Source organism: Henckelia pumila, chromosome 3 (assembly GCF_033568475.1).
Source record: "Henckelia pumila isolate YLH828 chromosome 3, ASM3356847v2, whole genome shotgun sequence".
Lineage (NCBI taxonomy): Eukaryota > Viridiplantae > Streptophyta > Magnoliopsida > Lamiales > Gesneriaceae > Henckelia > Henckelia pumila.
Genome location: NC_133122.1, coordinates 46,483,335 through 46,589,107, shown reverse-complemented (window position 1 = coordinate 46,589,107; position 105,773 = coordinate 46,483,335). Strand labels below are relative to the sequence as shown.

Sequence of the window (105,773 nt, the reverse complement as noted above, 5' to 3'; positions counted from 1 at the left end):
TCCAAACTTAAACTCTAATTTGTTTTTAGATGTAACATGTGTTCGACTCTTTGTACTTTAATCTTAAAAAAAAGTGAATATATATTTGCATTTTCTGTGCTCACGAATCTTCCACTTCCATACAGAACACCGAAGGAATGACGTTAATATATGATACTTGAATATTAAATAATTTATATATGTAAAATTAATGAATCATTAATATTAATATTTTCATATATTTTGAATTCTAAAAAAAAAATAATATTAGTATTAGATTTTAAAATTTTAATACTCAAATAATATATATTAGTATCATATTTTTAATATTTTGTATCGAATTTGTGCAAAAACATTTTTAATGGATCGAAGAGTTCAATCACAATTTTTTTTCTCACAATATTGAATTTAAAATTAAGTTTGGTTTATAGATTTAAAGCAAATTTATCCTTCAAATTTTGTTTTAACTATCAAATATTTGGTGAAAATGTGAAAGAGACGCCTGCATGATTCAGTTCACCTTTGTATTGAAAGGTAATATTTTGATATAAAAAAAAATAATTTTTTTAATAAAATGTCTCGAATAAGAGATCTTCTTCTAAAAATTGATTCATAACACATAAAAAGTCTCTTTTTGTGAAGTGTGAAACAAAATAAATATGGTCTTGACCGGTATTTAGTTTGCGGGAAAAAGTCACCATCTTTCTCTATACTTTGGCTTGTACTCATTAAAAACTGGTACCACATATTCAAAATTGTACATACTCGTTTTATTGTTTCCAAAAGTCAAATTTATTAGTTTTGTACCTGATTTTAATATAGCTGAGCATTTAAACATTTACAAAACATTAATTGAAATCTCAGATACTATTATATATTATTACAGCTAACAAAAAATACATCGATCCTAACAATACGACAGTCTGTTGAAATGAAAACAAAGTTAGAGAAACCAAGAATTTTCGTAACTAAGAGGTATGGCAAAAGAATTTTCCAAAAAAAACAAGAAGGAGATATGGCATAATTATTTGATTAAATAAAGTCCACTTCAAAAGTCCTTAAAACCATATACACTAAAATAGAAAACAATGAAAATGGGAATAAATAATAATAAACAAAATGGGTAGTGAAAAGCTTCTAGAACGGTGACGGGACAAAATTTTCAAACTTTTGGGTTCTACTTGGACGAGATATTTTGATTTGTAAAAAAAAAAAATTTAAAATTTGAGGAGATATTTACAATTACATCTATCTATCTAGATACATATTTATTTGAAATTTATCCAACGTAAATACATTTGAATTTCATGGATTTTATTAAAGAATATGTCTCTTATGAAAGAATTTGTTTGTTTAGGTTCATGTTTGCAGCGAATTGTAGTGTTTTTAACATAAGAAATAATTTTTTATGAGATAAATCGGATTAAAAATCAGTTTCATAAAATTGTTATGTGAGACAGTCGTACAAGTTTTTGTGTTTATTTAAATCATTTCATCTAAGCGCACCTTAGTGACTATTATTTATCACTCAAAAAATCTTAATTCATGTATGATGCAAAAATTGTATCCTCAACAAATTATTATTATTATTATTATTATTATTATTATTATTATTATTATCCGTCAAAAACAAAAATTATTATTTCGAAACAGCTTTAATAAAAACCATTGGCGCGTATATTGTAAGTTGTAACAATATAATAGAGCTTGACTCCAGCGTTTCCTCGTTGGTGCCTAATTATTAGAGAATTAGTCAATTCGGAACTTTATTTTAATTTATTAATTATTCTTTCTTGGAGGAAAAGTATTGACTTATTTAGAGTATTGGGCTTGGGCTCTCAAGTTGTCCCCAAGATCAGCCCAAGTCCAGAATCTTTCTCGATATAGAAGGCCCATCTGAAAGACGTCAGGAACAAAATATCTAGAAATACACTAAGCTGTGATTCGTAAATATATATATATTTTTAAAAAATTAAAATAAGAATTATCGATTTTTAAAATTGAAATGACATAGATAAATATAGAATCAAAGAGATTACAAAATATGAAATTGAATAATTAAATGATATATTCAGCATTGCTTAAAAGCTTCACCAAGATATTAAAAACACAAAATCTCAAGTGAGATTATCTCATAGGTAAATTTTGTGAGACTAATCTTCTATTTGGGTCAGACACGATAAAATAGTTTTGATGCTAAAAATATTACTAATTATTATAAATATTGTCATGGTTGACCGTCTGACGGATTATCTTGAGTATAAAAAAAGTCAAAAAATAAAAAAAGACACGTAATGAATATATATTTTATTCAATAAACAAATTAAAATAGGTGTACAAGTATACAACTCTAAGCACATCATTACAATATTTGCGTATCATACTTAAAATTACATATAGGATTTGATATCAGGAGCCTTTGCTTATTTTCATTCCACCCAATGAAATGCTCAAAAGCTAAAACCCTCCTCCGGCCACATCGCCACCGGAGCCTCCGATCCGGAGGCCAACTCCGACGGAACCTCCGGCTAGGTTTCAGTTGGAAAAGTCCTCTACTTAAGGGGCAACGAAAATACTAATCTTAAATGATTGGCTTTGCTTTAATTTTTGCATGTAACAAACACCTACAGAACTCTCTGCACAAACAAGTTCTGAAAACTCACAGCTCCACAAAAAAGTGATGGCCCTTCTACATAACTACTACAATGAACCAAGAAAACTCCGTATTTACTCCATTTTACTCCTCTGCATCATCATGAATCTCCCACCACCTCCTCCACCAACGTATTCACTTAACTTGGTCAAATGGGCGAGTCTCCGTTTAGCGGATTCCGATGCACCCATGGCCTTCTCAGGCTTCTCTTCCGTCGTTTCGATTTCTGAATACTGGGTAGGAGGACTTTCCTCTACAGAAATCTGCAGTATTCGCTTTACATTTTCCACTACGTCGCTCATCTTTGGCCGGTCCTTTGCGTTTTTCACCAGACAAGTATCGGCTAATTTTGCGATGGAACGAGCTGCGGTTAGGGAGAATTGGTTTTCAAGTCTCGGGTCCATTATCATGCTAAATTTTCGACTATCTGCTGGATACAGTTTCACCCAGTCCAACAGTTTTTGCTCGGATTTGGGACGTCCCCTTTCTAGAGACCGTCTGCCTGTTAGGATTTCGTACAATACGACGCCAAAACTCCAGACATCGCTCTTGGTGGTAAGATGGCCAGTTTGTATATAGTCCGGGGCAGCGTATCCATGCGTTCCAACAACCTAAACATAGTTGATGAAAATATTATGTTGCATACAATTACATTGATGTTCCTTTTACAGGAAAAGCCTGTCACGTGACTCACGTCCAGCGCCATCGGGTCCATGCAAATGAGACTCATGCAGATGGCTTGACTAAAACCAACTTCGCATCTACTTTCACAATGAGTAACTTAAATTGATAATAAAGTGCATAACATAGGGGCTACTGGCTAGGGCCTATAAAATCATTCTCAGTTTGTTACAATCTGATCAAGGACAAAATAAAAGGAATCACAGATTCGCTGAGCTGAGGTGATTAAAGATGTGTTGAGAGGGCAAAAGATAAAAATTTTGAACTTGGTACACATAAAATTTAAGAATTTATCCCTTTTAAGGGGGCGACTGCCCTTGCTTCTCCCTGAAGGATGCACTTATAGTGTTTCTTTTAAGAAAAGGGCTTGTTCCAAATCTTATCATCAAGAGAATGTAAAAAGTTTATGTTTTCGCACAAAAAGTGTAATTGTGAGTTTTAACAAAGTGAACGTACCGCAGTTGAAACATGAGTACGACCCGCGGTTGGACCCTCCCTAGCAAGCCCGAAATCCGAAAGTTTTGGCCTGAAATCTCCATCCAACAGCACATTTGACGCCTTGAAATCTCGATAAATAACCTAAACATTGGGATTAATCAAAATAAGTTACATGGGAACTGTCCAAATTTATTGAAGTAGAGCTCATAAAATCCAGAGATCAGTTCACAGTAGTTTGGCACATTTTCTTCATTAGGGTGGTAACAAGTTGAGTCTGGTGCAAGTAATGTTATACTTGGATGCGGACTCACAATCGGACTACTCATACATCAAGCAGCATGACTTCTCAAAATAGTTTGAAAAGACTAAAATATGCCTAACGACTATATAAAAAAGTTCTCATATGACAGAGTAAGATTAAAAATAAATAAAATATAACAAATGAAATGAATTGCCCTCACGTATCTCTTGGGCAGAGTTTTGAGTCTTTTGACTGAGGCACCGAGCCACTTACCTCGAAAAATCAAATTATGGAAGCAAAAAGAATTCTATCTTAACTTCAATCAAATGCCAATCCTAAAACAATGTTCTCAGTGTACTTTGTCAGCTGTTCGATCCCATCATGAAAAGCCAATTGGTTATCAAGAAAAGGAGTTCCACTGGGAAAACACTATCAGTAAAACTTTTAGCCTTTAGGGGGCAAAAAAGGTCCGCTACCAAAAAGAACAGTAGAAAACAAAGCGATGGCCAAGTCTGTGATGTTAAAACCTGGATTTCTAATTCTTCGTGCAAATAAGTCAATCCCTGAGCTGCCCCCAACACAATTTGCATTCTTTGATCCCAAGAAAGGGATGGATAAGCCCGGCTAAATAGATGATCTTCCAGGCTCTTGTTTGGCATGTATTCGTACACAAGTAGCCTTTGAATACCTCTTTCTCCATCCACAGCACAGTAACCAATAAGTTTTACGAGATTTGGGTGATCCACAACACCAAGGAACTGCACTTCTGCTACCCATTGTTTATGACCCTGAACAGTTCGAGGCACTAAAATAATTCATTTTTCAGTTTAATCTAACATCTGACTCACAAAACAGTTCATGGACTGGAATTTGGAAGCAACACATTTTTTTGGGATGAATTTTTGAACAAGATATTGAACATCGACAAGATCCACGCTTCAAAATAAACCTACAGCATGTATTTTGATAGTTTTTTTTTTTTATTTCTTTTTGAGGACTAACAGGTATTTTTTTATTCTTTTGAGGACTCACAATAGTCATGCAATAATTCTTCAAGTGTTTGCAACCCAAAGGCGGATCAAGCAAGACATTAGCAGGGGCAGGGAACGTCTGAGATGAAAAAAATCTCTAAGTTTTGATCCGTTCAAAGCTCACTAAGCTGCACACTGATCTGAAATTCCTACGTTTGCCCACTGTCGTTCCATGCATTGTACTCTCATATTTCCTTTGCAATACACAATTTTGTAAACCCATCCACATTGTATTGTTTGATGCATCGAGGACTGACTAATCGCATCTCAACCGAAACAAAGTCACAAAACATAATCTGGTTTAATCACCAAAAGGGTCTGCAAATGGCTAGCAGAACCACCAAAAACACAAACTAAAGAGTAAAGTTCTCTAATCCAACACAAATAAAAATAATAATCTTGAAGCATTATCGAACAAACAGACTCCTTTATTTGATCTCAACAACGGCTGAATAACTGTGAATTCAGCAATGGGGCCACTAAAAAATTCCAAGAGAACTCTGAAGAGTTGTCATTTCATCTTAGCATTATAGCAAGAAGAAACCACACATAAGATCAAGAATCCTACCTGATAGCCATCTTTATTGAGTTTCTTAATGGCAACCACGACAGGCTCACCATCTCTGTCAGCATGCTTGATGCTTGCCTTATATACACATCCAAAACCACCTTCACCTATCTTAAGTAATCTGTTAAAATTATTAGTAGCCTGCTTTAGCTCAGCAAACTTAAAAACCCTTAAATTCTGAGCTTTTTCTTCATATAATTCCGGTATGCTTCGAGGTGAAGGGGCTGAGCATGACGATTTTGCTACCCTCTCAGTTTGTGAGATGGCATCAGAATTGTACGGATTTTTTAGAGTTGGGGCTGATTTTTGTCTCCCGCTTCTTGCTTTTTCCTTGAAATAATAGAAACAGTTCATTATCTTTAGCGTTTTTCCTTCAAATCAAAAGGGGCTTTTCAAGATTCAGTTTTGAACCCTGGACTGCCATTGGAAACCTGCAGAATTCAAAGTAAACATTAAAAAAATGGAAATTCAAGGAAATCAAGAACACACGCAAGCAAGATAATTCGTTAAGAGGGATTCAAGAAAAATCAGGGAGCATTAAAATTTCAAGAAAATATGAAAGACAATTAATATGACCAGCCCATAAGCAAAGTATGATCAGTTCAGATAAATCTTCTCTTTCTTTTTTAGGGCAAAGAAGAAAGTTATTATTATGTTTTAAACAAAAACCAACACATATTGGAATGCCAACTTACGAGTTTCATGAAGAGCCAACATTCCCCGAGCTGGAGAACATCAAGAAAATGGATAAAATCAAGATGGCCCAGATGAAATCTTCAAGAGAGAGAACTCCCAATTATGCTTGCGTGTCTGTTCGTGTGAGTAATGGGAAATACAAATCGTTAATCATCAAACACTGCGAAGTTAATGCAACACAACAAAGTTAGGTGAAGCAAAATAATATGATCAATAAATGCTTTAGGTGTGTGCACATATATATAACCACAATTATTATATACAAATGAATAATGACTTATCTGTATCTCTACTTCTTGGATTTGTTCAACCCTTTGGACTATCTTTTTAAAAAAATTCCAACTTTCTACGCGGTCGAAGTGAGATAATATCCACGAATGAAAAAAGAATCTATCTTTTTACTGACTTCTTTCCCTTTTTCTTGCTTCACTGAACAAAGGTTGCTGTCCAAAAGATTTTGGGCAATGGGTTCCCCTGTTTCTTGTGATATGTACACAAAAAAGCTCACAAATCACACCATCTAAAATTATTTTATTTTCATCTCTGTAACAGTGTAGTTTGGCTCGAAACTACATTAGAAAACATTTCGATATTATTGTCTGATAAAATTTATATTTTTTAACAATATATACTGAATTAAAAAAGAATTTCTTTTTAAATCGTTGGAAGATGATAAGTTTGGTGGCGCCTGTCTTTCACGAAATAGATTGAAATGGGAATTGAGTTGACGCTTTGGGTATAATTGTCTCAACTCTCAACAACAACAAAAAAAAAAAAAAGACAGAAAATAAAAGTAGCCAATCTTGAAATTTCAAAGAAGGTTCTTCTACCTCGTACGGCATGAAAAAAATATGAAGCAAATATGAATGCATCATTAATTAACATGAATGAATTTTGAGTAGGAGAGGATACAAATTGCGATAAAGAATAAATATTATACATGCAAAAATAACGAATCTAAGAGACACATTTCTTGATAATAAGTTTGAACCATTTTATGAATTGAAATCTTACCTATTTTTTTTTAAAATAGAATTTTAAAATGTTCATATATATACCGAGATTATTGTCGTCCGAATTTATTTTAAACGATATTCTATACATGTTGGAGGTAGTAGGAATTGACTTTATATATACATAAAAACTTAATAAGGACATTTTTAAAGGAAAAAAAAGGATATTACTTTTTAGTTTTCGGTGAATTAAAAAACAAACTCTAAAAGCATCTAGAACATCGAAATTGTGTCATGTTTACTTTGGTGGGATTAGCCTTTTGCCACTAAATCACAATAACTAAACAATTTTAGGAAGACAATATTTTTAAATTTTTGCAAGTTGTGATGGATCATGGATCTACTCCGCAAAGACTTTGAATATATCACAAAATGTTAAGTAGACGAGTGAAGTAAATGGGAGACGAAGATTGTGACAGAACTCGCAAAAGTCCATTTTCCTATAATTTTTTTTATTCATTTATTCGTGTGCCAGGACTCATTCTCAGCAGGTTGCTGTTCACAGACATCGCAGACACGTCAATTCATTTACACATTTTTTTAATATACACATTAACTTTATAATATTATTATTAACTAAAAAACCCTTGATACATTATCGTTATTTTTTAATCTATCGTTATTTTTTAGTGTATGTTGATAAATCGACATATTAAAATAGTAGTTTATAAATCATGTTAACTATATATCGTACTTGACAAACTCTATGTGATATCACTTACTCATCTAACGCATATACCATTGAATCATTTACTATATAAATTAACTTATTTGTTTTTTTCCGTACATCCACCAACTTATCATCTTTGTAATTTTCACACACATGTGATTTTAAAAAATATATACATGTAGTTTTGTGTTGTACAAGTGAATCTTGGTTACACACTTACACTAAGATATTTTATTTGTAAGAGGACTGGCTAGAGTTAGTAATATTTTAAGAGTGAATTGTCATAAAATCCCTGATATCCTTTTTAACTTTATTATAATTTTCTAGGCAAAAGATTCTTTACTATAACTCCCTAGGACCATCAAATTTGAATATTATAATATTTAATTCTTATGCTGGATTTATGATAATCTATGCTTGAAATCTATAGGTTCTATGCTTAACTTGTAAAGGTTTTATGCTTGAATCTGAAGATTTTGTGCTCATTTGCAGCATAAAGAATTATGCGTGGTAAAAATGGTATCAGAGCTTTAGGTTAATTATTCAGACGTAATATTATTCGTTAATTCATGCTTTTCTTTGTTGAGGAGAAGATTTCTACAAAAGATGACTTCAAACGAAGGTTTGAATCAAGAGGATTTTATTCATATGAAATCCTATAAACAAGTTAATCTATTCACAATAGATTATTACAACAGGTTGTGATTAATGCTCTTAATTTTGAAAAGATAAAGAAAAATGATTTCTAACTCTCAATTTTTAGAGATTACCCCAGATTCCTCTAAACTCTCTGGAGATCTTAGAGAAATTCAAAAGACGGTACAATATTACAGTAATCAGATGTATGAAATACCTCGGCAAATTGATGAAATCCTTAAGAAACAAGAAGAAATTCTTGGAACTCTAAAGGATCTTCAAAATAAAATCATAAATCTAGAACACACTTCGGGTTCTAGAAAAGAAAATACAGGAGGAAGGTTACCACTCTCATTTGGTACCGAACCTTTGTTACATCAGAAAGGTAAAACCAAAATGGTTCAAAAACCTTTAACCAATGATGAAATGATAATTAATCTTATAAAAGCAGTATCAGAGAAAAACACTATCTGATGACTACTTTAAAAAGATTAAATCTCGAGAATCTACAAGATCTTGCGAATTCATTTGTGTTACGCCTTAAACGCATACAAATCTCGTGTGATGAGATTAATGTTTTTAATGCATTAACAAGTCTCATAATATTATGTTTTGATGATTAAAAAACTCGGTTAATTGTTACTAACCATTTAAAGTGATATTTTGCAGATTAGATTTATTGACAAATAAATTATTGAAAGTTATTTTGAAGCTATCAATGTATTTATAAAGTCTCAATTTGCTCATATAATGGACACAATGTTATGTGGATGTCATGAAATATTGTTAAGAGATATTTAGAAAAAGACAAGAAGAAGCCAAAGTATGGAGCAGCAACTTCCGAAAATTACTGGAAATTTTCTATGACTCCAAATCGGATCTCCACCAGTCATAATCTAGATAAAGCAGTGTTACATGTACTGTCCAAATTTGAGATCAATCCAACGGCTAGAATGAGAGATATTAATTTTTTCATATATACTGCACAGTACCCACTTCTGCAAGGAACGAAACCATGAAGATTCGACTTCAGAAAATAACTGGGAATGTTTGAAAAATCTAAATCCAATATCCACAAATCCGATACAATCTAATGATGTTATAAAGCTTATGTCCAAATTTCAGGTCAATCCAACGGATGGATTGGGAGATATGAATTTTTCAAATTTGTTGCACAGAACAAGTTCGAAAACATGATGAAGCGACTTCCGAAAAATACTGGGCATGATTTATTCGTACAAATCAAATCTCCACAGTTCGGAATGAAGATCCAGAAAGCTTTGGTTTAAATTTCAGATCAATCCAACGGTTAGATTGTGAGATATGATTTTTCCACAAAATTCGATCAATGCAGGAAAAAAGTAGGCAGCGGCGCCGAACACTTTTTGTCACTCCTTGACTTCTTAACACACACCTCATGCACTCAAATCAGATTCAAATCTTTGTTAACTATAAATAGAGGCCATCCAAGGTCATTTGGAGACATCCCAACTCATCTCTTCTCTCCTTTGCAAGCAATTTCTCACTATCAAAGTGTGTGTTTGATATATTCAAGTATTTGAGAGTGTTTATAAAAATAGTTTGTGAGTTGGTTGTGCTATTGTTGTAAACACTTGAGTGTGAAGCCAAGTGTGTTGTGCTATCGTTGTAAGCACTTGAGTGTGAAGCCAAGTGTGTTGTGTTGAGGCTATCCTTGGAGCCCATAAGACCAAGAGTTTGAGTTGTATCGGCGCGGTGATCGTGTTGAGTTGTACGGCTATCCTTGGAGCCATCAAGGCCAAGACGTTGAAGTGCTAGTGGATCCTTGGTTAATCGATCTTAACCAAGAAGGGGAGACGTAGACGATTTATCGTCGAACTTCCATAAACATCTCTTATCCCTTTTATTTACATTACACATTTATTTACCGCACTTATTATTAATTGCTTTAAGTCTTCCGCTTGCGTACTAGCATAATCGCTTTAAATTGCTAAAGTTGCCAATAGAACCTAAATCCCCCCCATTAGGTTCTAACAATTTGCGAATCTGAAAGTAGTAGATCTAAAACTGAATTCCCCTGAGGGTGAACAACCCATAGGGAATCCCCCAAGATATGTGGTTTAAACAGAAGAATCGCATAGTGAGTTTCAGGTTGGAAAAAATTCACATCCAGCAGGAACCAGATCAAGAAGGAGTAAAATCCCACTCCATCAAACTCCTTACGGAAAAACTGTTTTAGATCCAATACATCCTTTGTAACACCCGGTATTTTTAATACGTAAATTCACATGCATAATTAGGAAATTTATTTATTTAAAATTTTAGATTTATGGGTTAAATAATTATGTGAAATTATTTGTGCATGTTTTAAGTTATTTTTAAGCATTTAACCCATAATTAGTGATTTTTTTCATGATTTATGGAAATTTAATTATTTTATCGCGTAGACGGGACCGTGGACGGACGAGATGACAACTTTCTATCCAATTTATTTCATGAGCATTTTTAGAGCCCAAAAATATTATTTTGAGTTTTATTTCCTCAAAATTATCAGTATTTAATTTTATATAATTTTAGGAGTCCATTTTATCCAAATTTAGTCAAAATAATGACTTTTTACTATCTTTAAAATTCCCTTAATTATATATTTTGGGATTTTATTAAAGTTATCAGATTTTAAATATTATTTAGAGTTTTTAAGTTATATATATATTGTATATTTAAAACCCTTATTAATATTTTAATTATCCTAAACCTTATTTTATTCTAATTACCCTAAACCTACCCCCAAAATCCTACGTTAAATCACTCAGCCACCACCCCACCATCTTCATCATCTTCTTCATCGGCCATCACCCCCTAGGACTCCATAGCCACGTTTTTGAAGCTCCAAGGCAAGTTGTCGTCGCCCCGTCGTCCCGGAATCGTTCCACGCGCCTATTTCTCTTCAAACATCGGTGCAAGGCATTATTTTCTTCCCTACTTTTCGTACTATATCAGATATTATGGTGTGTGTATTGTGTATGCATCGAAATTTCAAAGGTTTCAGAAAAAGGGTTCGATTTATGATTGTAGGCGCACGGTTCTTGTTGTGTTGGTTGTTCATGTTCATGTTTTCCTCCATGGTTACGTCTAGGCTGCTGGTCAGGGTTCCTAGGTGGTGTGGGAGTGTCCTGGACTCGAATGGCTCGAGTGGTTCGAGCCAAACGAGCCCAGGAAACCACAATGTTCAGACGGCTCCCTTGGATGCGCAGATTAGGGCTTCGTGGAAGGGGGCTCGGGGTCAGCTCTATGGGTTGCATGGGGCTGGGTCAAGGACTAGGTTCGAACCGCCCAGACGTGGGCTACGTCTGGGCGGCGGCGCTTCGGCCAGGGGCGGCCGGAGCAGGCCGGCTGCTGCTCACGGCCGCAGCAGAATCGGGAATAGGGCGACGGGTTTAGGGTTTTCAGGGCGGGTCCGGGTCGAATTATGGGTTCGGGTCGGGTCTGGAAGTAAGTGGGTTAAGTTAGTCGGGCTCGGGTATTTTATTTTTAAGTTAATGATTAAGTTTAAGTGTTTAATGGGCCTAATTAAATCTCAAAATTTAATTGGGCTCCATTTAAATTCTTTTGGGTTGAATTTATTTATTATTGGGCTTATTTAAATTTAATTAAGTTAGTCCAATGATTTTTATGGGTTTGGGGGCCCATGAAAATTATTGGGCCAGTCTTTGGGCTTTTGGGCCCATTGGGCCAGAATAGGTTATTATTGGGCCAGGAATGTTTTAATGGGCTTGAATTTATTAATTGGGCCTAGAAATGTATTTTTGGGTTTAAGTGTGTTAATGGGTCAGTCTCAGTGTTAATGGGCCAGAATTTAAGAAAATGGGCTTGAGTGTTAGGGCCAGCAGTTCAGTACAACCCATGAGAAATTGCATGTGTTCTGAATATATATTTAATTATTTTTATGCATGAAAGTTATTTTTAATATTTATATGTTAGTATGAAATTAAATTAAATATATATGAAGGAAACACATTTTATTTAAGTACATGCATTCATGAAATAATTTTTATGCATGATTTAATGTTTGAGGTTGAGCAAAAGAAAACAATTTTATGTTGAAAGTTGAAGTAGTGTGACAATTTAAGGGGGATTCGTCCCCATATGTGAACTATTGAAGGGCAGTTTACTGCCAATTTAAGAGGTGATTCGTCACCGCCACGTACGTTGGTTTACCACGCTGATCAGTATTTAATGTATGTATGGTTACACTATGGATACGACCTTTCGATGTTAGAAAATACTTTGCTCAACAATGTTTATGTATTATTATGATATTCAAGTTTAATTTAAGTTTATGTTATGTTCATGATATTTTTAAGCATGCTCATTCATGTATATGTTATGTATTAGTATTAAAGTGATTTAAATTATTTTAAACCCTTGTTATGTTAGCATGTTGGGCCTCTAGACTCACTACACTGATATGGTGCAGGTGAGTACGTAGAGGAGGACGTAGTACCCACCGGCGGCGAGGACCTATGAGCGGACATGCAGTAACCCCGTGACCGTTGTCTGAGTCTACGTCATGTCTTGAATATTTTTATCGTGTTATACATTTTTATTTATTTTCAGTGGTGGTTACTATTACTCATCTTATTTAAATATTTTCAGTGCATGCAAATTTTATTTATTTTGCTTATGTCAGTATTTTATTAAATGTTAGACTCATATATTTAATTTATTAAAGGTTGCATTTTTATTTACGTTATTTATTTTTAAATCTAATTGTTCTGTGCATATATGTATGGGCATGTATGTACATATTTTTACCTAGTAAGTATAAAAAAAAAAATTTCCACATATTTATTTATATTTAGAGAGTTAGGGTCATTTTATCCTTACGGGGTTATCTTAAACCTTGATGTTTTGGACTTCAAAAAAGAGAAGATCTTATAGATGATTGGACGTCAACTATGAGAATAGCAGCAGGGACATTAGATCTTAATAAAGAAGGATTCATTAAACTTCTATAAATGAGTCTAATGGGATCTGTTAAGATCGCATGGGAGATGACTATGCCAGAAACTAAGGAATCAATCTTAGCAGGAGAATCCCTTAGCGAGATTGGAGAAAGAATGGCCACCCTATTTAAAGCACAATTCATAGGGGTAGATTATTTCAATAATCAAGATACAGAGAAAAAGAGAAGATATACTCAAGCTCTTTATAGCCTCGAGCTACATGATATTTGTTTAGTTGATGAATACATTATGTTATTCACTAAATACAGATGGAATTCGGGAGTCGAGAAAAATATAGCTATTCAGCTATTTTTCGCAAAAATGCCAAGTCCCTGTAGAGAAATGTTGATCAAAGAATATGTTCCAGGTAATCTTGATACATTGGCAAGACGTGCCTCCTTTTTGAAAGGAAAATTAGCAGAATGGTGCCATATGGCAGCATTACAGAAGAACTACAAGAAAATAAGGGGTATAGATAAGCGTACACCTTTGTGTTGTAGAGAAAATGATCTTCCAACGATCATTGAAAACAGATCACAGGGATTTAAAAGGAAGAAATTCAGAAATAATCTCTATAATAAAAGAATGAAAAGTTCTTGGAAAACAAGAACATTTTGGTCCAAACAAAAGGCCAGATCCTATAGATCGGGTAGAAGAAGTGGACCTACAAGAACATCCCCAACAACAGGCTTATCACAAAGCAGGGGAAGAACATCATCAAGAAGAACTTTCAGAAGAACTCATACAAGAGCAAGTGAAAGTTTCAAGGATTGCAACTGCTGGACATGTGGAGCAAAAAGACATATATCTACAAATTGTCCAGAAAACGAGAAAAAAGGAGTTAAACTTTTTGAAGCAACTCCAGATATGGATGATGCGGTCTTCTTTCAAGATCTAGTCCAAGTATATTAATTTGAGGATATCCCCTCAGATGAAAGCATATACGAAGAAGATATATTGTTTAGTCGAGAAGTTTCTGAGGATGAATCAGAATCAGAATCAGAGTAAAGAGGAAGTGTTTCGGCATGAAACACATGAAAGTTTGGCTGGGTTCTTTAGTCAAACCACGATATCTCATAATATGGTCCAAAGGATTATGAGAGAAAATCCAACATTACAAAAGTACCAAGGATTTTCGGCAGGACAAGTTGAAAGAGTCTTAGGAAACCTAGGGCTAAGACAAAGAAGACATAATTTGATTTATAAGGTATCCAGAAGGGAAAATGGCGATTCCTATGGAAATAACCAGTAATCAAATTGAGATGCAGTTAATTTCCTTTGAGGAAATTCGAGAGGAATTACAGAAATTAAAAGCAGAAGTAGCAAAGACAATGTCTTGGATTCATATTGGAGCAATCCAGATTATGATCAAAGCTATTTTTAAAGAGGGAATAGATTCACCCATAGATATCGTAGTATGCGATAAAAGAATGGAAAATATACAAGATGCGGTTCTAGGAACTATCTCGGGAAATTTGTGTGCAGGAAAAATTGTGGGAGTTATTTATTCAAGAATAGCCTACAATTTAGCTGATAGAGATTTTAGTCGAGCCTTGACGTTGCATCAAAAGTTCAAGGAAAAAAGACTAATGAAGGAAGGTAATAGGCCATATTCTATTACGTATCAAATTTCATATGCTCTTTCTAATACTCACCATTTTGAATTATTTATTAGAAATGAGTTCATTGAAATTCCAGAGATCTTTGGGAAAGTTGCTCAAGCAATATACCTGGAAAGAATCGAGTTTCCTTTAATTCAGGAAACAGACATTCAAATTCAAGACAGATCGGTTCTATACAGTGACCTTAAAATAGAATCCCGAAGGTTATCTTTCCAAGGAGACAGAATGACAAGCAAGAGATGGGACAAATCTCCTATTCAAGAAATTCCATCAGAAGAAAAAGAGTTTTCTATAATAGGAAAACTTAGATCTCCAGAAGGATGGAAAGAAGTGAAAATAGTATTCGAAATTACAAGTCATCAGAACCAGTTCCCTTGTAACTCGATTTACTATTTGGAACAACAGGAAAAAGGAACTTATCAAGGAGTGATAAATATTGGAGAATTGGAAGTTCAAATCTGGGGAATTCCAGGAAAAGAAATGGATCAGCTCATTCTTGGTCTAGAATTTCTGGAGGACCATAAACCATGGAAACGCCTTAAAAAGGGAATAGAGTTTATGGTAAAAGAAAAGACTTGGAGGATTCAATAAGAATTCTAAGAAATGGAAAACCAAAAGAATTGGATAAGGGACAATCCCTTAATCAGATTCGAAAACTCTGTTCACAAACAGAGGAAGAAGCAACTGCTGAAATTAGTAAGTCATGAACATGATTTACTAGAACGCATTGAAGAAGTAGAAATGTGTAACCATACTCTACCTTCTGAGGCCTTAGAAAAACTAAAGGTAAATAGTCTTAATCGGATTACTGAATTACAACACAGTCTGTTAAAAATGGCGGGGCCATTTAGTAATCCCTTTAAAAAATGACAACAAGTTCTTTCTCCATATATATTCCGATAGGTATGTTGTATGAAAAATATAAGGCTGAGTACTTTGCAGCTTATATTGACTCGAGAGCAGGAATTTGTACAACAAAAAGAGGAGTCTTCCCTGAAGAATGTGAAAAAGAATTTCCAAAAATTGCTGGACGAGATTTCTCTTGAAGAATTTTAATTCTTTGCAAAGGAATAAAACAAGCAGAGATCCTTATTGGAGGTGCAGGTCAAACACCTTGGTATAAGGTAAAAACACCACCAATCTATTTTCATGATACAAGAGCTGATATCCTGTTAGGAAATAACTTCTTACAAATGTTTAAGAAGTACACACAAGACAATGATTCAAAAAAACTTATGTTCACTACAATTTGTGATCATAAAATTATAGTTCAAAGACTCAAGGTTGCTTTTTATCGACAATTGCCGATAATATTTCGCAGCCAGCATGGTGATAAAGGACAACTTTTTCACCCGAAAATGAAAGATCCAAGAAAGGTTGGAGAAACCATGTTGAAAATAACAACAGAACAAGAACTCCAAACAGAGGATATGGAGCTTCTCAAGGTAACTCTAAATCACAGAGATATAGAGTTAGAAAATAAGGTATCCCTTGAAGATGTCAAAAAGAGACTCAAAGAAAGTTACAACGAGCATCCTTTGACATGGTGGGATAGAAATCAACTCAAAGCCAGTCTTACTCTAAAGGAAGGCAAAAAGTATGAATTCGTCAGATATAAGCCTATCCCGATGAACATAACAGATCAAAAGAATATGAGAATGATTATCAAGGAACATTTGGACCTTGGTTTAATCAAAGAAGGAGTTTCACCATATAGCAGCCCATGTTTTCTGGTTAGAAATCATGGTGAAATAAAAAGAGAGAAACCCAGGCTAGTTATTAACTACCAAGGTATTAATAAAATCCTGGAGTTTGATGGGTACTTCATACCAAATAGAGAACACCTAATTAACTGTGTTCGAAATGCTATAGTGTTCTCAAAATTTGATTGTAAGTATGGATTTTACGAGATTCGAATGGAAGAAGGCAGTAAGAAATTCACAGCCTTCTCCACTCCACAAGGACACTATATTTGGGAAGTTATGCCTATGAGATTGGCTAATGCATCCCAGATATTTCAAAGAAAGATGGATAATCTTTTTAAAGATTATTTCAACTTTATGTTTGTTTATATTGATGATATTCTGATAGCATCAAAAAACATAGACGAACACGTTAAACACTTAAAGATGTTCTCTAAAATTTGTAAACAAGAAGGACTGGTCTTATCTGAAAAGAAGTAGTCATAGCAACAAAGAAAATTGAATTCCTTGGTATTGAGATTGATGAAACTGGAATAATTATGTAACCCCATATTGTGGAAAAGGTAAAGAATTTTCCAGATAAACTCAAAGACGTAAAACAACTCCAGAGTTTTCTTGGAGTAGTTAATTTTGCAGGGATGTTCATTAACAACCTAGCAATGTACAGAAAGGTGTTTAGTCCTTTGTTAAAAAAGGATGCTAGGTTTATATGGACCGATGACCATACTAAAGGGGTAAACCAATTAAAAGAGATATGTAAGAATCTCCCAAAAATGGCTATACCCTTAGATGAAGATGATCTGGTATTATTTATGGATGCCAGTGACGATTGGTGGGCAGCAGTCCTTACCAAGATCACTCCAGATGGGGAAATACCATGCAAATATTGTAGCGGTCTTTTTTCAAAATCAGAGGCCATCAGATGGCATATCAACGAAAAGGAATTTTATGCAGTTAAAAGGGCTTTTGAAAAATGTCCATTATTTTTACTTGCTAAAAAATTCACTCTGAAGGTTGATAACACCCAGATAAAAGCTTTCCTAAGAAATAAAATTGAATCTAAACCTGAGAAAGCTAGGTTATTAAGATGGCAAGCATTATGTCAAAATTATATTTTTGATATTGTTATTATTAAATCTCATGAAAATATTCTTGCAGATTTCTTAACAAGAGATGGAAGGCAGTGATGTGGATTCCATCATGAAAATGCAGAGGCATCTCAGGGAACACCTTGTTGGAACACGTTGTCAGATCATAGATCTGATACCCGGTGCAGCGGAAGTTTAAATTTTTTTTTATATGGAACGATTCCATATCATGGGTATCAAATCCTAACGATTAAATTATGCAAGTAAAATAATAATCACAATTAAATATTTTGCCTCTTCAAGCTATGGCTTGATTATGGACTCCAACAGATTAAATCTGCTCTTGTTGTAAATCCCAAGAAGTGATGACTACTCGATCAATCTTCGGAATTAGGTACACGAACAGAAAATTGAAACCCTCTAATTGATTGCACTAGAAATCAATCAGATGTTTATCGTAGAGATTAAACAGATTTGATCTGTCAATTCAGAATGTAATTTTTCGTAAAAATCACAGACTAAATTCTCTCAAAAAGGAGAGAGGATTTTCGAAAAACCCTCTTTTAATTTTGTGTGATTTTCGAAAACTCAAGGTTTTTTTCAATATTATTTTCGAAAATTACACTTATATATATATATAATTTCTAGACTGGATTAAGTTATATGTCTATTAGGACACTAACTCCTTAGGGCTCATAATCCATAACTTAAGCCCAACAAGCCAAGCCTGTTATTATAGAAATTAATATAAAATTCATCATGACTCCGATTGATAAACTGATTTCACCAATGTGCACAGAAACCATTTTTGCACCTTTTAAATTCAAGATAATTTTTCTGAATCCGAATTCAGTGATTTCCAAAAATGTCCATCCCTATGTCATTTTAAGAAATTTCACTCCCTTTAGTTAAGAAGTCCAACTTCTCTTTCATTAAATTTAACTCTTTAAATTTAACTATCTCAACGGGGATTAGTAATCCATTACTTGTGTGACCCTCAATGGTTCAAGGATACAGCTAGCCGTGGGCTCACAACTCCTTGTGACTCGGAACAACAATTTCCGACTTACCCATCGAATCATGGTAAGAGCGCCTAGCAACATCGCCCCATGATTCCCTAGGTATCACTGATAGTGCCTGCAAGAACCAGTAGGTTTTGGTTAGCGTATAGTACGGTCCCTTCATCCAAATATCCCGATCGAATCAACAACCATTGGTACATCGAGAGTCATTCGAGATTCGATAACTATGCAATGCATCTTGAAGATCAAATAGTGACATCGCATGTGCTACTAGGAAACCAAGTAACCTAAATCACATCGAGTACTCTGGCCAGAGATTTGTCACACTAATATCTCCTCAGATCGCATATGATATCCACACTCGCAAGCGTGTGGTGAATCCTTGACAACAAAGAATCGACTCCTATATGTGTCATAACTGTACCCAATCCCGACACCTGATGACCCTCATAGAGTCGGTAAACGAGTCAAAGTATAGTACTAGCATATAGAGTCTCTATGATGTTTTAAATAGTAAGGACTAATGGTGTACAACCAAAACCACGGACTTATCCACTCAATTAATAATAACCACTTGGAAAGTCCGATTAGGGTAGTTCAATCATTCATCATATGAATATCCATTTGCATGCTTTGAACATATCTATGTTCCATACCAATGAAACGTGGTACTTGGCATCGCAAATGCTAGTCTCGATCTCGAGCGATCCTTATCCTTATTTGCGGACGGCTCAATTGACTAGGAACTGTTTAGAATATACAATGACTATAAGATGTGTTTCATGATAGTGATCTCTCTTTATTCACTATCTCATCTTACTTACACTATAGTATATTCAAGGTCTTTATCAAAACAACAATAGTATATCACAATATAACATTATTAAGAAAGATAAAGAAAATGTCATTAATGAATGTAAATTATATTAAACAAAGATTGTTTACAATAAGAGACTCTCAAAGCCCTTAGCCACAATTTGGCTAGCGGGGCATCAACTCTTTCAATCCCCCACTTGCCCTATAGCCAACTAGTCATACTACGTAGTCCCATTGTTTCGCGATGTTTGTCAAACAATGGTCCTGGCAAGGGCTTAGTAAGTGGATCAGCGATATTGTCTGCAGAGGCCACTCTCTCGACAGTGATGTCTCATCTTTCCACGATCTCCCGGATGATGTGGTATTTCCTTAGTATGTGTTTGGATCTTTGATGTGACCTTGGTTCCTTTGCCTGAGCAACGACACTAGTGTTGTCGCAGTACACCGGGACTGAACCAACAGCTTCAGGAATTACGCCCAACTCTTGTACGAAATTCCTCATCCAAACGGCCTCTTTAGCAGCAGCTGATGCTACAATGTATTCTGCCTCAGTGGTGGAATCCGCTGTGGTGTCCTGCTTGGAACTCTTCCAAGAGACAGCACCGCCATTGAGCATGAATACAAATCCAGAGGTTGACTTCGAGTCATCTACGTCACTTTGGAAGCTAGAGTCGGTATAGCCTTCCAATTTCAATTCTCTTCCTCCATAAACCATAAATATATTCTTAGTCCTTCTCAAGTACTTTAGAATATCCTTCACAGCTTTCCAATGCATTTGACCGGGATTGGCCTGATATCTGCTCGTGACACTCCGAGCAAAGGCTACATCCGGTCTGGTAGATATCATCCCATACATGATACTACCTATGACTGATGCATATGGTATGTGTGTCATTTTCTCTATCTCTTCGTCAGTCTTGGGAGACATAGACTTGGATAGAGAAACTCCATGACACATAGGTAGATGTTCTCTCTTGGACTCATCCATAAAAAACCTTTTCAATATGGTGTTGATGTAGGTTGTTTGAGTGAGTCCTATCATTCTCTTAGATCTATCTCTATAAATCTGTATTTCTAGAATATAGGACGCCTCACCCAAATCCTTCATCGAGAATCTACCTGATAACCATATCTTTGTTGACTGCAACATCCCTACATCATTCCCAATGAGTAGGATGTCATCAACATAAAGTACTAAGAATGTCACATCATCCTTAACTACTTTCTTGTACACTCATGGTTCCTTCGGGTTCTTGATGAAACCAAAATCCTTTATTATTTCATCAAATTTCTGGTTCCAACTTCTTGATGCTTGTTTGAGACCATAAATTGATCTCTGAAGTTTGCATACCTTATGCTCGCTTCCCATGGATGTGAATCCCTCGGGTTGCATCATATAGATTTTTTCCTTAATGTTTCCATTAAAAAATGCAGTCTTCACATCCATTTGCCATATCTCATAGTCATACCAAGCTGCTATGACAATAAGGATTCTTATGGACTTGAACATTACGACTGGTGAAAAGGTTTCATCATAGTCAACTCCTTGTCTTTGAGTATAACCTTTTGCTATCAATCGTGCCTTGTAGGTCAGTACCTTACCATCAGGCCCAAGTTTTCTCTTGTAGATCCATTTACACCCTATTGGAACAATTTCATCGGGAGGATCTACTAAAGACCAAACTTGGTTTGTATGCATCGAGTCTATTTCCGATTGCATAGCTTCAAGCCATAAATTCGAATCCGCATCAGAAATTGCTTCCTTGAAGTTTCTTGGATCACATCCAATGTCAGGTTCACTTTGATCCCCTTCAAAAAGTAGACCATATCGAATAAGAGGTCTAGAAGTCCTCTCAGATCTTCTAGGAATAGGTGTGTCGTTTAATGGTTCCTGAGGTGTAGGATCGTTATTTTGTATCTCGGGTTTTTCTCGAATTTCTTCGAGTTCCATCATCTTGCCTTTCTTATCAATTAAGAACTCCTTCTTCATGAAGGTGGCATTCCTCGAAACAAACACTTTTGTTTCAGTCGGATGATAGAAATAATATCCGATTGAATTCTTCGGATATCCTACAAAATAACATAAGGTGGATCGACTATCCAACTTATCTCCCATTGTCTGCTTCACGTAAGCAGGACATCCCCTAATCCTTAAGTACGAATACTTAGGAGCTTTGCCATTCCATAACTCGTATGGAGTTTTATCCACTGCTTTAGTGTGGACATTGTTCAACAACAATACCGCCGTTTCAAGCGCATAGCCCCAAAACGAAGGTGGGAGCTCAGTGAAGCTCATCATGGATCGAACCATTTCCAACAAAGTTCGATTGCGACGCTTCGAAACACCACTGAGCTGAGGTGTCATAGGAGGAGTCCACTGAGAGAGAATCTCATTCTCTTTTAGATAGTCCAAAAACTCGGTACTTAAATAGTCTCCACCTCGATTCGATCGAAGTGCTTTAATACTCTTACCTAGTTTGTTTTCTACTTCAGCCTTGAATTCTTTGAACTTTTCAAATGCTTCAGACTTATATTTCATCAAATATAAATACCCATACCTAGAATAATCATCAGTAAAGGTAATGAAGTAGGTGTGACCAAATTTAGTACCAATACTAAATGGACCGCAAACATCTGTATGGATCAAATCCAACAGATTTTGACTACGCTCAGGTTTTCTTTTGAAAGGAGATTTAGTCATTTTTCCTTTTAGGTAGGACTCACAAGTAGGTAGAGAGTTAATATCAGACATATCAAACATGCCCTCTCCCACTAGCTTGTTCATCCTCCTTGAGGAAATATGACCTAGACTAGCATGCCAAAGGTTTGCCGGGTTTTGACTATCATTTTTCCTTTTATTTGTTGTTACCGGTTTATCAACATAATTAATTGGAACGTCTTTTAATTTTAAGTTATATAGATCGTTTTCAAGTTGTCCATTTCCAATCAAGCATTCATTCTTTTAATATTGTAAATCTCATTCACAAAATTGCAAGAAAAACCATCTCTATCAAGCATAGAAACAGAAATAATGTTTTTAACTAAATCTGGCACAAATAAAACATCTCTCAAAAATAATTTAAAATCGTTCTGCAAAACTAAATAAACATCTCCCACAGCTTTGGCTTCAACTCTAGAACCATTTCTGAGCCTTAGCTGGGTCTCACCCATCCTAAGCTTACGACTTCTTGTCATCACCTGCAAATCATTACAAATGTGAGATCCACATCCGGTATCCAATACCCAAGAAGTAGTATTAAGTGAAACATTTATTTCAATGTAAAACATACCCTTTGCAGTTCGCAACTGCTCGAGATATACTTTGCAGTTACGTTTTTAATGACCGGGTTTCTTGCAGTGATGGCAAATGTCTTCAGATCTGTTTCCATTTGAAGCCTTTGTCTTGCTCTTCTTCTTTGGTATAATTTTTTTGGGTGGGGCAGAACGTTTCTTACCCTTTTCACTTGGCCCTTTCTTAGATTTAGAAGAGGAACCAACCAAGAGTACCGGTTTATCCTTCTTTAATGTGGCCTCATAAGTCACAAGCATATTGACCATCTCTTCAAGGGTGGCCTCTATCTTGTTCATATTGAAGTTCATCAAAAAGTCGTCAAACGACGAAGGAAGAGAAAGAAGTAACAAGTCCGCGTTTAGTTCATGCTCCAATGTCAAGTCGAGTGTTATCAACTTTTCAATGAGCCTAATCATGTGTACCCCATGCTCACAGACCGAAGTCCCATCTCGCATGCGGCATGTCATGAGTTCTTTGACGGTGGCATACCTCTCCGATCTTGACTGAGCTCCAAAAAGTTCCTTGAGAGTATCGTGAATGTCAGCAGCATTCACTGCATTCTCAAATCGCCTCTGAAGTTCATCAGACATCGAAGCCTGCATGTAACATTTGGCCTTGATATCATGGTCCCATCATTTGTCAAGTTTGGCCAATTATTTTGGACTCACAACAGCCGGGGCTTCTTTCGGAGGAGGCTTTTCTAACACGTAGAAAACCCTTTCCGAACTAAGAACAATCCTTAACTTACAGAACCATTCCGTATAGTTTGCGCCAGTCAGTTTGTTTTGTTCGAGGATTGAGAATAGTGGATTGCGCGAATTCATTGTAATGAAATACTGAAAAGAAACAGACAATAATCAGTGATTGCTTAATTAATTTATTAAGACATAAAATATGGCGATATTTAATTTTATGAATTTCACTCCCACTATTTTAACGATTTCACTACCCTCTACTGAAAACGAAAAACTGGTTTCCTTAATGGAAACATGGAGTTCAATTGACAAATCATAGTCCCGAATATTATTAGCCAACCATAATTTTCAAAAGGTAGAGCCCAATTGCTTCCAAAGCAACCCCCATGTTTTTACCTCATGTCCAATAAGGGCCCAATAATATGACGCCGTTTATTGTGACATGTCAAGATGACACATCAATATTAAGTTGTAATGGACGGTCGCCATGTGGATCCCCAATAATGTAGCGACCCGACCCGGATCCACTACCTAATCAGAGTTAAGAGCATAATTAAGCATGCATTAAATAAAATCGCTGCGGAAGACTTAAATACAAATAAATCGGCGGAATACAACCGACTAAACAAACTCGATTATACAACCCAATCGAATCGAATTTAAATAAAACCTACAGCTAATCATGCTGTCTTCAAGGTCACTGGCTACTCCAGGCTGCTGGTGCTCAATCCTGCACCTATACCTGCCCCATCGAATAGGGTATCCAGATACACAGAAAATACTGAACGTGAGCTCTAAGCTCAATACGAAAGCACGGATAAACATACAAATATGATGCATGCAAATGAAAGGGTATCCATATCTTGGATAACTGTATACGAACTGCTCAGACTGGCGCTTGGAATATAAGCTCGTCACATCGGGGTAGCTAACCACTGTGCGCGACCACTCATTCTTGAATCACGGACGCGGATCAAGGAGTCCTTCAGGTATCAGTACCTAAGGGTACTCGATATCAAACGTCCTAACAGGGCTGAGAAACCCTAACTGGCTTATCTCGAAAGATATACAGATGTACAGGCACAAGATGATATGCACATACCGCATAACAATAATAACATGCAAACACATAAATGCAACATATAAGCATGCATATCCGCTAGCAATCTGAGTCAGTACTTACATACCTTTCTAAGGCAGTCCTAGTAGTCTCACTCTAGGTTCCAAGCCTATCATCAAGTCTACAATGCAAATACCCATGCATCATTCAATAAGCTCTAAAAGCCTTAACTAAGTTATTGCATACTCCTAAATAATTTAAAGAGACCATAGCTATACCTGCGTCCGTCGTCAGCCCACTGATGGTGACTATCCCGCAACTAGGGCACTCCCCTGCTGCAAATCCACAGCCTCGAACACGGCTCTACAACACGAGCACTGCTCTGCTACTATGTCAGACACTGTCTGACTATAATAAAACAAAATATCCTACTCCAACTCTAAAATAAGAGTATCCAAATCCATAAATAGAGCCTTGCAGGCGAAGGAGAGGAACTCGGAATTTGCAAGAAATGAGGAGCTCGGACCTCATATTTATAGGCATCGATCGGAAGCTCCGTTCCTCGATCGGAAGCTTCGAACGTCGCAGATCGGAAGCTCCGTTCCCCGATCGAAAGCTCCGATCGCCACACGTCAATTCCTTTACATGCAACCACACACCTGTCATCGCCGGCCGATCGGAAGCTCCGATCTCCTTGCTTCCGATGTGGTTCCGAACTCACCAAGATCAAAAGCTCCGATCCTGGATCGGTGGCTTCGATCCTGCTCGAGTCTTGGGACCCTCTGGACCATTTCCGAGTGTTCTGGATCCATTTCCGAAGTCCGTTAATTCATCTGGAATTTACTTAATCATGTTTTACTTAGTCTCAACATGATTATACGATTAATTACTCATTAATCATTAGTTTTGGATACGGGCTACTACATTCCCACCACCTTAAAAGGATTTCGTCCTCGAAATCTAGAGTAAACCACGGGAATATAGTATAAACCACTTGTCTAATTCATCAATGGTTTACGGTTAAAACATTGGGTCGAATAACCTTCGACTACTCTAATCCTCAATAAAAATAGTGTAACACTACTGACTACCGTCAGTTACCCTCCTTTAATCGTAATCGACATGGCGCATTCGGTCCAAATTGCTCATTGAATCAGTCACACTACCTACAAATCTTAGCGATGACACTTGTGGGGACCCGGGTTGCTAATCTTATCTTAGGGCAATTTATTGTAATTAACATTTAAACAAGTACTTACAAGAATTAAAGAAACAAGAGCTAAATTTTTTTTTTTTTTAAAAGGCAGGGTCTCGCTCGATCGGGGAATATGCTGTCAAAAATCTGCTGCCAAAGAATGGATAAACAAGTCATAATCTTTTATACATGCTACAAAATCAAATACATGCTATCTTATAACGTCTTACAAGCTTCTAAACATAATAAACATAAACTAGCATGTATTCAAGCCATAATATACAAAATTCTTGTATCACTTCTAGCATGGTTCAACAACATAAGGTACAAGTCGTGCTACTTAAGCCCGTGTCCTCACTTGCTATGCCTCTATCTCGAGCTATCCTTGTCTTTTCTGACTAGATCCTGCCCCACCTATTGCCATGCACACATACAAAACAAAGCAATAGCCGGATAACTCCGGTGAGAATAAAATCCCAGTATAAACAACTTTAAACGCGAGATAATAAACGTGAATGCAATGCAAATGGCAAAGGAAGGCTATCAAGCTGATATCAATAAAACTTAGTTCTTTGGGATCCCGAGGAATAAAATAACTATCAAACCACCGACACTCCCATTCGAGGCGGCATCAAGTATTTTAGTCCTCTGACTTTGGTACAACTATAGTGAGTCTTCTGGCTCTGAACATAAATCCATATTCTGTGCCATGAGTCAAGCTGACTCTAGAAATAAATCTACATTCCATGCCACTCACTACAGCTCTCCAAACGTCATCTGCACTCTAGGCGATGGCTGCCCTCTGTGCTATTAAGGTTGGAGTTCAAGATGAATGCAACATAAGCTGTATGCATTAAAAGCTATAAAACACATCTTGAACAACTAAGCATATAAGCAAACAAAGCAATACAAACAAATAGAAATATAAAGAAACAAGTATGTGATTGACATGGGAATACTTGAAATGAAAGCTATTTCAAGCGTTCTATCCCATCTGGATTTGCTGTCATTTATACCTTTCGATGTCGTGTCTGACAGTACTTCAAGTCTGAAAACATCATAGTAAAACCATCTATCAAAATCTGTTCCAAAGCATAACAAAATTTCAATTAAAGAACTTCAAACCTTCTAAATCGTTCTCGATTCGAATCGACAATCTCGAGTTCGGAACACTTTGATCAAATCTGAAAAATAGTAGATACAATCTAACCATATCAAATTCCAACTCTAATCATGCTTTGTTCAATCAATAAGAGCAAAATCTTGACAATTTGCAAATCGGCGGCATAACGGCTAAAACCGGCAATCCAAACAATATCCAAATCAATCCAACAATCCAGATAACTTATAATCTCTAACATATCATCTCATTACCATAAAAATCAGTATCAATCAAACATGGTAGTGTTCGAATTATTCTTCCCAAATTCATATAAAATCCGAACGACAGTCTTTTTCCGAACCGTCTGCAAATACACGATCGGTACAGCTGATATACGCATATATGATAAAATCATAATTTTCCATCTTTCACATAAAAATAAAATCTGAGATATGTGAATAAAACATGTACCAAATCGAAGGTCTCGGAGCGGTGATCGCAGATATATATTTCTTTCGAATTTCTGACAACCGGAACGCAAGATATCGAAGCTTTTACGGATCAAAAATGGAGTTTGGAGGGTTTCAATCGTTCTTCCCTTGTCTTCTGATGCTTCACGTATAAAAGGATATAATTCAAGTGGAGAATGAGATATATATATCATAATTTCAGTTTAGTCCCTGAACTTTTGACTATTTGCAATTCAGTCCCCGGAAAAGCGATTTAATTCAATTTCAATCCTTTCCAATTTAAGAATATTAGAATTTAATTCTAAACTCTAAATATTCCCAAATTAAATATTCTCGAATTAAAATTAAATAATCACGGGCCTTACAACACTCCTGCTAAGATCGTAACTAATCATCAGCTATCTCTAAACATGTACGAACTTCATCGCTGCCCACGAGAAAACAAGATACGACACAATGTATTTCACTGGTCTAACAGTAACATCGCATCCCTTGACGTTATCGCAAAGCTCTAAACAAATCGATCTAGATTCGACTCTCGGTCAGATCCTAGATATCCCTTTTCCAAGAACTCGTGTGGGTTACTTTTTATCACGAAGGATAAAATGTATCTTCAAAAACAGTACCTTATGCGAATAGAAATGGCAACTACCGGCCACCAGTTCGCAAAGCAATCGCATCACTGCCACCACTCTACCTTGATTCGAATCCCGCTATCGTAGATAGCATCTACTCAATCGTATTAGTCATCCTTCCATGGATAACAACAAAATCCTGACAATTCTTGGCGTCATAGTACGTGCTTTCAGTACTCAACCTGCCATTGGCCAACGAATGTTCCCAAAGAACAACAACTAGCAAACAGATATTTCTAACCCCAATTGTGACAAAATCCTTATACACAATTTCTTGTCTAAATGCATCTTTCGAGGTCGTCGCCTCGAAATTCATCACCATCCTGCTGAAACCCTCAGATGGACCAACACCACCCTCAGCATTAGTAGCCTATATCGAATGCTTACTTCTATCTCGGAACTAGAGATAGTATCGACGAAAACGATTCCGGTTAATCCTATTCCAGATAACCAAATCCTTGGCTCACTAGCGGGGATAACCAAACTGATTCACCTTGATCCCGCACATAATCTATCAATACTAGTGGCAATTACGTTATCTAATCCTTTCAATGACACAGCATATCAAAACGCACTGGGATATCAGTGACAACAATCCTGCCAGACTCAGAAACACAAGTCTCAGCTGCTGTCTCATCCCATGAAACAACTAATGCTAACCTGCTAATGTTCATTGAAATCCATGAGCACTTGTCGAATCGCCTCTCAAGAACAAATCTCGAGAAATCTGCTGGAAGCCCTCAAGCTAAACATTCTGACTAACAGTCCCCAAAATTTGTCCACTGACAATCCTGGGAAAATCACTGAATCCTATTTCCGCAAACTGGATAAATCATTGCTAAAGCCAAGCAATGTTCAGATCAAAATCCGTCAATGGTAATCTCAGTAATGCTATTAACTAGAAAAAATGATCACAAGAGCCAACCTATGACTATTCTCATGATCTGCAAAATCCAAAAAGCCCCGATTCTCGCATCCCTGGAGATTCCTTAGCAACTAAAGAATTCCCTAAATGCACTTGAATCGCTACATCAAAGCATACCATACTTAAGTACTATTCTCCGTACTTCTTGATTCACTATATCCCAATCAGTATCGATTGGAATAATCTGATCAATCAAATCGATATACTGTAGCTCTCGCCATGCCTGACGGTACCAATTCTAATCAGACAATCATTGATCGATGAAACTCTCATGGCCGATCAATATCGATGATCTCATTGCCACACGTCCGCAGATCCCAACTACTTGAAATCAAAAGAATCACCGCTGATTCAATCACTCATCTTTGACAAAGTCAGACAAGTAGTCACTAGTGCTAAACCTGCACCAGTCTAGACATACTATCCACTGTCTATATTCATTCAAGATGATCATAAGGACTCGTTCAACCCAAGCCGCAATACAAGTTCGAAAGATTTCAACTACCGCTGAACATGCTCCTGATAACTATATCTCTTGCTAAGACGGCAACAAATCGAGACTGAGGTAACTTGCCACGATGTCCCACCTGAAATCACCACCAAGTGTACACTGGCATAAGTCATGCTTTCCTCACACTTCAAATAGTCATGTACAATCCTTAGCATCAGATATAATCTATCACTGAAGAAAACTATCTTTGCCGGAAAATACTCATCCCCGAGTCAAATGTTCCAGGAAGTTCACAAACCCATCTCCTGGATAACCCTTATCACAAGAGCATCCAAACACCGAATAGATCCACTAGTCTAGCAGTATCCAATAGGCTAGAACTATCTGCTCAGAGTACGCACTTGTCAAGAAAATCCCTCCAAGACTGGTCCTTATGACAAAACTACAAACCAATATCTCTGACGACAGTCAGACGATATCTAAACCACTGATACATAACCAGTCATCTAATCCAAAGTCATACCCCGTCGTGATTGTTACAAAAACTCTAGACTAGGTAGCCTTCCCACCGCCAATTATGAAACACGAAGGCTTCCAGGCATTCTCCGAAGTACAAAAGACTCCCAGAGTAACACTGGCATAGGGTCGCGCTCCATCATGTCTAGTCATGGTCATAGTCCACAACTCTCGGCATATACTCGACCTAGTTCCGGATGAAATCCCATCATCGTGAATTCTTAACCTATGAAGGTCAATCAGGCTACTGTTCTACGGAAACAACCTAGAACAAAACTCAAAATTCCAAACAAGATCAATATTTCCATACTCCCAGATGAATCACCTCATCACTGGCACTAACCCAGTCGAACGACTAATTAGGTCAATCCTAGGAAAACACCTAGACTAACCCCATGTCGATCCATTGCAGCTGGCTTACTCAAAACCCATGAGCTAACATAGTTGATCACCAGTCAACTAATTCCAAGTCAAACTTATTAAAATTACTTGCAATCACTCACGAATTGCTGAGCAAACAAATCAATAAAACATGTATCATTACTTTAAGTTTGTACAAATTTTTTTTATTACAATCCCATGTAATATACAGTATTCAAAATACAACAAAATGTACAACCAATAACTTGAAATGATACAACCGGATTCTGATGATATATTACAACTGAAATACTGTTTACAAATACTTCAATACAGTATTTAAAATCATCGAACTTGTCTTCGCTCCTTGAGCATGAAGCTTCCAATTGACACACGCATCGATACAAGCATACTTCCGTCCAAGTCTCTCTACATGTCCTCCTGCCAAGAACTCCGGAGAAATGGCACGTGATAGCTAACCAGCTATGCTCTGCGTCAGTGCATGTTAGTCGACTTCTTCTGCTCACGATCTACCATCAGCGTTCTTCTTGTACCCAAATCATGCTTTTGAACATGAAGTTTCCCGTATGCCTACCAAAAGCATCGATACAAGAATACCGGCAAAACCATGTTCTGCATGAGTTTACAGACCTTACGCTCGAAACCTGTCATGCCTTAGGCACTCAAGGTATCTCCTGTGAAGGTCTATCTAACAATCTCTCCAGCTACGAGTGGAGAATCTCTTTGGACTGAAACCACATGGGTTACTAAACACCATTCGTCCCAAAAAGCCCTCAGAGGTATCTGACGTGATATACTTGATCTTCTCGTCCAGTCTTCTTTGGCTGGAATCCATATATTCTTCGATCAGCATTCTAATGCATCGAATGATGAACTGTCCACAACAGTCAGTCTATCTATCGATATGCTACTACTGGTGTTCTCATCACTGCTGCATTCCTTATTGTAAAAACTTATGCCGCAAACCTCGGCAATGAAGAACCAAATCTTCTTTCGCTAGGCCTCAATAAATCCTACAAGGATAATCAAGAAGTCTTATTATCAATTTCCTAAGTCCCTTGCATGTAGCTCTGATACCATAAATGTAGCGACCCGACCCGGATCCACTACCTAATCAGAGTTAAGAGCATAATTAAGCATGCATTAAATAAAATCGCTGCGAAAGACTTAAATACAAATAAATCGGCGGAATACAATCGGCTAAACAAACTCGATTATACAACCCAATCGAATCGAATTTAAATAAAACCTACAGCTAATCCTGCTATCTTCAAGGTCACTGGCTACTCCAGGCTCCTGGTGCTCAATCCTGCACCTACACCTGCCCCGTCGAATAGGGTATCCAAATACACAGAAAATACTGGACGTGAGCTCTAAGCTCAATACAAAAGCACGGATAAACATAAAAATATGATGCATGCAAATGACAGGGTATCCATATCTGGGATAACTGTATACGAACTGCTCAGACTGGCACCTGGAATATAAGCTAGTCACATCGGGGTAGCTAACCACTGTGCGCGACCACTCATTCCCGAATCATGGACGCGGACCACAGAGTCCTTCAAGTATCAGTACCTAAGGGTACTCGATATCAAATGTCCTAACAGGACTGAGCAATCCTAACTGGCTCATCTCGAAAGATATACAGATGTACAGACACAAGATGATATGCACATGCCGCATAACAATAATAACATGCAAACACATAAATGCAACATATAAGCATGCATATCCGCTGGCAATCTCAATCAGTACTTACGTACCTTTCTAAGGCAGTCCTAGTAGTCTCACTCTAGGTTCCAAGCCCATCATCAAGTCTATAATGCAAATACCCATGCATCATTCAATAAGCTCTAAAAGTCTTAACTAAGTTATTGCATACTCCTAAATAATTTAAGGAGACCATAGCTATACCTGCGTCCGTCGTCAGCCCACTGGTGGCGACTATCCCGCAACTAGGGCACTCCCCTGCTGCAAATCCACAGCCTCAAACACGGCTCTACAACACGAGCACTGCTCCGCTAATATTTCAGACACTGTCTTACTATACTAAAACAAAATATCCTACTCCAACTCTAAAATAAGAGTACCCAAAGCCCTAAATAGAGCCTTGCAGGCGAAGGAAAGGAACTCGGAATTGGCAAGAAATGAGGAGCTCGGACCTCATATTTATAGGCATCGATCGGAAGCTCCGTTCCTCGATCGGAAGCTCCGAACGTCGCAGATCGGAAGCTTCGATCGCCACGCGTAAATTTCTTTACATGCAACCACACACCTGTCATCGCCGGCCGATCGGAAGCTCCGATCGCCGATCGGAAGCTCCGATCTCCTTGCTTCCGATGTGGTTTCAAACTCACCAAGATCGGAAGCTCCGATCCTGGATCGGTGGCTCCGATCCTGCTCGAGTCTTGGAACCCTCTAGACCATTTTCGAGTGTTCTGGATCCATTTCCGAAGTCCGTTAATTCATCTGGAATTTCCTTAATCATGTTTTACTTAGTCTCGACATGATTATACGATTAATTACTCATTAATCATTAGTTTTGGATACGGGCTATTACAAATAAATGAGCCAATCCCATGGGAGTTCCACCCAACTTACAACATGTGTCGATCCAATGTACAACTTTCCGACGAACGGGCCCCCCCCAATAATATGGGCCGGACCGTGCCCACGGATAGCATCTCATACATTGATCGTTGATGGAAGGTAGGAATATTTAAGCAATATTTAAATTCCCTTTTGTTTATCTTGATATCAATTTTAAATCATATTTAAAATGAGGGATTTTTAATTTTGAAAAATTGTCTCATTAGATCATATTTGTATGTTTGCGAGATTCATGCAATTTAGTCTAAACATGCATACAACAATAATATCATATATTATATTTAGGACGATCGACCCCAAAACTAATCGACCTGTGGTTGCCAATCACGAGTCTAAGTCCAATCCTATGTGATATGCAAGTATGCAATGCAATCCTATTACATTGTGCTTCCAATTTACATTTCTTCGGTCTTTATTGTCTGTTGTGCCCACCTTTGTCTTCAAATCTTTATCTCCCACTAAGTGTAATAAATTTACAATAAATTTCGATGACAAGTAGGGGGTACATATTTAAGGATGGGAATGGGCCATAAACCAAGCCCACTTTTTATTACAAATGACAATTCAAATTGGACCATAAACCAAGCCCATTAATTAAACCCAACAACAATAAAACCAAATGTAAACAACCTAACATACACCTACAAACTTGGTCATGGTGATCGATCATCCTTTTATCCAATAATTAATTCAATAATTAAATAATTGGATAACATGCAATGACATCATAATTAAAAAGATAAAATCAAATTTTATCTAATCTTTTCATAAGATCATATCTTATCATCAATTGTACCAAAATAATCAATTTTATAAAATCTAATTTAACGGATAAAATTTATAAATTTTCCAAAAATTCAAATTTATCCAAAAATCAATTTTAAAAAATTTCGGACTCAAACAATTTGACCCGATGCCTCGCGGACCAATCAAAAACAATTTTCGATCGGACCAAAAACTAAAATTTCAAAAATCAAAAATTCTAAAAAAAAAATAGAATTTTAATTTTCCGGGCTGCCCGGGACGTTCCCGGGCAGCCCCTCCTCCACGTGGGACAGGGCTGCCCACGTGGAGTTGGGCAGCAACGATCGCTGCCCCGGACGCCCTTGTTTCCTTCAAATTTTTAATTTAAAATTTTTCGTTTTGTTTCAAAAAACTGAGGCTAAAAATTTTGTACAATCGATTAATTTTAATAGTTTGATTTGAGAAACAACCTGGCTCTGATACCGCTGTTGGAACACGTTTTCAGATCATAGATCTGATACCCGGTGCAGCGAAAGTTTAAATTTTTTTTTATATGAAACGATTCCATATCATGGGTATCAAATCCTAAAGATTAAATTATGCAAGTAAAATAATAATCATAATTAAATATTTTACCTCTTCAAGCTATGGCTTGATTATGGACTCCAACAGATTAAATCTGCTCTTGTTGTAAATCACAGGAACTGATGACTACTCGATCAATCTCCGGAATTAGGTCCACGAACAGATAACTGAAACCTTCTGATTGATTGCACTAGAAATCAATCAGATGTTTATCGTAAAGATTACACAGATTTGATCTGTCAATTCAGAATGTAATTTTTCGTAAAAATCACAAACTGAATTCTCTCAAAAGGGAGAGAGGATTTTCGAAAAACCCTCTTTTAATTTTGTGTGATTTTCGAAAACTCAAGGTTTTTTTCAATATTATTTTTGAAAATTACACTTATATATATATAATTTCTAGACTGGATTAAGTTATATGTCTATTAGGACACTAACTCCTTAGGGCCCATAATCCATAACTTAAGCCCAACAAGCCAAGCCTGTTATTATAAAAATTAATATAAAATTCATCATGACTCCGATTGATAAACTGATTTCACCAATGTGCACAGAAACCATTTTTGCACCTTTTAAAGTCAAGATAATTTTTCTGAATCCGAATTCAGTGATTTTCAAAAATGCCCATCCCTATGTCATTTTAAGAAATTTCACTCCCTTTAGTTAAGAAGTCCAACTTCTCTTTTATTAAATTTAACTCTTTAAATTTAACTTTCTCAACGGGGATTAGTAATCCATTACTTGTGTGACCCTCAATGGTTCAGGGATACAGCTAGCCGTGGGCTCACAACTCCTTGTGACTCGGAACAACAATTTCCGACTTACCCATCGAATCATGGTAAGAGCGCCTAGCAACATCGCCCCATGATTCCCTAGGTATCACTGATAGTGCCTGCAAGAACCAGTAGGTTTTGGTTAGCGTACAGTACGATCCCTTCATCCAAATATCCCGATCGAATCAACAACCATTGGTACATCGAGAGTCGTTCGAGATTCGATAACTATGCAATGCATCTTGAAGATCAAATAGTGACATCGCATGTGCTACTAGGAAACCTAGTAACCTAAATCACATCGAGTACTCTGGCCAGAGATTTGCCACACTAATATCTCCTCCGATCGCATAAGATATCCACACTCGCAAGCGTGTGGTGAATCCTTGACAACAAAACATCGACTCCTATATGTGTCGTAACTGTACCCAATCCCGATACCTGATGACCCTCATAGAGTCGGTAAACGAGTCAAAGTATAGTACTAGCATATAGAATCTCCATGATGTTTCAAGTAGTAAGGACTAATGGTGTACAACCAAAACCGCGGACTTATCCACTCAATTAATAATAACCACTTGGAAAGTCCGAATAGGGTAGTTCAATCATTCATCATATGAATATCCATTTGCATTCTTTGAACATCTCTATGTTTCATACCAATGAAACGTGGTACTTGGCATCGCAAATGCTAGTCTCGATCTCGAGCGATCCTTATCCTTATTTGCGGATGGCTCAATTGACTAGGAACTGTTTAGAATATACAGTGACTATAAGATGTGTTTCATGATAGTGATATCTCTTTATTCACTATCTCATCTTAATTACACTATAGTATATTCAAGGTCTTTATCAAAACAACAATAGTATATCACAATATAACATTATGAAGAAAGATAAAGAAAATGCCATTAATGAATGTAAATTATATTAAACAAAGATTGTTTACAATAAGAGACTCTCAAAGCCCTTAGCCACAACTTGGCTAGCGGGGCATCAACTATTTCACACCTTGGGTTGCTTCAAACCGAGTTCAACCAGTTAGCCATTAATGCTGAAATGGCCGGCAGGTTACAACAAGCTGATCGGATCAAAGTATCTAATCGAATTACAGGATGTATGCAAGCTCAAACATAACTATGGGCTGCTATTCAAGGGCCAATTGTCAAGGCTATAAAGAAACCATTGGTTTCTCATAAACAAGATATGATAAAACCATTGGTTTTATAAAAATAAGAAATACAACCACCGGTTGGGAAACAAGATGTTGAGGAAGCTAAAACTCAAGAAACAAGTGCTAATCTATTATCAGCTTTTGATGATCTAGATGAAGCAACAATTGATGAGGATTCCTCATCAAGTCAACCCTCCGCCTCTGGGGTAAAAGAGGAAGAGATCAATCTTAGGCCCAACACTGACAAGGGAAAATCTAAGATTGATACTAACCCAACTATTATTTCTCCATTTCAGGTTTATCAACAAAGGTGGGAAAAATTAAGTACAAGAAGTAAAATTAACCCTAACACTTGTAGGGTTGATGTGAGAGGGATATATCCAAGGGTTTGGCTAAAAAACAATGTCAATCTTAAGGATGTAAAGCTTTGGTATGAATTTGGAGCCTTGGCCTCAGTTTATACAACATCACCAAGCTTCCCGGAGATATCACAGTTACCGAAATAGATTCAGGAAGCAGTCCAAGAAACATGGGCAAATAACGACCATTTGTCCAGAGGAGATGTGTTTGAGTTATACTTTTTCAGTGCAGCTCCGAAACCAACAGTGAAAGGATCACACGAACCCTTTCATTTCATCAAGCTAAGGAGACCTGATATAAATAGTCACAAATTTATTAAGGATCCTAAAACTGAAGAAATATTCTTAGTGTCCACTTTCGGGGAAAATGAGATCTCAACCAGAAGGACATGGGGTATTTGGGTCTGTTTACTGAGATGGACAAAGTCAAGTTTCCATTTAAATTTTATCAGAATTCTGTGAATGGATCGTTCCTGTTAAACACAATGACAGGGAAAACTACAGCCTTTGCGGAAGAACTCTTTGAAAAGAAGAGAAATCTTTTGTGGAATAACAAGCTGCCTTGGAGTAAAGAAACTCGCCGAAAATTTTGTAACATGGCTCATATTGGACGATGGTCAGAGAATATCTGCTCAGAATGCCCAAATCAGAAGGAGCCAGAATTTGGAAAAACCTTTAGACCCCGAACGGATCGAAAGGATTTTTTTCGAGACAAGCAAAGGTGGACAAGGACCACTGAAGATGCATTTTCACAGGGGCCTAATTCAAAAGAAAAAGATGCCCCGACAAGAATAAAACAAACATGTGAGGAGAATAAAGTCAAAAAAAAGTGGCAGGCATGTGATTCCTCCACTAGTAAAAGATGTCATCAATAATGACATAAAGAATACCAGACAACTGTCTCCTCCACTAGTAAAAGATGCCATCAATAATGACATAAAGAAATACAAGACAACTGTAAGATTCCCTGAAGTTTCTCGATGAAACGAGTGGAACCTCAGTTATAAATACAAGTGTTCAAGGAAGCTAAAGATATCGACCATTCCCTTCAGTTTTCTTACAAATAAATTGTTGTAATATTTCTCTCTCTATTGTATTAAGTTTTCTTTTATGTATTTCAAGAACAAGGCTACTATGAGTAGCTAAACAAGTTGTCTTCTCCTTTTCAAATGAGTTGATTTATGTAATAATATTATGTCTGAATAATTTTTCTAAAGTCTCCTATTCTTTCATGCTCATATTTTATAATTAAATTCATATACCTTACGTCTTAAGGTAGAAAACGAATTAAGATTGTGCTGGGTGTCGTTGAAGGAGCTTGTGCAGAAACCATCTGTTGCGACTGCGTGGTTGGAGTGTGAGGAGCACTTCGTAAAACTCGGCAGGTATGACCCGACGACACTTTGTTCAAAGAGGTTTTTGAATTTAATTTATCTTACGGAAGCATGTTGAACCCTAATTCGGAGTATATCAGCTGAAAACCTTGCGTAACTGATAATCTTGCATGACCGAGACTGGTTCGATAGGTTAACAATGCCACGTACAAAGGATTAGTTGCTAAATAATATTTAATTCAAAAATGGGGACCACTAGGGAGTTGAAATAAAGAAAATTGTGGTTAGGGAGTTAAGATAGAGCTTGAAGGGTTGGTAGAGATTTTTAAATCATTTACCCATATTTTAATGAGACGAGTGCCTTAATTAGCATAAAAAAAAACTTAATAAGTTTCAAAAAAATTAAGAACCGAGCAGTAAAATCAAACTTTTAATTTCAAATCGTCTTCCTGTTTTGTCCGCTAATCTATAGGCGAATAATAATATATTATTAGTAAGTTTCTCTTTTCCCAAATCCTGGGATACTCTCTAGTCTCTATGTTACTTGTGCAATTATGTTCTTGTATATAATTTTTTTATACATTTAGTGCAGAAAAAAATAGGAGTTTACCAAACTAAAGTGGGCCATTACATCTATAACCCCCCCTAATTTGCAAATGCGGGAAATATTTAACAAAATAACATTTGTTTAATTTTTTACTTTTTATATTATTTGTAAGTTTTCAAAGTCGTTTTACAAAACAATTTTGAAGAAAAATCACAATTCAAATAGAACATTTGGTCAAAGTCGGTTTTTCAAACTCTCCCTCTTATGTTTAATATGTAAAAATCGGTTGAGAATTTATGAGTATGGTTTTGTTTTGTTTTGTTTTTTTTGGACAGGATTTATCATTTATGAGTATGGTTTTCATTTTATTTTTTAGTGAGGTTTTTAAATTTATTATTATTATTATTATTATTATTATTATTATTTTACATGTGTTTGGGAAGTTTTAATACCAAATATATTAAATTAGCCCTGATAAATGATTCCCAAAATTTTGTAAATATGTGTTTAGTGAGTTGTACGTCTAACAATGAAGCCCATAAATCCTTTTAAAAAAATAAAAACAACGAAGCCCGTAAATTTGAGATCGATTGGGCCTAAATTTCTGGCCTTAATCCCACAAGCCCGATATCCATCACTTTTCTTGTTCTAGGGCATACAACTATACTGGACGCCAATATATAAATACAGGTTCTAGGAAAATCGAGTTGCCTTTCTTCTTCGATTCGTCTCCTCTATCACCGATTTTCGATGGTAATCTCGCTAAAAAACCCTCAAATCTTTATGATACGCGCAGAAGTTTCTAATTTGTGGTTTCAAATTCCGATTATTTCTGTGTTTAGCGCTGCTGGTTTTCTTATATTGTTGTTTTTTCCCTATCGTGTTTACTACTTGAAAATTCTTGGTGGTTTAGCTTGATCTATCTAAATCTATCGGAGGTTAATTAGACATATTGGAAGTTCGTGCACAAGTATTTGCTTTCTTCTAGATTTGGAACATTAGATTAGATATAGTTCACGGTATGCACAATGCAACTTTTCTTTGTCGCCCTCTGCTGAATTATTTTAGTTAGTGGTTGGAGGGCAATCATGCCAGAAGTCATTGGCCTCACGGTTTTTTAGTTATGTTCTCGTGAAATAGTGACATTTAGCTCATTTAATGAACCGGTGATTGCTTGAGTTAAACATTTTTCGCATGGTCGATGAATCAAGGGTTTTGATCGTGTTTTTACACTGGTTCTTTATTTTTCAGGCAAAGAGAACCAAGAAGGTTGGCATTGTTGGGAAATATGGTACGTTGTACTGGGCCTATTTAGTGGCCCCTCAAGATGACCTTTTTTTCCTTTTATTCATTTACAAGCATTATCAATAGTATCGACTAGCTTATTTTTATTGTGTAAAACTAATGAGTTGTTCCTGATTTTGATGCTTTTGAGGTCAAGTTTGTTACTTATTTTCTATTCTGGAAAGCGAATTTTGAAAACATGAATCGACATCATAGTGATTCCATTGACTGCTGTTTTTTTTTGGGAGTACCTGTGGGGACTACTTTGCAATTGAACTAGACATTTGCTTCCTATGTTAGACTGGCTGTGATTGATAATTGATTGGTATCTTCTGACATTTCAGGCACTCGTTATGGTGCTAGTTTGAGAAAGCAGATTAAGAAGATGGAAGTTAGCCAGCACAGCAAGTACTTCTGTGAGTTCTGTGGCAAGGTACGTGCTAGATTTTTATGGCGTTTGCCAAATATACAGTCGGAACTACAAATATCATAGTTTTGATATTGATAAATAGAAGTGAAGAAATTTACTGTTGTTCCCCTCAGAATCAAAGATATGATAAAATTGTGAGTAAAAATTTTTTTATGCCCCAAGGTCCAGACTTATCTGGTTGTTTTTTTTTTTTTGCGTTTTCTGAAAACAACCCCTGAGATATCTTCTCCTGAGATATCTTCTCCTTTTTGTCAAGCAACGATTTTACGTTTCCTGAATTTGGTCCATCGTCCATGCTTCTGAGTTCTGAGTATAACTTTGCTACAAATACAGTATGCGGTGAAGAGGAAAGCTGTTGGCATTTGGGGCTGTAAGGATTGTGGCAAGGTGAAAGCCGGCGGTGCTTACACATTGAAGTAAGAACTTTGCACCAATGCACCTTTTGCTTGTATTCAGCATGTATGTCTCGTAAACTTAATGTAAACTTAATACCCAAACCACATTTATCTTTGTTGCAGCACTGCAAGTGCAGTGACGGTTAGGAGCACCATCCGAAGGTTGAGGGAGCAGACGGAGAGTTAAATTTTTTGGTTTAAAATTCTTGTTATGTTTGAAAATTTTCATTTTGAATCTATGTTATTTTTGACTTTCATAGTCGAGCATATTTGCAGCTATGTTTTCCCAGCAACTCTAACTTCGCTGTGGTGTTGCTATTTGCTAAAGTATTTGTATTGCTTTTAGAGTTACCATTTTTTGTGCCCCTTGTTGCATATTTAATTTATAACTGCTTGCTGTTCATCTATTCGTAGCAACAAATCAAACTAGAGTTAAACAATCAAATTTTAAAATAATCGAGATTTTTTAGAGTTTATAATTCTATTCAAAATTAAAGATAACCAAACCCCTTTCATATAACCAAAATAGCGACCAATAATTAATCCCAGAAAAAAAAGCGACAAATAATGGGATTTTCCTCCCTATCTTCATAATTTTGTTTAACTCTACGACTACAATGCATTGTTATAGCGAGTCAAGCACGCGTTTTTTTTTATTTTATCTTAATAAAATTGTAGACCTATGAAAAAAAATCGTTAATTTTAGTAGGTTTGTTAGGAGTCAGTAGGGAATAGAAAAATCATAAAAAGTTGGACGTCTCTTTGTCGAATCTGACCATGAAATGCTCAATTTATTCTCCCTTATATTTGATTTGATTTGATTTGATTTGATTTGTTTTGATTTAATTTAATTTAATTTAATGAATTGGTTAGAATATTGTATATATAAAAAATTATCCTCACTCCCTAGCCAAGTTTTCTATCTTATATTTTTAATGGTATTTATTTATTACAATGAGATCTTAATTTGTTAGGAAGAATGCATATTATTGATCCATACAAGATTAAAATAATTCTCGAGGGCCACGCGTACATGTGTTGATTGGATTCCAAAACGAATAGGGATATTGGATGTTCATGCACCGAAATATGCTGAAATGTGTGTTGATTGTACTGTATGTATACATATATCCAGGATCGTTCCTATTTGGAGGTCGAAGAGTATTTCAATTCGAGCCCATTAATTATTCTTGAATTTTTTTTATTCATATCTCAGTAAATTATTTTTTCTTTGCCTACTGCCTAATATAAAATTATTTTTTATTATTTTTGGGATTTTTGATAAATTTATTTATCAAGTTTATTATTCCTATGTCTCTTGATAATTTTTTTTCAAATATAAATTATTTTTCTCGTGTCCAATATAAACAAAAAATATTTTTATTTCCTAAATTTATTATATATTAGTGTAATTGGACCAATATAAAAACATATTTTCTGACTCATAAGGGCTGTTCTGATATTAATGAGCACGATTTATTTTCGGAGTTGACATTCTTGAAGTTCTCATTACCAAGAGAAACAAAATCGACAATGGATGTAGTGAATTACTTGAAAAAAAATTGATGGATATTTCTCAAATACTCATATTGCTTATAAAATTTTGTTGACTATATTTTTTACAGTTGTAAGTGTAAAACAAAATTTCTCAAATTTAAAGCTTTTCAAAACATTTCCTCAATAAACCATGTTATATGAAAAGATTGAATGAATTGGTTATGCTATTAATTAAAAAAAAAAATTTCTGAACAATTTGATCAATATTGTTAGCTCTAAACTGTTATACGAGTTGTTTTATAGTAATCATTTTGTACATGTTTGATCTTATTACTCAATTAAAATAGAAATATTTTAACTATTGCACATTTTTTAAATCGAAAAATTTGTTATTAGTTTAAAAGAATATGAACACACAATATGATTTAGGGACATCTTTTAAAAGTTAGACTCAGCCCCAAAAATTGTTAGGATTAGCCTGCATATATCTCTATCGTATCTCTATTATATTATTATTATATTATAATTATATACAAACGAGCAGAGATTCAGCATAGCTGTTGACAGAAGCTTGACCGCTTCTCAAAAAGCAACGTAAGCTCGTGCTTAATCAAGAATCTTCAAGAAGATAAAGATTAATGTTTGAAGCAGAAGCATCAAATTTGAAAGGGCAAACGTCTCAATGATTTTCTCACTAGTTTTGTGCGTGTGTTTCTTGATTGCCTGGCTTCTAGATTCCTTCTTGGGGAGGCCCAAGAGGCTAAGATCAAAGCTCGAAAAACAAGGGATCAGAGGGCCTTCGCCTTCACTTTTGTATGGAAACTTAGCTGAGATTAAGAAGATTAACAATCGAGTTCTGGAAAATCTGTCTAAGAAACCAGCAGATTCTGGGGAGGTGAAGTTCCATTCATGGCCATCCACTGCTCTCCCACATCTTCTGCAGTGGATAGATGAATATGGTATAAATAATATGTTGTGAATTTTTTAGTATTCCTTAAGTTGATGTTCAAGTATAAAATTCCGAATATATGCGGCCGGGGAGTGATGCATGAGTATGACCAAAAGTTTTATTACAGGACCTATATTTGTGTATGCCACGGGGAATATACAGATATTGTGTGTTACAGATTCAGATATGGTCAAGGAAATAAGCCTTTGCACTTCATTGGACCTTGGGAAGCCTAGTTATCTTTCCAAGGATCGGGGCCCTTTGCTCGGTCGAGGCATCTTGACATCGAATGGACCCTATTGGGCTCACCAAAGGAAGATCATCGCACCTGAATTCTATCTTGATAAAGTTAAGGTATATATATGGCTCTACTTCTCATTCAACAAGTGACTGCATGAACTCAGACAAAGCCATTATTAGTTGCGGACATTCTTTAAACACAGCTCGTTTGTTACTTGGCCTGGTAGTATGTAATAGATATGGAACATCTAGTATGACTCAGAAGATTTTTGCAGGGCATGGTGAATATGATGGCTGAATCAACCTTAATGATGTTAGAAAGCTGGGAGACCAAAGCTGAGGATTTGGTAGGAAAATTGGAGGTCAAAGTAGACGAGGATTTGCGAAAGTTGTCTGCTGATATAATTTCGAGAGCTTGCTTTGGCAGCAGCTATGCGAAAGGGGAAAAGATATTCTCTGCACTTCATGCCCTTCAAAGAGTCATGTCGAAAGTGGTCGTCGGAGTTCCAGGATCAAGGTACCGAGAATTTTAATCGAGTTCACTTCTAGTACAATTTTATGACAGGAGAGGGAAGTCAGTGATGAGTAATGACGATCACCTCACCCAAATTTCTTCAATTTTTTTGTTTATGTGTGTTTTTCATCTATATATTGAAAGGTAATTATGTATTCGCAGTCCTCTAAAGTTCTATCATTTTTCGCCAACTTATCAAGATCCCACCATTGATAGAAACGTGTTATGTAGATTCAAGTGTTTAACATATGTATGTTTAAGCCAAATGCTTTGATCATCTCCATGTTCTCAAGTCGAGGGTTAGGAATTACAATGACATTATATGTTCTTTTGTTCAAATTTTTATGCAGACATCTCCCAAACAAACACAACAAGGAGATATGGAAACTTGAGAGTGAAATAAACTCAATGATACTCGAGGTTGTAAAAGAACACAATCAACTCAATGGCAGCAAGAAAGACCTCCTTCAACTGATACTCATTGAAGCTGAGAAAACTAGAGATGCCAATGATGTACCTGAAGACGTGTCAATGGACAAGTTTATCGTCGACAATTGCAAGAACATATATTTTGCTGGACATGAGACTACCGCAATCTCCGCAGCATGGTGCTTTATGACACTGGCATCTTATCCAGAGTGGCAAGCACGTGCTCGTGCAGAGGTGCTCGAAATCTGTGGTAGAAATGCCCCAGATGCAGATATGCTCCGAAACATGAAGACGGTAATAAATTTATCATCTAACCTTTTGCTGTTCTTATCATTGTTCATGTGTGCGTTTTGTGCATGTGTAGCATGAAACCACTGTACGGAATCGTACACCAAAATTTTTTCATGTTATCTCATGCAAAATCCACAAGGAACAGGCACTGAATTTTTATTTTCTTTTCGACTTGCAGCTAACTATGGTGATTCAAGAAACACTACGCCTATACCCCCCAGTAGCCTTTGTGGTGAGAGAAGCTTTGCAAGACATCAAATTCAAAGGAATTCATGTCCCAAAAGGCGTAAATGTTCAGATTCCGATATCTATACTTCACCAGAAACAAGATTTGTGGGGATCAGACGCTACTCTGTTCAAGCCAGATCGATTTGCCAAGGGGATTGCCCGAGCCTGCAAGATTCCTCAAGCTTATTTGCCATTCGGAGTCGGGGCCCGTACGTGCTTGGGACAGAACTTCGCAATGATGGAGTTGAAGGTCATTTTGTCTCTTGTTCTTGCCAAGTTTAGCTTCTCTTTGGCCACAACATACCGGCATTCGCCTGTGTTTAGATTGGTTATACTACCTGAATTTGGAGTCAACATCACAGTTGAGAAACTTTGATCTTGTTGTTTATTCCAGATACTATAATAACATCTCAAGGGTTCCCTTTTATTTCTTTATGTTACACATCTGAAACCGTGACTACTTCGGTATTTATTCACCCATAACATACATCAATTTTGAAAATTCAAATTCAAAATTCATTTCAAAATATTTTGAAAATCACGACAAGACCACCATGGCATTTAAAGTAGACAATAATGCCAACACCATAAAGCTGTCCATAATACTACAACTCGTACCTTGACTTCCTCAAAATTCTTTACACGCACTAATTTCAACATAAAATCATATTCAAGTTGTAGCGTTCATTTGTCATGTTCACAAAATCTAATATTCATATGATCCTTTCAGAACATATAATTTGCATCATCTCGATCTTTTATTTTTCACGTCTGGCTTCACTTATCAAGTAAAATAAATTGGCCAGTGAGATAAATTTTCACTGTAATTTCAGATATCGCGTAAAGACAATATTTTTCAATAATTATTAGTGGCATTCTATTGATTCGTGCAATCACTCCTATCAGTTAGATTTTGGATTCATCCTAAGAAGAAAACTGAGTTACTCAAATCCCAAAAATTTCTCCAAGTAGTGAAGTGCAAGGCACCTGGTCTCCTGAACTAACTTCCTTTTCTTTCACTCTTTTGGTAATTCTTAACCAGTTAAAATTATTATTTATCATGGCGCATTAGCCTTCCACTCTTTTTTTTTTCCCTCCCTCACAACTCAAAATAAAGCAACTTTTCCTTCCGAAAAGAAGTTGTCAAGAAAATCTTTATCTTGCTTTTTCACCCTCCTCTCATGCCCCCCACTCTGTTTAAAACCCCACAAAGTGTCATTTCAAATACTAATTGTTAATGCACGAGAAAGAAGGGATTTTTTTTCACCCCACTGCATTCTCAAAAGGGTCCCTTCTGTTTTCCTTGATCCCTAAAATTTTTCGAAGAAAAGATCCCCGCAGTAGTTGGGAGGGTCTTGTTTCTTGAATTTTCTCTGTTTCTTTGGCATGAGTCTTTGATCAAAAAAGCATGAGTACCAGCACTATTACGAATAGCAGTGTTAATTCAAATGCCACTGCCACCAAATTCATTAAATGTGTTACAGTTGGTGATGGTGCAGTTGGGAAGACATGTCTTCTAATATCTTACACAAGCAACACCTTTCCCACTGTAAGTGTGTGCGTGTTACTATTTCTCTCTTTGAGCTTGTTTTTTTGGGCTTTATTCACTTTTATACTGTGTGTGTGTGTTTTCTTGGCCATAATGTTGTGTGTTCTTGATTGATTCAGGATTATGTTCCAACTGTGTTTGATAACTTCAGTGCCAATGTCTCTGTGGATGGGCAAACTGTGAATCTTGGCCTGTGGGATACTGCTGGTAAAACAATCCTGTTCTTCATATAGTTACTTTTCTTATTGCTGACCATCAAATTTCTTTCTTACTTATAAAATTCATTTCATTTTCTTTCTAGCATGAAGCTAGAGCTTTTCGTTTATTGTTGCTTGGGGTTATGGTTAAGGCCATGTAATTTTATCATTTCCGAGTTTTTCTTCTCATAAAACTTATCCTGAATATATGATCCTATCATATCTTTGTCGAAATATAGATATTTGATTTTTATCCTTCATACCTTGTTTAAACTGACCATGCTTTTAGAGTTAGTTGCATCAAAAAAAGAGTAAAAACTGTAGTTAATTGGCGCGTGCAAGCATGATGCTTGTGTGAGCTTTTCTTGTGTAGATTCTCAAATTTGAAACGTCTTATTGCAGGTCAAGAAGACTATAACAGATTAAGGCCCCTAAGTTACAGAGGAGCCGATGTTTTCCTTCTGGCGTTCTCTCTTATAAGTAGGCCAAGCTTTGAAAACATTTCAAAGAAAGTAAACACCTTTTTCCTTGAACATTCATGCTTAGTCGAGTGGTAGTTACTAACTTTTCTTCATGGCGTGTATACTCATTGCTTCTTTTGCTTTTATGCTACTTTTTACGTTGGCGAAGTGGGTCCCCGAGCTAAGGCATTATGCTCCTTCGGTGCCCATTGTTCTTGTGGGGACAAAACTAGGTAAGGATTCTTCATTCCTCAAAAAAGAAAACTAGTTGCTTCGCATTTTGTCTTGCTTTTCTTCATCAGTATTTTGAATCGGATTCCCATGATGTTTCTTTTTTTATCCAAAAACCAGTTTTCAAATTTTCTTTTCACTTGAGAGATCAGTATCTTGTAATTCTAGAGAATCTCTCGGTGCATGTATTGGTGGAACAACAGGACAGGTTATGCATATGAACGGGTTTTTGCAATGCCAATGCCAATTTTATTTATAGAAATATATAAGAGTACTTGTTAGGTAATCGAGATAAATATACCCTTGCGTCTTATGAATTAGTTCATTGAGACAGTTGAAGAAGAAATGGTGGAGAATATATCATTGTCCTGTATGTTGTTTATGGAGTACAACGATTGAAACATGGTGCTTTCCATTGTTGTAAGGTTCAAAATTCAATTTAATCTTCAACTATAACTTTTGCTTAAACTGTAGGCAGTTGGTCCTAGAATATAAATGACAATGAGTTTGTATTGTAAGCTCAAATATACTAGTAGCTCTCGAGGACTATCTTATTCGAGGCACGGTTAATATCAACAACTCTTTAACTTGATTCACGATCATTGACCCTAAATGTGATTGGTTGAGTTCATGATATTCCAGATTTGAGAGAGGACAAGCAGTTCAAAAATGACTATCCCGGAGCATTCACTATTTCCACCCAACAGGTGCATATGAGAACTCTACCTCAAGCTAAGTTGTCATTATAAAATTTATACTAACATTGTTGATTATTCAGAGGATTCGATAGATTTTGCACTCGTGGTAGCGACAACTTGAGCTTAAATTAAACAAGCTCGATCTAATGAGACATGCCAATGTTTAGATAACTCCTAAAATTGATGTGAACTATAACTTACTGCAACAAGGTTGATTATCTGGGCTTTTAAATTCGGAATTTGAGGTTCTTGTTTACAGGGCGAAGAACTAAAGAAGCAAATAGGAGCAGTAGCATACATCGAGTGCAGTGCCAAAACACAGCAGGTTAATTTGTTTTATTCTCAATCTTTGAATGCATTTTCTTGAAGTTTTTTCAAGTGTCTCATCTGATTGGTTTTAGCAATTCTTGAAATACAGAATGTGAAGGCTGTGTTTGATGCAGCGATCAAGGTCGTTCTCCGGCCACCGAAGCTTAGGAAACAGACAAGATACTCTAAATCATGCCGGATTTTTTGATCCGGCCGGATTTATCACTCAAGCATGCCTATATTATAATTTGTCTATTTTCCTCTCCAACATTTTTTTTTTTCGCCTGGGAAAATATGTGATACATCATGTACTTCTGCGTTTTGCATAATCTGGTGTTCTAATATCTTACAAGACTTTCGGTGTTATGGGGTTTGATAATAAAAAGAAAAATTTTATAAGTCCACTCTATTTATACATTTGTTATTGTACTTCATTTGAGTTATGTTACATCTACGGTGGTGAAGGTTACACATACGGTTATAAATTTCATTTAAAATTACAAAAATATCTCAAATGTACGGATAAAAAGATCTTACGTTGTGATATTTTTGTAATTTCAAAAAAAAATGTGTAACCATACATGTAATTTTCATTATAAATACAATTTTTTCATTTAATTTTGTCATAATGTCATTCAACACCGGGTGCTGTTTGGCTTGTTTAAAATCAACTTTATTATATTAATTAGGGTGTAAAAAGGGTTATAGGTTTTTTTCCAGCACATGAATCATTAATTAAATAAAATTGTAGTATTGTTTATTAATTTTAAAATTATTAATTATTGAAAATTGGGTATATATGAAAATAACTCATAACTTTCATTAAAAAAAAACTTTTTAGCTAACTTCATTAAAAGTTAAATTGCACATATTAACTACTTTGTATTTCGTGAAATTTCTTTTTAAATCCCTATAAATTTCAATCACAACTTGGTAAATTTGTAAAATAGCTTGATTAAATAAAATTATAATTGGTTTTATGCAAATGTTTGCAAAATAAAATTCATGAAAAACTCTTAAAAAATCGTTTCATGAATCAATTTTATAAAATAAATCTTTGACCCGATTTAAATATGGAAAAAAAATATTTTTATATCAAAACTATCACTTTTCAGCATTACATATTATTGATTCAGTCGGCCGTGATTATAAAAGACCAATTAGCTTAATACATTTGACTATATATATATATAAAAAAAAAAAGTAAACTCATTAATTATAATGAAACCAGCCAAGTATCAAATTAATTCATTTAATCAGTTATTTTGGGTCCACCCAAGTAGTTACTCGCCCATATTAGTTATAACTGATTAGAAACTAAATAACTGATAATTTGTTAGAAAGGGGTTAATTTCCTCATCTCTATTTCTACTCATTTAAACTATATAATATAATATAATATAATCGTATCTGAGATCTTCATAATTATAAATAAAAAAAGACTTTAATTAAACATATATATTATTATATATATTTTTTTAAAAAAAGAAGAAATCCATTTTCTTGTTATTAATTATATATAAATATTAAATGAGTATAATTTCAGGTGATTTGCATGACTCCCCAACTTCTCTTTCTAATAAAACTCTCCCCACGCTGCAATTAATCCCCATCTCCCATTAACACAAAACTGAAATCAAGAAATTATAATCTTGATCAGAAAATGGTTTGCAAAAGATTCTCCATCGTTGATCTTCTAGTTTTAGCACTTTGTATGATCTTTGCTGCAACTTTCTTCTTTCTCATTTCTTGGATCAGATTCTCACCCAACAGTACTCCACTCCCAAACACAGATTTGGTACGTGAATATATATATATAATTATAATCAGAAAATGGTTTGCAAAAGATTCTCCATCGTGTTCTATATATCTTTTCTTTTTTTTTTGTTGTTGCAGGAAATTATCTCGAGAGATGAACTGGAAATAGCACTGGAAAATGCAGCAATGGCGGGAAGCAAGAATCTGTTCATCGCCTTCATCAACAGAGCCTACGTGGAGCCTCACGAGAACGAGTATCCATCGATGTTGGATCTTTTTCTCGAGGGTTTTTGGGAGGGGGAAGGCACCAGACAACTGCTGGATCATTTACTGGTGGTGGCCATGGACAAGGCCGCGCATGAGAGGTGTGAATACCGGCGGCTGAACTGTTACATGCTAGACGGAGACGGAGACGGAGACGGAGACGGAGACGACTTCGCTGGAGAGAAGATTTACATGACGGGGGATTTTATAGAGATGATGTGGATAAGGACTAGTTTTCTACTCAATGTCCTCAAGAAAGGCTACAACTTCATCTTCACGGTATATATATATAATATGCTTCCTAATTTCAATATTTTACCATTTTCCCATTTCAACTTTTCTTGAATTCGATTATTTGCATTTTGTTTCTCGAGTGCAAAAATTTGACTTGATTTTTTAATATATATGATTTGCATGCTATTCTTAATTAGCAAAAGGGAATGATTTGGAACTAACTGAGAAAAGTGAAAACCATGCTCAAATTAATTATAATGCATAGTGTAATGAAATGTGCAAATTCGCATGCAAAGAAGATGGTAAAATTAGTGAAAAATACAAGAGGTTTTACCATAAATCATCAAGAATATTTCGATTAACAAGTTTGTTTATTTTAAAAGAGATATTAAAAAAATAATAGTAAATATGATATTTTACGACTAATATATCCATGCCTATTTCATATAATTCTCTCTTAAAATAGAATTAGATGACTACAAGTTTAAGAGAATATTGACTTATTAGTTAGCAGAGATGATTAATCTTCTAGGTGTGTTTTTTTTCCCATAAAGAAAAAAACATTTAGCTTCTACTCATTGTTCATTCCTTTATTAATTTAGATTTAGATATTTATTTAATTTTTTAGTAGTCAGTACTACGACAATACATGATCAATGTATTAAATGCCTTTTTTGTAATAATTAAACTTCATAGAAAAAAAATTAGATATTATATCAGTATTACGAACTTTGAAGATGGCTTTTTTCTAAGATTATGTATAGTTGATTAAAATAACATATAATTAGTACTGAAAAGTTGGCTTACGGATAAATAGAATGATAAATATTGGTACGAGTTATTAAAAATTTGGTACCATATATAGGAGAAAAATGCATAAAAAAGGTTAGCTAAGTTTGACTAATAAGGAGTCAAATTGGAGGTGTCACATTGGAGTTTGGCAAGATGGTACAACAAGCTCTAGTAGTACTGTATGTAAACTTCTTTAATTTCCCCCATTATGTATGAAGAAGGTTAACTCTCACATAGATGGATTTTTTTAAAAAAAAATCTTAAATTTTTTAGCACACACGTCACACTTTATAATTTATTTAATTTTCTTAATGATTTTCATATATATATAATTATGTTCTTAATTGTTTTGACTGATTGATTTTCATTTTTATCATGTGGCAGGACACGGATGTGCTTTGGCTAAGGAATCCACTCACAAGGCTAAGCATGAATGAGACCTTTGACTTACAAATAAGCGCAGATTCATTCAATGGCAATTCATCCTCGGAACTCAACCACATCAACACGGGATTTTACTACGTACGATCGAACAAACGGACCATATCGTTGTTCGAAACATGGTACGACATGAGAAATAACTCGACCGGGATGAAAGAGCAAGATGTTTTGGAGCAATTGGTGTCCCGTGGCATTCTCGATGAATTAGATGTCACACCAAGATTTCTTGACACGTTATATTTCAGCGGATTCTGCAGTGATAGCCAAAATGTTAACATGGTCGTCACAGTTCATGCCAATTGTTGTCGTACCATCGGTGCGAAGATGGTCGATTTGAAGGCCGTTTTGAGAGATTGGGAAGGGTTCAAAAACAATAGAATTAGTGATGATGGTTTTAGTTTTCGATGGACCAACCATAGTTCTTGTATAAATTCGTGGGTGCAATGAGTGACCATATATCATGTGTGATTCTACTTTTAGGTGATTTGTGAAACATACGATATATTGTTACATTTGAACTTGATAGCCCTTTACTGACAATTTGATATTTCACATACTTTTTACAACTCAACCAACAGGTTCGTTAGTAAATACAATATAATTTTGCTGATTCTGTGATTGTTATTATCGTATGCAATTGTTATTTGTTATTGGAATCAAGTGTAATATATCGAAATCCATGCATTCTGAGTATTTGTTATTGTTATTATCGTATGCAATTGTATGTACATGTGGTACGACATATTGAAATCAAGTGTATATCGAGTTAAATTAGGATTTTAAAATTCTAATGTAAATGAACACATAAATGCATTTTCAAACCCTCATTTTAGACATGACGATTAGACATAGGGGTGTAATCGAGCCTAAGCCGAGCTCGATTAGTATGCTACTCAACTCATATTTTACTACTCGAGCTCGATCGAATAGTAAATTTTGTACTTGAGCTCGAGTAATGTTCGAGTTTGAAAATTATATATAAGTAAATAAATAAATAAATATATGAATAAATAAATAAATATAATATTATATATATTATATTTATATTATATTTTATATATATGTGTCTTGTTGTCGAGTAGCTCGAGCACATAGATTAAGCTCACATTTAAACATAATTCGAATATATTTTTATTCAAATTATCAGCAATTAAATTGCATACTTCGTGTAAAAGATATAATAATTTATTTGCAAGCTCACACCCTTATTTGAACTCCATAATTCAATTTCACAATCACTGAAAAAGCCCTAGAGAACATTGAATTGGCAAAAGCGCAGAAAATGGCTACGGTGAGGAATCTGAAGATCAAGACTTCAACTTGCAAGAGAATAGTGAAGGAACTTCACTCTTACGAGAAAGAGGTGGAAAGAGAGGCTGCCAAAACTGCTGATATGAAGGCCAACGCCGCCGATCCTCACGACATCAAGCAACAGGTTACGTTTCATGCTGTTTAATTGTTGGGATGTATGTGTGAGATGGTGAATTCCGAATCGAGTTAGATTTTTTTGCTAAATTGCTAGCTATTTGGTTGATTGGTAACTTTGCAGAAGGAATGCCGGATCAGTTAGGAATTTAGGATGCTGGCATTATGTTTCTCTTGGCTTTCTCTCGATGGATGTGAGAAAATGGATTTTTTTTTTTAAAAAAAGTATATATTTGGGCGGTTTGTTCCATATAGTCTGCCGTTCCTTCATTTACATTTGAACCTATGTGAGGTTTGTTCTGTTTTAAAGGACTTGTTTCATGGTTGGGTTCTCGTTTCCAGATTTAAATAGCTATTTCCGTTGATTTTGTCTGACGTAGACAAGAAATGTGAAGGTCCATTGGTGCCTTGGATTCTGGAGACTAAATAAGAAGGTAATTGGAGTTAGATCACTGGCCAAGGGACCAGAATTGCAATTTGCACAAAGTTTAGTGTAGGAAAATCTATTACTTGCTCGAGCATGGAATAGCACTCTGCATTTCTTCACGATTTTCTTTACATGTAAATGATCATAATTTATGCTAGACAAAGGGCAATTTTTGACAATTGGAACAAATATGGTATGTTTTCACATATATGCAATTTGAAGATATACATGTTCATGAGGGTTCGTCATCATCGAAGAAATCCTTCTACAATCGGGATTATTGAGTGTATTTTTTGTGGCCTTTTGGATTGTTAGTATCAACAAAGGAGGACTGAGTATTGCCTTTTTCAAGTTCATTTGGCATTACTTCAAAGGATAGTGTATGTTTAGCTTGTGGAGGTAATCGATGGATAGGAGTACAATGCAACATATTTTGTTGATGTTTGTGTTCACGACCCATGTTTTACTAGTGGGTATGGCTGTTCATTGAAATGACAAAATGTTTTAGTTGAGCTGTTATTAACTTTGATGTCTATTCAGTTTTTAGTTTTGTACAGTTTTTGAGGGAGGATACTGGGACATTGGGTGTGGGGGAGAGAAAGGGAATTCATGAGAGGATAAGTTTTATGTAATCGTATGTGCCGAATCTTGGGTGAAGAGTATTTGACCCTTCTACCTAGCTAGTTGTTACAATAAGATGATTAGAATAAAAAGAAAGAACATTGTTCAAATCCATGCATTATGCAAAGTGTGTTGGACTCAGTCGGGTTTGTCAGTGTGAATTATGAATTGTGGCGGTTTTCGTTGACAAAAATTCAGGTTTTACTGGCTAGACAAGTCTTCAATTGGTTGTGTCTTTTCTTGTTTGCCTTTTCTTTTAAAGAAAAATACGGAACGAATACTTCCTTTTCCTCGTGTATTTAATTCAGGAAAATGTGCTGGCTGAGTCCAGGATGATGTTACCAGATTGCCACAAGCGCCTAGAGGCTGCTCTAACTGACCTCAAAGGATTTTTGGTGAGTTGTAATTTTTGTTCTTTTCTTGATGTTATTAATTGTTCCACTTCCACGTTATGCATGATTTTGTGGTTAATATTTATTAGCTGATCTATGCTTACGAATGTAGTTCTATGTGTAAAAGTGACTGAAGTTTTTTTTTTTGTTCAAGTGACTGAAGTTAACTTTTGAGTCTAGTGCTACTAGGATGTAACCGTGGTTTGATTCCCAATTATGCTTGGTGCAATGCCCCCTCAAGGTTTCAACCTGTAGCATACCAGATTTCTAATGTCATCCCTTCTAGCCTCCCCTCCCTCTGACTCGAACCTATGGACAAGTTTCAAGATTGCATGTCTTCCTACTGTAAACTTGAACCCTTCGTTTTGTTGAAATTGGTAACATTAATTTCGTTTCTTGAACTATCCAAACCTTAACACGGAACCTATTTACAGGTTGAGTCGGATCTAAAGGAAACCCCGGAGATCCAAGATGCTCAAACTATCATTACCGAGATTGAACACAGATTCCAAATTCCGGAGGCTTAGATGGAAAGCTCGGGTTTGCTTCTGTGTTGTAGATGGATTTAAATTGGGATCGAACCATAGCTTAACATTTGGATGAGCTCAATACTTCGTGCTTCGTTTATTTGTTTCTTATTATTATTTTTTCAAACTAGTGTCGCATTCGAGTTTTTGAAATCCACTTTCTTGGATTACACGAATTTTCAGAAAACTTTGGATCTGTTAAGTGTGTTGTGCTTTCTTTCATTGAATCATTTTCTGACTCTTAAAATAAAACAAAACATTGTCACTTTCGTTTCATTTTTCTTTTCCGAATGTATGTATTTTTATCATTTTCTTGTATGTCTCCCAACGTAACCATATTCATCAAGTAATTTTTCAATTCTCCCTTCAAATATTTTATAATTAGATTGTATATTAAACTTTTAAAATTTGTTGGTGCAATACCTTGTAAATAATATGATCAAACACATTTTATTATTTTCAATAGAATCTTCAAAAGTATATGGTTGGAAATTTTTATAAAATAAGACGAAGGTAGTGTTTGACATTATTTTCAAAAAGTGGTTTTGAATTTTTTTTTAAAAATATTATGAAAGAAAAACTCAATAACAATTTTCGGAAGCAATCTAAAGAACCATTTAAACTCTACTTCACCGACCATGAACCATGGATGTTCATTGAAATAATTAAATCTAACTTTTTTTATATTTTAATCCTTTGTTTTTATTTTCGTTTCGATCTCAAAATATCGTAGTTACTTGACATGTCATACCTTAAAAGCTTATTTTTCTCTACTCAAATTTAAAATATTCAATTCACAGCAATAAATTTTTGTAAAAAAAAAAAAAAATTCTTTTAAACTATAATAATCAATGTTCCTTCGAAAATGAAAACTCTTGTGAACTCATGTCATGATTCAATTTTGTGAACCAAATTTTCGATAGATGATATTCGTTAAAAAAATACAATTTTTTTTATGTTAAAAGTACTATAAACTAATAAAATCGTTACAAAAAGATTTATCCTGGCTCAAATTTATATATAATTCTTTTTATAAAAAAATTCGATAATAACTAATTTTTAATTTATATAAAATAAAATATAAAACATCGATATTCCGTAAAATACACGTGTACGTGTAATCTATCTACAATATAAAAGGGTCACGAGGCCGCCACCGTAGAGATTTCTAGGCTAGGGTTTCTCTCTCGCAGGCATACTCAATAATTATATGAAGTATTAGTTTCTAATTGAGATAATTTATCGTACCTTCAATCGTAGGCCGCGATCCTTTTTTCTTGTCTGTATTTATTTAATTGTGTAATTTTGATCGGTGAATTTTGAGAAGTATGCCACCTAGAACGACCAAGAAGACTCCGCCTGGGCCTGGCAACAAGCGAGCTGCGCGGGCCTCTTTAACGACGGTGCTGAACATACAGGCGCATTCAGAGGAATCCAACGTGAAAGCGGAGGAGACTGAGGATGAGTTGCCCCCTATTGTTACCCAGGAGAAGGGAACGAATCTTGGGGAAAATGTTAAGGCGGCGGAGAGTGGCCATATTTCCCCGAAGAGTAAGTCTTTTGACTCTGTATTGTTTGTAACGTGTTTATTTCTTTATAATTATAATTTCGGGACATTAGATATTCTGATGCATGTTCAGCTTTCTTTCTGTGAGTGCGATTACAAGATTGCACCTTTTTTACCTGGGTATTTCGTTTTGCGTCTGATTGCCGGTAGATTTTTTTGGTGACAAATGACAATTTTCTTTCTTTTTGTGAGGATTGGGATATTGGAGTCATGGAGTGCTATTCATTCTCTATCTGTCCAAAATTACCAAGTATTGTTTTTTAATCACCCGACCAATTTATGCTTCAGGACTTTTGGGTCCTCATGTTATAATGCTGTGTCTTTTCTAAAGATTTTTCTATAAATGATATGAGATGGGGGTGAGAAATTTATCGAGTTTTGAATCCCAAGTTAGGGTTTTTGTGTTGGATAAGTTGCGAGAGTTTTGAAGATTGTGCTCAAAAGTTCCTTTTTCATTAAGCCGATGCCATGTGCCGAGCATGCATCTATTCTTTCCCTTATAAACGAAAAATCAGCCAGCAGCATAGTTAGAAGTGTAGAGGATATAAGAACTACCGGAGCCGTAATATAGTTTTCTCAACTTTTCAGTCCTATTTATCTAGGACATTACTAATTTTCTGAAGCAAAAATTCCATCTTGCTGATTCCACGTTCAGAACATGCATCAATTCTTTCCTGCGACAAAAAAAAGCTAGAAATGTAGTTGAAAGGCTAGGGATAACAGAATTACTGGTAGTCATAATATAATTTGCTTAACTTTTACCACATCATACAATTGTATTATCTGGGTTGTGACTTATTTCCTAGAGAAAATGGTCTGTTTGGTTGTGCCTATGCCACGCACAAGTTCTTGTCTTTTAGGAAAAACAGAAAAAACAATTAGAAGAGGAATGGCTCTGAATTTCAGATAGGTTAAAAGGAAATTTTTCATTGACACGAGTTCTTGACATTTAGGAAAATAAGTCAATCCAGACAATTTGCTCTGGTGTGCAAAATGTTTGAGATGCTAAGAAGAGATTTTCTTGGATGTACATTTATGTTGTAATTTCTTGTAATAGCGTGCAATTTTCTACCTTAATCAAGGTTGTGAGTTCTTATTTTAAAGATGAGAATTAGTAGCAAGTAGACGGAAGTCCAAAGGATAAATCAATCAATTATACTTGGATATAATCTCTCCCACCGTGTCTCACAATTATTTACTATTCTCATATAACTTAAATACATAATATTCCATCTAAGAGAGTTATACATTGAAAGGATCTAAATAATCGCGATGTAATGATCTACCCTTTCCTTCATGGAGTTAAAGATTGAATGGTTTTTCACACGTTCACGTAATTTTTCCAGCTGCTTTTTTTTCATCTCGTATACCCCTCTTTCATAAGGTAAGGTAAGATGGGTTAAAGTTTGAGGTTTTGGGGCCTATCTTTTTCTGTAAGCGGAATAGCTAGAACATGAAGATTTTAGTTTTAAAGACTTGTACTCTGAGATTTGGAGGAGTTTGCTCTCTTTTCTTTTACACACGTGTCTTGTTATGTTTTAGAAAGATTTTACTGATGCAAAGCAGAAGTGGATTCAATCTTGTGAGTGTCCTCTGATATCTGAATGTCACTGGTTTTTCACATGGCAGAGGATGTTGAGGCCAGAGAACTTGTTGGCGAGTATGAAAAGGATGAAAGGATTGATTTTGAGGATAATGACCCTGGATATGAAGCTGAAGAGTATGGCAGTGTAGATTATGATGAAAAGGAGATTGATCAAGATAATACAGAAGGAGACAAAGTAGAGGAAGAACTAGATGAGGCAGATATTGGTGAAGATGAAGAAGATGATGTTGAGGAGGAAGAGGAATTGGAAGATGCGACCGAAGAACTTGAACATGAAGAAGATGATGAGCGTGTTGGGGAGGAGCATCCTGAGATGATTAATTCTGCTGAGGAAGAAGAACACCACGAGCTTGTCAAAGAAAGACGCAAGAGGAAGGAGTTTGAAATTTTTGTTGGGGGACTGGACAAGGATGCTACAGAGAATGATCTAAGAAAAGTGTTCGGTGAAGTTGGTGAAGTCACCGAAGTTAGACTTCTGATGAATCCTCAAACTAAAAAGAACAAGGGTTTTGCATTCTTGCGTTTTGCAACTGTGGAACAAGCAAAACGAGCTTGTGCTAAGCTAAAAAACCCTGTGGTACTTTCTTGATAGTTAATGCAGTTCTTATGACTCATTATGTTACTATGTATTGGGTCACTTCTTAACTACCCAAATCTCCAGGTTAATGGCAAGCAGTGCGGTGTTACCCCAAGTCAAGACAGTGATACTTTATTTTTAGGTAACGTGTGCAGGACATGGACAAAAGAAGCTGTAAGTAGATTGTTTATCGTTAATTGGCAATATGTTTTTAGCAAGGCTCTCAATTGTTGCTCACTGCTACTTTGTGTGCTTCCAGTTGAAGGAGAAGTTGAAGCATTATGGTGTGGAGAATATTGAGGACTTAACGTTGGTTGAAGACAGTAACAATGCGGGGATGAATCGTGGTTTTGCCTTCTTGGAGTTCTCCTCACGGGCTGATGCCATGGATGCTTTTAAGCTTCTACAAAAGAGGGATGTGGTGTTTGGTGTTGATAGGCCTGCCAAAGTTTCCTTTGCAGATTCGTTTATTGACCCTGGTGATGAAATAATGGCTCAGGTACGTAAGTGGATAAGCTTGCTACTTGGCCAAAGGGGTGGAGCTCCCTGCTTAGTTGAAGCTTTATTTCCATCCATCCTACCGTTTGTTGTATGCCGCAATTATTGATCTGAGAAACATCTCTAGTGGTGTCTTGAGTCTTGACAAGTATCTTTCTGTTTCGAATTGTCCCTTTGACCCTTTGAAACGATTAACTTTGGTTCAGTTGTTATGAGTTGATCTACTGAGTGTGTACTGCTGAATTATAAATAAAAAAAAAGACGATGACTGGTTGAGGCTTATCACCTTCTTATGTATACCTCTTGGTCATCTAGTTTATCCAATATATGTATATATGTAATGATACTGGTCCTACTTTTTTGTAAATAGAATGCTCTCTCACCCACAGAAGAAAGAGAAAAATTGTTTGGTAAATTTTATGCAATTAAACGTCTGTATTTCTCTGTTTATTCTTTTCTTGGGATGGCGAGATGTCTTACTTGGCATGTTGTTGAATGCTTTTCTGACGTTGCCACATCAATTTCAGGTTAAGACTGTGTTTATTGATGGTCTTTCTGCTACTTGGGATGAGGATCATGTTAAAGAGCTTATTAAAATATATGGAAAGATTGAAAAGGTAGAGCTTGCCAGAAATATGCCATCTGCAAGGAGAAAGGATTTTGGGTTTGTAACTTTTGACACCCATGATGCAGCTGTAACTTGTGCTAAAAGCATCAATAATGAGGATTTGGGTGAAGGAAATAATAAGGTTGCTTCTCTAACTTTGCAGTGGTTTGTTTTTAATGGGTACTCCTGTGTTTGGGCTGTGTTAAATTGCTGCATGTTTCAGGCAAAAGTTAGAGCTAGATTGTCTAGGCCCCTTCAGAGAGGTAAAGGAAAACATGTCGCTCGTGGAGATTCTCGACCTGTGCGCAGGTCAATTCGGGGTGTTAGGAGTTCATGGGGTCCTGTTCCTCGTAGCCTCCCACTTCACAATTCTAGAGGAAGTGGACCTCGTATGCCACCTGTGGTTCATCGTGGATTCACAAGGCCGGCAAGCATCCGAGAAAGAAAACCTGTTATGGCTGTTCCTTCAAGGAGCAGGCCCATGCCCCCCTTGCCCAGGTCTTATGATAGGAGACCACCTGGTATGCAACAGCTTTCAAATGTGTTAGGATTTATTTTTTCCCCTATTTATGCACTGTTTTCCGTTATTTTCTCTATAGTTCCACCATATCCCAAGGGAGGTTTGAAGAGAGACCACGCTCATCGTGAGGAGATTCTCCCTCGAAGCAGAGCTCCTGTGGACTATAATTCCAGGGTTTCTTCAGATAGACGATCATTGTACAAGAATGATTATTCTCCTCATGGATCAGGTTACCCCGATGTGCCTAGAGGTGGTACATCTCACCCCGTGAGAAAAGCTTACATCGATGATGGCTACAACCAGAGGTACGAGAGGCCACCTCCGGTTTACCGTGAGGTGCGTGGCCGTGAATATGATTCCATGTCTGGGTCCAAACGATCATATGCTGCTATGGTAATTGCGTTAGCCTCTTGGTCTTTTCTCTGGAAATCTCAAACAATTTCGTTTCATGATAATTCTGAGATTAGAAAATTAACTCTGATTATGCATACAAGGACGAAGTACCATCACGCTATGGTGAGACAGGAGTGCGTCATTCTAGGGCACGTTTGGATTATGATGCAGCTGGCAATGTTCCTCATTATGGGGACACTTATGGTGACAGGTCTGTCAATTGTTACATTTTTTTTTTTTTGGTTTGTTAAAAGCTGTTATCCTTCCTTCTCACTTTCCTTGTACATTCAGGCTTGGAAGATCAAATCTAGGATACAGTGGAAGTAGAAGCTCCCTCTCTGGTCATGATTCTCATGGGATTTACAGTGATCGCCAGAGTATGGGTTACAGTGGAACTTTGTCTTAAGATTTAGACCAAATTGAATGATATTTTTTAATAGTTAATCTGACTTCCATTTACAGGAGTTTTTTAGTGCTATTTGTTGCGTATCTAAATGGTGGTTCTTGGATGGGCCATGATTAATATTCTTTTCCTTTCAGACACATATGGCGGCCGGGAAGTTAGTGGAATGTACTCATCAAACTTTGGCGGGGGTTATATATCTCGTGGGAGTGATGTATGTTTGTAATCCCTTAGTCACCAAGATTTTCGTTTCCATTTCTTGAAATGGCCTTCTGTAACATGAATCTCAATGAAATTTGTAGGTTGGCGGTAGTTCTTACTCATCACTCTATTCCGGGCGCGGTTTAGGTGGTAGTAGTTATACAGGAAGTGGAGGCTCTGGATCATATTATTGAGGTATGTCTTTTTCTTTATGTCATTCCTTTCTCTGCTTGCTTGCGTGAAGCAGATAAAAGCTTCGGTTATCAATGTTATGTGCTGGGTTCGATTTTGATCATGGTGCGGAGTCATGGTTATGTACCCTCTTGCTAAGTGCCGCACTTGACGGGTTTGGAGAATTATGATCATTCTTGACATTGTCCGTGACAGAGAATGGAATTGAGAAGAGGCTGCTTAGGATGTGGATTGTTTGAAGTTATCTTGGATGCTTGCACTTCAAGCTGAAGCATGAGTTTGATCTTACACAGCCTCTCATTGGGTTGAGAAATTTGTAGGGGTTGGACTGTGTACTGGATTATTTCAGATCTGTGTTTGGATATTTTATATTTTCTGCTGTAAGGTATTCTGAGTTTCTTGGAAGTTAAGGAAGACTACTTCAGTATGTGGACGTTTAAGGATTCTTGTTTTTTGGTCCCTATTTGAACTGCAAGGGGAAGAAAGTGATTTATTTGTTTTAATGGATGAACACTATGGAAAATGTTGAAAGGTGTGTGACATTTGGCTCCTCACTACTTGGTGTAATTTTTGGATGAGCAAGATATGTGTGCTTTTGCAGTTTCAAAGTGATCTTCTGTCTCTCTTTAGAATGGAAATGCTTGAAGAAGATGAGCAAACAGCATTCATTAAGTTTACTCCAACTTTTTGTTTACTTTTCAATGATCAAGACAAGATATTATGGTACGCCATTTATCACAGTTTTTAGGAAGCCTGAGGCATTATATGCTTGAACAAAATTAGATGGCATCTGGATATGATAAAATTGGATTTGAGATAATGTCATGGAAGTTGGGCTTTCTCCATTATTAAACTACTGCTACAATTGTTCCTTTGAAATTTCTATGATTTATAGATACAAAAGCTTGGGGGTAAGATAATGGACAAAACCCCGGTTCTTTATGTAGGCAATTAAACCAATATTGCTCAAACTGTGAGCTTTGGTCTGGATTTGCTCATCCGCCGGTCTGGATTTGCTCATCAGCCGGTCTGGATTTGCTTTTGTTTGGCGCCACTAGTTTGTTGAATTGACCTTATTACTTGGACGATTGGTTTCCCTATGTTTTTAGTGATGTGTTATTTTACTTTCGCCTGCACCAGATATTGAATTTACTAGTGCTTAAACTGGATCAAAGCACGGATGTTTCATAAATGGCACATGCTGTTGGCCACTAAGGCTATGTTTTATGCTTGAAACAGTTTCATTTCGTCGGATCATACCAAGATTGACAATAAATGTTTCTGAATTACAAACTGATCGACACCAAGGAAATAAATGTGAAAGCTTTTTAACACGTTAGGTGTCAGTGATACCTCCTCGGAATGGCCTTGTGTTCCTCAAGATGAAGGTCGAGGAACTCATGAATGTAGGTTTAGTGCTAATAGTTTTGAAGCATCTTTTGGAAAATGGTATTGGATGTTGATACTGCATGGATAGGAAATTGGTGGTGTTGGAAGCTTATCTTGTTACTTCTGTTCTTTAGAATGGCCCTGTCCCCAACCCCGACACATGCGCTATCAACCACTGCCAAAACAACATTGTTCATGTTTTGCTTAGTCTAGGGTTGATTCTGCCCATGATTATATTTGGTTGGAAATTATGGTATTCCATGCCTACTATCTGTCCTAATATAGTATTAATAGCGCTTCCAGAGCGTGACATATGCTCGGGATTCGCAGAAAATATTCATTAACCAGATATTAATGGACTGGGAAATGGAATCTGGGATGTCGTTGACAAGGGTGATGCACTTTGTTTGTGTCCTTAACCTGATATTAAGTACATATATAGCATCGTTTTTTTTTTTGTTTTCGAGTGACAAGATACTGTTTCTTTTAATATAGTTAATTGATTCGAGTCCGCTAAAAGAATAAATAGGCCTTGGAAGAGTTTCTCTCGTAATTGGAATGACTCTATTGATTCTGGATTAGTTTAAACCAATGCGGTTTCGAGAACCGAGAGCTCTACTCCAGAAATATTGTTCCTGAAGAGCTCCTCGAGTAATAGATTAATATATGTTTTGGCTGATCGAAAAGATGGTAATAGTTGCTTCTCATGACTGTTATTAGCTCTAAATTTTACTGATGTGTTAGTTTATGGCATGTAGTTGGTTCCATAATTATTTATTTATTTATTATTTATTTATTTATTATGTTATCAACTAATGTCGGAAGTAGACAGGTTTGGAAATTCCTAAGTTATAGAAGGGTTAAGTGTTTGAAGAACAATTTCTTAGTGTCTTCATTTCTTAGGCGATGTTTATTTGTTCATAGGTTTGTAACTTTATTATTCTGTGTATCTAAATTCATAATAGAGTACTTCGCAAGTGTGCATTGGGACAAAAGTGGGTGGTTTGTTTGTCAGTCTTGTCTCTTAATGAAGATTTTTTTATGTTTAAATTTTCTTAACATTGTTGGTTTTAATTCTCTCTCGCTGAATATACACTAAATCGTACGTTCTCAGCGATCAGATCTCTTTGTTGAGTTAGCTTGCTAGTGTACAAAATGACATTAATTCCCAAAGAAAACAAGGTCACTATTAAATATATTTGGGTTGGAAAAAATTTATATTTCTTATCTATTAATAATTCCTTTTAGTAAATTTAAGATTTAGGAAGGTCGCATACAAAGCAAAGCGCTCACGGATCAAAACTTTTGCTGCTCGAATTTTGCAATCCAATAGACTTTTTTTGTTGGCATACAAATCATGATAACAATCTTTCATGTGATATCACCATAAAACTATTAAGATTATTTAAATCTTCATCGTTTTCTGAAGATTGAACCAAAGTACAACGTGATATTTATGTTCTAGGGGAGCGGCTAACATAGTCATTATTCCAGTGCACCATCTTTAAACATGAAGCATCAAGAGTCTTAGAGCTTGTTTGGATTTTATAGACTTTTTTTAAAAAAAAAATTATTTTTTAAAGCTCTAATTTTAAGCTTTTGAAAAAACTTTAAATTTGATCATCCCTTGGCATTAGTTCATTCTCCGTTTGAGAACTTCAAGATTCGGCAACAGCCCGCAACTGACAAACCAGAGGTTGATGGAAGGAGCAAACAAATAAGAACACGATAATTTGGATAATACATTTTGTCCCATAAAGTTAATCATTAAAATTAATTAAAATTAAAACAAAGTAAATGTGTTAAAACCATATATCATCACTACTGGATGTCGAAGTAAGCGTATGTGAATGTAAAAACATTTGGAAAAAAAAATGTTATGTCAATTCAGTTTCATTGATTTTTTGGATAAATAAACCAATATCTTTTAAAAAGGGACACCATGTGTATATGTTATTATGAAGTCAGCTCTAGTAGTATTATGTAATGTGTCCGATGAGTCATGTGCAATCGAAATTTCTTGTTGGTTTTACTATATATTTCTAATTTTTTTTCGTTTCATCACAATAAATATTACAATATAAAAGAAGAGTATGTGTCACGAAAAATTAATGTTTACAATAAAAAATAATAATTTTAATATAAAAAATAATATTTTTTTATAAGTGGATCAAATGGGATATCCACCTGTCTCACAAAAAATTAATTCATGATATCGTCTAATACGAGTTTTTGAGTTTTTGTGATAAAAGAAATAATGTAACTTTTTTTTGTAGTGTGTGTGGGTAGGCACAAGCGAAAAAGGAGAATTTTTTGTCAAAAAAGAAAATAAAATAAAATAAAAAGGAGAACTCACCGAAAGGATTCACCCGAAGAATATTCCAAAGTAAATGGTCTGCTAGGGTTTCTGGGTATTGTATTCGGAGCCACCCACTGGTTCAAGTATAAATATTGCAGCTCTCTTCCTATCAATCTTGCAGCCTCAACCTCTGCTTCAAGCTTCGAATTCATATTTTCTCTGAAAATGGAGCAGACTTTCATTATGATCAAGCCTGATGGGGTTCAAAGAGGCCTGGTTTGTTTCCTTTTTGTTCTCAATTTTACTCTGTCGATCATTTTGTCTTGAATTTTCCATGGTTGGTGTTATGTATTCATGAAATTCTACGTGGGTGATATTTCGTCTGCGAGATCAAACTGTATGGATTACCGAATAAATTGTGGGTTTTGGATGTAAAGTTTTGATCTTTTTTTGCCTTGTTCTTGGGAAGTGTAAAGGTTTTGGTTTTTCTTGAATATAGTTGGAGAAAGACAGTAGATCTGGTTTGCTTTTGAGAAGAACATGTAGCTGAGATTTAAGGTTGCTTAATTTTTTTTTTTCTCTTTTTTTTTATTGATTCAGGTTGGTGAGATTATTGGCAGGTTTGAGCAGAAAGGTTTCACTTTGAAAGGTAGCGTTTTACTCTGATAACTGGTTTTTTTGTCTTCGCTTAAGCTACAACAGCAATAGTAATAGTAGTCAGAGGATTCATATGATTACTTTTTGGAACAATTCGTTGTAGACTAGTGTTTGGGTTTTTTGCTTTCTTTTTCCGATGTTGATTTGTCTCTATGTATTCTCGTATCATATCAAAAAGTGAGGCGTAACTGAAATCAATAATCACATTCTTTGATGGCGATTTTTAGTCACAATCAAGTCCTTTTTTTGGTTTAGTATTTCATGGGTTTTGGGATGGGATGTGTTTTATTCGAAACATTTCAGAAAATAATTTTAAAATTTGTATGCAAGTAATTTTTATTTCGCTGGCTTTGGTATAGTATGGAAAACGAGGAACGTTCTTGAAATGAGCCAAAACTCTGTGTTTCTCAATTATGTGACAAATAGACCTTTTTTGGTCTGGCTCATTCACAAGATGTTGAGATCAGACATTTTATACTTGTTTGGACGAAGCAGACGCAGATTATTGCACCGGTACAACGTAAAACCCATTGCAATGTGAAGATGGTGGATCGAATTCCGTCCATTGATGTTCCTCGCAACTTTTATAAAGTTGATTTTTTAGCATTTCTGTGTGCATGATTTGATATCTTACATCTATTTTTGGGTACAGGTTTAAAGCTTATCACTGTGGATCGTTCTTTTGCTGAGAGCCACTATGCGGATTTATCCGCAAAGCCCTTCTTCAATGGGCTCGTAGAATATATCATCTCTGGCCCTGTTGTTGCCATGGTTTGGGAAGGCAAGGGTGTGGTAACTACTGGCAGGAAGATCATTGGAGCCACCAATCCTGCCGAGTCTGCCCCAGGGACCATCCGTGGTGATTTTGCTATTGACATTGGCAGGTTGGTTTAGCTTTCTTGATAATTTCATAGTTACCTGGATTTAAGGATTCGTTACATGTTTTTCCATTGAGCAACACAGTTGCATTTCTCGTTTTATGTTTGTATTGTGTTTACTAAAATCGTATAAACCAATGGTTTTCGTGTGTTGGCTATCTTATGTGCTTGAAAATGCTTGAAAATGTAGAAATGTCATTCATGGTAGCGACGCCGTTGAGAGTGCAAAGAAGGAGATCGCCCTCTGGTTCCCAGAAGGAATTGCTGAATGGAGGAGCAGCCTTCATTCTTGGATTTACGAGTGAACGTCTTTCTTGATTTGAATACCTATGGGTCTGTAATTCTATCCAACTGGATTATGAGTTTTGTCTTCAAATGGAGTTTATGAATCTTGATGATGTAAGGGAGTTGTTTTCCCTGCAGTTCATTAAAATATTCAATATTTTGATATTTTTCATTTGTTGCAGTAATGCACGATAATTTTTATGCAGTAATGCACAGATTATTTTTAATCTTAAATGACGTTTTTTGCTTTAAAAATTTCTATTTCAAACTGAAATGAGAACAGTAATGCACGATAATTTTTATGCAGTAATGCAGATTATTTTTAATCTTGAATGACGTTTTTTGCTTTAAAAATTTCTATTTCAAACTGAAATGAGAACAGTTCATGAACCGGTACTTAGGATTGTTGTGTATTCTTTAGTAACATAACAATTTTTATTCTTTAAAAAAAAAAGAATTTTTTTTTTGATAAACGATACAAACGGTATAGGAGAACCACACATCCACTTCAAAAGTCGTGGTAACCTTTGAAGGGATGTTAAGGTTTATATACCACTTCAAAAGAAAATTTTAAGGCACGCAAGACGGGCAAATTTGAACCAAGGTCAAAATAACAAAATTTTAAGACAAATTTACGGCTTGGTTTGCCAATTTTCGGTTTAGATTTTGTTTTGGGCATGATTCGTAAAGTGTAAGTCATGAGAGAGTTGCATGATTCGGTTCTCTTAAAAAAAAAAATTTTAAAATGACGCGAGAACCCGTATATGTTAATCAAGGGGAGTGGGAAACATGCGGGAAAGCCCGGTTCAGCTGTTGGTAAATTCGCTAGTCCAATGAAAGTGTTGATAGATGAAATCGTCTCAAACTTGAGATCTGTGTGTCAGATGAATTACAAGTCATCGACATACCTTGTTAAATTTTACGAGTAATCATTGTATTGTTTTACTTTTCTATCGACTAGCATACAAATAAAACTCACACACATATAAACATCTCGGCGCTGATTACTCTGCTTTGGCAAATAAAGGCAGCTGTGCCTTGTGTTATTTCTTTCGTTATTTCTCGAGAACTTCAATAACTCAGAAAGCACAAAATCCAAACCCACACAATCCAGTACTAGAGAATCGATGCAAAATGAATATGGATCGAACAAAAGAGATGCATCAACCATATGTCGACTATGTCGTGCCTTTCAAATGGGATGGTTAGTTGCAACACTATCGACTGAGAAGACCGTATGAAGGTAAGTCTTCGAGGCGTGTTATGTCTTCTTGAAGGAGCTCCCTTTCCAGCTGCCGCCGAGTAGCTTTCATCACAGTCTGAAATCAAATGTAAGAATGAACCAGTACTTTATATACATATATAAATTTAACGTTATTACTTTATATTGTTGGTAATGCAAGATTGGGAGGAAATGATGAAAGATGGAATGATGGATAATAAAAACTATACATAAAATTACTCTGCATAATCAATTCAATAAACACTTACATTGAAATCCATGTAAGAAGCACGCATAGCAAGCCATTGATGGTCCATTAACTTGAATGCAATACAATATAGAAGGTCCAATGCAGATTCATTTTCTGAGGAGAAAAAAATGGAAGAATTGACCATAAATAAATAAGAACATTTGTGGAGTATCATCACAGTGAAGAGTAAACAAATAGTACAGACTTTCTCGAAGGTTGTCGAGAAGCTACAAAAGCTTACCTGTTAAAAATTTCAAAAAAATGACTCCCACTAGTGTACGAGGTTTTACTGCAAAGAGGTGGCAAGAGATTAGCTCAATCAAACAGAAATGGGTCTGGTGTTTACTGAGGTACTGTAACAAGTGAATATAATTTCAATCTTTGAAACTCCAAGGCTACAAAATCCTGCAGTGCATCATACATATCATCAAGAGATTCACAATAAATGGATGATTTTAGATGTAAGTCCATTCCCACAAGCAAGATTAATAGTTCGCTTATTGACAACTTTGGTGCTAATTACAAAAATTAAAACCACGTCCTTATATTCAGACAAAGTGTAGGATAGAGATTGCAGATTATTTGGATTGTTCCCATAACTGATAGGAAGAAGCTGGCTGATTTCACATGAAGCAGAATAAAATTCACATTAAAACATAAAATAAATTGTTTGAAGGTGGTCATGAACACCTTGAATTTCAAAACATGCAACAATTCACCTGCTTCAAGATCAAGCATCTGAATAAGCATGAATGTGATGTTGACACCAGCCACAGCAAAGGGGTATTCCCACAAGGCCCGATCACCTTCTTGCTTCCAAAGAAGATCCTGAAACGATTTCTGTGCGAAAGCATTTGGTAAGCATATACTTGCAGGATATTGAACTTCTTAAATCTGCATATGATATCATAGAAATCCGATGAAAGGGGCAATGTGGGTATGCATGTCCTTGTGAGCTACACACTGTTCTTTCACCTCTTGCTTCCTAACATAGTCCTTTAGAAAACCACCTTTTTGTTAGCATTCTCAATGTCTCATCCCAAAGGATGTCCGAAATAGCATTTTAATACTCCAGCATATTAAATATATAATGCTTTCAGCAATCAATCTACTTTGCGCTGGTATCATACATTAAATAAATAACTAAATAAGTATCATTTCACTTATTCCCCTCAATTTTATCCAGAATTCACAAATTTGAAATGAGGAAAACCTTTTTTTAGTATAAAATTTTCATTTTCATTTTTTTATTTTTGAAAAAGCACAGAAAACACAAGGAGTTGTCATTCAGTTGTTTATATCGCCCCAAATATTCATTGCACAAACATTGAATCGACACCTTAAAACAATACCATGCATTACGATCACAACAAATTCAACCGAAGTATATAGGTCACATGAAACTACTAATCAACAAAATGGATTCATGAGAGCAGAAACAAAGAAAAACAAGAGATCTACTTATAATTTGCATGCCTCATGTAAACATGGATCATAAGTAGAACCAGAAGTAAGAAGAGTTTGCCAAAATTTATGGCCAATCTACCAAGGAGATATAGAATTAGTCCTCCAAGGTTAAGAGGACATACTGGATAGTTCCTGACGAGTCACTTCCTGACACTCATGCATCACACACACAGAAGGGTGGAGAAAGAGAAATAAGAGGACATACTGGATAGTTCGTTGCGAAGTATAATAAATTTTCCAATGATATGAAGCCACCACCCCTGCAAGAATGGCATATGTCAAAGGTTAAAACAATGATATTAGAAAAGGTGTGAGGCATTTGAGAAAGTTGACTGTGAACATTATATACCGAAAATCTGTCGATGGGTCTTTTCCCTGCCAACCCATCTCCTTCCACTGCTCAGAAATTAAACCCTGTAGTTTCTCCCCAGGAAAGGCAGCAGCCCACAGCGCCCTCAGAGCTTCCTGTAAAATGAAAGCAATAAAATACAACGAGAAATAGGAGCAGATTTAAATATCATATTGGGTTTAACAAGAAAGAAGGCATCAATCTTTATTAAAAAGACCTTAGCATCATACCTGATGTTCAGGAAGGGAACTATCATACACAACATCTATTCGACTCTGTAGTCTGACTAGGCATTCCTCCTGACACAGTAAATTGAAACATCAGGATCCTGTGCTCAGGCGCTAACAACAATGAGAAGTTAAAAACTAAACAAGCTCTCTTTAACTGTGGAAGAATGAACATCGATGTAAATCTTATGAAAACAGGCAGTGACTCAGAAGAGGGCTTAAACATTGAGGAATCCATGACTTATTATTTTCGAATCTTTTCATTATAAAATTAAAATGTTTCATAGGTAAAATGGTTATCCTTTTAAAACCTTTCTGCTAGACACAAACCCAGCTTTGCCCATATGAAAGATATGCCCCTAGTCACCAGAAGGATATTACCTGCGCAGGCGTCAAATCAAATGATGGACGAGCATCACTGTCTCTTCCCTGAGCACAAACACATGAAAGTCCTCGACCAAGCCATGCTGCGGATCCTGCTACGACCTCAGCTGTAACAAGAAAATGATAGGAAAAGATAAGCAGGAATAAGGCAACAAAAAGCATTTTGTAAAATTAATAATAGCAGCAACTTTTCAGCATTAAGACCATCACTACCAAATTTCACACATCAAGCGAGAACAATAACTCTGTTATCTCATTGACATAGGAAAAAACTGAAACAACTATCCCCTTACACAACTTAAAGACAATAAAAAATCAGTTCACCTATAATAGAATCAGATTACATTTAAAACTATTACAGAGGTACACAAGCTTCTCCTCGGGCAGAAATAGATGTTCAGTCTCATACCTATTTTAATCACATACATGATCAGATCAGCCAACATTCTCCACCAAGTCATCACATTAGAGAAGATATGGAGAAAAAGTAGAGAGAAAAGGTTACGTCACACTCCACTTCAGATGGTTTCAACTTAATAGGACTCAAGAAATGTGAGAAAAGAATTTTACCCGCAAAATCCAAAAATTGAAGAGTTTAAAAGCATTAATTGTTAGGCGCGCTATCAGTCTAACAAATACATCTTCTAGATTTACGGTATCACAAAGCAATCTTATACTAACCCAGATGTGATTATAACGAGAGCACGAAAAGTTCTGACAAGGCATATTGAACAGCAAAATCTCCAAAAGTAGAAAATGCTACTGTACAGCAAATGATCTTCAAAATTCCACGGAAAATGGGAAAAAATGCGCGGAGTTCGGAAGCAGCAAATAGAAACTAACCAAAAATCTCAAAGCAAGTAGGCATCAATATAAGCAAAAAATTTTAATCTTAGAGATCCAGAACCTTCACAACATTAACTGCGCACATATTCTACAGCTAATCACACACTGCCGAAAGCAACACGCGCACAGAAAGATAGATGAAGAGAGACACGAAAGAGGGGATAAAGTTAGGTGGAAACTGAAAATGAAGAAAGAGAGAGAAACAAATAATATTAATAATAAGAAAAAAAAACTAATAATTGAGAGACGGATTTATTATTTTTTATATATAAAAAAAATGAAAACTCAGAATATACAGCACGTACCAGAAGATGAGTGGCAAGCACTTCCTCGATCAAGCCCCGGCGAAATCCGCCTAACCGCCACAAACGATCCCCCTCCTCCAGCTCCTCTATCGTCCATTCCTCAAAATATCACTCGATATCCAATTCCAATCGATCCACGAGAAATTCCAAATCGAACTGCAAAAAGAAACTCTCACCACACAACACCACACCACAGCTTTTTTTCCCAATCAAAACTCACAATATGCTATTCAAAACACGAATCAAAAGCCAACGCGATTGAACCAAGGCGTTTCTTGAGCGGTTTCCTCCTCACTGCTGCAAGATCTATCGTATACCAAGAAAAAAGCATGAAAAACAAAAGAAACCGAAAGCAAACTCGGAATAAGCGAATCCAGAGCGCATCTAGAGGTGGATTACGTTACCATAAAAGGAAGAAGAGATTCCAATCTGCCCGCATAAATGTGGAACTGGGGTTGGAGTCCCTGCTCTGTGTTTATGTGCGTAAATGGAGATTGTGTCATTCTGTTGAGTTAGCTTTTGCCTGTGTGTCCGTTTTAAGAGTATATGCGATATTTTTTTGCCAAGATTTATAACGGTTTTTGCTTTAAATAAAGCCTCCCACTTGTCAGTTTCCCTCAGCTATCATCCTATTTAAAAAATAATATAATTTTTTTTTACTTGAAATTCTATCAATCTAAAAATAACTAATATAAATTTTAATAGTAAAAATTAATTAGATACATCAACTATAGGTTAAATGTCAAATTAGTACACAAATTTTTATTAACGGTTTAGTTGGACAATGTCTATCGGATTTTGATCAAATTCTGATGAATAAAAAGGTATAACAGTCTTTTAAATAAAATTTTAATTTTTTACTTATTGATTGAAAAACATGTGACACATTATGGAGGAGTTTGATTGGTGCTTTGATGAGTTTTTCTTTTAAATATATTTTGAAATTTAAAATTAATATTTAGTAGAACTCACGTAATATTTTTATTAAAATAATATATTCAATAAATTTTTACATGATTAAAATATTATATTTTTTTATCACAGTCATTATTTATTTAATATTTTTTCAAAATATTAATGAAAAAAATCATGTATACAAAAATAGAATTTCAGCTAAAAGTATATTTATTTATTTTTTTATAGTATCAATTTATTTATTTACAATTATTTAGATATTGTATGCCTTAATATAATATATATATAAAATACTTTCTCGTTGAAATATATAATCTATTTAATATATCTAATATAATAAATATCGGTACACATAAAATTTTTAATCAAATTATTTTATATTTCTAAAATATAATATACAAATATATCTAATTAAAATTAAAAATAAAATGTGTGTTTTTTTGTAATAAAGGACAAATTAGTCATTTTACTTAAATGTCACCGAAAATTGACCAGAATCCGGTGAACATGTACCTACTAAACTATTAACAAAAGTTCGTGTACTAATTTGACATTTAACTAATAATTCATGTACCAAATTAATTTTCACTCTAAATTTTAATCAATCAAAATACTTGAAATATAATAAGATTATACTCTAAACGCCCACCCTCTAGACATAGTAAGAAGTTATCGGAAGCAAAATTTATTAGTTGTAATGGCAATAAATCCATACAGCATCACCATAATAAATGTATTTACTATATCTAAGTCAAAGTTGCAGTTAATTGAGTAGATAATAAACAATAAATATACCTACATATACTTCTTTAGAAAATGTATGTTTTAATCTCGATTTTTTTTGGACCACTCGATATTGGAAGCAAATGAAAAAAATAAACTTATATATATAGATAGCAAAATAAATAAATAGGAGGTGTGTGTGTGTGTGTGTGTTTTAAGTGGTTAAGAAAAAAAAGGCAACATTCCCACATTAGGTGTTGGGAATAGTGGACCATCTCATAATGCAGGGTGTTGTATTAAAGTTGTGATTGCATGTCCAAATATCATTCCTAGTTATGGTAATGGCCAACACGCATGTGTCGAAAGTTTCCGGATTCATTTGCTACTCATTGATCCACCTATGTTTCATAGGTATATATGTATGTTACGTTGGAAATCATCTTTACTTTTCTTTTTATCATTAATTTTGGTGGATTTCACATGTTTTTTTCAATATATACAATCGAATTTTTAAGATATATATATATATATATATATATATATATATATATTGATGGTGAAAGTATGATTATTGGATAACAAGATTGGTTTGGCACAAGAAAGTAATGAGAGTGCGTAAAGCTTTAGCTAACTCATCCTTTTTTTCCGTGCTTTTCAAGTGGTGGGGGTATACTTTCGTTTTTAGGATTCTTTCATGTTTATATCGATCTAATTTGTATATTGATCAATAAAAATAATATTTAACATAAGTCAGAACGAACCTCGAATTTATCGTCATAGATAAATTAATTTATGATATATACAAAATTGTTTGCAGAAAGGAAAAAAAATAAATAAGAGACAAGAAAGTATCATAGTAAATAGAATCTTTTTAGTACAATGTAGGACATCCCCACCTAGGTGGTCTTTTTTGTATGTTTTATTTTATGAAATTTTCAGTTTACTTTTAAAATAATTAATCTTAAAGGGACTGAAACATGCAAGAATCGCTGATTGATATATGGATTTTAATCGATATATGGAATTGATTATACAAGCACAGACGTGCTTAGCATGCCTCACCTAACCAATATGTGCCTGTGGTCGAAGAAATGACAACTATCTATGTTTATATAATTGTATATTTTTTTTTCTGGTACATATTGTCAGTGAATCAATACATTGAATCGAATCATTTTTAAAAATTCTATGTAGAATAATGGTTAATTATATGTACGCATAACATTGATATATGAACACAATTTATCTGAGTACTTGAGATTTTTAGAGAAATGTGTGCACCGACCAAGTACGTTCCTGTTAAATATTTAACCCATGCATGGCTAATTTAAATCAAAGAATTTTTTTTAATGTTTTGAGATTAACAATGTCCAAAATGTTTCCTTGTACTACAGTATTGTTTAATTTTTTTAAAAAAATAAAAATTAATAATGACTGCTCTTAAAAGAAAGTGTTTTCCAATTCCCCAAGCAATTGTGTTTGGTGGATAGTCCACAAAGCCAATTTCATATACTATTTGAAATTACTTCACAAATCATGTTTCGTTCCTAGTAAAAATTTGGTTGTTTCCTACAAATTATTGCTCAATTTTTGAAAAATCAAACACAAGGAATGAACTAATTAAGCAAACACAAAAACAAGATATAAAAAAATGTACAAGAAAATTTTGGTATACTTGATGAAAAATGAGCTCTCCAAAGATTGTATTTATTGAATTGAATGTAAAGAAATGAAAGTCTTTTCGATTTTCATGATGCGCACCAATACATTAGCTAATGAAATTGATGGATGACAAAGATTGTTGGTGTCTTTATGAACATTTCAAACAACTTTGTCCAATATCCACTTTCTGATTATATTGTGGACGAAATTCCAAGCCAAGAGGAGGAGCAGTACAATACACAATGGTGTTAAACCATGAGTTATGTGCAATAATTGTATAAATACTACTTCGAATACATACGCATTCTTTGGGTTCTCTTTAGTATTTTAAAAGTTTACAAACTATATAAAGAAAGTGGTGCCACTTTTAGCCAACTGCACTTTTAAAAAAATATATGGGTTATCTTAAAAGGAAAAGAAATTTAAAAATAAAAGGAAAGAGAGAGAGAGATATATATGCCATTCTATGGAGGGTGGTGGTATATATTTGCCCACATCTCTTTCTGTAAAGTGATGAAATTTTCAGAAAGTGTCTTTAGATGGATCCTTTGCTTGCAAGTTGAGATGTGGGGCTTTGAATTTTGATTTATTGGTGACCCGATGCTCTTGTTATTTTTCCATCGAACCACTACGAGTCATAATAGAACGAAAAAAAAACTATTTATTTTTTCACCAAACTTTTGAGCAATTAATTTTCATCAAAACTTTTTCTGTCCCTAAATATAAAATGGAAGAGATGTTTATGGTTTTAAATAATCAGAATCTTAGGTTGTGTTAGACTTTAGAGGATGGATTTGTGGTTGATTTCGAGACGTGGGATATTTGAAATATATTCGTTGAATTTTTCCTTAATTAAATCAAATTCTTTTATTCAAATCAACTAGGGGGAAAGCTTGAAGAGTTAAACGTACGAGGGGTAGCAGACACATTGTATTATTATTAGAAAATCAAACCAAACCTTAACATTATAATCTAGCCTCGTACTATGTACGCAGTAAACTTCCAAGGGCAATACAATTCTTGCATAAGAGGATGGAGTCGTGGAGGAGAGTCGATAAACTAATAAATACATTAAATCTCTTAAAATAACAATTCCACATGAATAATACAAACCATTCACTTGTCATTCAAAGAGGGTAATAATTAAATTATAAGTTCTATTCTACATTTATCCATTACAAGAACTTAAAGGGACACACACATTTTTTCTACATAGCTGCGGTTTAATCCTTCACAGCAAACAGATACTAACCCATGGCATACTTCTGGGTCCAGCTCCTAGCAGTTTGCTCGTACTTGGTTCTGTCCGTTTTGTAAATATGTGCGATTTCTGGCACCAATGGATCATCAGGGTTTGGGTCCGTTAAAAGTGAACAGATTGAGAGGAGCACCTGAATGTAGAGGGGGAGGGAAGGTGTAAAATTCAATTCTCAAGAAATAGGTGGGGAAGATTTGCAAAAGGAACCAGCTATCAGATGGTAAATCGAAATTTATATACAGACTTGCATAAGATAGAAACACCTTCTCAACCGTGTAAAGTTATTTTCAACATCTTACGAGATCATTTTTTATCTTATGAACAGTAAGTGCCTATATTAAAATTAAAATATCATTAAAATTTGCCAAATTTTTAACGAATTATAAGATCTTGAACATCATATAAGAGGAAGCTAAACACCCATGTACAGTAACACGATGACTGCATTCATCAACAATGGAACGGCATCCATACTTTAAAAGAATAAACACATGCAATTGGCAAAGACAGTTTACAACTGTATCCTGCAGATAGTAGATGCACAAATCCATGCTATTGCTAGCATATTTCAATAAATATAGACTACATTATATCATAGGAATAAAGCAGATTCCACAAGATATCTTCCCATCTCACCAGTGCATTAAAGCAATAATTAAACATCATCTTTCCACAATTCCACTTAAGGATCAGTGATACAAGTTTGTTAGGCTACTTGCAAACTAACACAGACTGCGCATACAAGAACACTTGAGCTGCATCTAGATGCAAAGGATCATTTAAAGAATGTAGTACAACAAAACGTAATTTACAACTAACCAAAATGTTTCATTTTTAAACAGATTGTTAAAAAATAAGAGGGTGGCTATTTAAATTAAGCAAAAGTGACCTTTGAAATAGTTAACGCAGGGCTCCACTGCTCCTTCAAGATATCAAGGCATATACTACCGTTGCTATTTATATTCGGGTGAAAAACTTTTGTCCTGAAAGCTACCTGCATCATCAATCATCATAAAACAAAATGTTATGCTTGCAAGTTGCGAAATTAAGAAGAGAGTCAACAACGAAAAAGTAGCTATATGGATTGGCAATTTGGATATCATGATACACCCATGCTCATAAACTACACTGGAATTCAAGATGTTGGTTGACCTAGCAGCTAGCACCAACTAAAAGTTAAGCAATTTACTAGAGATAATAATTCATGACAAATGTATAAAGTTAGAGACAAACTTCAGGAGATTATTCTATTACTTGGGACTTGGAAGTTCGAAAGCAGATGAAAGAAATTTAAAATAATGTTTAGCTATCAAAGCAAGTAACTTCTTTCAAAGGAATACTCCAGAAGCAAACATCGTGTGGCTGATTGAATCAGATCAATCTCCAGTCATAGCAACCAAATACTCAGTATAAACCTAATAATCGTCGCTCAGTTCTCAAGATTAGGGTCTTACATTGCAAGAAAACTCAATTTCATCTTTTTCAGTAGCGTTAGTTCAACAAGGACTAACACGGTCCATGAAACTAATCATAGCAACACTGTAGCAGAGTAAAAGATCTGTGTCTCTGTCACGCTTTGAAAAAAACACTCCATTATTATGTCAGACTCACAATTAATTTTGAGAAAACTCTATACAGCAATATTATACATCCCTAGTTCGGCATCAGTAATTCAACATATCTTACTTGATACATCTACATTAGAAACGTGTCTCCTCCGCAAAATAAAAGCAAAGACACGTCATAAACTCCAATGCATATTCACAGAGAATACCTTCCAGAATACCAAAAAAAAGCATGGGATGTAACCCGAAAATTCAAACTGTAATTTACAGGCCACATACCTTCGGAGGCTTGAATGGGTAATCAGGGGGGAAATGAATTGTAACTAAAAAGACTCCCCCTGCATAAGGACTATCCTGGGGACCCATTATCGTTGCTTGCCAGTGGAACATATCTTCACCAACAGGTCCTGCCAATGGCAACAGCATAGAGAATAACGTTACATTTCCATCCTGAAGCAATTCAAAAGACTAAACACATCCATGCCACTAGTGTCGTAGTAAACCAATAGGCATATATCAAACAAGTGGGGACGCCAATTCATAGTATGAACCGATCAAAGCAGCACGATGTGTCATCATGTGATCCTCCGTTTCAACTTTCAAATGCCCATTAACGCATCCTACATACAAGTGAGAAAGAAAAGAAACGGGTTCTACAAATCACCTGGTTTGGCTCCTTTCTCATGAAAACTTTGATATGATCAAGGCCTTCTCGTATGTGTCACTAACTATACAAGGAGAAAACCAGCTAATGGTTATGACTGCACTCAGCCACTCAGGTATTGATGCATCTAAATGATCATTTTCAAAGCAAGACCTCCTAGAAGGACCCTTTTCACTAACATTTCCTTCACGCAGAAAATATGCCACCTACTTAGAGTCAGTAATCTCAATAAATTTTAAAACCATTCTAATACCAACAAGGACGATCAATATCATGGACCCATGAATTTCACAACCCAGGATGATTTTTCTACGTGCAACAAATGGTCAAAGAAACAAAAACACGCATACCCACACATAACAACCATCAAATCCCACAGATCAAAATCCATAAGACTCTGAAAAGCCATCGAAGCAAAAATCAAACAAAGTACAGCAGGAAAACTAACTATACAAGGAAAAAACCAACAATAAACATAAAAATACCGGCGCTGCAAGAAGTAGGAGGATCTTTCTGGAGATCCTTGAGCTCCTTCAAGATCCGTTTCGATGCCATCGAGTAAATGAACGCACAGAAGTCTCCGATCTGCAAATTATTGAGATTTGAGAGAAGAAAAGATAGGAGACGACGAGAAATTTTATGTTAAAAAGGGAGGAAGTATAAAACGGACGAGCTAACTCGAGAAATGTTACTGGGAAATATATATATTATATCATATTATTATTTTTAAAAAAAATAAAAAATCAACCATTCCTTTATTATAATTATTAACTTATCATATGACATGTGATACGTATATTTTCTAAAATAATAAAAAAATGAAGTATTTTTAAAAATATTTTACAATAAACAATTATTTTTTTTTTTATTTGAAATAGTTTGAGAAAAAAGTAAAAGTAAAAAAAAAGTGCTATTATATATAGTAAAATTATGTAGCCAGTTTGATAAATTTGAGAGTGTTTTTTTAACAAATTCAAAATTACATGTGATTAATATAAGATATTTGTATATTATATATAGTAAAATATTAAATACAAGTTTTGATTATATATATATACACATACAAACACTCATTTAAGGAGCAATTTTTATTCACTACATGTAATTTGATTTGTTTAGAATGATTTATGAAAAGTTAACAACAGGGACAGGTATTTAGTTTTGACGTAGCATGTTGAGCCATCGAATTTGACCTCTCCTTTGATTTTCTCTCTTTCTTTTAGTTAAATTTTTTTTCTCTATTGTCTTTTTCATCTGTTCTTTTTAACAGTTTCGTATATATTTTTGCTTCTATAACACTTCTTTTTATATAAAAAAGAATGTCAATTTCAATCATAGCCATATAACTTTCGTTCAACCAAACATTCGAAAAATAAATTAATTACTTGCATTCCACATATCCCCTCCCGATTTTCCCCACCCACATAAGACCAACCAAACAATAAAGAGGATGCTTGCATGTATAATTCGACTTTCATGTTTTTTCAATGGAAGGGAAAATAGTTACTGATTCGACGACAATTGAAGGGCATGTGATTTTTGGATTACCAAAACAAAACTCAGCAACAATGTCTAGAATCAAAGATCAAGTGTAAATATGCCGTCAACTTAAGAAATGAAAATAACACAGCCAAGTCGTTAAAGAAAATGCTACATGGAGGAGATCACATGGAAAGACATAAATATACATAGTAAGCATAAACTTCAATAACATTTTGATACAAGAACTCCATTATTCCAAGTTTGAGCTGCATAGAAACGGTGGAAAGCTGAGCAAGATGATAATTCTGTCTTATTTGCCACCTAAGGTGGGGAACTGGCCTGGATCTTCTATTAAAAGTGCTTTCGAGTGGCTCGAGTCACTGGCTCCACCATAACCTCCTCCTCTAGGGCCACGACCACGTCCTCGTCCACGACCACCAGAACTGTAGTAACCTTGACCCTCGGGGGGCTTCAAGAACTCGTTGATGCTGACAGACTGAATCATTGACAAATAGTATCAGAATTTGGAGGATCTCGTAAATCAGTAATCCAACTATTATAATAACAAAAACACGGATTAACAAATGGGAGTTAGTGTTATAGATGCTTGTGCATGAACATGCATGCCAGTGTCAACACCGCCCTCATTCCCCGATCACTTTCATTCTCTTTTTTCATTCTTCCTTTTCGATTGTCTTCTCCGTTTTTATCTTTCACCCTCCTTTAACCTCTCATTATTTCCCACCTCACCTACATGATCTCATTTCTCTGATTGAATGCCAGTCAAAAGTTGGTAAATCGCACCAAACATGCTATAAACTTTATGAAACTAATGGTCATTTCTGTGATTCAATGCTAACACTAATCTTGACAAAGATCATTGAACTATTCGAGTATGATATAGAATGCTTGAATCTTACATGTATACAACCTGTCACAGTTGATTAATATTTTCTAAAATATTTAAGAACATCAAAACAAGGACTATTTCGTTGGACATACAATATCTTTAGCCTCTACCAAACAATGTATCTATTGCCTACTCAATATTTTATACATACTTGATAAAGTAACAGACTTTGACAACATATATTTAAATATATATATATATTATCAATTTCCTTATTTCAATTCAATGGATGATAAGGCCCAAGGCACATACAAGCATTACAAATTTACCATGTTTGGCTTTAAATACAGAATGACGTCACGAGAACTACACAGTATACGGACCCCGGTTTTACATAGAGAACATAATAGAACAGGTAAGATACCTTCTTGGTTTTTTCTTCTTTCTCAGCTGACTCTTTTTTCTTATCTTTTTCAGAGCCCTGCAAACACGAATCATCAAATTTAAAACAAAGCCCCAATAGTGGTTTGCCATATCAACTGTGACATTTCAAGCAACAGCAAAAAAATATATTAGAAACTGGCAAAAATGAACTCAGAAGAGTAGGCCAATTCACCAATTTGACAAAAATATCATCAGAAGTTTTCTTATTCGCAAGCTGCTTCATAGCTTTAAACTCTTTTGCATCAACCTTCCTTTCCTCGGGTTTAAGAGCTTGAAGACCCTTCCTTTTCTCCTCCCGAACTTTCTCATACTCTTCAAGTGTCATTTCCTGCAGTTTGAAGGATAGATTATTTCAAAATCAAGGTAGCAAATCTATGGCCCCACCCACCACGGAATTAACTAAAAAATTGGACAAAAAGTCGAAACTACATGATTGCCGAACTATTTTCGCTATTTCTCTTTGACTACTGTTACAAAATAACTTAACAATGGTATTTGACAATTCCAAAATTAATTAACCACCTGGTGCAGAGGAAATCGCTGTCGTGGGAGATTTTGACATCTCTAATTAAATAATCATGATACACAACATCACAAAAATATAAAAGAAATAAGTCAATTATTTTCTAGACTTTGGGACTAAAATTTTTAAGTAAATAGTAGGTGAGAAAAGTAAGGTGCAAAAGAAATCATGACCAAGTTCTTATGTGTAGTCTCAATACAAAAAAATGATAGTTTCTTGATCCAGCAAATGTCGGCTGTCAACCACTTAATCGTGAACTAAGCAGAGCTTATTTTAGTTTTTAAACCAGTTGTACCCCAAAGTACAACCCCACATTTGATGTTCTCGTAATACCGTGTGTGAATTAGATGAGAGAATCAATCTAATAGTGGAAGTAGATTTACACAGACTAGGACAGCCATTTCATTGCCTCAGAAGAACAAACAACTGGAATCTGAATATCTGAAATCAAAATGTTATTCACAGACTCTTGACCTTTTCCTCAGGTTCCTTCTCCTCAACTTCATTTGCAGCAACTTCCTTGTTTCCATCAGCTGCAGCATCCTCCTCTCCTGAGGGCTTTTCATTATCCAGACTTTTCTCTCCTTCATTAGGAGCCTCCTCGACCACTCTAAAATAACAGGAAATAAAACAGCAAAGTTGTACAAAGGTGGATAAGAAAATAAGAAAGCTATGCAAAGTCATCTCTTCAGTGGAGACAAAATACTCACGGAACTGGTTCGTCAATCTGAGTACCCCAGTTCCCTCGGCCAGATCCTTCCCGTTTCATATCACCTCTGGAAAAAAAGTAAATTGATAATGGAAATTGAAGTAAAAGGTCCACAAAGGAACATGATGGAAAAAATAAATCAGGAGACAATAAAAATATGCATACCCACGCCCAGTTCCACTGTGGCGATCAAATGTTCGACGAGGCCGCTCTCGTTCACCTTCATCTTCCCCTCCATTGCTGAAGCCACCTCGGCGACCACCCCGAAAAGGGCTTCGAGGTCCACCAAAGCCTCCACGTCTTCCAGAAGGACCCCTGCTATCAGCCTCGTCATTTGTGCCCTGAGCACCAGATGTCACCTTGTTTCCAGCTGAGTTGCTGCTGTTGGTTGAGTCCCTATTGAACCCACTACCAGCACCACGACCACGCCCATATCCACGGCCACGGCTGCCTCCTCCTCGGCCAGATTCAGTTTTTGCCTCTCTGACTACTCAAGTAGACAGTAAATAATGGATCAAACAAAGATAAACTTAATAATGAATTGCAAACTACATCAAGAAGGGGATAAGCTTAAAAAATGAATTGCAAACTACATCAAGAAGGGTCGCCCATTGGAAGTTGAAAAAAACCTACAGGCACAAACAATCTTTACAAATTTTGAAATAATCATATAATCATAGGCACAAAATATTTCAAATTTGTATAGTTTCAAAATCTCTAAGACATCTAATTTAATCCATTCGGTTAGACTCTACAACCAATATCAATAAAAATACGCAGATTGACAACCCAATAACTTAATCGGGATGTTTAGGATGTAATATGAATTCTTTTCCAAATCAATTAAATGTTTGTGTGCGTGTGGGTGTGTGTGTATTAGTCGCTCAGGTTTCTACATCACAGTACTTAAATACGCAATGTGCCTGCGGCGCAAACACAAGGTAGGTGACATGTAAAAGAATGGAATGTTGACCCATAGCATTGTAGAACATATGACATATCTGTGATTCTGTGAAAGAAAATTCAGGCATACAGCATATGCTGTACAGTCACTGGTATCAAAACATTCATGGTTTACAAGAAAATTTGGATCTGCTTATTGAAATTCTTGCATTTCAGAGTTTCGAAAAGCTTTAAAAGTCCATGGTGAGAGGATACGCCTCAAATCTCAATAAATACAATAAACAGTAAAGTTTTTCAGAGTCACCGATAAGAAAATTACAGGTGCTTGAATGATAACAAGATCCCATATTAAACGTCCACATAACGACGCTAGGCTCCAATTAATGCATTTCTTTTTCTTCTTATATATTGTATACACACACCGAAAAAGAGAGACGGAGAGAGCTAACCAGCTTCGGAAGGGGGAAGAGGCTTCGAGGGTAGCTTAGCTGGCGGCGCCGGCTTTTCAGTCGGCACAGAAGGTTTCTTCGCCTCGATCTTCTTCTGCTGGGCAGCAATCAACAGAGATGGGTCCTCCGTGTCATCGTCTTCCAGTAAATCAAATGGGTTCAGAGTCGCCATTGCTCCCCCCCAACAGAAACAGAAGCAAAACTGGGATTTCGGATTTGTGGAGAAGATAAGCCGTTAATCCAACTCTTCATTCATTGTTAAGACTGATAAAGGTAATGGATCCATCCATAAACTTGAACCGAGAAAACGAAGGGGGGAGAGAGCGAGAAAAAGATTGATGATTCGATGAAACCCTAGCCGCAATCGACAGTATAGGAAGAGGAGTGAGACTGGGTAAGATTTATCTGTAGCACATCTTGATTCTTGTCCTGTATACAATTTGGGTTTTTTAAATAAAACAATATGAAAAAATATTAACAAATCATGGTTTTCTTTAATTTTTCCGAATATCTCAAATATATATATAATTTTATATTTAATAATATTTTTTTTGACCTAAAAGCAAATGGAGTAAAACATTGAATTTTCACTTTTTCAATAACTTCTCATTTCCTTCTGCGAATGATCAAGGATACAAGCAAATTAAGTTACTTATAAATGGCTCGATCAAAATTCGACGCAAGCTTAATTTGTTCGAGCTAAGTTCAAGTGGATGGCATCTTTATTCAAGTTGAGCTCAAGTGTTGATTGTGTCTACTTGAGTAGCTCATAAATATGAAATTGATTATTCGATCAAATTTGAGTTTGAACATGAGAATCTAAAATCAAATCTTATATTCTATGTCAACAGTTAATTTATACACATAACACAATGTATATCATCTAATTTTCTGTATCACCTAATTATATACCATAGATTTGGATTCGGCCCCTTTTTAAAAAACTTTTTTTAATTTAAATTTTACCGTTCGAGAGAAAAATATTTCGATCAAGTGTCTTCTCTGACTATAATATTAATCATTAAATGAGTAATTTTGTTTACAACGTAAAATATTCGCACTTCAAAGTCAAATATATAATTGTCAATCTATTTTCACATATTATATAAATGAAAGTAATAAGCTGATATTTTCATGATAAATTATTATTCGTCGTCGAATTTCAGTAAGTACAACATCACTGATTTGTGAATCTGAATGAGTAAGAATTTGTTTCTTTTTCTTTTTTCTTTTTAATACAAGAGAGAGAATTCAGCGTAAAATCTTCGGCACAAGAATGTGTAATTGGACAGAGGACCTATATATTGGTTGGGCATTTGTTAGCAGATGATTTAATAAGTTTGGGCCATGTTAATAGGCCCAATTCAACAATTGAATAAACTACCTGATGTTTTTCCTATAGTCCGCAAAAATTACAAATATATATATATATATAGTTTTGATTCTCGCAAAAAATTTGACCTAAAACACAGTATCGGGTTTCTATAGTCGCCTTTGCACAATAGGCTGAGGAGATGAAGACTATGTGTACATATGATATATCCTTGAGTTTTGTGAAAAGTAGCGAGGAAATCCAACTTTTTAAATTAAAAACATCCGACTGTGTTTGTATTAACATTACATTTTACACCTTTTAGTTTGTATTTATTTACAATTTCATTAGTTCAATGTAAGATAAATACACATGTGAGTGAGGTGAATGTAATGTTATAAAATTAAGATGTATTTGTTATTTTTCATAAATTTTAAGAGAGGTGTGTACAATATTTAAAGAGTAATGCTATTGGTACAATGAAATTTATACATAAAATTTTACAACACAAAAAATTCAATACAAAAATTTAATTTATCAAAATCTCACAATACATTGAAAATGAATTATCGCGATATAATTGTTGCAAATATCGTTGTACACGATATTTGTTATATATTTAGCCATAGATGACTGACGAGAACAGGCGACGACGCGACGTCCTACCCGAAGAACACTTTGTGTGAGCAAAAATTGTAGAAAAATCCCACATTTTGAATGCACGTTTAGCTTTTCCGAATTCCAAAGCTAAGCACCCAAAGCTTTCAACCCTATTGCTCGACACTTTTTGAAAAAGCAAGAGGGAATATTAAATGGCCCACAAAAAGAATAGAGGACAGATTAATAATTTATGTTTTGTTCTTCGAGTTTTCAAAAAATTAGAGGCCAATCATTTTAGTCGCTAAATTTAAAGATTTCATGGGATTGGCGAACTCTCGTTCGTCACAAAATGACTAGTGTAATGACTAATACAGCTGTGGAATGCAGTGATTTTGTAAATGAAAAGTTGAAAATTGATTATTTAAAAGTTATCTCAAACATTAGTTCAGAGATTCTTAGTTTTTTTTTTAAATTACAAAAGAAGAAGAGGACTCGAACTCGAGTTTTCGTCAATAGACAAACAGGTAAAATCGATCGGGCTACAAGTCCGATGTCATTTAAAAAATTATGTCATTTATGTATCCTTTTCCGGGTTAAATCAGTTGTATGTGAAGTCAAGTCAAGTTTATTATAATCTCTTTTCCTATTTGTTGGTAATGGAGAGAATGCATTGTTTATTTTTTTCATATATATATATATATATATGTTGTCTATTTGTTTTTTCGGTTGTCTTATATGTAATATAGTTTCTACATTTTGAATTAATTAGGTAAAGATAAAAACAGAAATTTTGTTTGTAATTTTCACGTTTTAATTATTTTTCTTATGACAAAAACTCCTATGTGACGATTTTAATGGTTATTTTTTGATACGGGTCTCTTATATGGATTATCCATTAAAAAATATTACATTTTATGCCAAAAATATTACTTATTATTATAAATATGGGTAGGATTGACATGTCTCACGGATGAGACCGTAGCACAGTAGTGTTACTCTTCTCTTATTATGTATGCGTGAAAAATCAACTCAATTTATAGATTTGAGATGGATGAAGTATACGTTAGATGTTGATAATAAATCACGCACCGAATAAAATTGAGTTTACATACTAAAAAATGATTAAATTTGTGGATATCGAATATGTTGCAATATCTTACACTGAAATATTAAACTAATAAAAAGTGGTTAATAAACTCACTGGGTTATACCACTCAATAAATAAGTCTTTTGAGAAAAACACATCATGAGTTTATAATCTAATATCAATGTTCTCTTACAGAGTCGGTGTAGCAGAAGAGACAACATAGTAAAAGACTACCATCAGATCAATGTCGATAATTGAAAATTTATAGACTATATTAAAGTGTGTGATGCATGCACTAAACAGTGAAATATGAGTAAAAGTCACTTAGAATGATATGAAACACCTGAATCATCTTGAGTTTATAACCTAACATTACAACAAATATTAAAAGACTAGACTGGACTCTGGATCATTACTTTACACAAATTAATAATGGGAAAGGGGTTATCAATAAACTGATGATGATTCACCAATAGGATATTAATTATTTCAACTACCACAACAAATAATCACAATTATTTTTGTACCCTTTTGCTGACAATGTTGAGGCTATATATTTTATGCGAACTACAACTACAACTCGAAACGAGCAAAGTACAAGAAACAAGAATTATGTATATACAGCCGCTCTAAAACATATAGAGAGGGGTTATTGATGATCATATTAATATTTCACTCAAACAAATCTAACACCAATCCATTCTCAAGAAATAGACAATATTACCGCTGTGTATTTTGTTCTCTCATTTTATTTTTTAATATGGACACTAAATTAAGACGACCATGTGAGAATTTTACGGGTATTTTAGCTTGATTGTTGTTCTTGAATAATTCTAATCTAATATGATAAAATCTTATAATGAAGGCTGAGAAGATGCACGTTATTTAGGTATATTAAAATAAAATAAAACATATTTACTAAGAATATATATACATTTACCATTTACATTATATAAAACGAAATATACGAATTTAATTAAAATACGATATAAATTTAATTTTGTTTTAATTAGAGTTGCTAAAAAATTAAATTAAACTAGTAATCTACTCATAGTTTATATTATATCTAAAAATAATGAATATTTTTTATATTTTTAAATTAAAAATAAAATTAAAATATGATAGTAATAAAATAAAGGACATTTTGTTCTATCCATTAAATTTACCAACGTAGTTATTTTAAATTGTTCATGTATTGTTATATTATTATATAGATTATGAATTAAAATTTATTGTAATTTACCATCAAAAATTTTTTATTGTAATTTAAAATACAACAGAAGTTTGACAGGACATGTTGCCCGGAGGAGGAGCACGTGCGGGCCCCACGTGTGATTTCACTGGTAAATCGAGATGGTCCCCATACTATATCTCAGGATCTTTTTGCTATTGCCACTCCGGCGCTACTCGGAGAGTTCACACCACCGGACCGTTTCGTGCCCTTTTTTGTTTAGCTTCGCTTGAAAATTTTGAACGCAACACTTTTTGTTCGTATTTTTATGAGTATTTGTACTTAAAATTTCAGAATATAAGGATTAATAGTAATAAGAATTTTTTAAATATCTCATGATTTCATATGGATGATATATGTTGTCCGCAAAATGAATTATTCATGCATTAAATGCATGTGGATGAGTCACTTGGCCAACTGTGAAGGTTGAAAGTGTGGCAAATACAATTCAGAATTGAATTGTGTTCTCATGATCAGACGAAGGGCTCGCACCTATAAATAGGTGCATTCCCTCGGCATTGTAAATCATCCCTCAGCCTCAAGCATTCTTCTGTTCTTGAGTGCATTTTTTCTCTCCCTAGTTATTTCTATATATTTGTGAGATAGGTTTTCTCCTGTATAAGAGATTGAGTGTCTCTTTGGAAATACATAGAGAGGTTGTAATTCTACAAATATTATAGTGGAATCTTTTGGTCTTGCCCGTGGTTTTTACCTTAATAATTTTTGAAGGTTTTTCACGTAAATCTTGGTGTCTATTTTATTCTTCAATTTACATAGTTTTTATCTCGTAATGCCGCACCTGGACCAACAAGTGGTATCAAATCCTTGGCATAAAATTTCTTAAAATTCTGAGTATGCTCTGTGGTTGCAACTTTGACTGATCTTACACATCAGAAAAGATTTTTTGAAGATTTTATAAGGCAGGATTCTTGTAGTCAAGATGACGGCAAAATACGAGATAGAAAAGTTCAATGAGAGCAATTTTTTGCTGTAGAAATTGAAGGTGCAAGCAATTCTAACAAAGAAGCGTTGTTTGGAAGCTATTGGAGATAGACCGGCGGACGTCACGGACGATCAAAAGTGGAATAAGATGAATAACAATGTTGTTGCCAATTTGCACTTGGCTATAGCGAATGAAGTTTTGTCAAGTATCTCTGAAATAACAAGCGCAAAAGTTATTTGGGATACTTTGGCAAAACTGTACGAGGTCAAGTCACTACACAACAAAATTTTCATAAAGAGAAAGCTTTATACTCTTCGGATGGCGGAATCCTCATCGATGACCGACCATATCAACACACTGAATACTCTATTTTCCCGGCTCACCTCTATGGGGCATAAAATAGAGGAAAAAGAACGTGCGGAGCTTCTACTTCAGAGTCTACCAGATTCATACGATCAGCTCATCATCAATGTTACCAACAATGTTCTTTCGGATAATTTAAATTTTGACGACGTCTTAACTGCGGTTCTTGGAGAAAAGAGTTGTCGAAGGAACAAGGAAGATAGGTTGGCAACGTCAAAACAAGCAGAGGCTTTACCGATTACGAGAGGAAGATTGACGGGGCGTGACTCCAGTGGGAGCCACAGATATGGTAGATCCAAGTCAAAAAGTAAGAAGGAGAATATTTACTGCTTTAAATATGGCGGTAAAGGGCACTTCAAGAGAGAGTGTACGAAGAGCATCGAAAAGGGATCTCAAGGAAATGTGGCCAGTACTTCAGGAAGTGGTGAAATACTATTCAGCGATGCAGCAACAGTTGCGGAAGGCAGAAACAAATTTTGTGATGCATGGATTATGGATTCAGGAGCGATGTGGCACATGACATCAAGGAGAGAATGGTTCGATCAGTATGAACCAGTCTCGGGAGGATCTGTATTCATGGGAAATGATCATGCCTTGGAAATCGCTGGGGTCGGTACCATTAAAATCAAAATGTTTGATGGTACTATTCGCACCATACATGAGGTACGACATGTGAAGGGTCTGACAAATAATTTTTTGTCTTTGGGGAAATTGGATGATATTGGGTGCAAAACCCGTATCGAGAAAGGGATCATGAAGAGACGGAACTAGTTGTTGCATTAATTGGTTCGAAAGAAGAATCAACAGTGTCGTGGCATAGAAAGCTTGGGCATATGTCAAAACGAGGAATGAAGATTCTCTCAGAACGAAAGTTATTGCCAGGGCTTACAAAAATGACTCTACCCTTTTGTGAGCATTGTGTTATCAGTAAACAACACAGACTAAAGTTTGGCACATCTACTGCCAAAAGCAAAGGCATATTGGAGCCGATTCATTCTGATGTTTGGCAAGCACCGGTGGTATCCCTGGGAGGAGCGAGATATTTTGTCTCGTTTATTGATGATTTCTCTAGGAGATGTTGGGTGTATCCAATCAAGAAGAAATCAGATGTTTTCTGTAGTAACCCAGATTCTATTTTAAGATAATGATATGTTAAACATGATTAAGGATTAGTAATTAACCAATTCCAGGGCATAATTGGACTTCAGAATTACCAGAGGGATTGATGCATATAAGGGTGATAGCCAAGTTCCACTTTCCATGCTATGATATGGCATATAATTTTAAATGTAGCAAAACATGATTAAGGAATCCTTATTTGGTAAAAATAAGTGGAAAATTAGCTCCAGAACGTCCAAAAATGGTAGGAAAGGTCCTGGGGGTCTCGGACAGTTCGGAGGCACCGAAATGAGTTCGGACCATCCGAACTCAAATACAAAGTTCGGAGGATCCGAACCCAGCACTTAGGTGGCTCCGAACTCCCCCAAACAGCAATGCTAGATGACTAATCCGCAATTTTTGACAAGTGTCGTACATGCAGGTTCGGAGGGTCCGAACCCAGTTCGGAGGCTCCAAACTCCGACGGATTTTTGGCTATAAATAGGGCTCTTCGGAGTCATAATTTGAAATACAAATTACCGAGGTTCCTTCTTTAGTTATATAGTGTGAGTTATACACTTGAGGGCCCTATCGGTTATAATAGAGGTTCTGGAATAACCAAAGAGTGGTTATAGTCATCCGGGACTTGCGACTTCAAAGGGCTATCGACGGACGAAGGTATGGTCCGAGAATCTATTTAAGTTTTGGGAGTACTAATTAGCTTAGTTAAGGCTTATAAAATTTATGTAGTGATACGGTGAACTTTTGAATATAGGCTTGGAACCTAGGATCCTACTATACTTGAACTAGCCTAGAGGTACGTACACATTGACTGAGATTGCCAGCGAGTATACATGTTTATATGTTGCATTTATTTGGCATTATTATATGGCATGGGATATGATTTACCGTTTTCTTTATTCATATGTCATGTGCATATACACATTGAGCCTATACCTTGTTATACCTGACTATAGAGCCACTCAGCTCTATATTCGATAATCTGTCACTGAGAGTACCGCGACGGCAGGGAAATTTATGTCTGACTACTCTAGTGTATTTGACGAGTGTGGTTGCACCCAGAGGTTGATCCGTGCGGTGGCAGCACTCATGTGGCGCCTGTACTGAGCATGACTTTTCAGATGACCCTTTACCAGTCATCATGTTGCATGCATCATATTTATACGTGTACTCATGTTTATATACTGGGCGTTAGCGCTCACGTCCTAGTTGTTATCTTGGACACCCTATTCTATGGGGCAGGTCGCAGGATGGACGGAGCTGGTGGTTCAAGGCAGGATTAGGGAGCAGGCCTTGAGGAGTTAGTTATACAGCAGGATTCGATATAGCTGTATAATGTTTACTTTTAAGTATTTCGATATGGTTGTATCACTACTGATGAATAAGCTTGACACTTTTATACTAAGCTGATATGTAATTTATGGTTATGTTTCCGCACGTTTTACTCTGTTAAGTTATTTTGTTGTATTAAGTTTAATGCATGCTATTAGTTGCCAGTTATTAGGTGATACCATGCAGGGTCACTACATTTTTGGTATCAGAGCATGCTTAGATTTTGGGATTAGTACTTGGGATTTAGAATTAGTTTTGAGTAATTCTTGCGCATTTGGGATTTTAATGTGCAATTCTTTTCAGGATATGGCTAACGAGAGTCACGGTAGTGTTGGCCAGGGAGGTGGTCATCATCATCATCTTCACCGCCATCATGATGATCAACATCGTCATCATGAGGGTATACGTCGCTACTCTATCAATAAATTCATGCAAGTAGGACCGAAACCTTTGGTGGGAGGCGAGAATCCTGAACAAGCAAGAAGTTAGATGTCTAAACTCGAAAGTACTTTTCGTGCTTTCGATTGTACTGAGGATCAGAAATTGGAAGTTCTAGAATTTGTTCTAGAGGATCGAGCACGTTTTTGGTGGGATGCCAAAGCTGCTCAGGCACGTACTGAGAGAGGACAGGTGACTTGGGGAGATTTCTGTCAGCAGTTCCAGAAACTATATTTTCCTCCAGCTCTTCGCCAAGCACGATTGATGGAGTTGCTTACTCTGAGGCAAGGATCAATGACTATTGATCAATATCAGCAACGATTTCTTGATCTGCTACCTTTCAGTCCTCATATTAATGAGAGTGATGCATCGAAGTATGATCTCTTTCTACAAGGCCTGAACCAAGATATCTACTCACAGGTTGTTGTCTGTGATGATCCAGTATCTTATGAGACTTTGATGAACCGTTGTCGTCTTGTGGAGACCAGCAACAGGCGTGCACAGTTGTTGGTGCCAGCACAACTTAGTGGATCATTTGAGCCTAGAGCTCAATCTGTTGTGCAATCTGGACCTACGTCTTCTTCTACTCCTACTACTTTATCTGGATCTCGTGGTTCACAAGGTATGTTCCATTTTGGGAAGAAGAAGAAGAAGAAGGAGGAGTTTTTTAGTCACTGTGGGGGGAAGCATCCTGCAGCTTCATGTCGGAGAGCTACTGGTGCTTGTTATATTTGCGGTCAGCAGGGACATCTGCGTAGAGATTGTCCTCAGCGCATGGGTTCTGCTAGTGGATCGGGATCACAGGTTGGATCTCAGACTTCTACTTTTCCACGACAGCAGCCAGCACCACAGAGTTCTTCTGGTTACCGTCCACAGTCTCAAGGGCAGATATTTGCTATGTCTCAAGAACAGGCTACTGAGGGAAGCGATCGCATGTTGGCAGGTATCTTTTTGTTATGTGGTATTCCTGCATTTGTTTTAATTGATACTGGAGCATCGCATTCCTTTATTTCTAGTCGCTTTGTTAAGAGACATAGATTACCTTATGTATCATTAGATATGGATTTAGTTGTATCTACTCCGCTGGAGCAGGAGATAGTAACTAAGCATCTAGTGATGGGTTGCCTTCTAGAGTTTGAGGGTAATGTATTGTCAGCTAATCTGATGATATTAGCGATGGCAGATTTTGACTGTATTTTGGGAATAGATATGCTGACTTTGTATCACGCTACTGTGAATTGTTATCAACGTCTGGTACAGTTTCATCCTGCAGAGGGTGATAGCTGGTATTTTTATGGTGAGGGTGTGCAATCTCCGATGCCATTTGTTTCGGCTCTGAAGGCATGTCATGTCTTGGAGTCAGGTGGGGAGGGCTACCTTATCTATGCAGTTGATATGTCCATGAGTAGTACGGGTATTGATCGTTACCGGTAGTCAGTGAGTTTCCTGATATATTCCCTGATGAGATTCCTGGTTTTCCTTCGGTGCGAGAGGTTGAATTTGGTATTGATTTAGTACCAGGAACGACGCCTATATCCCAAGCGCCTTATCGTCTAGCACCATCAGAGATGAGGGAATTGAAATAGCAGTTACAGGATCTGCTTGATAAGGGATATATTCGTCCGAGTGTTTCTCCGTGGGGAGCACCTGTTTTGTTTGTCAAGAAGAAAGATGGATCGATGCGATTGTGTATTGATTACAGGCAGTTGAATCATGTCACCATCAAGAATAAGTATCATTTGCCGTGGATTGATGATCTATTTGATCAACTACAGGGTACTTCTGTTTACTCCAAGATAGATCTGAGATCTGGATACCACCAGATGCGGGTACGAGACTCAGATATTTCTATGACTGCTTTTAGGACCAGATACGTGCATTATGAATTTCTGGTTATGCCATTTGGTTTAACGAATGCACCGACAGTCTTTATGAATCTGATGAATCAGGTATTTCGAGAATATCTGGATAGATTTGTCATCGTCTTCATTGATGATATTCTTGTCTATTCTCATGACAAGGATGAGCATGCACAACATTTGAGGATTGTTTTACAGACGAGATAAGCAGCTGTATGCAAAATTGAGCAAGTGTGAATTCTGGCTTGATCGGGTAGTGTTTCTCGGTCATGTGATTTCTAATGAAGGGATATCTGTTGATCCTTGTAAGATAGAGGCAGTGCTGAACTGGTCTCGTCCGATGACGGTTGCTGAGATTCGTAGTTTCTTGGGTCTAGCTGGATATTACCGTCGGTTCATCGAGAATTTTGCACAGTTGGCCAGACCTTTGAAACAGCTTACACGGAAAGATGTTGCCTTCATATGGTTCTCGGATTGTGAGGAGTCATTTCACGAGCTGCGTGGACGTCTTACTACTGCACCTGTGCTAGCTCTACCTTCTGGATCAGGAGGTTATGTTGTCTATACTGATGCATCTGGTCAGGGGTTAGGATGTGTTCTGACACAGCATGAACATGTTATTGCCTATGCTTCTCGACAGTTAAAGACACATGAGAGTAATTATCCAGTACATGATCTCGAGTTAGCCGTCATTGTATTTGCACTCAAGATCTGGAGGCATTATCTTTATGGCGAGAAATTTGAGATATTCACGGATCATAAGAGTTTGAAGTATTTATTCACTCAGGCGGAGTTGAATATGCGACAGAGACGCTGGATGGATCTTCTGAAGGATTATGATTGTGAAATCAAATATCATCTAGGTTTTGTTAACCTTACTGCTGATGCCTTGAGTCGGCAGGTGAGACTTTCTGCACTTCAGACTAGTGAAGTATCTCATATGATTCAAGAGTGTTGTTCATTGAGTTTTACGCTCAAGCACAAGAAAGAAAGAAATGGGATTCGATTGTATACTATTTTGTCTGAGCCAACATTGTATTCTCGGATCAGAGATGCTCAGATATCTGATGTTAAGACTCAGCGTTTGGCACGTTTAGCCAATGGAGTTAATACATCTGGATTTCATTTTCAGGCAGATGGTTTATTGTGCTTATCTAATCGAGTGGTTGTACCTAATGTTGCGGAGCTTAGGAACGATATTCTATCTCAAGCTCACAGGAGTCGATTATCAGTTCATCCTGGAAGCATGAAAATGTATAAGGACTTGCAAACTAGATTCTGGTGGAAGGGGATGAAGCGTAGTGTGTATCAATTTGTTTCTCGATGTTTGGTTTGTCAACAGGTCAAGGCTGAACACCGACGACCAGGTGGATTATTGCAGAATCTTGAGATTCCCGAATGAAAGTGGGAGCACGTAACTATGGATTTTGTTACCCACTTACCTATGACTTCACGTCAGTGTGATGCTATCTGGGTCGTTGTTGACCGTTTGATGAAATCAGCATACTTTATTCCTTATAACCGGGAGTATTCTTATGATCGCATGGCACGTTTATACATCCAGGAGATAGTGCGATTGCATGAGATTCCAGTGAGCATAGTCAGTGATAGAGACCCGCGATTTACCTCACGTTTTTGGGGTAGTTTTCAGGAGGCATTGGGTACTACTCTGAGTTTGAGCACTGCATATCATCCGAAGACTGACGGACAGTCAGAGCGGACGATTCGTACATTGGAGGATATGCTACGTTCTTCTGTCATGGACTTTGGCTTATCTTGGCAGGATCAGTTACCTTTGATCGAATTTGCCTACAATAACATTTATCATCGTAGTATTGATATGACACCTTTCGAGGCATTGTACGGTCGACGGTGTCGTACTCCGTTATTCTCGGATGAAGTCGGGGAACGACAAATCGAGGGTCCTAAATTGGTGCAGCAGATTGTAGACAAGGTAGATTTGATCAAGCATAGGATCAAAGTTGCTCAAGATAGACAAGCCAGTTATGCTAATATTCGTCGCAGGCCACTTCAGTTTGAGCCTGGTGAATATGTGTTTCTACGGGTATCACCTTTCAGAAAAGTGATGAGATTCGGCGTGAAAGGCAAGTTGTCTCCTCGTTTTATTGGACCTTTCCAGATACTGGAAAATATCGGAGATGTTGCATATCGTTTGGCGTTACCGCCAAATCTTTCCAGTATACATAATATTTTTCATGTGTCGTTACTTCGACAGTATATAGCTGATAAATTTCATGTGATTCAGTCTACTGATATTCAGCTAGAGCCAGATCTATCTTTTGTTGAACGACCAATCCGTATCTTAGACAGAAAGGAGAAAGTTTTTTGGAACAAGACTATACCACTTGTGATGGTACAGTGGCAGCGCCGAGGTATTGAAGAGGCAACTTGGGAAACTGAGAGTCGTATGCAAGCAGAATATCCTGAGTTGTTTGCTTTGTATTTTTGATTATCATGTAGTTGTAATTACAGTTGTTGTAATAAAACATGGTTTGATGTTTCATATTATTATCTTGATTTGTATTTAGATTTTATTTCGCGGACGAAATATATAAAGGTGGGGAGAATGTAGTAACCTAGATTCCATTTTAAGATAATGATATGTTAAACATGATTAAGGGTTAGTAATTAACCAATTTCAGGGCATAATTGGACTTCAGAATTACCAGAGGGATCGCTGCATATAAGGGTGATATCCAAGTTCCACTTTCCATGCTATGATATGACATATAATTTTAAATGTGGCAAAACATGATTAAGGAGTCCTTATTTGATAAAAATAAGTGGAAAATCAGCTCCGGAACGTCTGAAAATGGTAGGAAGGGTCCTGGGGGTCTCGGACAGTTCGGAGGCACCGAAATGAGTTCGGACCATCCGAACTCAAATACAAAGTTCGGAGGATCCGAACCCAGCACTTAGGAGGCTCCGAACTCAGCCAGTTCGGAGGCTCCGAACTCCCCCAGACAGCAATTCTAGATGACTAATCCGCGATTTTTGACAAGTGTCGTACATGCAGGTTCGGAGGGTCCGAACCCAGTTCGGAGGCTCCGAACTCCGACGGATTTTTGGCTATAAATAGGGCTCTTCGGAGTCATAATTTGAAATACGAATTCCCGAGGTTCCTTCTTCAGTTATATAGTGTGAGTTATACATTTGAGGGCCCTATCGGTTATAATAGAGGTTTTGGAATAACCAAGGAGTGGTTATAGTCATCCGGGACTTGCGACTTCAAAGGGCTATCGACGAACGAAGGTATGGTCCGGGAATCTATTTAAGTTTTGGGAGTACTTATTAGCTTAGTTAAGGCTTATAGAATTTATGTAGTGATACGGTGAACTTTTGAATATAGGCTTGGAACCTAGGATCCTACTATACTTGAACTAGCCTAGAGGTATGTACACATTGACTGAGATTGCCAGCGAGTATACATGTTTATATGTTGCATTTATTTGGCATTATTATATGGCATGAGATATGATTTACCATTTTCTTTATTCATATGTCATGTGCATATACACGTTGAGCCTATACCTTGTTATACCTGACTATAGAGCCGCTCAGCTCTATATTTGATAGTCTGTCACTGAGAGTACCGCGACGGCGGGGACATTTATGTCTGACTACTCTGGTGTACTTGACGAGTGTGGTTGTACCCAGAGGTTGATCCGTGCGGTGCCAGCACTCATGTGGCACCTGTACTGAGCATGACTTTTCAGATGACCCTTTACCAATCATCATGTTGCATGCATCATATTTATAAGTGTACTCATGTTTATGTACTGGGCGTTAGCGCTCACGTCCTAGTTGTTATCTTGGACACCCTATTCCATGGGGCAGGTCGCAGGATGGATGGAGCTGGTGGTTCAAGGCAGGATTAGGGAGCAGGCCTTGAGGAGTTAGTTATACAGCAGGATTCGATATAGCTGTATAATGTTTACTTTTAAGTATTTCGATATGGTTGTATCACTACTGATGAATAAGCTTGACACTTTTATACTAAGCTGATATGTAATTTATGGTTATGTTTCCGCACGTTTTACTCTGTCAAGTTATTTTGCTGTATTAAGTTTAATGCATGCTATTAGTTGCCAGTTAGTAGGTGATACCATGTAGGGTCACTACATTTTCGAAGTCTTCAAAGTTTTCAAAGCGCGGGTTGAACTTGATTCTGACAAGAAAATCAAGTGTTTGAGGACTGAAAATGGAGGAGAATATACCAGTGATAAATTTGATGCATTCTGTCAGCGTGAGGGCATCAAAAAAATAGTTCGCGATGGCTTACACGCCTCAGCATAATGGAGTGGCAGATTTGATGAACAAAACTTTGTTTGACAGAACAAGGTCCATGTTGAGTACTGCGGGTCTAGCCAAGTCATTTTGGGCAGAAGCAGTCAAAACCGCTTCTTACATCATCAATCGTTCTCCTTCAGTGGCGATTGATTTGAAGACTCCGATGGAGGTGTGGACTGGCAAGCCAGCTGATTATTCTTGGTTACATACATTTGGAAGTTCGGTGTACGTTTTGTACAATGAACAAGAAAGATCAAAGTTGGATTTCAAATCCAGAAAGTGTATTTTCTTGGGCTATGCTGATGGAGTAAAGGGGTTTTGCTTGTGGGATCCTACTTTCCACAAGCTTATCATCAGCGGAGATGTTATCTTCGAGGAAGATAAAGTGAAGGGAGACAAAGGCACATTGAATTCAGAAACTACTATCATTCAGGTGGAAAATAAGACAGACGAAGATCAAGTTTCTTGTGAAGCAGTACCAGAGCACGAGGTACAAGAACCAGTTGAGTCAGAGGTTTCCAAAGTGAGGCAGTCAACTCGAAAGAGAAGACCACCAAGTTGGCTTTCAGATTATGTCACTGAAAGCAACATTGCATATTGTCTATTAACAGAGGATGGTGAGCCATCAAGTTTCCATGAGGCTACTCAAAGCTCGGATGTATCCCTGTGGATGACAACGATGCAGGAAGAATTGGAAGCATTGGACAGGAACAAAACTTGGGATCTTGTCACACTACCACGAGAAAAAAAATCTATCGGTAATAGATGGGTCTATAAGATCAAACGTGATGACAATAACCAAGTGGAGCGGTATCGTGCGAGACTGGTTGTCAAAGGGTACGCTCAGAAAAAAGATATTGACTTCAATGAGATATTTTCTCCTGTGGTTCGACTTTCAACAGTCAGAGTAGTATTGGCAATGTGTGCAGTGTTTGACCTACATCTAGAACAGCTAGATGTGAAAACAACATTTCTTCATGGCGATCTTGAAGAAGAAATCTATATGCTTCAGCCAGAAATTTTTGTAGAAAAAGGAAAAGAAAACTTGGTTTGCAGGTTGAACAAATCTCTGTACGGTATCAAACAGGCGCCGATGTGTTGGTATAAGAGATTTGATTCCTATATCATGATCCTTGAGTACAACAGACTCAGTGCAAACCCTTGTACGTATTTCAAGAGGTCTGGTGATGATGATTATATCATTTTGCTATTGTACGTGGATGACATATTGGTAGCAGGCCCCAACAAAGATCGGGTCCAAGAATTGAAGGCACAGTTGGCTAGGAAATTTGATATGAAGGACTTGGGACCAGCAAACAAGATTCTAGGGATGCAAGTTCACCGAGACAGAAGCAATAAGAAGATTTGGCTTTCCCAAAAAAATTATTTGAAGAAAGTCTTGCACCGCTTCAACATGTAAGATAGTTAGCCAGTTTCAAATCCTCTTCCTATTAACTTCAAGTTATCCTCTGAAATGTGTCCTAGCAGTGAAGCAGAGAGGATGGAGATGTCTCGAGTACCGTATGCATCAGTAGTGGGAAGTTTAATGTTCGCTATGATCTGTACTAGACCAGACATTGCACAAGCAATGGGAGCAGTCAGTCGGTATATGTCGAATCCTGGACAAGAGCATTGGAGCACAGTTAAGAGGATCCTTAGATACATTAAGGGTACCTCGGATGCTGCATTATGTTTTGGAGGATCAGATTTTACACTCAGGGTCTATGTGGATTCAGATTACGCAGGTGATCCAGATAAAAGAAAATCTACTACTGGTTATGTGTTTACAGTTGCAGGAGGTGCAGTCAGCTCGGTTTCAAAACTGCAAACAGTTGTGGCGCTATCTACAACGGAAGCAAAATACATGGCAGCTACTCAAGCTTGCAAGGAGGCAATATATGGATTAAAAGGTTATTGGAGGAGCTTGGACACAAACAAGAAAAGTTTCCTCTGTTTTGTGACGGTCAAAGTGCCTTGTACATTGCAAGGTATCCAGCCTTTCATTCCAGGACTAAACACATTGGAGTTCAATATCATTTTGTACGAGAAGTAGTAGAGGAAGGAAGTGTGGACATGCTGAAGATCCATACAAAGGATAACATAGCTGATATTCTGACCAAGCCAGTGAGCACAGAAAAGTTTGAATGGTGTAGATCCTCAAGTGGCCTAGCAGAAACGTAAGCAGCAGGAATGACAAGATTGAAAGTATGTGTGGAGATGTGTTTGATTCTCAATCAAATCTCCAAGTGGGAGAAATGTCGGCAAAATGAATTATTCATGCATTAAATGCATGTGGATGAGTCACTTGGCCAACTGTGAAGGTTGAAAGTGTGGCAAATACAATTCAGAATTGAATTGTGTACTCATGTTCAGACGAAGGGCTCGCACCTATAAATAGGTGCATTCCCTCGGCATTGTAAATCATCCCTCGGCCTCAAGCATTCTTCTGTTCTTGAGTGCATTTCTTCTCTCCCTAGTTATTTCTATATATTTGTGAGATAAGTTTACTCCTGTATAAGAGATTGAGTGTTTCTTTGAAAACACGGAGAGAGGTTGTAATTCTTCAAATATTATAGTGGAATCTTTTGGTATTGCCCGTGGTTTTTACCGTAATAATTTTTGGGGGTTTTCCACGTAAATCTTGGTGTCTATTTTATTCTTCAATTTACAGTTTCTATCTCGTAATGTCGCACCTGGGACCAATATATATAATTATCCTACTGGAATCTTCTTTAGTGATGTTAGTAAATGTGTGTTTTTTAAAGTATCGAATGAGTGATGCTCATGTTGCCTATTGGATATATGAGAAGTCAGTTTCAAATTTAAATTGATCATTTTTCAACGCTTTACATGAATCGAAACTTTTCGATCATATTTCATGTTTATTTTACGTTTTACAAGATTTTTTAAAACACCTCAATTATTCAAACTTGGTGTTTGCCTAAACTTATTAAAAAAAAGCTTATAAGTTCCTAGAGCTTAAAAGTTGTTTTACGAGCTTATAAGCTCTTAGAACTTATTTTAAAAATAATCTGTTAAAGTGTTTGGATAAAATTATTTTAAATAACTTAAAGATGTTGATGTGTTTGGTATTATAAGATATTGTTATCCTCGAAATTACCAAAAATGTTATAATTATATGAAAATAATGTTTCGAGTTTTACATATATGAAAATAGTTTTAGAATAAACATATATTAAAAAATAAAATTGTTATAATATTTTATTTTAGAAAAATTTACGTGATTTGTAATTTTTTTTTAAAAAATAATATTTAATGGGTGTAGGATATGATTGAGATTTATTAAAATATTTAAGGATATTTTAGAGAGATAGAATATTAAAATAATTTTTTTTTGAAAAACGTATCTCCCCCTTACTTTTTTAAAAGCTTATAAGCTGTCAAACAACTTATTTTGACAGCTTATAAGCTGTTTTTTAAAAAATTTACCAAACAAAAATTTATAGCTTAAAAGCTCAAAAACAGTTTATAAGCTATTTGAAAAAACTTTTAAACTCTACCAAACACCCTCTTATAATGATAAAACATAATTATCTGCCATCAATATCTTAAAGATGAGAAAGAGATATCGAATTGAAGATAGAACCTTCCCAAGCTCAGAAAATAAAGAAAATTAAATTTTGGATTTCAGTAAAAAATATATATATATATTCAAGAGTATGGAGAATTTTTCAAATTAATAATGTGATTTTTCTTTTTAAAAAATCATAGATATCAGGAAGTGTTTGAATAATTGTTTTAATATCAATAATAGTTATTGTTCTGCATAAAAAAAATTTTGAGTTCATTTTAAAATTTAATCCGAGAGATATGATAATATGGATCGCACAGTCAAATTGGAATTTACATGTACGTACTTATAAAATTTTTTTCTAAAAGTGTTTTTTAATTTTTTTTATAAATATTTTAAATAAATTTTTAAGAATAAATATGTGTTTGAAAAATTATTGTATAAAAATATTTCAATATTTCTAAAGTAATGTTGTTTATCTTTGTCATCCATAGTTCTATTCTAAAAACATCTAAAAACATTTATCAAGTGTTCTTTAAAAACGATATTAGGAGAACACTTTTTAAAAATATTTTACAAAAATTATATCCAAATACATATTTTAAGTATTTTTTAACATATAAAATACTAAAAAAACGTTTTTAAAATACATGTCCAAAAAAAATCTAAATATCACACATACAAAATATTTTGTATTTTTTAAATTAAGTGTGTCGAAATAACCTTCCCACTTTGTCCGCTCCCACCCACCCATGCTTTTGGCGGTATATGCTATGAAGTGTATGACAAAAGTTTTTTTTTTTTTTTTTAAAAGAAAAGATCTTTTTATTAGAGCTACATACATAATAAGCTTGAATCAAATGATTTTAAAAAATTCAGACACACATCTTAACTAAGGCCGTGGTCATTCTTGAATTCAAGCTATAATATATCTTCGAGTTAGTTTATACTTTCATATTTAGATAATGTTTGAGAGAGCTTCTACGAAGCACTTATTAGCTTTTTTTTAAGGTTGTGTTTACTTGACTTGATAAAGGTAGGATGAGTTTATTAATCTAATATCATCATCTGTTTACTTGAAAAAAGTCAATTCTCCTCAAATCTCAAAGCCCGTCATTTCACTTTTTTTAACCTTATTTGACGTGATATCTCATCCTTTATATTTCTAGGTATAACTCATCCTTATCATTATTTTTGAAAAAAAAATCCATAGATAATCTAATCTACCCTCTCCCAATTTAAAATTTTCAAAAATAATCTAATCCAAATTTTATGAATACAAAAATAAACATAAGATTATTTATAATAGATTGAGGATAAAATTGTAATTCGTCCACCAATCATTACTTTAATGTCAAAATTAATAACTCAAAGTAAACATGTTACCGTTTATCCATTATTATTCTATATCCATTAAACTCATTTTAATAATCCTAACATGATTTATCCATGTATAATCATATCCCACTAAATAAACGCAGCCTAACAAAATTTTTTAAAGAAAATATGAGAAGTGCTTCCTAAAAGCTCTCCCAAACATCATCTTAAGATGGATTGTGTAGTGACCCTTACCTGGATCACCTACTAAACAGAACTTTGACATGCAATTAACTTAATCAAAACAGTAATCAAAATTCAACTGCGGAAACCATAACATTAATACAATCCCAAGAAAAGAAATCTGTAAATACCCAAATATTATACAACCAAATCGAATAGTTGTATCAATCCAAATAACAACAGAATAAAACCTAGGCGAAGCTCCAGCTGACCAACCACTGCCTAGCCCCTCTTGGATCCACCCGCCTCATCTAATTGCAAACCTGCCACATGGAATAGGGTGTCCAGAAATAGAGAGTACGAGACGTGAGCATAAAACGCTCAGTACGAGAGTATGAGTATACATGCATGCAAAGTGAACTCCCTATAAACTCGAGGTCAAGGATCAGATAACAGAGACAGACCGGGCCCGGGTATGTAGCACGCTGTGTCGTCGCTTCAGGAGGTGGCTCTCATACCATAATACCAGTGGATATGCCGGACCCAAATCGATGAAAGTCCAACCACTAACAGGATAGGGAAAAAACTCTACTAACAGACATCTCGAAGGAGATAGCTCAGTATGCAAATGAATGCAGCATAAATCAATGACATATAAACCATGTAGTCACATAATATATGCATACTCAGTCAGAATATCTCGAACAATACTTTCGTACCTCAAATCAGTGCAAGCTCTACCAACTCTAGGTCCACGCCTATAGTCTGTTCTACACTGCCAAATGATACTACTATCATTATAGTGCTCTAAAAGCCTTAACTAAGCTATTGCATTGTAAGGCCCGGGATTAATTAATATTAATCCGAATTTATTTAATTTTAATCCGAGTATATTTAATTTGAGAATATTTAGAGTTTCGATTTAAATTCTAATATTCTTAAATTATTTAGGATTGAAATTGAATTAAAATAAGGGCCGAGGACCAAGTTGCAAATATTGAAGAATTGAGGGACTAAAGTGCAATTTTTATTGAAAGTTATCTGATGTTAATTCTATTATCAGCATGATACGTGTACATGTCTTAGACATTTCAGAAGTTTTGAAGCAGAGAGCCGTTCTTCTTCATTTTCCTTTGAAACGTTGAGATTCAATTTGCCGTAACTTTTGAACCGGTTGTCTGATTTCGATTCTGTAAATTGTTCTGGAATCCTTAAAACAAGGGCTTCGATCTCGTGTAAGTTTTATGTTGTGTTATTTGGATTTCGAAATCAGTATGGAGCAGATATCAGATTTTTGGTTATTGATTGTGTTCTTGCATTTGTATCGCTTTTATTTTCGAAACCGGATCAAAGTTGGATGATTGAATGTTGTGGATATGACTTCTAGCATGTATATCGATGAGTATAGCTGCTGATATGATGTTATGTTACTGAGTTTTATAAGGTATATTGTAACACCCGGTATTTTAATACGTAAATTCGCATGCATAATTAGAAAATTTATTTATTTAAAATTTTAGATTTATGGGTTAAATTATGATATGAATTATTTGTGCATGTTTTAAGATTTATTTTCAAGCATTTAACCCATAATTTGAGAT

At 35.7% G+C, this 105,773-nt stretch overlaps 11 protein-coding genes across 14 annotated transcripts; 7 read left to right on the top strand and 4 right to left on the bottom strand.

Annotated features, from left to right (window-relative positions):
• Positions 1–2,269: 2,269 nt before the first annotated feature.
• Positions 2,270–5,945, bottom strand: LOC140886774 (probable serine/threonine-protein kinase PBL19). Its single transcript, XM_073293590.1, has 4 exons — positions 5,592–5,945; positions 4,520–4,780; positions 3,770–3,892; positions 2,270–3,243 (listed from the first exon to the last, which is right to left on the bottom strand). Exons 1-4 carry the CDS (start codon positions 5,943–5,945, stop codon positions 2,707–2,709), a joined length of 1,275 nt encoding a protein of 424 aa, XP_073149691.1. The 3' UTR covers positions 2,270–2,706.
• A 33,414-nt stretch (positions 5,946–39,359) lies between these two features.
• On the top strand, positions 39,360–41,153 carry LOC140892995 (large ribosomal subunit protein eL43). The gene is made up of 5 exons (XM_073302061.1): positions 39,360–39,446; positions 39,945–39,984; positions 40,322–40,410; positions 40,741–40,823; positions 40,926–41,153. Exons 1-5 carry the CDS (start codon positions 39,444–39,446, stop codon positions 40,987–40,989), a joined length of 279 nt encoding a protein of 92 aa, XP_073158162.1. The 5' UTR covers positions 39,360–39,443; the 3' UTR covers positions 40,990–41,153.
• Positions 41,154–42,851: 1,698 nt separating this feature from the next.
• LOC140892993 (cytochrome P450 714C2-like) lies at positions 42,852–45,377 on the top strand. Its single transcript, XM_073302059.1, has 5 exons — positions 42,852–43,258; positions 43,376–43,602; positions 43,764–44,005; positions 44,353–44,725; positions 44,901–45,377. The coding sequence occupies exons 1-5, from the start codon at positions 42,982–42,984 to the stop codon at positions 45,324–45,326; spliced, it is 1,545 nt and encodes a 514-aa protein (XP_073158160.1). The 5' UTR covers positions 42,852–42,981; the 3' UTR covers positions 45,327–45,377.
• Positions 45,378–45,962: 585 nt separating this feature from the next.
• On the top strand, positions 45,963–48,792 carry LOC140892994 (rac-like GTP-binding protein RAC1). Its single transcript, XM_073302060.1, has 7 exons — positions 45,963–46,499; positions 46,619–46,706; positions 47,099–47,208; positions 47,327–47,390; positions 48,031–48,095; positions 48,346–48,411; positions 48,505–48,792. The coding sequence occupies exons 1-7, from the start codon at positions 46,359–46,361 to the stop codon at positions 48,601–48,603; spliced, it is 633 nt and encodes a 210-aa protein (XP_073158161.1). The 5' UTR covers positions 45,963–46,358; the 3' UTR covers positions 48,604–48,792.
• Positions 48,793–50,058: 1,266 nt separating this feature from the next.
• Positions 50,059–52,331, top strand: LOC140888649 (uncharacterized protein At1g28695-like). Its single transcript, XM_073296347.1, has 3 exons — positions 50,059–50,193; positions 50,292–50,696; positions 51,828–52,331. Exons 1-3 carry the CDS (start codon positions 50,059–50,061, stop codon positions 52,329–52,331), a joined length of 1,044 nt encoding a protein of 347 aa, XP_073152448.1.
• A 780-nt stretch (positions 52,332–53,111) lies between these two features.
• LOC140890963 (tubulin-folding cofactor A-like) lies at positions 53,112–55,541 on the top strand. Its single transcript, XM_073299154.1, has 3 exons — positions 53,112–53,319; positions 54,666–54,752; positions 55,184–55,541. Exons 1-3 carry the CDS (start codon positions 53,167–53,169, stop codon positions 55,274–55,276), a joined length of 333 nt encoding a protein of 110 aa, XP_073155255.1. The 5' UTR covers positions 53,112–53,166; the 3' UTR covers positions 55,277–55,541.
• An 894-nt stretch (positions 55,542–56,435) lies between these two features.
• LOC140887232 (uncharacterized) lies at positions 56,436–62,380 on the top strand. 3 transcript variants are annotated; one of them, XM_073294347.1, is made up of 12 exons: positions 56,436–56,827; positions 58,473–59,026; positions 59,111–59,200; positions 59,286–59,525; positions 60,052–60,273; positions 60,355–60,652; positions 60,731–61,044; positions 61,146–61,255; positions 61,336–61,421; positions 61,585–61,661; positions 61,750–61,843; positions 62,036–62,380. In XM_073294347.1, the coding sequence occupies exons 1-11, from the start codon at positions 56,605–56,607 to the stop codon at positions 61,840–61,842; spliced, it is 2,307 nt and encodes a 768-aa protein (XP_073150448.1). In that variant the 5' UTR covers positions 56,436–56,604; the 3' UTR covers position 61,843; positions 62,036–62,380. The 3 variants fall into 3 exon arrangements, with proteins under 3 accessions (XP_073150448.1, XP_073150449.1, XP_073150450.1); XM_073294348.1 differs by having other exon boundaries at positions 61,750–62,380; XM_073294349.1 differs by lacking the exon at positions 56,436–56,827 and having other exon boundaries at positions 58,466–59,026.
• A 3,255-nt stretch (positions 62,381–65,635) lies between these two features.
• LOC140887895 (nucleoside diphosphate kinase 1) lies at positions 65,636–67,513 on the top strand. Its single transcript, XM_073295481.1, has 4 exons — positions 65,636–65,804; positions 66,129–66,177; positions 66,838–67,069; positions 67,254–67,513. Exons 1-4 carry the CDS (start codon positions 65,754–65,756, stop codon positions 67,366–67,368), a joined length of 447 nt encoding a protein of 148 aa, XP_073151582.1. The 5' UTR covers positions 65,636–65,753; the 3' UTR covers positions 67,369–67,513.
• A 720-nt stretch (positions 67,514–68,233) lies between these two features.
• LOC140887747 (uncharacterized) lies at positions 68,234–72,963 on the bottom strand. Of its 2 annotated transcripts, XM_073295193.1 has the most exons (11): positions 72,803–72,963; positions 72,619–72,704; positions 72,399–72,554; positions 71,245–71,354; positions 70,867–70,935; positions 70,637–70,752; positions 70,493–70,547; positions 69,540–69,660; positions 69,062–69,109; positions 68,840–68,934; positions 68,234–68,667 (listed from the first exon to the last, which is right to left on the bottom strand). In XM_073295193.1, exons 3-11 carry the CDS (start codon positions 72,493–72,495, stop codon positions 68,566–68,568), a joined length of 813 nt encoding a protein of 270 aa, XP_073151294.1. In that variant the 5' UTR covers positions 72,496–72,554; positions 72,619–72,704; positions 72,803–72,963; the 3' UTR covers positions 68,234–68,565. The 2 variants fall into 2 exon arrangements, with proteins under 2 accessions (XP_073151294.1, XP_073151295.1); XM_073295194.1 differs by lacking the exons at positions 72,399–72,554; positions 72,619–72,704; positions 72,803–72,963 and adding an exon at positions 72,091–72,225.
• Positions 72,964–76,745: 3,782 nt separating this feature from the next.
• LOC140886686 (ubiquitin-conjugating enzyme E2 28-like) lies at positions 76,746–79,852 on the bottom strand. Its single transcript, XM_073293403.1, has 4 exons — positions 79,671–79,852; positions 78,801–78,928; positions 77,846–77,950; positions 76,746–77,089 (listed from the first exon to the last, which is right to left on the bottom strand). Exons 1-4 carry the CDS (start codon positions 79,738–79,740, stop codon positions 76,946–76,948), a joined length of 447 nt encoding a protein of 148 aa, XP_073149504.1. The 5' UTR covers positions 79,741–79,852; the 3' UTR covers positions 76,746–76,945.
• Positions 79,853–80,770: 918 nt separating this feature from the next.
• Positions 80,771–84,965, bottom strand: LOC140886979 (RGG repeats nuclear RNA binding protein A-like). The gene is made up of 7 exons (XM_073293950.1): positions 84,546–84,965; positions 83,359–83,680; positions 83,195–83,260; positions 82,959–83,094; positions 82,134–82,289; positions 81,942–81,998; positions 80,771–81,163 (listed from the first exon to the last, which is right to left on the bottom strand). The coding sequence occupies exons 1-7, from the start codon at positions 84,715–84,717 to the stop codon at positions 80,978–80,980; spliced, it is 1,095 nt and encodes a 364-aa protein (XP_073150051.1). The 5' UTR covers positions 84,718–84,965; the 3' UTR covers positions 80,771–80,977.
• Between the last annotated feature and the right edge of the window lie 20,808 nt (positions 84,966–105,773).

Coding starts and splice junctions, on each gene's coding strand:
- LOC140886774 (XM_073293590.1), bottom strand. CDS start 5,945: ATGAACTGTTTCTATTATTTCAAGGAAAAAGCAAGAAGCGGGAGACAA. Junction 4,781..5,591: donor TCAATAAAGATGGCTATCAG/GTAGGATTCTTG, acceptor CGAACTGTTCAG/GGTCATAAACAATGGGTAGC. Junction 3,893..4,519: donor ACGAAGAATTAGAAATCCAG/GTTTTAACATCA, acceptor CCCAATGTTTAG/GTTATTTATCGAGATTTCAA.
- LOC140892995 (XM_073302061.1), top strand. Junction 39,985..40,321: donor TGGCATTGTTGGGAAATATG/GTACGTTGTACT, acceptor CTGACATTTCAG/GCACTCGTTATGGTGCTAGT. Junction 40,824..40,925: donor GGCGGTGCTTACACATTGAA/GTAAGAACTTTG, acceptor TCTTTGTTGCAG/CACTGCAAGTGCAGTGACGG.
- LOC140892993 (XM_073302059.1), top strand. CDS start 42,982: ATGATTTTCTCACTAGTTTTGTGCGTGTGTTTCTTGATTGCCTGGCTT. Junction 43,603..43,763: donor TCTATCTTGATAAAGTTAAG/GTATATATATGG, acceptor AGATTTTTGCAG/GGCATGGTGAATATGATGGC. Junction 44,726..44,900: donor TGCTCCGAAACATGAAGACG/GTAATAAATTTA, acceptor TTCGACTTGCAG/CTAACTATGGTGATTCAAGA.
- LOC140892994 (XM_073302060.1), top strand. CDS start 46,359: ATGAGTACCAGCACTATTACGAATAGCAGTGTTAATTCAAATGCCACT. Junction 46,500..46,618: donor CAAGCAACACCTTTCCCACT/GTAAGTGTGTGC, acceptor TGATTGATTCAG/GATTATGTTCCAACTGTGTT. Junction 48,412..48,504: donor GCAGTGCCAAAACACAGCAG/GTTAATTTGTTT, acceptor CTTGAAATACAG/AATGTGAAGGCTGTGTTTGA.
- LOC140888649 (XM_073296347.1), top strand. CDS start 50,059: ATGGTTTGCAAAAGATTCTCCATCGTTGATCTTCTAGTTTTAGCACTT. Junction 50,194..50,291: donor CACTCCCAAACACAGATTTG/GTACGTGAATAT, acceptor TTGTTGTTGCAG/GAAATTATCTCGAGAGATGA. Junction 50,697..51,827: donor GCTACAACTTCATCTTCACG/GTATATATATAT, acceptor ATCATGTGGCAG/GACACGGATGTGCTTTGGCT.
- LOC140890963 (XM_073299154.1), top strand. CDS start 53,167: ATGGCTACGGTGAGGAATCTGAAGATCAAGACTTCAACTTGCAAGAGA. Junction 53,320..54,665: donor CTCACGACATCAAGCAACAG/GTTACGTTTCAT, acceptor TATTTAATTCAG/GAAAATGTGCTGGCTGAGTC. Junction 54,753..55,183: donor CTGACCTCAAAGGATTTTTG/GTGAGTTGTAAT, acceptor ACCTATTTACAG/GTTGAGTCGGATCTAAAGGA.
- LOC140887232 (XM_073294347.1), top strand. CDS start 56,605: ATGCCACCTAGAACGACCAAGAAGACTCCGCCTGGGCCTGGCAACAAG. Junction 61,256..61,335: donor GGGGACACTTATGGTGACAG/GTCTGTCAATTG, acceptor TTGTACATTCAG/GCTTGGAAGATCAAATCTAG. Junction 61,662..61,749: donor ATATATCTCGTGGGAGTGAT/GTATGTTTGTAA, acceptor TGAAATTTGTAG/GTTGGCGGTAGTTCTTACTC.
- LOC140887895 (XM_073295481.1), top strand. CDS start 65,754: ATGGAGCAGACTTTCATTATGATCAAGCCTGATGGGGTTCAAAGAGGC. Junction 65,805..66,128: donor ATGGGGTTCAAAGAGGCCTG/GTTTGTTTCCTT, acceptor TTATTGATTCAG/GTTGGTGAGATTATTGGCAG. Junction 66,178..66,837: donor GAAAGGTTTCACTTTGAAAG/GTAGCGTTTTAC, acceptor TTTTGGGTACAG/GTTTAAAGCTTATCACTGTG.
- LOC140887747 (XM_073295193.1), bottom strand. CDS start 72,495: ATGGACGATAGAGGAGCTGGAGGAGGGGGATCGTTTGTGGCGGTTAGG. Junction 70,753..70,866: donor GTTCCCTTCCTGAACATCAG/GTATGATGCTAA, acceptor TTCATTTTACAG/GAAGCTCTGAGGGCGCTGTG. Junction 68,668..68,839: donor CTTCTTACATGGATTTCAAT/GTAAGTGTTTAT, acceptor ATTTGATTTCAG/ACTGTGATGAAAGCTACTCG.
- LOC140886686 (XM_073293403.1), bottom strand. CDS start 79,740: ATGGCATCGAAACGGATCTTGAAGGAGCTCAAGGATCTCCAGAAAGAT. Junction 77,951..78,800: donor ACCCATTCAAGCCTCCGAAG/GTATGTGGCCTG, acceptor TTGATGATGCAG/GTAGCTTTCAGGACAAAAGT. Junction 77,090..77,845: donor CTGCGTTAACTATTTCAAAG/GTCACTTTTGCT, acceptor CTCTACATTCAG/GTGCTCCTCTCAATCTGTTC.
- LOC140886979 (XM_073293950.1), bottom strand. CDS start 84,717: ATGGCGACTCTGAACCCATTTGATTTACTGGAAGACGATGACACGGAG. Junction 83,261..83,358: donor CACAGTGGAACTGGGCGTGG/GTATGCATATTT, acceptor CTTTTTTTCCAG/AGGTGATATGAAACGGGAAG. Junction 83,095..83,194: donor CAGATTGACGAACCAGTTCC/GTGAGTATTTTG, acceptor CTGTTATTTTAG/AGTGGTCGAGGAGGCTCCTA.